Genomic DNA, 144,179 nt, shown 5'->3' on the forward strand with positions numbered 1-144,179 from the left:
GTGCTACATATTTGGTTATTCAAACTCAAATCTCAGATATCAATGCGTTATGATGAACCCATAATGTCCAGAGATGTTACTCCACATGGTGCGCTGCGTTCCCCGAGCCAGTGTAGATCCCAGTGTACCTTCCTGTTAATGTGTCAAATATCTATTAGGGCTGCAGCTCATGATTATAATCATTATGTATTATTTTTTGATTAATCTCTAAATTCTTTGGTTTTTAACACGTCACAAAAGATGAAGGTCTTTTTGTCTGACCAACAAACCCAAAGATGTTGATATAAAATGATATAAATGATATAAAACAGTGCAGCGTAGCACATTTGAGAAGCTGGTACCAGATAATGTTTGGCATTTATGATTGATTAAAGACTTGACATACTGATGTATTATCATGTGCTACATTATTATTTTGTCAATACTGCAACAATCTGTAAGCAGCATTTTACTGTCGTAGTTGCCTGAGGTTGAGCTAGTTTTAATTTAGTTACATACAGTTAGGTAATAATGTCCAGTGGTTCCTAACCTGGGGTTCAGGCCCTATCCAAAGATCAGAAGATAAATCTGAGGGGTCATGAGATCATTCATGGGGTAGGAAAGAAGAAAAAACAACAAAAAACAAGTTCTGCTGCACAAATTTATATAACTGCTTTAGACTTTTTTCTAATCTTTGCTTTTTTTGTGAAACATCCAATATTTCAAACAGAAATTTAAATGAAAGTATCTAATAAGTCTGGAGGAGTAAGGAGTCACAATCCAGAAAGTATAGTATAGTATATATATTTGTAATAATAATCTGAAAAGTGACTAGTAATTGTGGCTGTCAAACATATACTGAAGTACCTCAAATTTGTACTTCAGTAAATGTATGTGGTTATTTTCCACCACTGACGGTGACACACAGACGCGTTGAACAAGGTAGACACAGGCAGACAGATTGATTGACAGATTGTGTGACACAGTTGCAGAGAAGCAGTCATGTCCTTCTCTTATCTGCATTCAGGAGCCTGATTTCAGAATAGCACACGCCTGAAGATGAGAGTAGTCTTTAGGATTCATGTGAATCCAAAAAACTGATGACACAACAACTCTGATGTCTATAATCTGCATGAAACCACAAATCTTTAATACATATGCCGCACAGAACTGGTTGTGTTTACTTAGACAAACTGAAATCTTTCAGAACGATCTAAATCCAGTTGGAAGAATAAGAACCAGGATAATCTTCAGCTGTGGAAGCCTTCATGATCAATTTGTCTGTTCGGGGGGATCTTATATCAGACGCAGCTCTGTGAGCAGGAGGACGAGAATAGAAATAGAGTTTTGCTCCAATGCTCACAGGATGTCTTTCTCAACAGTGCTGCGGGAGTGAAGGGGCAGACTCTAAATCCAGATTGCAGTGATTAGACATTGTTGGAGTGTGTATACGAGTTCCTGCACTTTTCTACTCATTTAGATGAAAGCAACTGTCTGGAATTTCTCAGGTCAGTGGTGTCAGGGGCAGTCAGAAGGCAGACTATTGTTGTCACAGCAAAATGCACCATAAATATGTGTCTGCTCTCAGGTAATGTACTGTGTGACAAGCACAGATTGAATCACCCTTTGAGGTGTGATTAAATGTATTAACCCATGCTGTCCCAGACTCTCCTTGTTCCTGTGTGTCTTCACAAGCTGAAATGTTTCATAACTTCTGTCTTCAGAATAGGTTCCCTGGCTTTGCTCTGATTAACTTTTGAACAATATACTTGCAAATTTGCAGTTTATTTATTTATTTTAGTTCAAATGTACTGATCAGATGTGGTAAATGTGTAGATAGATAAAAGGTAGATAGATAGATAGATAGATAGATAGATAGATAGATAGATAGATTGCTGCTTGCTGTAGCTTCATATTTACTGTACAGATATTAATCTTCTCATCTAACTCTGAGCAAGAAAGCGAATAAGCACATTTCCCAAAAATATCAGACCTTTCCTTTTCACACCCCTTAAATCTTAAATCTTAAATATTTCTCCAAAAGCTACAATCACATTGCAGAAACAGATCCTTTAAGTATCATTTATTAAGAGTTTATCAGTCAAAAACTCTGTGTGGGTGTGCTTTGATCAGCCGCTTGTCGAGATAAGAAAGCAACCCCACAGATGTCCTCATGAATTAATTCAAATGTTGCTAAATCCTGATCCTGAATCAGAGCCCCGCCCACTTCAAAACAGAAACTATTGCAGAAAAAATATGTTTTCATGTAGTATCCATTCATACAAGGGGCTTATTTAAAGTCTTTCAGGGCCTTTAAGCAAAATGAACATGGGAGTGATCATGTTTTGGTGTATTAGGAAGTCCAGCTGGCTGTATTTAGCAACACATATAAATTAATGTTGCATACAGAATCATTTTATCTGTTTCCAGCATCCAATACAAGCGCTTGAGTTAGGACAAATGATTTCAAGTGCAATGGGGAACCTCCAGTCACTTACAGCAGGTTTGAGGGACACGAGTTGTTGCAACACCAGCAGAGGTTTTCATTCAGGATAATGTGTTTGACTCAGCTTTTATTTAAATGAAGTAAATCAAGACTTTGATCAGTGATTGATTCAGTGGCAGCTGATGCTGATGTCAAAGTAAAACTTACAAGACTTTCCAAAGAGGACAAATTTTACTTCTGTAAGTTGTTACTAAAAGCTAAAAGCAAATAGACTGCAGATGATACAGTCAATACCCATTTTGATTGTTTAATCCTCTTGGAGCCTCATCCATCACTTTCAAAAGCCAGTTAAATTGTAATGGATAATATGTCACAATGTGCATCCTCTCACTTGTTAACACTGAATATAACAATACTGCAGTAGCTGTAGTAAAGTATGGAGAGATTCCAGCTGGCAATGAGCCTTGTGGCTTTATAAAATCTGTGCTGCTGATTCAGTTGACGGAAAGCTGACATATGTTGTATTCAGGTTCATTGTTTTGAATGCTGAAAACAGAGCGACTATTAATGACCTGCAGTATCAAACTGGTAAAAAAGGAAAATAGCATGCCTGAAAGATTCTAGTAAAGGTTTTAAAGCTGCACTTATCAATATTTTTATGATAACACTCGATCAAAGGTTTATGTGTGATGTGAAATGTGTTGCTCGTAGTGCTGAACCCGCAGAGATCCTGACTCTGCAGTTCCTCTGCAGGTCAACTTCTTTCAGCTCATTGTTTTGGTTTTCCAGCCTGAATCTTTACTGTTTGGTTTCACTCTCACCGCTCTCATCAGCATCGTCATCGTCACCAGCCGCAGCTGTTTTCAACATGCACCAGGTGGCCAGAAACACGACTCCGATTAATGCTAATGTTGCTCTGTAACTGCTGGATGCTGGATTTGCTAATATTGAAAGAATCTCCATATCAACTTTATAAAGTGATAATATGTCAACGCTGCCAAAATGGTAATTAATGCAGCTTTAAAGTTAAAGTAGCAACTTATTTATCTATAATTCATCTAATTGATTAATTACCACAGAAAAAAACTGCATGATTTCATTATTTGTCTGTGGATATGAATCCATTTCACATTAATTATTATATTAATCATTTCTATGTGTTTGTGAGTTCTGTTTTTATATAAGACATGGAAGAGTAGTACATTCATTATTCACTGATTGTATCTGAAAGTATCTAACAGTGAAAATCTCCTGGACTGAAACACCTGGCTGGTTAGAGATGGTTTGCCCCTCACGTTCAGCCTTTTCATTATGACTTCAGGCCTTCAATTGATTTTTTTCCCCATGCGGAGAACTTCATTTCCACTGTAGCGAACCCTTTCTTCACCATTATGCTCTTTTACTTCACATACAGCACGGACAGATACGCACAAAAACAAATAGATTTGTCAGTTCATTTGCATAGGTCGAGCCATTCAAGAGTGACATAAAAAGGGCAAAGATCAAAGTTACATCTGCGTCTTTGGGCAATTATATTCTGTCACGTCTTTTTAGTTAATATGCTCACCTATGGTCTGATGCCTGGGGATATCTGAGAATGATGCAGTTTAGGACTTGTAGCCATGACAACGCAGTTACAACTCAGATTCACTCTCACACAAAACAATTAACAGTGACATTTATCCACATGTGAAGCATTTTGGCTGCGTGGTGAACACAAATTTCACACCCACATGCATTGTTCTGGTAAATCTGTTTTTCTGCTGAAACATCCCGCTAACGCTGTTGGCTTGCCGTAGATTAAATGAACAGTCATTTCATCTTTGGCAGGGTTTTATGCTTATTTTCAACTGAGCTGCTTAAATTATTCCCAATTTCTGTTTCCGTGTGTGTGTGTTGTCCCATATGCCCCGCGGTACTGACAGCTTCCCCTCAGCTACCTGTGGCTCACCTGCAGGAGAGGGAACAGAGAAAACCTCCTCTGTGGATCCTGAGGGGCGTTCAGATATTCTCACTTCTGACAAGCTGCTTCCTTTTGCCATATGGTATTCAAAACTCAGCTGATTCCCCTGATCACACCACGAGTTCTGCCAGGAATATATTCCTCAATGTTTTATGTCTCTGTGTCGGGGGGCAGAAAATAATGACAAGACATGATAGGTTGCCTCTCGGAGCCTCCTCCACAAGAAAGAGATGAATTATAGAGATACAGGGAGAGAGAACGAGAGCGGTGGGGGTGACTTAGACTTTATTTTAAGGAATAGTGTAACTGTCTGTACTGTAAATATGAAGCTAGATCCAGTAACCAGTTAGGTTAGTTTAACATAAAGACAGGAAATGGGAGAAACAGCTAGCTCTGTCTAAGTAACATAATCAGCCTACCAGAGCCTCTAAAGCTCACTAATTAACTCAATAAGTTTGTTCAATTTGTACAAAAACCGAAGCGTAAAGACAACAAATTGTCTGTATGTCCTTTTACAATAGTTATGACATGAAAAAGGAGCCACACTACATGTGGCAGTAAGTTTAGTTTTGATCATCAGAGTCTACATTACTACAAAGTATATCAATTTAAAAATATATCACACCACAACTAATAGGTGCATAGTAATTTAAAAAATACTGATCTAATACGTGATCTCTTGCCTTTATCCGTTGTACTTACATATTTGTTATAGGTATTCAGTAAGTATTTTACTGATACCCAAAATGTATATAATTTCACTGTAATTTATATGCGGTACTCTAAAGCTTCACTTGAACTACATACTGCTTTTCTACACTACAGCCAAATGTTTTAACAGCATGTTTGCACTATATCAACATTTTAAGTCCCACGGAGGGAACTCTCTGCACTTAGTGTTGCAAAGCAAAAATTATTAAAACAATTTAACAAGACACAACCACAAAACTGTTTGGAATCAAAGAGTAACCATCATGTTTCCCACAAATAATACACATTTCCCTTTTGGTCCATGTAGTTGCTACAAATTTCTGTTATATACGAGGCAAAACCAGATCAGTATATTTCTGGAAAGTCTAAATTAAAGAAGCACTCTCCATAAAAAAAACTCCTGTGATGAATTGCTCTTATGAATACAATTTTCATGACAGCTGCTCCAGAAAGGTCTGAAGATGAACCTGTTAAAAGTCAGTATTTAATTCCCATAGCAAGGCAAATGACTGTAATTTTGCAAATGCTACATCTCACAGGGAAGACGAGACATATGATCACCCTGGCTTCGTCAAAATCAGGCCACCACTTTTCTCTGAGACGTTGTACGTGACTCATGCTCAGACAGAGACAGCTCCATCACTGTGGGACACAGTTGGATGGATCGTTTACTCCAGATTTACAAGGGGTTTAATTCTCTGCTGTGTACTTTGTGCCAACCTAAAATAAAATTGTGGCACAAGATGAGGTGCTAAATCAACAAGGGTGATAAATGTATGTATGATTATAGAATATTAAACAAATGTACATATGCTGATTCCTTATCCGGGAGCACTTTAAAGCTGAAAGTAATGTTTGGAAAGGGCACTGGCAGGCAATCAGGATGAGAGGTCACCTAAAAGAGTATGTAAGTAATATGCATGGCAATACTGTTTGGTCGAATTTCTTTCATTCAAAAGTTCGAGCATGCAGAGGCGCTCTTATTGCATATATTAGGACGTGTTAGTGAGGGAGGTCCTTTTGATGAAAGTGGGTTTCCATGTATATTTAATGCCATGGTTTGCCGAGCTCTGCTTGAATGTGGATGGTAATGAGAACTGGCATGTTGAAAACAGGCTGTGCCACTCGCCTCCTCCCCAGGTGACAGTAACAGTCAGAGCAGAAAGCAGCCCCGTTTCTCAGCTTCTGTCCCTGCATTTGTCATTACAAACCGACGACATCACTTCCATGACTCTGTATTTCCAAAGTGCTGTGTGTGCGAGCATGTACATTAGTCTGTATTGTTCAATGAAAAGTCCCTTTTAAAAGCCGAAGCTATGGTGGCTCTGAGCGCTCAACACATTGCGGTGTGTTGAAGAAAACACATGGAGATAGACAAAACATAAGCAAACATATTCACCAACGTGACCACTTAAATGCAGCACAACAAACTGTGCTGCAGATATAGAAAGCACAAATTCAGGCGACAACCAAATACAGAAACGCACTTCAGTTGACCAATGATGCTGGAAAATGAGCTACCAATTTAAGGTCATTTCAGTTTTAACAGTCTGATTGTATGATTCACATATTATTGCAGGCTAACAAAGCATGTTTCACATTAATGGCATGTCTGCAATAGAGGTGCGTTATTTACTTGTCCGTCTCACACACGTCTGACAGAACAGATATGCTTAATCAATTTATTTATTTAAAGTATTTGTATGTTTCAAGGCTATTTTCTTCCGCACTACAGTGATGGTGTTGGGCTCTGTGCTCTGCCAAAATGCAGGTGACCAACACTCAATTCTGTGCATGAATGCATCCGACACAGACGGAGCACTGCAGCTGCTGCTCTGCTGACGTGCTGCTCACGCTACGCCTCCTGTGTAGACTCGGTGTATGTCTCAACTCCACAAGCCACAAGTCACGGCAACAACTTTTTTTGTTTTATAACCCAGTTCCGTTTTGTTCTCTGTAACTTCCAGCATTTCTGTACTTGGTTGTGTCGTCGGACTCTGCAGTGCATTTAGTTATACTGCATTTGTGTTATCAACTGATGAAGAGGTTTTCTACTTTTGCTTGTGTTTTGTCTATTTGCTTTTGCATTCTTTAGTTGCAGTGCATTGAACTCTCGGGGCCACCATAACACCTCCGAAATTCTTGACAATCAAAAATCAATTTGGGACTGACAGCAGATTCCTGTCCTTTTGATTTCAATGATAGCCTTTGATCTGAATCCTGGGTTGTGCCTTTAACAACAAAAGAAAAAAGGCACTTGCACTCAGTAGTTACATTAGTTATTTTACTGTTACATATTACAAATATTCGAAATATTAACACTTAGAAAATAATCTATCATTTCAGATTTATTCCCACATTTTCCCACATCTGTACAGCTGAATCGCATAATAAACCCACAAACCTGAGACACTAAAATAAAATAATTACAGCAGGGACAGGTTCAGAAAGCTTGCTACACAGTAGCAGTTATGAACAGTACAAAAACATATTGGACCCATTACATCTTTTAAGTCAACGAAAATCTGACTGTACTGTATTTACCACAAAATATACTAAATATACTACCTTGTCAAATCTGCAAAATATTCGCCAACTATGGCTGATCCTGTAGGCAAAATAAAATGTTTAACATTTACGATGTGATGTCAGCTGCTCATCAGAGGACATCGTGGTGCTCAAAATGATCGTGTTTAACCATGCACTGCTCTTCTGTCGGACTCCTGCTTCTTATCCTTTTACACACACACACACACACACACACACACACACACACGCACACGCATACACATGTGCACACAAAGGAAACAACTCCATCCAGTCTGGTGTGCTATTCACTGCAGTGTTCCTTTCAGCAGTCGATCATAAGGAGCTGCTAAACAGCACATTTGTGATGTACCATTTCTGTCCGGTGCATTTCTGCAGAGCCAGTTGGTAGCCGAACTCATTGTCACTGCTCGCTACAAGCTCTAGGCATCTCTTTGATTTCCTGTTCTGAATGGATCCTCCCTGAAAAGATAAAAGCAGGCTGGTTAAAATTGTGCCGGGCTCCAGAAGAACAATTTGTGTGCACTATAACTTGCCTCCTTAAAACCCACACTGCTGTGAATGGATACGGATGTGAGCTGCTGGAGCGCCCTGAGCGTTTTGGCTGATTCACATCCTCATTGGGCCCACAAGATAGCATCAACATGGTTTCAAGGCAAAAAACAACAGTGCACTCGCCAGTGTGGTCATTAGCTTTCTCCCTAGCAAGGCTAAGATGTTGAGAGAATACATAACACTAAAGCAAGACACTAAAACAAAATGGACAAAAACATCTGGTATTGAGGTGGAAGAGAAACTGAAACAAAGGCACCTCCTACTAAGTTTCAGAGCCATTACAATACTGTTTAAATCAATTATTTAATTTATTGGAGGATGAGAAATATTCCTGGAGGAAGAGCAAAAGTAAGGTCCAACATATGACAGCTGTTTGCCAGAGTCTGAACAACCAGCATGTCCTGATGAAACGAGGCAGGATTTTCTCTTTACAGTGTCACGGCTGACCAAGGACAAGAGACTGAAGAGGAGGCCTTCACCAGTCAATACAATCTGGAGAGAGAGCTCTTTCCAACACTATGAGAGGAATGTAGGAGGAAAAAGACCTAAGGATTGTACAGGTTGTACAGACTGAGCTAAATTATTCTTTCTGTATTCTCACTCAAGAGTTAGGCCTGTCTGTGCGGTCCAAGAGACACTTCTTTTTTTATAGATAAGAGATTGGTAATAACTGCTGAAAGGGGGCATTTATGGACCGCTATGTAGCGCTGTCCTGAGCCAGCGCATAAAAGCAGTGAATGGGACAATCAAGGCATTTTTTAAACTAAGCCAGACTCGTTTCAGATCCTATTGTCTATTGAATCCCCACTCTGGGAACACTAGCTTTCCGCTGATTTGTGAACAAGTGAACGGCAGAGATTATAACATTATTATATTCTATGATGTGATAACATCTTAACCATCTCCATGACAACTGAGCAGCTCCATCCTGCTGAGGAAGGCCAGAAGTTGTGGTTGAAAGCTTCAGAAACAACAAGTTTTGTTAAGCTGCACCAAATGGTTATTTCCTTTCAGTTGAAGGGGAGATTCGGAGAGAGACGCGAGGTGAGGTAAGGGGACAGGTCTTCTAAAAAGTTAGTTATTGTAGTTTGTCCTGCTTATCAACACGGTCTCGTCTAAGGGGGGACCCACAGTCTCAGACTTTGAAACCCCCTTATTTAGAACTTATTTTTAGCTGTATTTCAATTCATACATATAGCAATTTGATCACACAGAGATTACATCCCTATTCTTAATCCTGCCTACAAAGCTCTGATTGGCCGATTGTTTCTCAAACCGGAGGAAACAGCAGTCCATTAACACGACACCAGACCTTTTTGAATCGCTGAACAAATCGAAGATGTGGGCGGTGATTCAGAGGCCTGGGGCAAGACCAAAGTAAAAACCTGCAAATCTGGAACACAAGCTGATAAAATGAGCCAAGTTGTCTATATAACGTCTTGGTGCTGCTTCTTAAAATAGCCTCCAGGAGTCGTATGTATATGTGTGCATATAGCATGTGGGAAGGTTGTTATTTGATTTAGGAGGGTTTGTTAGGGTTTAAATTAAATGTACTATGCTATATGCAGAACAATATGTATTTGTTGTAGGGAAATAAAAAGGCAACACCCACACATACCCACAAAACACACAAGCAAAACAAACCACACAGTCCCGCCCACTGAACATATGTTTGTTTTTCTAATCAGAAAACTCAGCACCTACCAACATAGGACTAATCTTTACATGCAAGCACATATTTAATTTCTTTCACAAATCCAGGCTCATCAAAGTCACTTCTTTGTGGATAATTAGAAGTCTCTACAGTGGATGAGAGAAGTGAAGCAATTTTGCACATTTCACAGGGAAGAGATTAAGACTATCTTCAGCTAATCAGGTTTTGTGCAGAATGGTGCAACATTTGAATTAAGATAAAAAAAAAAAAACCTTTCTCACTCTCTAATTTGTACATTCCTCCATTCCCCAAAGTTGCTACGGCTGCATCAAGGCAATCTACTTCATTTTGAGCTCGACACTTTGCTTATGTGTAGTCAAAACTGTGTCAATAATTGATGCCATATTTCAGAAAAGGGATATGCTCCAGCCATACTGATTTGTACCCAACCTGCTTACTAAATTATGCAAAGTTAACAAAAATAACCACTTCAAGTTCAGAATGAGGATATGTGACATATGCGTATAAAACCTTTTCACACTTTGTGCCCATGACGCTGTAAAACCAAATAGACACACCTGCAGCGGCAGTCCAGAAGTGACAAAAGAGTATTGTGCTTGTGATAACAAGCGTCTAATATGAGGAACATTTGGGATTTTATACATATTTGGCTAAAAGAGGAATACAATCTATAATTAAAACTGCACTGACAGCATAGCCGACAACAATATGAGGTCTTTTGAGCCCAAATCAAAGCATGCAGCAAATCCAATTCACCCGCTGTCATGGGGCATTTTGTGAGGTGGCTGCTTGTTCTGTTTAAACCCATTTTGCAAGCACAGAGCCGCTAATGAAGAAAGACAATCATTAAGTTTCAATGATTCTTCATGTCTGAATGAGTTCCAGGATTGAGGGGAACTCCGGTCAAACAATAAATTAAACCACCGGCATTATTAAAAGATACCTCCGCAGTTGGTTTTCCTGTTTTCAACAATTCAACTAACAACCTTCACTGAGGCTGAATATAAACAAACAACTGAATGTTGACCTTGTGTTTTCTGACCACCTGTGGGGGGACCGTGTCATGGGTTGTCACCTGAGTGAAGAGCCAGTGGAGCTTCATGCGTTTGGCTGCGGCATAGCTGCACTCGATTAGGCGCGGCCTGCTGTTCACATCCACCAGGCACTTGTTGTCGTCGTCGTCAACGGTTGGACTCAGGAGCCCGATGTGGAGCTGCTGGGTACTGGTGTAGTACACATTCTGCAAGAAACACCACATCCTGTAGTGCTGGACTGTACGGGCTGACATTTAGATAATGGTGCTTCCAGAGCTGCATATGACCATACAGGTAATAAACTATGCAACAATGAGGCTTCTTTGGGTATGAAATATGCGTATTTATACAGCTATCGTGACAGAGTGGAGGACAAGGAAAGACAAGGCACACAAAACAAGCTCATTAATAATTCAGGAATGGGGAAGAATCCCAAAGACTTGTGCCGCCCTCTTTTGAATCCCTCCCCACTGCTTTTTTCAAGGGCAGTTGTTTGCTCATATGAAGCTGCCAAAAGCTGAAAATCATTTGCAGGAATAACGCAGGGGAAGCATGTTGTGTATTCAAATAGAAGAAAGGCTTAGTGGTATAAACATTTGCCTGTATTTACAGACAGAGTCTACAGGCGTAACGCTGGCTTTACTTCGCTGTAGCGCACACAGAGTGATAAACAAGGACGTACTGTATATGATGATATGAAATTGTATAATTTGTGCATCCTACAGAGATGGAAAGTAAACGAGGGAGGACACATTAATTGGTTTGCAGAATCCAAGTGATAAAGAGGTGTAACAAGAGTATGGGGGAGTTAGATTCATATCAGAGTAAAATTGGGTACAGAGCAGACTCTGTGTGTAGAAGTATATATATTTCATAAGAGGGACCGGGGCAAAGACTGTCTCTGACTCAGCACCCCCATTAGCTGTCAAAGCACCCTAAGATATTTCCTTTTATGAAGAATAAAAGAATCAGGGCCATGTTTGCTTGTTCTGCTGCTTGCCTATACTTTTCCTTTTTTACTCTTACTCTCTAACGCCCAAACAGCCTCCTGCCTCCTTCACACCAGACGTTAAACAGTCTGACGAGTGTGATTTTTTTATTCTTTTATTTGTGCTGCTCACTTTTGGAGCAGGCCGTATGTGGCTGTGGTTTCTATTGTTGCTGTGCTTAAGTCGGTATGTTTTATTACATGCTGGAGCTGAAGTGATATACGGTATGTTTTGCTGACAACATGCTCTTCTTGTAAAAGTCAGTCATGTGTTGGATCGTAAGCTTTGTAATACCCTTCCTTTCATGTGTGCCTGTGCAATTTTCTGCATTTACCGCAGCACCTCGGATACAAAGTCTAGCTCTCCCAAGGCAGATCAGTATAGCTGCACTTACAACAACACATTTTGACTGACTACAGCAACAGTCTATGTACATGTATCTTTATAGAGGCAATCCAGGGACTAATTCCTCTCGATGATGTAACACTGAAACATAAAAATAGAGCAGACTAGATTTGTCTTGCAGAGGAGATCCCTAATCTCATTAGGAACGCTGGTGCTACTCCAATCCTTTGTTTGAAATGCCTGGATTTATGAGAGATTTATAGCATATAAGAGATTTATAATTAGCACGTTTTAAAGTTATCTAGGTCTCAGAACGGGCTGCAGAAGTTGACTTATGAGTTTCTTAAGGAAAACGCGTTACTAAAATTATACAGATTTCTCCCGAATCAGTTTGAATTTGCTCTGTGGTGTGAATATCAATACCGGCGTAATGAGTGTGAAACGTCTAATAGATTCATTTGAACTGAGAGGGATAATGTGAGATCAAGCCTCACTCTATAAGACAAGTTTACAACTGCCACAGCAAGGTTAAACAATCTCTGAAAACAATCTGCTCAGACATAATGGGATAAAGGGATCGATAGGAGCTGGAAGAGGCAGGAGAAAGTAAATGATAATCAAGCTTTGACATTTGAAAACACTTAAACTCCCTGTTATTTGGGCTGAGATATATCCTGAACAAGTAGTCCAGAGATACTACAGTGACTGATGAAAAACACATGCAATAAGCCAGCGTTTGAAATAAACCTGAGGTCTTTCAGGCTGTGTGTGTCTGAATCTGAATCTTTGGGTGATTTACTCTTTAATCTTTTAAACATCTGCGTGATTATAAGAAGGACAACCTTTCCACATTAAACTGAAGAAAGCCAGAGATGGACTTTGTGTTTTGTCAATAATGTGGCATTTTATTCTGAGCTGGATCCAGTTGAGACATGTCACCCCTAAACGGAGGTGTATGAAAAATGGAGACAAGTTTGATATGTATTTAAAAACAAGGAGGACTGTTTCTGTAAAGAGCAAGATAGAAAACCTGATCCTGTTTTATGAGGTAAAGATACTGAGAGTATCTAAGAGTTTGATCTGATCTGAAAGGCGAGTTATTTTTCTTCAAGATGGAACAGGTTTTATTGAATAAGAAAAACAGTTCTCAAGATGGAAATAAAATATAGAGTTAAATCTAGCTATGCGCTGCATGCTGCATGAAACAGTGCTCTAACCTGAGGTGTCATGCCGTGACAGAGATACAGGATGGGGACGTTGTCGTTGTCGGGCCCCTGGTCCAGACACAGATCAATCTTCAGAGAGTTTTTCAGCTGGTAGACAAAGAAAAACACACACAGTCACGTAAACACACAAAGAAACAAAATATGTGAATTGTCCAAGCAAAAGTCCTGCATTGAAAATCTTACTCAAGTAAAAGTATGTAAGTATAATCAGGAAAATGTACTTAAAAGTGCATCAAAAGTGAAAACAAATCATCAAACCACACCCACACAGTCCAGAATAGTTTTTAAGGGTAAATGCTTAATAAACAAAACCTAAAGATTATTATTTTTACTTGTATTGCTGCTTAATTAGCCATAAATATATAATGTTATAAAGAAAGATGTGAAGCCAAGTTTTCAGGGCTTTAAGACAGACTTTGAAATTAGTTAGGGATTATCCATAAACTCTAATAGATGAAAGAGGGTATTTTGGGTATACTGTGTTTTGAAAAATGAGTGAAGTTGAAATATCACAGAATTTGTGCTGAATTTGAGCTTTGTGTTGAAAAATGGATATTCAACGTTTTCCCCCTTTATTAAAGACTTTTTATTGAAGAATTTGCTAAAGAATATCCTGAAAAGAAGGTTGTAGTAATATATATTTTGCGTTTATGGTCATTTATACTTCTCTTGTAAGTTTCTGTTACAAGAGTAAAAAATGATGATAATGTCTATGCGGAGTACTGATGGTGATCACCAACATGGTATGTTTTATAAGGAAACCAAAAACAACCACCCTGAGGCGAGGTGAATAAAACATTGCGTTCTGGACAGGGGTTGGGTGGCTTTTTAAAAATCTGGATGGACTATGAATAATGGTAACAGATCGTTCCTGAGTGGCGTCCAGTCCACAGATAAAAATCATCTACTGCCAAAACACGGTGAGAGTTGCATCCACCACCTGCTCTCTTCAACTCTGCAGTTCATTATTTCTTCCACGGGGGAAACAAACTATTTTTCAAACATTAAGCGCTGCTTGCTGCCAGTGCTCGCTGTTAATATAAAAATGTATCCACAAGACTGTGTGAGTGTGGACAGGAGTTATAAAGGGGAAAGGAGAAAGGCTTTTAAATCCCACAGTAACCATCTAATATCAGCCGGGCATATTCTTTGAGATTCACACAAACAGAATATACATATTAAAGGCTATTTACAGAAAATGCAGAAGAAGCACGGCCTGAGCGGGCTGAAACACGAAAATGTGAATCATACTCTGAATCCTCTTGAATTCATTTTTGCTTTATCAAAATGTAAATCAGAAGCGTTACGCTTGATGAACATGACTCAGACTTTGAGGCCCAGAGGCTTATTCATGCGCATCATCACAAAGGTCTGCCTGATTGCCAGATACAAACTGCACCGCAGGGAGCTCCAGGGACGGTGGTTTGTGTGGGGAGAGAATTAGGTAAAGATGTGAGATCAGAAGAACACAGCTAGGGATGATTCAGCTCCCCATTGGCTCAGGAGATGTCTACTTCTATCTGATAATCAGTAAATCCACATGGTCTTGTGCAACAGCTCAGGTCTAACCATTTCAAGTGCAGGAGAGTGAAAACATTTTTAATTATACAACAGCGACACCTGTGGGGACAACATTAGCTTAAAGTCACTAAGATTTGATGTTGCACATACACGGCTATGCCGCTTCTCATACATACCTATATGTAGCTCACCGAGAATGATCCTTACCGTTAACCTGTTTTTGGCATTGTGTACATTTGTGATTTGCACCTTATTGATATTTTTTATTTTCTATTTTCACTCTTTCCTACTATGTAAAGATCTGTCTTATCTTACATCTTTAGTTTCTGTAATGTGACGTATTTCTGAATGAAATGCAATATGTAGCACAAAACCCTTGAGATCTGATTGTACTGCTGTCACATGGGCTTAATGAATACTCTCTGAATACAGTCGTAGTGATATACAGTGCTGCAGAGGATGGTTGACCTCTACCTGCACCACCCTCACCCCCATTTTTAGATCAGGAGGAGGATGATGATGAGGGAGTAAGGAATACATTAGACCTCAAACATATTCCTAGGAAATGTGAAGTAAGTTTGTGCCAACAAAAATCATTTTTATCCAATGCTACTGGCATGGCATGTAATGGCTCCTCAAACCACCGCGACTGACTGGCCCATCAAATGCATGTCGCAAATATAGAATAATGAGGTCAGATAACTCAGAGAAATTAATCTAATGAGGTCGGCCTATTTCCTTGTCAGTTTGTACAAGAAAAAAAACATGTATACAACATAGAAAGCGGTGCCATAATACCGCGGCCTGTGTGTCACTGTGTATTAGGGTGCATCAAAGTGATGTGAAGTGGGAGGACCGTGGAAATAAAGCTGTTTGAGAACAACTAGAAGCGGGCAAATAGAAACACTGCCAGCATGCCCTGCTGGCTCTCAGTTTCTCTGGCTTTTCTGACTAATAAAATTCAGCTGCAAAGCCCTCCAGTGGGATATCCTACATCTACTGTATATTTAAAATGAGCTTCGATTCATCTACATATTCATCTATGTAAGTTCATCACATTAATCCAACAGAAAATTATTTTTCAGTGACTTCTGAAGTGAGAAGGAAAGAGTCAAAGTCTCCCTCAGTAAACCTCCTCTTTGTGTGAACTGTTTGTGTTGTTGACAGCAGCCATCCGGATCCCAACACAAGGGATTAAAATTATTTGCTCAGGCACGGTTTAGCCTTGTTTTGGCTTTTGCAGACACAGAGTTGAATTTGGGATGAAGAGGGAGGCTGTGGCGGCGGCAGCTTACTACTCCGTATGCGATGGTTTCGCTGTACATCCTCATCTCGGGATAGATGTTGACCAGGTACCATCGGAAAGTTTTACACTGAAGCCGCTTCCTCAGGGCCTTCCTCTCAGAGATATCACCAATATCAATCCCTGAGTCCTGGGTTCAGGCACACACACACACACCCACACCCACACACACACAGATGCGCACACACACAGATGCATGCACACACACACACACGCACACACACACACACACACACACACACACACACACACACACACACACACACACACACACAGATGCACACAAAGCATAAAATTGATTAACTGTGGCTTGTTGAGAGGCAAATCAGATAATGGGCCATTGAGGAGCATTGTGCAGCCATTTGGTATGTATTTGAATAGCTTCTATAGGGTTTAGATTTGTTCCTGTTCTGCCTTGAAAACCATCTACTGTACGATACCAGCCGACACACTCAGACTCATGTTACCAGAGTGAAGTGATGTACTTCGCTATATTTCAGAGGCAAATGTTGTACGTTTTACTCCACTACATTTATCTGATGACTGCAGTTACTGGTTACTTTTCAGATCAAGACTGTGCATAGTAAAACATGATAAACTTATAAATACCAGACATTGTTCAGATTAAAGCAGTGGCTCTCCCAACATATTTGACTTATATTTGAAAAGCAACATTTTTGTGGGGTCCCTTATCATGTTTAACATCTGTATGAGTTGTTAGCTGTTCCCCTCTAAACTTCTCTCATGGCTTCATTTAAATAACAGTTTGAGGCCAAAAGAGGTGAAATTAATTAATAATTAATATTTCACAAAAGAGTCCAAAAAATGAATACAGATAGCTGTATCAGAACTTTGTTTTATCTTCTTTCCTTTCATAAAATGAAGAAGAAGAATCATCTCACAACTCCTCAGATTGTATTACCTGATTTACTGTATTACCTAGGGCCCGACCCCTAGGTAATACAGTAAAATGCTGCTTACACATTGATGCATCAGTAACAATTTAATAATGTCACTTATGATAAGAAACAGTATCAGTCATAGAGAATAAGGTTATGCAGAATGAGTACTTTTACTTTTGATACTGCTAATAATTCTGCACTTTTGCTGAAGTTAAGGATCTGAGTACTTCTTCCACCACTGCATGTTACCATCTGCCTCATGTTGTCCACTGTGTCTCATCTAACGTCACTGTTGCCTCCCTTTAATAACTCAAAAGCTGAAGTGGGTGCGAATGTTGCTGACGGGGCTCTCTGGTGCTCAAAAACATCAAAAAGTAAACTCAGATGGGAACGTTGGCACTGTGTTGATTTTTACACTCTCAGAGGTAAATTAACACTGACAATTTTGCCGTGTAGTTAATTCATGGGGCTAAAGCTGGGGCTAAATTTCATGCTTCTTGAGTAGAGACTCTGTTAAACGCCTCATTATTGACTGAATGAATTGCCTGCAGATGTTCATCTATTCATAACGTGGATTTACATATTCAAACAGATTATGTAGGAGGAGAAAAAAAGCTTCAGTGAACAAACATTTGATTTTGCCTTTGAGGGATGCTACATTTAACATAAGACGACACAGTGCGATTATTTACTTTACTTTTTGAGTTGTTGACACTGCAGATGTCTTTATTCAACATCTCAAATAATACAATAAAGCCTCAAATACAGAGATTCAAAAGAATAAAACATACATAATCAAGTTAATTAATTATGCACATCTCTTTTTTCTCTGTACTTATATTTTTCTTTCTGCATTATTATTATTTTGCTCTCAAGTCACAGCTATAATCCAGATAGTTTCTTTAATTCATCTTTTAAAATGTTAATATAGTTCTTTGCATTGAACTGTCTCACTGCTCATGTCTCTGTTCAGGCCATTGTATTTAATCATATTAAGTATTTATTTATTCTGTGGCTCGTATTTAAATAGGGACATTCTGTAAGTGAAAATAAATAATTGAATTTGAGCCTTCTGGAGGTGTCAGGGGCCTGATGCAACATCTGCGATGGGAGGAGAGCAGCTGATAACAGACGACCCTGTAACATTTACATTAGGTGGCCGCAGAACAGAGCTGCCTGTTCCTGTACATTTGTTCCTGTATTCATGTTTGTGGGTTTGTGTATCACTTCGACTTGGACATCTGTATGAATGCTCCTTCTGGATTATGACAAAAAAGGCTGCAACAAACAAACAAATCCTGTGCACAGATAATATAGATATTACTGAAGCTCTTTTGGTTGTTGTGTTGTTTCTACAAGGGATGCAACACATAATCAATATTGCAGTATACTGTGATGTGGTCTGTTGCAACATGTTATTGATACAATGGCAGTATACTGTAATATGCTCACTGGTGATACGAAGGCAGAGGTGTTTTCTTCCTTTTCTACACACACGTGACGTTTCAATGGCTCTGTTATGTAGCCAGTTTACAGCTGACATCTGACATTTGAAAAATAGGACACATGTACATACTGAGGATTGTGTTAAAATCATACAGTTTCATCTCAGCTGTCTATAAAACTGAAACTGAAAGAACTTCTTAATGTTTAAATGAGCCTCTGAATGAGCTGAATCGTGCTCTTTTAAAGGAACAGATTGGTTTAAGGTAATAAACTGATATTGGTATATTTCCCGCTCCAAGAAGACACTGTTCAGAGCAGTAAAACAGGTAGAAAAGAATACATGGTGAAGATAAAAATGCAGTGGGAACTTTAGTGTTTTTTCCCCTAGTGGTTAGGACGCATGCCATATATTTTCAACGTCTCTTTCCGTTTCCTGTCTGCGTATCTACTGTAACCCATCTCGTAAAGGCCAAATGCCAAAAACACATGTAACATCTTTATGTAACAAATTGATGAATCCAAATGAGTCCCTCAGTGATAAAATAACACCTGAACTACTGAGTGGTTGTGCTGCACATGATACTGTATCTTTAAAACACGATTTTCACTCAGTTCTTTGTATTATTGAAAATGTTGTCTGTTTTGTTCAACATTCAAAATAAACACAAATGCAGTCACATCTTTATAATCAATAAAAAACATTAATAATACATTTGTATTGTAGATGACTAGACACAGATAATCGCCTGTATCGTGACATGATCACTCACCTCCATGGGAATATTCCAGGCCATGTAGACGTGGCTTTTAAACTCATCCATCCAAACTTCTGCAACTCTGAGGGCGTTTCGCCGCACGTGAGATGTGAGATCCTCAGTGTAGGGTTTATGAGCACGCTCTATGTGGGCGATGCGAGCACAAGGCAGGACCTCCACACTGCCGCCACACTGCCACACCTGGTTTTAAACATTACAAACACAAAGAAAAGAGAAAATGTGTCATTCTTCTACAGTAATAGCCCAGCAATGAGTCTGCTTTACTTTTAAGAGTTGCTGTGACATATTGTACTGTAGCTAGAAGTTAGGCCATCTGTGGAGCACTGAAATAATGTTTGAAGTAGAAAGTAAAAAGTTTCAGTGAAGCCCAATCCTCGTTCTGCCGGGGAACTCAAATCCTATTAAATTAACTTATTAATTTGATGAAAAATGTTGTTCTTAGATGCGTGGGGCTATGACCCCTCATTCATTTCCACTGTTCTGTTTATATTATTGGTCAGTGTATTCCTTTTGTATTCCTTTATTTTATATAGTGGTTATTTTGTTTTTTTGTACTTTTTTAGTGCCTGTATCTCTGTCCTGATGGTGAGACTAAAACAGACTGTTACTCAGGTTGGAGAGCAGTGAGTGCAGCGGGCCATGATGGCATCATTTCTACGCTGCTTAAAGCACATTTTAGCCAACAAGCAGAGGCCCTTCATCACCTCTACAGCCTACTGTATCCTTGACTGTGAGGAGAGAGTCCCCATGGTGGGAAACGTTAATGTCCCAGTGCCCAAGAGGAGAAGCCTGAGTCCTTGATGACTAAAAGCCAGTGGCACTAACTGCTCACATAATGAAGACCTCTGGGAGGCTCCAGACCCTGGTGCAGGGATCTCTGCAAACTATTCCCAACTGTGATACTTCTATCCAGCAAATGGTGACGTTAACGATGTCGGATTCCCAAAATGTCTTCATATTTTGTTCAATATATTTTGTGTACATGCAATGACACTTTCTGTAATTGCCCCTGTGAGTTATTAACATTTCAATTTATTTTTAGTCATGAGTCATTTTTTGATTAACATTAATACAGTACATCAAAAAGGATATGAACTTCTGAGTAACAAAAACTTTGAAAAGAACTACATGAGAATTAAAGCTTGGAGGGAAATGAATTGGGGAATGAATTAGGTCGTACAATGGTGCTGATTACTATCTGAAAAATTCGAATGGTATCTCAAAGCAATTCAAAGACTCCACAGAAGCAATGAAGATGTGCTCTTCTGTTTACAAGCTCACATTTGTATGGCGATGTAACTACCAGAGCCTGTGGAGGATGCTCAGAAATCACTGAAATGTGCCGAGCTTAACATTAGTCCAGGACGCCCGGTGTTTCAGCATGAATAAGGTTGAAATCGTCACGCTGCGCTGTTGTGTGAGGACAAAATAGCACAGCTGACATCCTCCTTGTGTTAAAGTAAAATATGTCATTTCCATCAAAAAACCTGCTGCCAAAGAACATTTACAAGACGAACAACAAACATCAGATGTGACATAAACTGTAGATGTGACTGGGACACTAATGATTGGAAAAGAGGTGTTTTTAAATTTCTTTTGCAACAGTAGACCCTGAACCTGTTGGCGGTCCCACAGTTATAATATACATCTGGCAATTAGCTGAGCATTATTATACGTGATGATCATACACTGTATGTATTTACACATGTACACACGCTTATTCAAGGGTCTGCATTAAAAGGCAGCAGGACAAGGCTGAACATGTGCAGTATTTCTACTGCGAGATTTCTGTGGGAGGGTAATTGATCAAAATATCAATAGAACAGTTCAGACTGTGAAGGAGGAACATCTTGTCTAATTTTCTCCCCCAATTTTAAGATAGACTGAGTAGATATTCTACAAGTAATACTTAATTAAAGGCTCATGTGGTATTTAAAGTTAAGCTAAATAAAGAGAAACTGGTTAGTTGTGGCAGCGGCATCACACTGAAACTCCATATTACTCACTGATATTCTTATTCATGTGCAGTTTAACAGGGAAAAATATGTTACTGCAATTACAACAAGTAAGAAGAGTTCAGTAAAGAGTCCAGTCAAGTCCAGCCATGCTGACATACAGTTCAACACACTGATCCAACCAAATAATTCCCAGGTTGCCGTCGATGTTGATGCCTTACTTTAACTGATTAGACAGTGACAATGCTAAAATACTGATGTTTAGCATGTATAATGTTTACCATGATCACCAACTTAGCTTACTGTGTTAGCATGCTAACATTAGCTAATTAGCACAAAACACAAAGTACAGCTGAGGCTGATGGGAAAGTCATGGGTTTTGCAATCATTTGGTCATAAACTAAATTATTAGGCAAACAGATGAAAAGTCACAGGATCACCAAAGTTATTACAATTCATCCTAAGGGGACCATGGATATATGTACCAATGTCATGACAATCCAACAATAGTTGTCGAGATATTTCACTTAAAACCAAAAATGGCTAGAGGAAAAGTCACAGGATCACCAAAGTCATTAGGATTCATCCTCTGGGCACCACGCATATCTGGGCCAAATTTTATGGCAATCCAACCAACAGTTAAGATATTTAAGTCTGGACCAAAGAGGTGGACTGGCTAACATTGTCATTCCTGGAGCGGTACTACTAGCAACATCAACAGATGAACTGACAACGAAAATAATCAGTAGCTGTCTTGTTCCTCCAAACCCAACAAAACACATGACCTTGGAGATTTGTTCAAACTGAAAATGGCGCAGTCAAACATTGGAAAATTGTGCCAGCACTTTCTAAAACACAGTCAATTACAGCTTGTATTCTGCCTACATTCTTCACTGTCAACTTTCCTTTCAGACAATGAAACAAACGCCTCAATTTTTTTTTGCCTGTATGACGCCCCTTGCAGTTAACCACTAATTGTCTTCTGCCTTTTTCCAAATGAATCACTAGAAATGGGTCATTACTGTCAGGACAGAAGTCGGAGTCTTCCATTTCTATGGAGGGCTGTATTGTTATTCCAATCAAAATACAACAATTTTATACAGTTGGATATTCCTAATGGTGCACTCCCCTTGAATGATCAAATCCACCATCTAATTTGCATGGTGACTCATAAAATCTGTTTTCCAGTGCGCTGCTGAAGCGGAAAGCACAGCTCAACAGCACTGCAACAGTGACACTACACTTTACTCCAAGATGGTGGCATGATCCTGGAAGAGAGAAAATAGCAGTTAGGGTTCACAAAACTTCTGACACTTTGGTCCTTGTCATATAAGGGTGGTATCATGCCACCCCTTTAGTCCATGTTTGAGTCTACTTTGTGTTATTGAAAGTCAGGCCCTCTCTCCACCCAGTCTCCCTGACTCCACAGCGATGGAACAATCTCAGTCAGGACTGAAAACTTAAAAACTCATCTCCTCAAGAAATACCTCACGTCCCCTGCTCCCAGTTGTATCACACCCCTTTCTGTCATATCCTCCTGCAAATATGCTCCTGTCTAAATCCGATCTTCCTCGCTATCTAGCTGTTCTCCCTCTAATTTCTTTTAGTAGAACTTTTCTGGCAGAGAGGCGGTCTCACATTACAGCAGTGTTTGCAGATCTATTATCAGGGCACCCTCGGCCTGAGCCTAAACTAATTTTACTGCTGCCCTCATCATAATTTGCTTTTGATAAGAGCAAGAGCTAAATACCTTTAATGTAAATGTAATGTGAGTGGAAGTGCTTTATTCATTTTTCTGTCTACAGTGATGCCAGTTACCAAGCAGAGCATCTAGTGGCTTAAAGTGGATTTTGATGGGAATACGCACAAGGTTATTTCACAAATCTTTGAGGATATGAAGCACAGTAATGATGCAGTTTATGGTGCAGCAATATGTCAAATCAAATTACAGAAAATTCAATCACAAACTTTATGATTGGATTGTCAATCTACTTCATAATTTCATGAACTCTTTGCAACCTCTGGTTTGTGTATGGTTCGCTGCCTTAAAGTACTCCACCCAAAATCTATCTTTAGCGTGTCAGGCACTCACCCCCTTGCAGGCTTGAAAGAGCGGCTGTAACATGTTTGTGTTTTTCTTCTTGACTAAGAACAGCAGCAGCTTGAAGTCGTGTCAGTTACAACGGATTCCAAACTTTTCACAGCCAAAAAAAGAATCAAGACGTACATAAAATGTCTCAAACATGCTCCTGCAGAACAAAACATTTCTCTGCTGCTCATTCAAATGCTCAGTATTGTTCCACTGGCTAAATACAGAGCTTCTCTGCTGTGCTATTTCCCTACTCAAAATTCTGTATTTCCAACCAGTGTATTAACGCATTTTACTATATTACCCAATTATTACTACGGCCATTATAATGGAGAGACTTTGATTGTCAAATTATAGCTTAGCAATCGCAACTGGCACAACAGGTCTGTGAAGCTTTGGATGTCTCTATATGTTGAAGCAGTGACCATGAGGCTGTGATTAGAGTTATACTCCAGCCAAGTTGTAAAAAATGGACTGTGTGAGCTGCAAATGTTAGCATGCCTGGTTAACTATCTACAGTAGTAACCTTGTGTTACTTTCAATGCCAAGAGTTAGCATCATGAGCTAACTACAGGAGTTACAGGTTACGGTAGGGGGAATGGGGATTCAGGACCAACACGTGCTGTGTGGAGCCGATCCTGGAGGCTACTGTACGAGAGTTTAGGCTGATGTTAGTGGCTCTGTCCTGCTCTTTTTTGGATTATACCACGACCAACTGGCTGCCATGCAATACAAGAATAATGTGCTGACGTTTTACCTGGAAGACGTAGCTTTAGCTTCAGTCTTTTATGTATATCAGTGTGCAGCATCAAGTACAATTTTAAGGTCCCTTTAAATGGCTCTCATTTTAAAACGAGTCAGCTGAGAACTTGAAAAAAGTCAGCAGGAGACCAACGCACAGAGATAGCGTTAATTAGCTAGCTGGCTAGAACTGATAAAATCTTCTGGTGACAGTCGTCATTTCAGCTGACAAAGCTGATCGTCGTCGGCTAGAAATGAGAAGCAACCTTTGTTAACTTCTGTATAAAATCTGAGACTCATTGTTTTATACATTTTGAGTGCTAAATCTGCCACTTTTATCATTGTAAACCGAATAATGCTGCATTCAGTAATGTTAAGCTTGACAGGCGTAGCAACAGTAACTAAGGGTGGCTGAACTTCATCAATTACTCTCCTCATTACCATATTATTAATAAGATACCCCATTTATTACCTAGGTCCTATTACCATTACATGATATTATCCTATTATTAACTTGTTATTACTGAGCTATAAAGTGCTTTTCTTTATTTTTGTCATGGAATAAAATTACAAATGCATTCCTGAAAAGTATTTTACAGTCCCTATTTACAATTAATTGTAACAGAGGTGTATATATATATAGTTTCCAGGACTTCTCTGGTGGAGCACTATGGGGTGTTGTGTCTCAGGCTGGTGAACGTACTCGAGACACCACAGAGGATTTTAAAATGATGATACGGTGTCGTTTCAAGCTGGGCAGACTGAGATCTAGAGACCCATGAGTTCATGCATCAGTCATGCCATGAGTCATCACTGCAAGCTGGAGGTAGGGATATGATGAGGTAGGGTGTGTTTTCATGATCAACATCATGTCCCTTAATAAAAGCTGACAGACCTTTGACTACCACTAGATGTAAGGATATGATAGAAGCACAGCAGCTTTCTCTGAATACATTTTTTTTTAACAGGATACCACAAGGAAACGACGAAAGAAAAGGGTTCACAGTTTTCTAAGAGACTGCTCAGTCACATCTAAAACCAGGTCAGTTTCTTTGGGATGACACAATGTAAAATACACTAGATTACATTTTCATTTGCACTCAAAACAAAACAGAAATCTAATTTAAAAACAGTTTGCAAAGTGGAGTCTTAAAAGCTTATACATATGACCGAAATCTCCTTTGTTAATTTAGTATGAAACATGTGTAGCAATGAGCTACAAGCATTCTGACAGCTTCTGATGAGGTGACACCTTGTCGATGATAACTGTCAAAGTTGAAAAGAAATGCAACAGCAAAGGTAACATACTTCTTCAGCCTCCTGACAAGAAGAGCAGAACCTCAGGGACTTTTTGACCAGATATTCTTGTGATTTACTATGCTGCTTTAGGAATTTTCTCTTTTCATTTTATACTCGTCTGTGTATCTGAAGCTATCTGCTTTCATCTCCCTGCACCACATCTCCTGCCCCCCTAGAAACCTTAACTGGCTTTAAAAAAAAACCCACCCTAATATTTCCTACTGTATTCATTCCACATTTCCCCAGTATTTTGTGATAATAAAACCCCTTCACATCAAAGCACTTACTTTCTTTTAAGGTAAACCTGAGCTCCCTCTTTTACTGCCCAGAGAACAGCGTGGAAGCAGTGCAGACAACTGGCATAGAGTTTCCACTGTATGTGTAGCAACTCGCACTGTCTGAAAAGGGGAGTACATTTCCCATCCTCTCCACAGAAACGCTGAATCATTTACAGACTATCCTAAATCAACACGATACATCTCCACCACTGTCCTGCAGCCTCCATAAACACACAGTGATGTACTTCTGACATGAAGGATGTGTTTCTCTAACTTGACAACATCTGTTAACAAATCTAGACGTGCACTCTTGTTAATCTGAGTAAGGTTGGTCTAAGAAAACTACAATAATCATCAGACCGTCAGTCTCACTAATGCCAAAACAACCAGATGTAAGAACAGTTTCTTTTCACATCAGTCTCATGAACAGTTACATGTGATGTTAGAAAACAATGCAGTAACAAAACATCTACTGTAGTTACAAATTATATGTATTAAAATTTTTTATATATAAATCAACATTTACATATTAAATATTATCCATTATTGTGACCTGCAGACATGTTTTCCATTTGTTGTTTATTTATATATGTGACAATTTTTTTCTCCTACCTGTCTGCACATAATAGCTATATGTTTTTGTTTGTTTATATCTGTCTAGCTTTGTTGTCTTTTGTATGTCTACGTGCATCATCTTGTACTTTGTTCTTAGCACTATTTGTAAGTACATGACATTAAGAGCCACTGAACTGAACTGAAGATGACCATATCAGTCGAGTCTTGTTAAAGTCTTCATGAATGTTTAAAAGCCTTAAAGCCATCACTTTATATTAGACAGATAAAGTGTTACAGTTTCCATGTCTGAAAAGGACTGTTGAGACTAATTCTCTCTGGACCCCTAAACTAGAGCAGAAACAATAAGTCCATTCATAGATTAGTTGAGTGACAGAACATTTATCGGCAACACTTTTCTTTGTGTTATATGATAGTAACCTGAATATTTTGGACTGTTGGTTGGACAAAACAAAAAATTTGAGGACACTACTTTGGACTTTGGCACGACTAATTTATTAAGCATGATGGTTAAAGAAAATAAGTTAGTTGCAGGAAACAATAAACCTATTCAAAAATGCTAGTCCATTCTTCAGTACACCACTTGAGTCCAGCGGAAAATATGTTGACAATCAGTCAGTTTGCCCTAAAACTTGGTGCAGATAATCATGGTCAGCACATGACATTGTTTTTGATTGTAGAGTTTTTAAATAATTGTTTCAATGCTGTAAGCACCAAAAACTCATTTCATGAATCTCTATTGTGTTTGGGTGGAGGCAGAAGTCTCGGAGACAGAGATCTCAAAACCTAGACCAATTAAACCAAAACTATGTGCATGGCTCAACAAGCGAGAACATATATTGTTTTTTTTGTAATTTGGTTAACTAATCCTCTAAATCCTAAAAATCCCAATGCAGATTGTTAAATTGATGTGGGAAATGAAGCCAGGCTGCCAGCGTTGAGGGTAAACGTTCCACATACCCCTCCACCATCCGTTTTCATCTGCGCTGACCCTCAGTTGGCTCTGAACGCTGGCCTTGAACATAAATCGCTAATGAAGAATAAATGCATATAAATGTAATTTGTAGGAGACAGGACAGCAGTAATCCATGCAGACAGCCATGTGAAGAGTTGTAGTCTTGCATTATTAATGTACCACTTACCATCACATCCCGTCTAACTGAAAACATGGAGTTTTCTAGAAGGCTAGAGATGCTGGTGAGTTATCTGATTGGTTGTTTGTGTTGTCTAATTATCTGTGGACTATTAATGGTAGCATAACTAGCCTCATTCTTGTTGTCTTATTTTCACGTCATATCTTTGGAAATCTGACTCTTGCTGCACTACTTTATACAGTCAAAGGCAACCACTGATGTGATGAAATACAAAGCCTTGTGAAGAAAATAAAATCAATGTTCATTAAATGAACAATAAATTCTCTCAGATATTAATTTAAAGATCTGATATTCTACATTAATATCCACTAGCCTGAATCTAGCTCCCCAGAACAGTGTTTTCTTTCAAAATGCAGCTGTGGTTGCTGTAGACTGATTCAACCTCCAGAAGCAACACTCTCGTCTGTACTGGGGAAATCCCACCAGTTGCAACCACTTGAGAGGCGCTTATTACCAAACAAAAAAAGCCTGCAGTCTGAACTCCGATGAGCACAGATTTGCTGCGTCGACGTGAAATTGAACCCACTGAGAACAAAAGCATCTTTTTGACGAGGGACTTGATTTATTCTTTAATCTAAACAGTTTCCTTCCTCCTCACAATTGTTATCATCAGCACAAAAAAAGTGTGAATCTGAGACAAGATAAACATTCAAACATGATGCTATATTACACACAAACTCCTGCACACAGAATAACACCTTCACACAATCATCAAGCAAGTTCTCTGTCTACACAATAACCTTCATTAGCACTGTGTACATAAGACCACCAGAAGAATGAGAAATCAAAATAGGTTAATATGAAGCCCATACTGCCACCAAAACCTGATTCACCGGGTTCGCCATCTACCAGATCAAATCTGATCCATCCTCTCCATGGGGATCCATGCTCAAGCTTTAGTATTCACAATCCAGTAATCTCCCAACCAGTGTTTTGAAAAACTGCTGCAGCCACTCTGTGTTCACCCTCCCCAACTCATCCTACATCCTCATTGAGACTGTAAAGAAAACCACAACCCCCCTTTGCTCTCCCGTTCCTGCAGGCTTGTCGTAGCTGCAGTCGGCCTTAAAGGTTCCATATTAAGCTCTTTTCAGCTCTATATTTTGAGAGTAACTGCATGATTCTTATACTGGCCCTTCATGCAGCCCCTCAGTTCACCTTCTGTCTGAAACAAGCCGTAAACTTAACAACCTCCAAAAACTTGAAGAGTAGTCCTGAGCGGGTGCATGAGCGTCCCTGTACTTGGTGGGCGTGCTGTGCCTGGAGGAGATGACCTGCTGGGGGCGTGGCTGAGTGCTGCGACTGTATAGTTGTGACATCACAACCTTAAGGAAGTACTGACGGTTAGGTTAACAATGTGCTTAAAAAAGCCATACAAAGGATAGGAACAAACATTATTTAGATCAAATGAAGGGTAACATGGTTTTAAAAGTTTTGTTATGAGCTCAACAATGTGCTCTGGAGCTCTGCCATGTAATGCTGTGCGGTGTAATTAAAATCAATTCTAAAACAAATGAACCAGAGTAATGAAGCTCATCAGAGTTATGTGAGTCTACTGGTGTTTGTTAGAAGTCTGTCTGCTTATAGCTGTTTACTGTTAACATGACTCTTATTAAAAATACAGTGTCCTTCTGGTTACTGTAGACATTGTCATTTTTAGGATTCAATTATGGTTCAAATAGCATTACTATAGTCAACTATGCAGATTTTACATTGCGTGAAGCTGTGGTATTTCTCCTGGTGCTACATTACAATTCACATTACCTCTGTCAGACAGAAGACTTTCCCATTGATTGTCCTGGAGGTTTGAGATTACGCAGTGGGGTTCAATGGATTTCTAGCCGCACAGGGGTCATGAAACTCAATCAGTGCTGTTCTACAATTAGAGTCATTATGGCACAACTTTTGGTGTTCATCCAGTGTGATTAAACTGCCTTTTGTACCTTTCAAATGATGGAGAAAGTCAAAACAGCAGTGTAAAAAGGGAATAAGTGGGACGTATTTTAATGCAGGTTTCCTATTTTTATCATACATATCAGATCAACAAGACACAGCTGAGTTCGTCAGTCATTCATTCATATTTACTGTTAATGCTGAGTGAATGTGGTCTTTTCGTTTCATTCACTTGAAATGTGCTTTACAAATAAAGTTATTATGAACAAGCTACTGTAATTAAGACAAATAATGTGTGAAGTTAAGTCAACCTGTTTTAAAAAGTTAACACGGACAGACTTTGCATCTTTAACTGTTTTACATCTTGTTGTACTACTGCTGTGATATATTTTATATGTTGAATCTGAGCCAAATGTAATATGTTTTGTATTTATGCCTTCAATCGTACCTCATACATATATATAAAACTTTCTATCAAATTTAAAGATTTCAGCAGATATCATTTATTCAGAGTTTTTAACATGTGGATGAATCGTTTTTTTAATTGGTAGTTGATCACATTGTGCAAGTTGCCAATCAATGACAATATAATGTATTTTGAAATATTACAGCTGAATAATTCGTCACTGTGAGGACCAGTTTCTCAGAGTTTTATTTTTTCTATCTATTTTTGCTATCTGTACTTTTCACATTGCTATTTAAAATGCACATAAAGATAATATTACACGTTGTTTATACTGAATTACTGAATATAAATTGCATGCCGAATATTTGGGTGAAATGTAATGTGTAAATCATTATGATGACAGTAATGGTGTTTTATTGCCACTTCCATAAATACTGTGCACAAAGCCCGCCTCATAATTGTTTTTCATGGACCTCAATGATGCTCATTTCTCAACACAACCTTCCTGGCACTGGTTGAGAGTGATGATGTCTGCTCTGGTCTTTTTGTGATGCATTGTTCCAGGCTGGCTTCACTGGCGCAATACCCAGTATTCACAGGTGTTTTGGGAAATCATTTGTATTATAATTCAGTTTCAGGGTCCTGTCCAATTTGCTGTGTGTTCTACTGTACAGGTCTGAGCTGAAGGATCACCTCACAAAAACTATATCTTTGGTTTGGCTGCATATCCATCTCAGTTTTTTGAAAAACAAATCAACACATTGTGACTTGAAGCTCAAATCGAGAGCTAGGATTGTAGGACAGCTATGACAGGCTAAAGTTGTATAGTGGGCCAAACTCTGCGTTGTGTTTTATAGTGGACAAGGACTACGCTTCCCAGATTTATCTTTCAGCAATTTATTGCCACAGATGGCATCATCATAATGTTGCTGCATTCACAGGGTCTCTTTAGGATAAATGCTCAGGACTAAAACAAGGAGTAAAGTAAAGTTGGTAAAATAAGCAGTCACTAACTTCCTGCTAGAACACTCTCCCCTATAGACAGATCCGCCAGCTGGTTTATGTGTTGTGCTCGCTGCACTACTGCCAGCACTGCAGTGGCAGAATCACTGTCTGTGAAACCACGGATATTTGGGTTTACGGTTTACAATCGACCCTTTCTGACAGATGTAAATGTAAAGTGTTTCAGTCTCAAATCATTAGTTTGAAATTGACAGCTTTAGCTAACTTTTTTTGTGCCAACCTCCACAAGTTAAAAATAGAAAGTTAGAAAAATATATAGTAATAACACTTTATGAAGGATAAGAAAAACATGTGTTGATGTGTACCCAAAAAATCTGCTTAATTCTCATAGGAATTTATAACACCCTGTTCACACCACTACAGTTGCACCTAAGCATGTTTTATGACACAATACTTAAAATAAATGAAACATCATTATGCAGAAATAGTCAGCCTGCACTTTGTGACCAAATGTGAATAGAGAGCAGCGGTTCATTTCACCGTCACACTACCCAGGACATCCCTTTCAAGCCTCAGCCAAAGCCTGTAGCTGTTGGCCTGGTTTGAGTGTGTCTCTGAGGATCCGTCAGCAGCCAGTCTGTGTGCTGGCAGGTGGTCTGCAGGCATGACCAATACACTGCAGACAGGCAGACAGGCAGACAGACAGACAAACCCTGCTGGGGCTCTTCGGGACTGCTAATCTGGGGCCAAGCCAGGGTCCTCAGGTCTTGTAGCTCTCAGCTCACTGTGTCACTCTCTGTTTCAAAAGCATTACTGAGCTCTAAACTACATTAACCTCCAGGCAAGGGCGAGTTCCTTCAGTCCAACATACCAAGCAAGTAAACAACATGGGGTGTAGCATTGAACTCAAAACTAAGACACAAAACAATGAACCAAAATGATTCAAAAACTGTTTATACATGGGGGCTAGGACCCCAGTTTATAATATATGTGATAAAATCATCAATGTGTCCAGCTATAAAGCAATCAGTGGGGCTATTATCAGGCCCAGGAATTCTAAAAGCATGTAATTTCTGGAGGAAAATGACTTACGGGACTAATCTCCCTTCTTTACTGATGATTGCATCTCTGTCATTAGCGAGGATGGATATTTCCACATTCGCCGTCCTGTCGCAAGCTTGTCTCCATTTCCTTCTCAGAGTGCAATCTAGCCAGAGTGACGCTGAAGAGGAGCTGTCCCCCACTTCTTGCTGTTATTGAACAGGCTGATAGCTGCATTAACGACTTTGTACAGTAGAAGTGCTCTATCATTAGCTATCCCTATGGAGGGCCTTTCTTTCTGCGGCCCATCTGCTTGTGGTACTGCTGAACTGATTTTCAAAAAACGATTTTCATCCAAGGCAAGTATAGTACTGTGAGAAGAATGCAACATAACAACCACAGACACAGTGCGTCTATCTGCTCTGAACAATGTCGGCATTCTCTTCACACATCGCTGCTGACAGTAACAATGACTTTGAGTCCTACAACTCTCACATGTGCTTCAGTGGGATCACCGAGGGATAAAGGTGATCATTCAGACTTCAGAATTAATTAGCAGTGATTATTTATTCTAACTAAGAGAGAGCATGCAGTGTGTTCTGGGTACACTGGGTACGCTAAATGATCCTCCGCTGTGTTCACTTGTTCCTGTTAAAGCATGCAAGTACTGTAATCACATTAGTTGTTTAAAGGCGTTGGTGATATGCTATATTTTTCTTATTAAATTAACAAAAAAAATATATATATATGAAGGATTTTATTCCTGGCAGTGTGGAGAGGGCTTTGACACAGTATTTCAAGCTTCATGTTGGAGAAATAAAATTAACCAAAAATATAATTCATCTGTTGAATAAATAAAAAGATAGAAAGAAATTGGTCGGGGTGCACTGGGGGAGAACTTGGACTCATGACCTCAGTATTTCTGGGCCTGGGTACTGTAGATTACTGTACTTTGACTCCATCCCACACACATTACACCGTCCTGCTGCTGTAAATACGCACTACAGCACCAAATGTGTATAAATCCGCGGCTGAAAATAGTCCCAAACAAATGCGCTATTTACTGCAGTTTGAGTAACATTTGCTAAACACTGCTGTGCCCAGCTATTGCAAGAAATCACTGTGCCTTTTGATACATTTGTAATGTTCAAAGTACTACTGATGAAGATCATGTGATATGATCAAAAGCTTCAGGACAGCTGCTAAAAAGATCTTGAGGTTAGAGTATTTGTTATGTCTTCAGTAGGTACCAGTGGGCTGAGTATCACTAACTGATTACAAGTCGAAAAGTATAGAGATGTGTCTTTTTATGGAATTTGTTGACGACAATAAATAAAGAATAACATCTGCCTTCTAGTCATAATATAGCTCTGAGGATAAATCACATTCAACTAAAATAGCATTTTATCAAAAGCCCCATTTTGACAGTTTGCAGAACATTGGCCTTTCATGAAAACAAAAACACATGTTGGCTGGATATCCTACATTAGCCAAAGCTGCCACTCCACCTCTACACTATTTTTAAACGCACAGACCACATTGCTTGCAGCCAACTGACACCTTTCAATGAGTTTAGTTTTTTACATAAAAAACCCCATAAGGCCCTGTGTGACCTTGTTCCCAACAGCTATTAAGTGTCATTATCATAGTTAATTTTCCACACATTACCTAGATGAACAATGGCCCATGGCCACGGGGGGTGACATTATTACTCACCCTGATGCCCAGCTCCACATTTTCTCCCCCGTACACCTCCATCCCCTCATCCAGCAAACCAATCTCCTCAAAGTACAGCCTGTCCACCACGAAGCAGCCAATCAGGGCCGGGCTCCTGGAGGGATTAAAGATGATGAAGATCAGTTTTGTTTGTCTGTTGCTGTCCTGTGCACAGGTAATGTTAGCTTGGCTCAGTTGCTATAGTGACAGAAGGGACAAGAAGAGAAATCTGACCTTGCATAACATATAATTTGTTCATGAATGCTGCATGGATTACCCTTTTAGCAGGGCTGACATTTGTTTACTTAATTTCAGATAAAAAATATCATACTAATAATATTATATTATTTGAATCAGGCTATGAAGACATTGCTGTGTTCACTTACTGGATTGGTGCACTCTTGTTGCTCTTGTGCCACCAGGACTTGGGCGGGTTGAGGTAGCGACACCACAGCTCCCAGTCAAAGCCCTGAGCAGACAGCGGGTACTCTTCAATCTCAAACGTGTCGTACTTGATGTTATCAAATGATGGGGAGATTATGCGAGTTCTGTCTTCTTTAATTCTCTGCAGAGCAGGTTCAGCCCTTCAAATATGGAAAGAGAAAGTCATTTTACTGTGAGTGTTTGTTTTGACAGGCTTTCTCCGTTACCTTTGTGATCACGCCTGTCATGTAAGAGGGCACTTTTTAAAAACCAATTTCACGATTTCAAGATGAATTCAATCCAATTTATTAGTCTGACAAAGCATAATTTCCCATCTGATAAGATGATGGATTTTTTTTCATCAAAATATGAAGAAATAAAATGCATTTATTCGTTTGCAAACTCTTAATGAAGTGATTAAAAAACTACACAGTACATTTACAAGGTAATTTAATGTGCATGTGTGCCCCTTACTATCGACCACATGGCAAAAGGGATCAAAGTTATTTACACTCCCCTTTTAAATGCATGGAAACCATGTATGACAAGAAAGTGTAGGACGGTGTGTGATTTCTTTGCCACTAGGGAATTCATTTCAAAGACTGTAATATAAGGATTTATAGCAATAGTTCTATTCTTCATTTTGTAAAATACATTGATTTGCTTTCCTGTTGTGAGTTAGATAAGAAAATTGACACCACTCTCACAACTGTACGGCTATAGCCAGGAGACTAGCTTAGCTAAATGGAAATAGTGGGAAACAGTTAGCCTGGCTCTGTGTGGAGGAAACAAAATCTACCTACCAGCACCTCTAAAGCTCACTAATTAATACTTTATACTATATGTTGTTTTTTTATATTGTAAAAGAAAATAGTGTGGATTTTGCTACCTTCAGTCAGCTCTTTATGCTAAGCTAAGCTAACCGGCTGCATGCCGTAGCCTTATAAACAATGGAGTGGTATCAATCTTCTCATCTAGCTTTTGGCAAGAAAGCAAATTCCCAACATGGCAAATGATGGCTTTAATTTTTGGGGATTGAGAAAGCAGATACAGTTTACACATTTCAAGTTAGACATTTGTACAATGAAGATTTGAAACCACATCAGCTCAATGATAGTAAAAGTGTGGATGTTGTTATCTTGTGGAGTATGAGGACCCTGGCAGATTAGGGATTGTTGTGATCTTGCGAAGAGTGTACTCCATTTCTATATTGTATAAATGTTTTTTTTTTTCACAACACAGAATGAAGTCACTGGAAAAAGAGCAACCCACAGTATTTCTTTTTCAATTAAATAATTTTCTGTAAACCCACAGAGTGATATGACTCAAGGACCAGCGTTCTTGTGTTGAGCTGTGCTAACCTCATGACGCACTCGTTGTGAGTGACTCACCAGCCAACGTTGAACTCGACGTGGGCATCGAACAGGGCAACAACTGGGGCAGTGGCAGCCCTCCACCCACTCACTCTGGACCGGATCAGACCCTCCTGCTTGGCATGCCGCACCATCTTAATAAATCCTGGACGTTGGCTGTTAGTCTCTGACACAAAATCCTGTAGCTTCTCCTTTAGTTCATCTACAAAACACACAAACACATTCTATGTCAATATCTCCAGTTTTTGAAGATCCCATATGAGATAGGTGAGTAAAGGGAGAGCTGCTTGTGAACAAACTTCCACCCACAAGACATCGTCATGTCCTCCTCCAGTGGGCAGTGTTTCATTGGTAAGAGGCCAAAAGTATGCTCATGCTTCACTGCTTTGATCACTGGACCAAAGAGGCAGCAGCTTGAGCCAGCACTGCAGACCTCCATGGGGCTTACCAGTCATAACGGGATATTGCAATATTGAGGACTCAGCCTGCAATGCTTTTCAAAACACAAGGGGAGGAGATGGAGATGGAGATGGAAGTCCATCCGTTTTAATGTTTGGCTTCAAAGTTTACCTCCATTATTATCTGAGCTATACGCTGTATGATGAGTCATAGCCTGCAGGATAAAAGAGCCAGTGAATCATAGAAGAATCACAGTTCTCCCAACAAGTTATAAGTGTTAGCAATTTTTCTCAATTTTTTCGAAAATACAATAAATTACAGCAGTGTATCAGAGGTTTCCATCGTGGTCCAGTGAAGAATTTCAAACCAAGTGAAAAAACCTTGATCTGTAATGTAGTTAAGTCTTCCACTGTTTCTTTAGAAAAGGCTTTGGAGTGGTGAAATGTGAGAAAAACCACATTTATCAGTATCACAACTCTATACTGTACCTTCAACTAATTAAAGCTGGAAAAAAATAAAACTTTCATCAGCATTGTGTTTCATCATCCATTGTATAAATCACCTTTGGATGCGTCCTCACTATTTTGCTTTTAAGCGCTGGTACCTTTTGAGTTTTAAGGGAATTGGGAGCAGTTGCGAGCAGACAGAAAGCGGACGCCGTGAAATCATGCTGTGTCTGGCTTCTTCAGAGGCAGGGTGAGGCACTATATAATGTCAGAAAAATAGTTTGATTTTCCAAAACAATATAACTGGAAAAAAAGTTTATGAAAACATTGGCTGTATTTTGGAAGTTTATACCTGTTATTGAAAGAAAGTGCACAACATGAGACTCACGTTTGATAAACAGCACAAAATATGATTAAAATGAACCTGCTTCAGCACTGATTTATTTGAATGTGGACTGTAATTTATAAATATTTTATTTCAAGTATTTTTCTCCTACTTTGTAAAGAACAAATATAGGCTGTTTGGCGATATAGTCAATGTTGGCACCTGTTAGCAATCAAGTATCACAGCACATCAATCAGTGCATCTACAGTGCATTTCAATTAATACTGGAGATTATTTCGCCTCATATCTTTTCATCAGAAATCACTTTAGAGGTTGGCAATGTTGACTCATGTTTTGTTTTAACTTCTACTGCCCGTGGTATCTTGATTTAATAAAAACTTAACAAAAAGTTTAGTCTCAACTTTGGATGGTGTATATATAGGTTCTTCTGAGTGAGAAAATAACAATGCAAAACAAAGCAACAATTAATAAATACATTATTGGATGACAGTGGAGTTTACATTCACTGTTTCTCAACAAAGTGCATTGGGTATACCCTTTAGGCCTGACAAAAGTGTTGAATGCATCTCCTTCCTCATAAAACATTTTAAATTGTGCATTGTTTACATCACTGCCCTTGTTGGTGCATTGCTACGCTTCTTTGCGCTTTACGGCCACCAGTTGTTGATGAAAGGAATAGCTTTAAAATTGGTAACAGGAATGCGTATCTTGTCGCCTGCATGTTCACACTCATGCATATGTGTCCTTGTGCATGTGCACAATACAAACTAAATTGAACCACAATTGCTCCATAGCTCTACTAATGGTCAAAAATCCCACGAGGCACCTTTAAGTTAAAGTATATTCTTACCTAATCCATAACACCACAGACACAAAAACTCTTGATGTGTTTGATTACCCACAGTTTTGTCTAAGCTGTTCCTTGGGCAAGAACTGACCTCATGAGTCAGCTGGGGAAATAAATACAAATATTAATAAAAAGATATCAAAGTCAGAGATGCAGAGTGTTTCACTTATCATCCCAGTGGATGCTGCTGGTCCTTGAAACCCAGAGAACTGCTGCTATTTCTCACCAGGCAATAAACAAGTCTGGAGCAGAATAATACTCACACTACATACACCGCATGCAACATTAAGTTCAATGGTACATTTATGTTAAGTATGATAGTATCCGATTCAGAAGAGCAGGCAGAGGTCGGTTTTTCTATCCTTTCTGGTTAATTGCAAATCCACTCCCCAGGTGTAAATATGCCCTTGATTAGATATCCAGAACTTAAACCAGAGGGCCTCAGGATCAGGAAGGCCAGGGCTGAGAAACACTCACTTTAGCACGTGTAGAAGGAAAATGTCTTCACTTTGGACTCTTAATTCTGGCTAATGGAAAGCTACTGTAGTTACTCATACGAGCAGCTGCTGGTGACGTTTTACCAGATTACTGTATCTATAATCATTTTCAATCCATCAATAATTAAGACATTCTGATGTGTGTGTGAATTGAAAATAAGAATCATGATGGGTTATTTCTCATAAAAAATCATAATAAAGCACAGTTCATTACACCAGGAATGGCTGATGGCCACCAGTTATTCATCATTCAGGACTGATATCCAGCTGAAGCTCAGCTGGAAAGCAATGGGTTTTTGGATGGAACAACAAGCAAACAGGTTTCTAACATCACTGTGCAGTCAATTCAGTAACATATTCAAAATGTAACATTGCATGAAACTGTGTATAACTACCTGAATATGGATCCTGTTGGTTTGAATCCACAACAAAACACTAAGAACTGAATTGTGAAAATGTCATAAAAGTAGTTGGGAGTTTAGTAATTTTTTCCTTCGCTCTATAACCTGTTGCTGCATTAACTGTATGTTAATGTGAATGTATGTCTGAACTGAGCTTGGCTGTCTAAGCCTTGAATATTGTATGTTCTCTTCATGCATGTTCAAACTAAACACCATTTATCACCAAACAGGTGTTACTGCTTGCACAGCAGATGGCAAATCGGCATGGATACAGGTCTCACAGTTTCTGTGTAGTTTGCACTACACCACTTGGCAATTTCTGACTACACAACTCTGCAGGTGTGAAAATCTCTGTTTAAAATATCCAACGGATACTCGCTCCTCCTCCACAATTTCACCAGTCTTGGTGAGAGACTGACAGTTTGTTAAAAACATTTTGAACACATATTGCTGCAGTTCCAGTACAAATGTACACTCTTTGTATTTTATAGTTGGCAGGACATACATGTAAACTCAGCTTTGTTGGTTTTTGCTGATATCGTCCCAGCTTTTATGTGCCCTTCAGCTTTCATTGGCTAGACCTGCAGCGACTGCTTGCTGGATATCCAACTGGTTTCAAACTGCTACTGGAATTTTTCTGGCGCCGTTGACTGAATCCACATTACGTCACACCACTCAGGGACGCACAGAAGTGTAAAGAGAGTAGAAGTCAGCAACACATTGTCACCACACGTAGTCTGAATTCACTTTATACACTGGTCTCTTAAAAAAACAACCCATCTTGATTGAATTACAGCTGAAATGATTGGTAGACTAATCCATGTGTTGATCAGCAGAACATGAATGGGCAACAATTTCAACAATCACTTAATCATTAATTGTCATCTTGGCAAAAAAGCAAAAAGCAAATCACTGGTTTCTGCTTCTCAAATGTGAATACATGCTGTTATTTTCTGACATTTTATAGACGAAACAATTACACATCACTTCATAATGAAAATAACTGTTAGTTGTAACTATAGTTGGTTATATAATTATATTAACAGTTTGTCTCCTTGGGATTAGGGCTGCGACTAAGATTCAAATCTCTCTGATGGGCACCTGAAGGACTCCATCACCTTCACAGACGAGCCGAATCAGACTCAGAAAGTCCCTGACAACCAGTGATCAGGCTGAGACACCAAGGGAAACAGATGGAGGTTTGGATAAAGGCATTTAATTCTTTCTGCTGTCTGCATTTTGCTTGAAATTAGCTGCTCGTCACAAAATCCTTCACCCTCACATATACACAAGACTCCTTGGTATTATCATTTAAGTTAAAGTATGGAATCGAGTCCTCTGACAGCCTGTCTAATAAGGGAGCCCTTCTAAAACCCCACTCTTACACAGACGAGCCTTTCTCGGGCCACAGCTTGGGACATTATCCAATTAAGGAGGAATCAGCTAGGTCAATTTGCCCTTCTCTCCCTTGATAGCTCCACATTCTCCTGCATGCTAATGCCTCTCGGAGGTGAACTGCGACAGTGGTGGATGACTAATGTAAAGCTGTGGATGCCTGGGAGGTTAGCTGTGGACGATGACCCCCTCAACAATCTCAGCAGCATCATGGGTCAGCAGGCTAATGACATTTAGCACAGATAAGATTCACAGTCATGGTGATAATGATAACACCAGGCCTATCAGAGGCAGTGTGACAGAGTGCTCAGGCAAACAGGGTGAAATGCCATCAGCAAAATGTCACTGCGTGACTTGGGTCCCTGAAGAAGCTAAAGGCAACTGCTCCCTAGCTCTCAATTATGCAATGAAATATGAATGTTTACAGTATCTGATGTGATAATCCAATGTGCTAAGAGGACTGGGAGCAAACTTTTGCAATTTCATCTTTACATTTTTAGGATGAACTCTGGATATATTCAACTTTCTGGTCAATAATATCCTGAGGGAGATTGATCATTCTTATCCTAGCGTATTGAGACAGTCTGAAGTAGCTACCAAGACATACCACAGTGATCTATACATTCTGTTCCAGCAGGCTACAGGCCATGCTACATGTTTTGCATTGTTGACTTTGGTAAACATTTTCTTCCCAATGCCAGTATTTCTCATGTTGATTGCCCTTAATGGCTGTTTCAGTCCTTGTTACAAGCAGCACAGCCCATTTAAAAGTGTATAGCCCATAAATGACCTTGGCACAGTATCATTACCTTTCTATAGCCAGCTTTCTGCTTTTGTAATGTAGTTAAGTCTTCCACTGTAAATTATAGGTCCACTTTTCACAGGTGACTTCAGGTCTATTTCTTGCGCCTTGCATGGCAGACTACAGTCACCTATCAGTCATCTCACACATCAGTCATCTCGGTAATAACAAGTGAACAGAGCTCCGCAGCTACACAGCATATACTGGATATCTTTTCAACCCGACACTGTTTACACTACATCCAATGCATACAGATGTAAAAATTAGAGTTGCAAATGCAGACAAGATATGTACAAACACTTCATCACCTTGCTGGATTGTTATCTGCCTCAGGGCAAATTTCCTGGCTTTGCAGCTAATTAGTGTAATTCATCTATCGGTTAAATCCAGTGAACACAGCCCCCAATTAAAAACATTAAATGAGTCTGGAGGCCACGAGAGGAGCAGTAAATATCACAGATACAGATTTCTCAACACATGAAGCAATGATATGTAAACTATAGGCCTCCTTTAACACAGAGCTGCTAAAGCTGCTCTAAAATGGTTGTTAGCATGTTTGCTAAGCTCTGCCCCCCTTAGTTACTGTTGCTATGCCTGTCAAGCATTCCGTTCTTACATAGCACACAGTTTACAACGATATCAGTGGCACATTTACTATCAAAATAATTAATAAAAATAGGCTAACAGTAGTGTTTGAAACAATTGGTCCCTGATTTCAGACAGAGTAGACAAAAACAGACTTCTCATTGCTCTCTGCTGTGCCTGGTTACGGTTGCTAAACTGCAATTGGTCAATAGTTTTATAATAAAATGATGCTGCTTACTGTTATTGCTGTTGTCGTCCACCAGGATTATCTCTTTGAGCAGGTGAGAGGGCGTCCTGCTGATGGCAGAGTGAATAGACCGCAGGATGACGGACAAGGCCTCGTTCACAAAAATGAACACAATGCTCACTTGAGGGAGGTTTAAAGGGTAAGTGACGTTTCTGCACCTGTGGAGAGGACACAAACCCTTGGTGAGGCAATGTTTAGACCTGCATCTCGTCTAAAGGATTAACTGATATATTTGACATTGATTCCCAAAGAGCAGTCAGATTGCATGCCAACCAAGCTACTTGGCAGACTATATCAGGACCCTGTTTTCATGAATCAAGGTATAAATGTAGGCACTGGCACCAGTTCATGGCCAGCAGATTTTTTGGAAATTTAACGACGAGAGTGCTTCGGCAAAAGTGGTGCACCTGCAATGCAGTTATGAAAAGGGATCCGTTTAGGAGGAATAAATAATTGGTTGTGTGGTAAAGTCTGACATCAATCGAGCTCCTCTCTGTCCCTTTTAGAATATTGTTTTCTGCCACCACATGCTGACATTTTCAGTTGTGAATAAGGAGTCCAGCCTCTTCTCCCAAGAGGAAACCAACGCCTGTTCCCAGGAAATGCAGAGAAAGCAAGCGCTAAAAATATGATTAAAAAGCTGCAGGTAATGTCCCTTTTAATTTGAATTAAGGTTTTTGAAATTGAAATCCTGATCATGTTTTCTGTGTGTAATGTCACAAATGCGTTAGAAGACAATTACTCCCTCACTGTGGAGTGTGGTGGCAAACTCTCCATAATAAACATCTTGACATGACCATTTAATTTAATTGTAGAGAGTAAATTGTGTTGGGATTGTGATATCTTACCTGTTTCCTCTCCTGCCTGTCAAATTTAACAAAACCACATCGCTGTAAAAACATCATGCCTGTTGTATTTACAGAATGGCATGGCTTGGGCATTACTTTTGGGAATTGTGTGCAAAATGTGTGTGTAATTAATGTATCCCCCTTGAACAGTTTGGGATGAGTGTACAGAGCCAGTATTAGTGGGAATGGATGGTCTGAAGGGAGTCTAGTGATATGCAGTTGAGAAAATGCCCTGAAGATCTTTGAGCTGTGTAAACTTTCGCACCAGGATGTCACCCCTGTGCGCTCATGTAACCCTGGTGATGTGAACATGAAAGATGTGCTGAGAAGTCACAGCCAACCAGTGTGGTGTGGACAATTCCCTGTACAGATGTTATATTATAGATAGATATATAGATGTAGTATTGACTTTGCAGTATTGTGGTGCTTCTTTGTCCAGGACTTAATCAAAGTGCCCACAGTGCACTACAATAACTGTTCAAGGCCTTGAAAATGCACATGCCCCTTAATTGTTATACTGCAGATGGAAAGCATGTACTTTGTCCTGCCTCCTTCAGATGGCCACAGTAAGAACTGACCCTTCATCAAGCCCACTACAAACAAGAGTTTTCCTTTGCCTACATATTATGATTAACTAAGTGTTTGAGAGGGAACAACAATGTGTTTTTCTGTGTGGCAAGTGCCTCATGAGTTCCTTTGTTTACTACTGACAAGTGAATGATCCTCAGAGCTAACAGCACAGAACACCAGGGGGGATACGGTTGACCGATATGAGCATATATACAGCTGAAATGATTAGTCAATGAATTGTTTGAGATTTTGACAAATTGTTTAATCATGAACGCCTGACATTTGGTTCTAGCTTCTCAAATGTAATTTGATGCTTTTCTCTGTCTACATAATAGCAAACCCAATCTTTTATTATTGGCATGTTTCACATTTTTGTGACATTTTACAGACAAATCGTTTAACAGAGAAAATAACTGGACGATTAATTGATAATGAATGACCATACAATGACCATTTATACCGTGGTGACTACCCCTTTAATATTTCTGGGTGTGTTAGGCTATTGTGGGCAATGTTGCAAAATACTAAGCAGAACTGATGATTGTCAATATTGGATTTTTCCAAGATTTTTAGGGATGGTACCGTCAGTCTGTTGGTCGGCCCACCACTCCAGACTGGTGTTCCCTTAACTTTTCATCTAGCACCACCATCAGGTCAAACTCCCAACTGGTCCAATACTTTGGTTTATGACCACATACCTACAAAACCCATATCCATACCCATCAGCCTCTGCTGTACTTTATTGTACTTGTACTTTGCTGTGTTTATTGCTAATTAGCAAATGTTACCATGCTAACACGCTAAGATGGTGAACATGGTATAAACATTTTACCAGCTTAACAATAGCATTTTAGCATTGTCGTTGTGAGCATGTTAGCATGCTGAGCATGTTACATGTTAACGTTACCCTGTTAACATGTAACTTAAAGATATAATATATCATTATTATTTTATATCATAATATATATTGATATCCCATTATAAAATTAAATATACTGTGATAGAGAAATTAACCAGATTGCCCACTCTTACGTAGTTCACACCACAATTACACTGCACTACCAGTTTGTTTGGACTGTTATATAGTACTCCACCTATTTTTAGTGTAATTGAAATCACCAAGAGGTGCAAGAGAGGAGAACAATCTGCTTGCACACAATCAAACTGCCACTTTTGCAGCACAAAATCTGGGCACATAATTCAGTCTCCATCTGTGATTCAGATGTGTCAGAAAACAACAGAGAAATAAATCGTTTACTCAAACACAGGACCCTTTAATAGATCTATATCAACACCTAGCATCTAGTGTAGGGTGATAGTCTATAAACATGACAGTGTTTGAGCACTATTCTACTTGCAGTCTTACCCATCAGGCCTGAGGTCTGGTATTGGCCTGTCAAGAGAGAGACGATCACTGAGGTAGCCATTATATCCATAGTACTGGAACATCTTCAGTGCCACCCGCCTGTTGTCTGGGCCGAGCTCTTGACCCCAGTGAGCGAACAGCGACGAGTCAGAGAAGGATGTGTCCGCCTGACCGTCCTCTCCCCTCCCTGGAGTTTCTAGGAGGCACAGGAAGACAAATAGCATGAATATTTGTCTAGGCCACTGCCTTTCAACCCACGGGTGAGATTGTGCGTATAAGGTGACATTTAAAGAAAGTGGAAAAATGATAGCACTAATATAATCACTGTGATAAATGCTGTGTTCCTTGTGCAGTAATGTATGTTAGCAGGTGAAGGGTGGCCTGTTATTTACAGAGACTGATTGGCTGTCCTTCAACAGAAACACTGGGAGTGCATACACATGACGAGAAGCTCTGGCATGCTTGGACAAAATATTCAGTCCCTACCAGCAGCGGATGGGCTCTTCTGTAGCTGACATTGATCTTTGACCTATGCAGCGAGGAGGAAGTGAAACTAATTTCCCTAAAGGTATCGCTAGAGTAACACACACAACCTTCCTTTAACAATTAATCAAGTGGTAATGTGTGATCATTTTTGTAAGGTTGAGAAAGTGAACCTTTCTGTGAGTGTCGTTACACTACAGAAGATTGCAGAAGGACTCCCTTTGTGCTTAAAAGGCTGAAAACTGAAAAGGGTTTCAAATGAGTGCAATCCTGACTCATTTCATAGCTGAGTAGCACTGACAGCACTGAGAACTCACATTTAGTGTGACAAACAGTATATTACTGCTTGTGGTCCTTGTTGATAGACTCAGTTCATGTCCAGACTCCATAAAACACCGGTGGCATCTGTTAAAAATTCTGTCCTGCCTCCAAGAGGTATTAATGGACTTTAGAGACAAACTTCTGAGTGTGCTTAACAGTCAGGGAGCTCTCCTGCACAGCCGGTGTAAAGGCAAAAAATACAGCTTATAAAAGGAGATAGAAATTAAGTGATATGATCTTGATGAATATACAATAAAAGTTTCCCAACTGCACTTGCATGATTACAGTCTGTAGCTCTGAAATCTCAGCGATTACGTCCTCTGTGGATTTATTTTTCTGCACCACAAATAAAAACATGTTAACAGTGCGAAAGCCTTCCCAGGTTTTTCATATAATACAGCCATTTCATTGAGTCCTTGTACCTGTTGGGACATTATGCAGGGATTCAATAGTGTGCCACAGTCTGGTCTGAATATTGCAGAGCTTTAGTGTTATTGAACAGCACATTGATATTTGTGATCTGTGAAAACATGGGGGTGCGGGTGAGAGGTTGGTGGCAGTAACCCAGTGAAGTTGAGAGTGTAATTTCATGTGTACTGAAACTGTAAGCTATATGATGTGTCACCTCAGTGTAGTATATAGAAACAAGCTTACATTCTACAACTTATACCACTAAACATAGGGTTTCTAAGAAGAACAAAACCCAGAAAATAATTTACTTCTTATTAATTTACCTCATTGAAATTTAATTCCATGTCATGGATAATAATTGCACATGTTTAATTAAAATGTCATAATCAGCAGGAAATGTAATGAAAACTGGTGCTGGTAGCACTGGCTAATAATTTCATTAAAGAGAAGGCATCAGTCCCCTGCAGTACATTGAGGCTAAACAACAATAAAAAAGAGACCAATATTATTATGAAGCCTCACTGTTTTAGGTTACTGCTGACAGACTGAGGTTATCGGGGTGATTCACAAGCTGCCAGACATAATAAACGCTTTTGTTTTCTTTTTCATAGCAAAACGAAATGCAAGCTAGGAGAAGATAAGAAGGATTTCTTCTTTTAATTAATATTATTTGTCACAGCGGTGTTGTCTGCTGCTTTAAATTAATGTATGTCTCTCAAGTGTCAGAATACGATAAAGATGAATGAACAGTTTAGGCTAATAAACGAAGATTGAGATCCTTTTTTAAAATCTCAGACATGCAATGAAATAGTGAGGAATGAACATAAACTAAGAAGCCTCAAAGACCCAAAGAGGAGAGAAAAGGATTTGAGCCTTCAGTGAGACTACAAGCAAAAGACAAGGTTAAGACAGTGTGTGTGTGTGTGTGTGTGTGTGTGTGTGTGTGTGTGTGTGTGTAGCATGCATGTGTTTTAAGCAGATTGGGGAAGGTTAATATTCATGAGAAGATTGTTTTAACATACGAGTGACAAACAGTCAGCCAAATAAAAACTAAGACAACAATATGGAAGCATGAAGGGATTACATTATGAACCGAAACAAAAAGCACTGCCTCTGAAAAGGCAGGAGCTTACAGTAAATGTCTTTGGAAGGTGAACAAAACTAAACTATTGTACCTGTAAAATTTAAATATGCAGTACCTGTCTTACACATCTGTTTATTGAGAGGACATGTTTATATTTACCTCAACACTGAGCCTGACCTTTACACAGGCACAGAAAGAAGCTTTCAATGGCCTCTAGATATTTGGTGATGCAACTTTCACTAAATATTTATATTTGCTAAATATTCAAAAGCTTTAAAAACGTACTGTACACTAACTGCTCAGCACCAAACAGCAGACACAGTTAGCAGCTAGCTGGTGAACATAGTGGAGCATGCTAAAGAGCCAGATATTTCAGAGTTGTTGGAGACCAAAAACAAGCTAAAAGTGAGTGAATGTTGGACTGACATTCACCTGGTGGACAGACACACGACTCCAAATAAATGACAATGTTGCTCCGTAACTGATGCATAGTGTCAATAAGCAACTGTTTGCTAAGATGTTCACCATATAAACTTAAAAGGGGATGATGTGTCAATGTTGGATGAGAAGATGGATACATACCACTCTCATATCTGTGCAGTAAATATGAAGCTACAGCCAGCAGAAGGTTAGCTTAGCTTAGCACAAGGACTGGAAACAGGGGGAAACCTCTAACCTGGCTGTCCAAAGGCAACACATTTGCCTATCAGCACCTCTACAGCTCACTAAATACGTTACATCTCATTTGTTTAATCTGTATAAAAACCGAGGTGTAACAACGTCAAGTTGTGGTTTTGTAGGCTACAACGATTTCACAAAATGTTGAACTATTCCTTTTTATTTTAATGATCAAAGGGCAGCTTAGTGCCAAACCAATATAAATATATTACTCTCTGCAGATACTATATATAGATATAGATATAGTGAGTACATTTTGTTAGCTTTAAATAGTGTGGTACTGTGTAAAATGTTTCAGCTAATGTATTCAGTAGTTAATGTACGGTACCAAAGGTGTGATTTTGCAAAAGCAGGCAGCATTATTTCCTATGATAATGTATGAATTCTAGCTGTAATGAAAGTTATAGCCGCGGCTAATTGAGAAACACCTGAGCAACCAAAGCCTCCAACATTTACAACAGCAAATGTGGTAGTATTGTACAGTATTGTACACACACAGTTATGTATCTTTTACAAACCACTATGACCTAGCTGTATTTAAAAAAATACTCAGTGAAACAAATCCAAAAGTCAACCAACATCCAAGGTGAGGCAGTGAATGGTGAGAGTCTGAGGCGGAATAACTCCAGGTCCTCACATTCAACACAGTTACTGTTTCACTGCTGTGAAGCAGAAGGAGTGTGCCTCTCTCTTATTAAGACAACACTGTGATTAGAATAAGGACAGGATAAAAGCTCTGAAAGTCTTTCAAACCCTGTATGCCTGAAGGCCCGTTCATTTGACTTCTTGTGGTGGTGATTAATTAAGCCTACAGAGACAGTTTACCCAGCGGTGAATCCCTACAGCAGCGGTTGGGGCAGGTTAGTGTTGTTTGGGCTCGGTAACCTTGGCAACTTGGTCTGTTTAGTGTGTTGTTTTAGCGGTGCACATACAGTAAGTGATTGACAAACATGCAAGTACAGCCTCACTGCAATGGGTTCAAATGGGTTCAGACATGAACTCCCAAAATACAAACAGTTTATTAAATGCCCCACCAGGGAGGGGAACACTCTGGATCACTGTTACACCACAGTCAGTAACGCTTTTCACGCCGTCACCCGCGCTGCACTGGGACACTCTGACCACGACATGGTCCAACTGATTCCCGCATACAGGCAGAAATTAAAACTTTCTAAGCCTGTTGTGAGAACTTCGAAGAAGTGGACCAGTGAAGCTGCAGAGGACCTGAAGGCGTGTTTGGACTTTACTGACTGGGATGTTTTCAGGACTGCTACCAACAGTCTAGATGAGTACACAGAGGCTGTGACTTCATATATCAGCTTCTGTGAGGACTACTGCGTACCAACTCGGACCAGGGTGAGTTACAACAACGACAAACCCTGGTTCACAGCAAGACTGCAACAGCTGAGGTTGGAAAAGGAAGAGGCGTTTAAGAGTGGAAACAGAGCAGAGTTTAAGGAAGCCAAGTACAAGTTTAGCAAGGCGGTGAGGGAAGCTAAACGACTGTACTCAGAGAGACTACAAGACCAGTTCTCCTCCAACGACTCTGCTTCTGTGTGGAGGGGGCTCAGGCAGATCACCAACTACAAGCCAAGAGCCCCCAACTCTGCTAACAGCCGACGCCTCGCCAACAGCCTCAACGACTTCTACTGTCGCTTTGAAAGACAATGGGACAGTCCTGACACCATCCCCCACACCATCACCCACCAGCTCCAGCCCAACAGCCCCAACCCCCTCATCACACCTGGGGCTGAACTCTCACACCTCCTACCACCACAGCTGCCCCCCACAGCGCCCCCCACTCCTCCAGCATCGACACCTCTGTCTGTCCTTGAAAGAGATGTGAACAGACTCTTCAAGAGACAAAACCGATCAGCTGTCTCCGGTGTTCACGGACATCTTCAACACCTCACTGGAGACATGCCACGTGCCAGCCTGCTTCAAGGCCTCCACCATCATCCCCGTCCCCAAAAAACCAGGGCCCACAGGATTAAATGACTACAGACCCGTCGCCCTGACCTCTGTGGCCTGAAATCATTTGAACGCCTGGTTTTGTCCCACCTCAAATCCATCACAGACCCTCTGCTGGACCCCCTGCAGTTCGCCTACAGAGCCAACAGGTCTGTAGACGACGCCGTCAACCTGGCTCTACACTTCATCCTCCAGCACCTGGACTCCGCAGGATCCTATGCCAGGATCCTGTTTGTGGACTTCAGCTCTGCCTTCAACACGATCGTCCCGGCTCTTCTTCAGGACAAGCTCTCCCAGCTCAACGTGCCTGACCCCACCTGCAGGTGGATCACAGATTTCCTGTCTGACAGGAAGCAGCACGTGAAGCTGGGGAAACACATCTCAGACTCGCGGACGATCAGCACCGGCTCCCCTCAAGGCTGTGTTCTTTCTCCTCTACTCTTCTCCCTGTACACCAACAGCTGCACCTCCAGTCACCAGTCTGTCAAGCTCCTGAAGTTCGCGGACGACACCACCCTCATCGGACTCACCTCTGGAGAGGATGAGTCTGCCTACAGGTGGGAGATTGACCATCTGGTGACCTGGTGCAACAACAACAACCTGGTGCTTAACGCTTCAAAGACAGTGGAGATGGTTGTAGACTTCAGGAAGAGCGCAGCCCCACCCGCCCCCATCACCCTGTGTGACTCTCCAGTGGACACTGTGGAGTCCTTCCGTTTCCTGGGCTCCATCATCAGCCAGGACCTCCGGTGGGAGCTGAACATCAGCTGCGGTCCATCAGGACCAAAACCTCCCGCCACAAAAACAGTTTCTTCCCCTCTGCACTCAACCTGACGAACTTACATTGACCCCCCCCCCCCGAACACAAACACTACTTATACGTTATATTAACGTACATCACCCCTGTCCCCCCTGCGTTACATTAACGCACCCACCCCCTACTGGACACTTTACCTGGACACTTTACTTTATTCTGGTCACTACACTGTTGTTATTTATCTTATCTTATTTTTATTCTTATTCTTATTTTAGCTTTTATATTCTACTTATTTGTTATCAAAACAATAGCACCTTCAGACCACAGCAAATTCCTTGTAATGTATGTTACTTGGCAATAAACAGTTTCTGATTCTGATTCTGATTCTGAAATAAATCACACAGAGCAAAACAATTTCAGAGTGTGTGACATGACTTGTTTTTCATCGAGCAGGTCACGTGACCTACTGTAACCTTGTGTTTGGAGAGTGGTTTCCTCTTGAATACACATTCAGTCAAGTAACCTTGGTGCTAACTCAAGTAAAGCACAGCCAAGTACCTGAGGCAAAAACCAGTGTGTACGTGTGTGTGTGTGTAGACAGGTGAAGTATTCCCTAAGCTTCCCAGCAGCACTCCAGGCGTGAGTGGAGTGCTGCACTAAGTGTGCTTCCACTACATGCACAGCAAGGCAACTGAGTTATAGCTCTCTGCAACCACAGTCACAGAGGAGGGAGAGGCAGGAGGAAAGATATGCACATACAACATGTACACACTCACACACATTAACGTAACTGAAAAAACCAAAATGGCTGGAGAACAAACATAAGACACGTAACAAAGAAGCCACTGAAAGAGAACAATAAACCCCCAGGTCCAACATGAACTTACTTTTAAGAGGCACAGCAGCACATGTTGAATTATTAAATTTGATCTCATAAAAGATAGTTCACAGTGATGAAACTGCCCCACAAAGATTTTTATCAAATTATATTTATTCACCCCCTCCCCTCCCTTTGCTTGTGGAGAGGAAAATGTTATGAATTATCATTTTTGACACCTCAGAGATAACATTTTCCTTTGCAACGCTAACTTGCAGCGGTACAGATGTAGACTTTTGATAAAACTGCTGTAGGCCTGAATTTTTTTACCTGGCTCTCTATACTCTAACCTCTATTGTACACTGGGAGGAAAGAGAGAAGCATTTGGCCGTTTTAGTGAAAATCAATAAAAGGGTAAGATCTTGGTTGAGAGCTCTTTAGTGTATACCAGATGCTGCAAACTGTCAAACAGACAACCAGAGTCAGTTTACTAGGAGTCATTAACCTTTAAAAGGCATACCTTGGGTCTTCCTTGAGTCTTTAGAGATTGAAGGTATGTGTTAATCTCTGCTATTCCTCAGACTATATGTTTGTCACATTTCCTTTTGTGGTGTCAAAATGTTTTTTGTTTGTATGTATATGTTTTATAGGGAGACCTGAGGTACTGCATGTAAGAGTGTGATAGCAGGTGATAACAGGTAATGTTGTGTTTCTACGCTTGCCTACAGATACAGTAACATGACGGTGCAGCCCCAGTGCGTCAGGTATATTGCAGAGCAGCACTTCCTTTGATATTTGAGGGTTTTGATGACAGTAAATAAAAATGAAGGCATGTCTGAAGCAGCTGATTCTGAATATTATATTTTTCGTGCCAAGTGATCAGTCAAGTGTGCCTCTGCCATCAAGTAAAATCGATCAAACTGTACTTTCTTAAACTGATTTCCACTCAGCAAGTTAACAAATCAAGCAGTAAGCTGGATACTGTTTACTGCACATTAAGCTTTGTTTTCACACTGAACAATTCCAAGTATAAAACATTTCTTTGTATCATTTATGCTTTGAGATGTATATATTCTTAATATAAAGCATCGCCTACAGACAGTTAAACATGTGTTACTTTAAAGTGTATTCGGCATCATCTTCAGCACCACAGACAGCCGCCGTTAAGAAGCTCCCAACGGTCCCTCTTATTTGTATATAAACATAAAAGTGAAGGGCATCAATAAATTAATGGCAAAAATATGTTTTTGGCAGATTATCATTGTTAATACTTTAGTAATTTTGTAACTCATTCTGTGTTACATAATTAAAGGGTCTCTAAAGACCTGAGGTACGTAGGAAACCCCCCCCCCATGCATTTAAAGGGCTGATGTAAACAGTCACACTATTTCTGCCTTATATTGGGCTTGCATGTTGCCATACTCCAGAGGAAGTCAATAATTTAGAGACTATTTGAATCCAGTCTGAACTCTCAGATAGAGCAACAGAATCGTCACTATTACACAGAGAGATAGAGTTACTTTTGGCAGCCAAGTCGTAACTATTTAGCTACAACAAGTGAATATTGTTTTAATCAGATAAAGATCCCTGTTTGACCTCGACACCAGGCTACCATTTAAAAAACATGTCTGCAGTTCTTTGTCTGTTCCTCAGATTTCACTGTCTGTAAATACCCTCCAATTACAGCAGACAGTTTGCAATTTATCCTCAGTCATTTTACATCCAAAATAATGAGAGTGGAGCATGAAGCCACAACATCAAACGCTGTTGTGCAGTCAAGATATTCATTGTATATTCATTCTGGCACCGACTGAGGGAGGAGAAGACTTGATGTAGACTTCAGTCTGTAAAAAAAAAAAAAAAAGACTCATCATCCACATGAAAAGACACGTCTGTGTTTCTACAACTTGATATCACAGAAGCTGTCAGCTACAAGTATTTTAAAAACTTTTCACGTTCAAGGCAGTTTTGACAATAGTGCAGAAAATCACCTGCAAGCTGCCACAATCACAGGTACCAGTTTAGCAAATGCATTTCCTGCAGAGAATGCACATCTCAACAACAGCTTCAGTCCGTCTTTGAGCTTCTTTCTTATTCAATCACTTTGAATCTTGAATAACAATTACGATGTTACTCAATATTTTAAGCGTTCCAACACAATTATATCCTCAAACAACACAGCAATGTAGATTGCTCAGGTTAAGTCCTTTACCACTGCATTGTGCCCTTTGACAGCAAAGATCACACTAGGCGATAATTCAATAACACGTGTATCTACCATCAGTGGAATCGTGATGTGATGGTATGAACATATCGGTTGATTGTTTTACAAAATCCCGTTGTCCAAATGAATGATTCTGCGTGATTTTGAGTGAAATTTCTAATTATAAAGTAACAGAAAGAATGATTGAAGTTCTTGTTTTCCGCATGTGAAGACCTTTGTGAGATGTAATGCATGACGGTGAAACAGTTCATTGCATTCAACATCAACTGCATGTATATTGATTTAGATAAAAATGCTAATATTGTGGTATTGATTTCAACCATGTTGTCCAGCCCTAACCACTCTTATTGAAACATTTCCACCACTGGGTAGATACACAGTCCATGGCTTAGCACCGGACTGGTAACCACTAGACATGGCCTTCACTATCACTTAGGTCCTCATGCTCTACAGGACATATTACATGTGTTTTTCACTGAGGTGCTGTCATCTGTACAATACTGTCTGGTCTAATCTGAATCTAGTCGTCTGAACATGTGATATTTAATAGCGGTGAATCAAAGACAACAGAACTTTCTTCTTCTTGTCTTGAAGATGTTTCGCCACTTATTCAAAAGCCACCATAATTACTGAATGGAGATATTAGCCACCATAACTCTCTCCAAACCACCGCCCTGGAACCTTAAACACAGGAGAATTGATTTCACTCATTAAATGCCCGAACATCAAGTGACTGGAGGTGCAAATTATTGTTAACAGCCGAGGTAAATATTATCATTAAGCAAATTTCCATCTAGCTGCTTCCGTGCATATTTTGAATTTGAACATGAAGAATAGGTTTAGGGGGATTTTTATTCTAACTTGACATGTTAGCGGGTGAAGAGACAGGTTCTGCTGTGTTTCAGCTCAGAAACACTGTTATGATTAAACTGCTCTTATCTTACAGCGACATAGAGAAGGTCAGTCATGCTTTCATCTCTTTATGATTGAACTCATTCTGTTCCTGCATCACCATTTTAGCTGCAGGTTGTAGGAAATATTGCTGGTAGGCTCCTAACAGAAGCTAAATGACACAATCATGTTACTTGTGTTTTATCATCTTTGCACGGGCTGCCTCTGAGGCTCTGAATCAATTTAAGGATTTAATTGATCACGGCATCGCCTGGTTCCAAATCAGATCTGAGGTCCCCCAGGAGCCAGGAGAGTCTTCGCCTTAGATTGTCTACAGTCTGGATTTAAGACTGAGGGGACCTGGGCCTTCAGCACATAAACTCTTTTTCATAGACAGACATTTATATGACTGCCTTTTGTCTTTGTATGCTGCAACTATTCTTATTGCAATGATGTCAGCTACCTGTCAGTCAGTCAATCCCTCAGTTATGGATTTAGCACCACTCTACAGGTTTTAGTATTTACTGCAATTAATTGTCCTGCAATGTTTGCCTTAAATGCCAGACTATGAAAACAGCAGTATTCAATACAACAACTAAACTGGTTTCATGACAGGAACTTTCTGTATGTGGAAAGGGATTCATTAAAACTACAGCAGTAGTTGTTGTTTTGAGAATTATTACTGTCACGAGGGTGCAGGAGAGTAGCAACGGGGGGAAGACAGACAGACAGACAGACAGGTAGGTAGGTAGGTGAGGAGGTGGGCGGAGAAGGCCAAGCAATTGCAGGGCAGATGAGGGAAGTGGGAACAGGTGTGAAGATGGGCGGGGCATTCAGGTTATGGGGAAAGGAGGTGGATAGAAGGAACTTTAAAGCTGCACTATTCAATGTTTTTATAGTAACAGTGGGTCAAAAGCATGTGTGTTATGTGAAAATGTTGGCTTATAGTGACAATTACCACCTGACTCTACCTTTGCGGAGCAGTTTAAAGTCTTTCAGCTCATTGGTCAATCAACCTTTTTTTTAGCTGTTCTTGGTGATAAAGCTCTGACATACGCACTGTACACTTCCTGCCCAGCTGTGTCTGATGGATCTGTAAGTAGGTGTTTGTCTATGACAACTTTATAAGATGATAGCATGTCAATGTTATATTTACATGCCCACAAGTGCCTAAAGAAAATCTAAATGCGTATATAAATAGCTTGTCGACAGAGCAAAAAAAAGAAAGAAAGGATAACCCGTGAGTGAGCTGTATTGTGGAAGTATGTACGTGTTACTTATAAAATGACTCAACACTTGAAACTCTTGACATCCAAAGCCCAACCTATCTACCTACGCACTCATGTAAAAGTATTATGAAGGAGATACTTGCGTTTGCAGAACACAGCAGCTGTTACACACTAACCGAGATCATCTGTGCATACTTACACAGCACAGTTACAGTTGATAGTGTTATTCCTCCTCTCGCACTAGAAGTCCTCTCGTTCCTGACAGTAAATACGGCTAATAACCAATTAGTCTGTTTACTGGGTTCACCACTGTATAGGTGCTGTATGGGCCCCTGCGACCGGCTCTGGAGGAGGGGGAAATTCTCTCATTAGGACGCATCAGTAGCTGGCACGTCACACTGACATTTCCTCTTGAAAGAGGAGAGGGGTGTGTGCCTTTGTCTTTTTCTTTGTTTATTCCCAAGAGGGGATATGCAGTGGCAGAATTTAGGAGGAGGGTCATGTTTACTTGCAGCGGCCTTTGTCATCTCTACCCCTTTTGTTCATTTCTCCTCATTAAAGCGCTGAAATCACCCGTGCCCTTCACAGAGGTACAAAGGCTTTCTTTGTGCTTTTTCATCCTTTAGGAGAAAGATTCTCCCCTAGAAATTCAATGTCATTAACGCCAACAAATTCTGAGCAAGTAGCTGCAATATTTTCCCTCTTTTGAACAACAGCAGATATTATGAGACAGTGCCGACGCCATTTGATTTCAAGCTCTGGACATTTTGCTCCTGTGCCATATTTCTCATTCCCAGTGTTCAACTTGAAAAGCTGGATTTGTTATTCTATTAAAGTCAGTCATCTGAGATGCCTTTTCTATAACCTCCAATCAGATCTGACTTCCTCAGCACTGAGCCTGTGAGAAGAAACGCTGTTTTTGTAAAAAGTATGTTTTTATCTTGCATGTTTTATCTGTGCCATGTGTTAACATCATTTGTCCTTTATGGGGGTTTGTTTTCTTTATACACTGGAGTCTGGGTTGTAGCCTTGTCTCAGAAAAGCACTCATCAGCGTAGGATATAAATCAGTTCACCTGAGAGCAGAAAAATAAACTGAAGTGGCCTAACGCATGGAAAGGTACAGGGTGAAGAATGCCATTAATATATAACCTAATCTTTCTGAGACGATTACAGTTATTTACTGGCAATTACGTTTTAAAGTATAACCCCTGGAATATTTAAACCAAAACCTATTTTTCAAACTTTGATTTGCTGCTTTTGGGGCAGAGTTTTAGAGCGTTCAATAACATAATATGACTATAAGAGAGCCTCACACCCTGGCAGATATTATAAGAAATATAATTAAGAAGAAATTGATTAACTGTAGTTCTGCATGGGAATTAAAATATAGATATTGACTTGAACAATGTTGTGATCACTGATGATATTTTTAAATAGTTCAAAGTCACAAAACAAAAAGAACATCCTGAAAAATGCATGAGTAGAAGAAGAACAGAGGTCTTAAAATATTTCAGCATCCCTTATGAACTGAGCAGACAAAGCAAGTCACGACTTTGTTCAAACCCAGAGCGCAGCTAATAACAAACACCACAACCACAGTCTTTCTTAAACCAGTAGCCAAAGAATTATGCGTGTGTAGGCAGGTGTACTGTGATGTTTTTTAGTTTGTCTGAGGTCCATTGAATTCTTCTGTATTCTGAACAAGACACCGTCAAACAAGAGTCTACAGCCATGCTACACTAGCTTTTTCTCTGGCAGAAAAGCGCTGGCAGGGCGCTGGGATGAAGCCCTTATGCGATGAGCTAACTACGTGTAGGGTGATAAAAGCACAACACTCACCAGCAACATTCAGTGTCCGGCCGATCTGCACCCACAAATGGGATTTTCTGTCTCTGTCTCCAGCGCCTTTCTGAAAAATTTGTGCGATAAGAGAGCTAATAGATTCATTTAAAAAAAAATTGGAAGACATAAAAGACCACGAATCATCCAAATGCCACATCCAGGTAAGTAAGCTAGAACAAGAAAAAACAGTTCCGGCTGCCGTGAAGGCACTAACCAGCCTGAAGACGGCCCAGTTGGAGAAGATGAGCATACTGTTTAGAAATCGTGCCAAGAAGACCATTTCAAGATTACGAATGGCAATGCATGAAAGTCGTCATTATTTGCTGTTAGATTAAATGTTCAGTTAACATCAGAATATAACTGTTATTTTCTAGATTAGAGAAATAGGGAATAAGCACACCTTCAAGATGATGGGGCAGAACAGGTAGGCTAGATAACAGTGTAGATTACTTGAATGTTAAAAGGTTAGGTTAGTTGGCTCAGTTCAGTTAGGTTCAGTGTAATATAATGAATTGATCTAACTTATTTTGAAAGTAGCCATTGAACTAGACAATATTCTTGTTTGAATGATTTTGTGTAAAGATTCAGTCACCAGATGCTGAAGGGGTGAATCCAGGGCAGAGGAGCAAAGCATACCACTACTTCCAAACCTGCCGGGATTTCATGTTCTGCAGCTTCATGCATGACTGCCTGATCCACCTCAGCAGCCTCTCTCAGACTCTTCAAACCTCAACTGTTACAGTGGCTGAAGTACAGAGCTGCCTGAGAACCACCCAGACAGCGGTCACAAAATACAAAACCCGGTGAGTGAGAGAGAACTGAAAAGCTGTGCATGGCTGCTTAGATGAATATCTAGAATAAACTTACTCATGTACCACAGACCTGGTCCTAAGCTGAAAGCCTGTATGGACCCACAGGAGAATGATGGCGACACCCTAAACTGTGTTACGAAGGCCAGAGTCTGCAAAGTGGATTCACTGACATGAGCTCAGGGATTCTCCAAGCTGTGAAGTTGGTGAATCTTGAAAGGTGGCCTGATGCAGATCACTGCGAAGGTATGTTGTTTGGATTCAGACAATAACTTCTATTTCATCTACAAATTCTTGACAGCATATAACTTTTCTTTCATTTGTCTGTCTCTTTTCAGAATCTGGTGAATCGGAAGTGGAGGAATTAACCAGGTGCTTCTAGAGCATCCTGACATTGTCGGTCGCTATTGAACTCATCACAGACCAGCGGACCATTCTCAAGACCAGACTGTATGACAAGGGAAAGAGTTTCCATATGGAGACCTGGCTGGAGATCAACAGGTTTTTGTAACACCAGTGCTCTGGCATCCTCAGCCTGGTCGACCTCACTCTCACCCTACCAGCCTCTACAGCAGACTGAAAGTTAGAGTAAAGTTAGTGAAGAGTGACTGGAGATCCAAGAAGCCTTTGAGACCTGCGGACTGTCCAGCTCTCCATTTTCATCCCAACCCCGCCGTCCAGCTCTGGCATCAGGAAGGCCAGAATTAATGGAGGGGAAGAGGAACGCTCTGGAAAGATTCTGACGAGGGGGAGCGACATTAAACTGGGATTGGAGATGAGGATGGGGGGAGGAATGATTTTTAGTTTAATCTGCCCAACTCATCAAATGCAACTTTCATCAGTTCACGGTTTGTGTGTGTGTGTGTGTATAAGAGTGAGTGAGAGAGAGAGAGAGAGAGAGAGAGAGAGAGAGAGAGAGAGAGAGAGAGAGAGAGGTATTTTCCTTAAGAGTTTAAAAATGTATGGACAATTTATTCATAATTTAAGTTATGATAACCAAAGTCATTAGGACACATCCTCTAGAAACCATGAATATCTGTGTAACATTTTCTGGCGATCCATCTCGTAGATTGAAGACACCATAGAACTGACGCCTTTTGTATCTTTGCCTTTTTTGAATTTTGCTCAGGATGGCGATCAGATTTAAATTCAGGAGGAAACAGTTCCTGATCCATCAGATTAAACTGCAGGCTTTAGCAAAATAAACACTTCGTTGAGGAACAGTACGTGAATCAAAATCAAAGAGAGCCAATTCTTCTAATTACAATATATATTTTCTAAAGAATATATAGTCAAGTCAACGTATGTCAGTGATTGTTATATTATCATAAGTTATTTCACCTTTGGTATTACAGAAGTTCAGACATGTTCAGCAGAGGGCCAACTGAGAGAACTTCTTTTCTTCAGTGTTCAACTATTTGATGCCTTTCTAGCAATGTAAATTATTCTAGTCGAACTGTACAAAAATGTTAACCTACAACGGCACCACTCCATGAAGAGATTTTTTTAATGAATAGGAAAAGATCTTAAGAAGTGTGAAGGTTTCTGACATACGGTGTTTAATATTTCACTGACAAGTAGTAACAGAATCTTTAAAACACTGCGCAGTTTGTCTTTTTCTTCGCTGCTGCATGTAGAAACAGAAGTCTCTGCTCTATATTAATGAAGTCTACATGGATTTGGATGGCAGACATAGACATCCAGCATTTTATTTTATGTTTTGTTTTTGATCATGGCCTCAGTGGATGGCTGGTATGGGGCATATATCAATTATTCAGGTGGAGAGCTCCTTGATTTTTCACTCGGGGAGTTTTGAGGGAAATAAGGCGCAGGTCATTTAACAACCAGAACTATTGTGAGAGTCTCTACTCTAAAAGCCGATCATCTCTCGAGGTTTGTGTTGAGGTTCTCCTCTGATGGAAAAGATGAAAACAGCACACAAATGTACCATTCACACTCTTTACACCACCATGAATAGGAACTGCTTGATGCATCAGTCTAGCACAGTTACTGAGCGGCTCTAACTTGGTGTGTTTACATTAAGTAGCACTTAAGTAACCAGATTACAGTCAGCTTTCTGCAGTAACCTGATTTCTGAAACATCATGTACACGAGAAACCCAGCTTCCGTAATCAGTTTAGGGGATTAGAGGAACTTGATTTCCCTGGATATATTTCTTCTAGCCATGTACACGAGTAACCAGGTTTCTAATCGGCTTTTGTTCACGTGCCTGACAAAGACTTCAAACAGAGAAAGTGACAGCAGAGCAGCCGGATGCAGAGCCTTGTGATTAAAATCATTCCATCAAAAGTCAAACTAAAACTGAAAGTTTCCTCTAGACGTCCAAATACAGTTGACAATTTGTATAATTCATCAGTACAAATTTGCAACAGCAAATAGGTTTTGTAAGAAACGCACTTGGATTATAGTTTTTTATCTAAAAGGTGCAAAATGCTGAATGTATTTGCAAATCATTCCTTGACAATGTATTTTTTATCTATTTTTTTTTACAATATCTGCTCTTAAAATAAAAATATCTGCTCATAGCTCATAGCTTTTTGTAGTTATGTTTAAGTGCTCAAAACAAATCAACAGTGCCTTCAAGCAGAATGCAATGTGTTCACTTTATTAACATTTAATCAAAACCACAATCTTTCCCAAAGTTTAAGCAAAGGATGGGATATGAACCCCGATCTCTGGTCGCGAAGCCCTGCGCTGCGTACGCCCACCATCCACCTTGACCACAAGTTATGTGTGGCACAGAATTGTAGCACCTTCTTCTCTTGTAAAAAGCAAAATGTTTCCACTGAACATAAAATCCAGGCATGATTCCCATCAAAACACAATCGGGAAACATTAGTAGTATATAAACGTCTAAGAGACAGAGCTGCAAATCCACACCAATCAGGAGGCATTATTGGTTACTGTAAAGTTTAGGGAAAAACCTGTTGCATGTATACACAGATTTACAGTAACACGTTTACTTCAGTGCATGTAATTGCAATGTTGGATTTCCTGCATGATCCGGTTTGTCAGAGTAACGTGGTTTCTGTTGTGGACTTAAACATACTGAATGAGTTGAGTCTTGAGAAACAGCTACAGCAAATTCAAACTTAAATCTGGGTAGTTTTAAATTGGACGCAAGATCTCAAATAGTTAACTGTAAACTGCTAACATCAGTTTCTAAAATAAGATTACACTTTATTGAACTTGGTGAGGACACTAGTTTGAGGAAATATGTATTGCTTGCAATGAATCTGCACTTTGCTGCTTGTTGGTTGCTTCTGACACAGGTACCATCCCTCTTAAGAAAACATCTCTATCAAAGGATGAAATTAGAGCTAATAGTAGAAACGCTGACAAGAAAGTGAAGTGAGAGAGAGTGAGATAAATGCTGCGGAGTAGAAATGGACTCATCGGGTAGAATAGGCTCGGACAAATTATGGTCTTAAGGTTTGATAGCTGACTATCCATTCTCAACATCTGCAAGTTAGCCGAGGGCCTGGACAACGATATCAATCAAGATTTCTCCATTTCCGTTCAGAGGAGGAGAAATGACCTGCGGGTCAATCTGCAGAGCTGCCTGTGGAGGAGGGATAAACCCGGCTTGAAACGTGATGAAAGTTGTTGTCAAACCGAGGAGCCTCAAAATTCTACCCAGAAATAATTTCTTATTTCATTTTGTAGATCTTCTCTAATTCACTCACATGAGCACTTAATTGATCATACACTTTCCTGAGATCTTGCCTGAATTTCCATGTCACACTGTTGTTGATGCACTGAATACATGAATACATTGATGTTTATCTTGTCAAAAGGTCTTGCTGCTCCTTGACGGCCATGTCCAACAACACTGATCTGAATGAGACATCTTGTCCTACATTATTATATGTTATTTTACAGCTTATGGAGACAAAACACAAACATGTTTCTCCCTGTCGACATCTGCCACACTTGGTTTTTAGTTCAGTCAGTGTCCTTATTTGCTATCTGCCCTTGCCTTTATTAGAGAGATTTTTTAATGAGCCCTTTGAGGTTTCTTTTTATCTCATCTGTGTTTTTTTATTTTCTTCCCTTCGCTCGGTTTTATCACTTCCATGTAGAAATAAACATGGTACCCTGAAAATTAAGAGCTGTCGAAATCAAAGTCAGAATAACGGACTGAAGGTTCAGAAACAGAATCCAAAAATTAATTGGAAATTAAACATTTAACAGGAAAAAAGCTTTTCACAATAGGTACAGTTTATGTTGAATGTATTAAAGGTGACAGTATTGGTATATGGACAGTTTTTTAACTCAACAATAGACAGGTTTTCATTTCAGCCAGCTACTACACTCACTTCTTTTCCTTGTTCTGTTTTTGTGACTGAGGGTGCACACATCAATAAATCAGATGGTGCAGTGATTGGCTGGGAAAAAAAGTCTCAGCTCTGTCGAGCCTTGATGACACTTGATTGACAACAACTTTACAACAATGCTCCATTGCTGATGGATATGCCAATGTCTGTGTAACCATGCATTGCTGATTGTTTGATAAAAAAAGAGAAAAGTGTTGATACAGGTTGAAAAATACAACATAAACTACAAGATGTATAAACCTAAGAAAACTCTGCACTTACTATAAAGCATAGAGGACTGCTACACTGATTTCTACAGATATTCAACTGTTTTGTAGTCATCACATTATTGACTGTAAAATACAGATAATTCATATAGTAAGAGTTTTTCATCCAAAATCCACCTGAGGAATACAAATGAGGGATAAAACACAAACAGAAGTCTAAAATGAAAAATAAAGAAACTGGGAACATACAGTCAAATCTGACAGAAAATATAATGCATTTTATTGTCATTGGTGTCATTAACCTCAGTCATATAAAACTGCCCAGATGCAAATGAACTTGCATGCTCATTCATGGGGAAATGGAGAAAAATTGCCTCAGGCTGTCTCCATTTGCAAAACCAGCTGGCTAAATGTGTTGCACCTTTCACATCACCCATTAAGGGTAAAGAAACAAGCTAAAGGCCAGTAATGAGGCTTACCAAGCCACTGGTGAAGTGATAAACCACACACACCACCACAAAAGAGTTTCTTATTTGGGGGAGGAATGCACTTACAATGTTAAAGTTGAAGTGAAATTTGAAGTCACCTCACTTCTTAGTAAGAAAACAGAAACTATAATTATTTGCTATATAGGACAGTTGTAGCTAGTTATAGGAAAGTTGCAAAAGTGAAATGTTATTTCAACGCCTGCGGAGTCACACACTCAATGTTGAGTTTGTCCCACATTATACAAAGTAAGAGTCTAGCTAGTGTTCGCTGCCTCTCTTTCATGGGTCCAGATGTGGTGATGGTAAATGACTGTCAAAAGTCACAGCAAGTTCACACAGTGATTCAAATCCTGGCATGGAGTAATGAACAAAGTCAGGGAGTCATGTAGGAAGTGCGCAAATCACAGCTGGAACTGACTAACGGCTAACAACGGCGGTCCCCAGCTGGTTTAACGTCTGTTTAGCCGTTGGATTTGAAGTGATATATTCGGGAATACTTTTATTGCCCGCTCATACAGATATTGCACCAATCAAATTACCATAACCATAAACACAACTGAAATATTCTTCTTTACTATAACAAGTACAATCATCAGAACAAACACAAATATATACTGTATGTTCAGATTTTTTTTCATCTGCATCCTCCTCAAATACATCTAACATGACGCCTCTATTGTCTCCATAACTCAGAAAAGGTAGCTTCATGTTTTGGCTGTGTGCAGCTCCAGGCAAGGTAGGCCAGCTGTTTCAGCACACTACCCAAAATGAACCCACCAACCAACAGTAAATGTTCTTCAGTATTTCAGCCTGTGGAGCCGCAGTGATCTCTGAGAAGTCCAGCGAGTCCATGTGTTGAACCTGAGGCTGCTGATTCAGAGGCAAAGCGAGCTCTCGGTGCCGAAATGTGAAGGTTTAGTTGCTCTGTGTTTCAGTTCTGTAATCAGAGAGTAGCAGATGTGCTCATATGTTTCGCACATCACTTTGAAAAAAAGCCTTGTTCTACACCCGGCTCTGGTCTCGCGCTATCATGAGCCTGCTACAGAACGTATAGGTAGAGGTAGAATTGTATCTAACATTAATTCCTACAACAATAGAATGAGATATATAATTAGCTCAAAAACTCTGTGCTGTGTTGCAAAAAGTGAAACAGCCCAGTCCTTATCTCCGCACAGCAGATGCCCCGCAAAGGCACAAGACCGGGGGATTTTTGCACAGTGCTGGTTTGCACCTCAAGTCAGGTAGACTGAACGGCTGCTGGCTGGTTGCTGATGGCAGCCACTGCCCTCTGTACCAGGCTGACAAAGCACTGCCTGACAGCTGTATCATGTTTTTTCAGAAGATCCAAAACCGTTTTGAGTGCAGTCTAATGAAAAAAGGGGACATTGAGGCATAGTTTTAGTTGGAATATCAACATTAAAATGACATTAAACACCCTGTGATCCTGCCTTTCAAGATCAAGTTTTGTTATTTTCACGGAAAAATGTGACTAATACACAGGAGGCAAATTAACCTGTGACCACATGTTGCAGGAGCACACACACTACACAGTGAACACATTTCTGACAGCAACAAATGCATCATGTCTACCTTCAGAGGACTACAGATGGCAACTAAAAGTGTTGTAAAGAAATCATTCTGGAGCTGTGACGCACCAACTGTTGTTCTTCTCGGTGCACAATTCAGCTGAGACATCATGCAAATACAAACCAAGCTCCTTCAAATGGATCGGATCTACTTTTATGCTAAACATTTGCATTCCAGGGGCATTTGTGAATATTTAAAGGCGTGCACCAGGAAGAGACACAGACAGGAAGTGGGGATGCTGGTGCAGAAGTTGAGGCGTCGACTGCTCCATAATATGACCAGATCAGTTGTGTGCTCATAGAGCAAAGGGGGATTCAGAGACAATACAAATAGTAGCATGTGTGTGCCAATTCTTCTTTTGTTTTTTTTTCTTATTCATTTTTCAGTAGCCTTTCCATCCCTCATTATCTTTATTTAATGTAAATCTGTTTATCTTGTCTAGTGTTTTTAGGAGAAGATTGTATGGGCTTTTAACTTCCTACCTCTCTCACCTCTCAAAATATCAGAAAATAGTTTAAATTGCCTGACACAAGTTCACAGAGCCAAAAATGACTTATTTATGAATGAAGTTTTGTCCAAACTCCAAAGATTCAGTTTACTATCATATGGGACAGGAGATGAATGGTAAACCACAGCAAGCAAGTTCCTAACAGGTGAACTCCTCATACAGCAGCTTCACTTCCAGTCTGTCATGAACATGAGGCATCTGACGCTCACGTGTGTCAGAAACAGCAGACACGTAGAAACCTGTTCTCGCATTTACCACATACTCCGATGCTCTTTGACAGCAGCCGCACTGACTTTTCAGAGAAATTTATCCAGAGCAGAAAAGGTTGAGTGGTTTGAGAAGTTGGGAATAAAACACCTTTACAACCTCTTCATTTCAGGAATGATGCACAATTTTTTCCGCGGTGATTTAAACCCTAACAGAGCCATAAAAACATCAGGAGTACCAGAGGTGGATCTCACTTTAGATGCTTATGTAAGGACTTTCAGACAAGACAAACAGGCAAAAGCACAAGAAGTAGAAATGTCACAGAAGAAGAATCCTTCTTACTACTTTCACCAATACGATACTTTCCTCAAGTGTCATATTTTCTAGCAGGCTACACAATAGTTCTTGAAAATGAGTTTTAATCTTTCTTACATCTTTTGTTTAATCTGTTTAAATTGGATGTTATTTTCTGTAAATGTGTAAATGTGAAAACAGTCTGAAAGCAGTTTTCTTCTTCTGTTACCTCTGTTTTGAAAGAGAAACCTTGAACTTTTAGTGGTTAGAGCCATATGAAAAAACAGTAAAACCTCAAGTTCAACTGGCCGTTTCGTAGTATTTGATATTCACTGAGGCATTTCACTCTGGGACAAAAACTGAGTATTCAGGCAAATTTCCACATTAAATCTCAAAAGACATCAACTACAGCCTTTGCAGAGTGGATTATATGAATGTCGGTATGTGGTTCCATATAAAGACGATATTCAAATAATTGATGACTTAGCATGTTTAGGCCTATATATAGTTTATTGTAACATATGATACTCAGTTTTTTCATGTGACTAACGTCTGTGTATGAACTTTAAGCTGGAATGTTTTAGATGGAAAGTAGAAATGCTAAATAAAAAAAAACTTAATTGATGATTACATAATATCTGCCCAAAGCCCACCTTGAAACTTGGACAAAATCAGCTGGGGACCTCGTGTGATTTAACAACATTTATTGAGCCTTTTGCACCTTGTTTGTGATACAGTTCCACAGTTTGCTTGTGATCTGAAGCACTCTCTGCCAGTCTGCAGTGAAGAGTGATTTTGTCTTTCTTGCATATGCATTTAGATAAAGGATTGAGCAAATAATGGGGGAGATGTGACAAATGTGACTGGATTTACTAAGTTTCAAGTAATTTGCGTGGAAAATTTCCTTGGCCTATGAAGAGCAAGTACAAAGAGTGCAGCCGTATAAAAGGGAAGCGTGTGGTGAGGAAGGGAGGCTTTCTGTCTCTCTCAGCTCTTTGCAAACCTCCTGTTTTAATGCGCATTTTCAATTTGTGCAAAAACTTGAGTGGAAATGCTGGAAAAAAAAGCTAAATGTGAAAAAGTGCCATGGAAACAGATTCAGCAAATAAATCATGACGCACATGAATGACACACTTAAACGTCCACGGAAGAGACGAAAAATAGAAGATGAAATCATATTTCCATCACACTTTCGTCATCGTTTTTTTTTTGAGATTTGACTGGCGCTCATTTAACTACCTTGTTCTTGTTATCTAGTTGCATGCTCTTCTTCTGCAGTGGTTTAATGACTTGACTTGATTAGTGCCACTAACTGTTTATCTCGATGCACCAGCTTCTAATATTTTGCCAAACAGTTGTGGATGGAAACAAACAGAATTTAGCATTTTCTTTCGCTGATTTTCTGGAAATTCTTTTCACATTTGGGTAATAAAAGTAAGTAAAGTAATTAATTGGGACTGCTATAATTAGTGGGGTAGTAAAACAAATATCACATATGCACAGAACTGTTTAGTACATGTAATACTAAAATCTCCGGACCTTCTCTAGAGACATAAATCCTGTCCTAACAGGGACTCATTTTATATTTTACAGATTACAAACCCAGCAGATATACACAGGATGAGGAACACAGACAACCTCTGCAATTATTACAAATCACAGGAGGACCCCAGGTAATATCTGTCCTGAGTGAATGGAGATTAAGCGAGTTTACATTTACATTGGCGGTGTGTTCATGGACGCTCGGACATCTGAGGTTTGAAAGTCCCTCAACAGCAAGCTTGTTAATGGAAGAAACATAACATCAACGCCTGCTGTTTTTTTCTGGATTTGAAATGCAATGCTTTGTGGCAGATAACTACAGTAACAGCGACGGATTAATGATGAGTGAAGGTTGGGAAAATATATTTTGATAGAAGATCTAAATTATAGTTAGCTTTGATGAATCTCGTTTCAAGGCCGCTGTAATTCACTCCTGTCTCATCGAGTCTCACCCTGTAATCCATCTCCGCCCTCCCCCATCATAACCTCACATCAGCAACAGCTGACTCAATAAAGACAAATGGAAAACTGACAGCTGAAGTCCACCGTCTTATAGATTGAAGCTGCGTTTTCTCCCCTCAGCAGATCCTTCTCTCTAATGCGTGAAAAATGTTGTTTCTGTTAACACAACTCATGTAGTCAGGTTTAAGAGCTTAGTTACCAGAATTTTACTGAATGTATTGATGTTTCTGGTTGGGGTGTGAACAGATTGGCTTGGTGTACTGACTGCACACATGAGCTGCGCTATACAAATTTGCCATGCAGGACGCACAGTGCATGGCGGTCCACATGGTTCATGAAGGCAAATCCAAACAGCTGGCAGATTGATGATGAAGGGTGAACAAAGACAGCCAGACAGACACTGAACGCACCAGCGGCAGCACAGACCAGGGATTAATTTCGCAAAAGCATCTTAGGGCTAAAATCATCGTAAAATCCATTTTATGAACCTTTTTATGCTTAAGACGTGTTTCCCAAAAACATCTGAAAACACTAGAAATGATAGATTAACGAGTGCCTCCTATGAGTTGTTAGGCTTCTTAATTAACTCTAGAACCTGCAGGAGGAACCAAAAACAACACGATTTATTTTAGTTTTTATTTGATATTTTTAAGTCTTTACTCTAATCGTGAACACTGACATTCTTTAAGTGATGTTTGATGTAAAAAGTGATAATGTTTACATTTGAAAATAAGAAAATAAAACTAAACTAACACACACACACATAAATTAATTCTTGATTTGCACAATTGATCTGCCAGTTTCTGTCTTTATTGTCTTCCTCTCCCTCTTCTTGCCTAATACATTCATCCCTTCTGGCTGAAATTACACTTTCCTGATGGTATATTTTCAGGTTACATATCTTCTCTTTTATTGTTATTATTGTTTATTGTTTGTAACATACTTACATGTATATACAGTAGGTCTGATACATAACAATTCAGCTTCTTGGTGTTTAATATATTAAAAAGCCAATTTGATTAAATGAGGTTCTTTCACTATAACTGACACAAATCTCTGAAGGAAATGCTTAATACTATTTATTGTTTGTTCCTTTGTTTTTTGGCATAAAAGTGGTTGTATTGGAAGTACTGTCACCCCAAAAATAGGCAAATACATTTTGCAAACAAAAACTATTCAATGGATTTGCAAACGTGTGCTGAACTGGTCTCAACTACTGGGAAACTACTGTGCTCCACTGCATGAGGATAATGACTTGTTCGTACAGTAGATTATGGCATGGGTGTGTTTGAACCAGAGAACACTTCCTCACTTAGTGCCATTAAATATGAGAAAGTGAAGAGGAGGAGGGAGAAAAAACAATTGCTGAAAGAACGCATGAAACAACAGAGCACTTCAGCTTGTCCCTACAGCTGCTGCCTTTACTGAAGCTCCATGAGCTCCATGCAGCATGGAGATGTGGCTTCTCGAAGGTGTAACGCAGGGAATGACATAATTATGAGGAAAAAACTAGATGGTGGCTTTTTTAAATTGTGATTTTGTTACAAATGGTGGATCTGCACACTAAAGAGAATAGTTAAACACTCTGGAAAATACACCTCACTTTCTTGCCAAGAGTTAGACGAGAAGATTGATACCACTCTCGTGTCTTAGTATGAAGCTACAGCCAGCAGTGGGTTAGCTTAGCTTAGCACAACAGGGGAAAACAGCTAGCCTGGCTCTGTCCAACTCCCTCAACCAGCACCTCTGAAGCTCACTAATTAACACTAATAACTCTCTAACTTTTAACTAATAACTATCACTTTTAGGAGACAGCATAGAAAGTTGAGCACTTAGCGAGCTAATGATCCAGATATCTGGAGGGAAAAACAAACCAGGCAGGAAAGACGACTCCAATGGGATGCTCAGGTTGCAGAAAGACAAAGAAGATTATAAGAATGTGTTCCTGTGAGTTTGAGACGTTCATACTGAGAATATTTATAGTGTTTCTTTAACCGTGAATTTCATATGAATTTATCACTGTTTATCAATGTTTACAGATAAATGGCTTGAGCTGTAAAGTAAACCAGATTTCTGTCTTAACTACATGGGCTGTTTTCATATTTTTGTTGCGGTTACAGAAAATCAGTGTGAATAAAAAAACTACACTGACAACATTTGCAATAGTGAACTGATCTATTTAGTGGAAATTGTCAGGGGACGACCTTTGAATCGACACTCTTGTAAGAGGCTTTTACATGTCTAATTTATTCTCTTCATGAGGATTTTGCCCTCTTGAGTCAGAATAATTAATTGTTTTCATTACCAAACATTCTCCAGTGCATTCATATCCCTGTATTTCAATAACTTCTCGATTTATTGGAATTAACACCCAGAATAACCCCCTGTTTTATATTCCCACTCGTCACTCCAGACTCCCCCCCCCCCCCCCCCCTCTCTCTCTCTCTCTCTCTCACGCTGTCTGCATACCTGCCTACAGGCTGCAAACTGCAAGTGCTGACAGATGAATCAGACTTATAATAAATCTACAGTGGAGTGTTTATAGACACCGTGGTTACATAAATTTTATATTTATCAATTATGAAGAACAGTGAAGCCTCTTCTCTCTACTCTATTTCAATGGATGCCCAGGCCCGAGAAGCACTATCACTGTACAGTGATGAATTCACAAAAACCTTTGAGGGGGTTTGGCTATCATAAGCACACAGCTCTCTGTCTCTCTGAATGTGCCCAGTGTCCTACCTGGCTACCTGGCAAGACTAAAATATTCCCTCAACAAATATTTATTTTCTAATCACTTCTTTTGCAGTAGAGCCAGACTGATAAATCAGCCAGCCGATAACAGCAGATATTTGAGTTGATATATGCTGATTATGCCTTGAAAACTTTGAATTGTATATATTTCTAAATACTTTTATAACACACATTCAGACATCTTTATAACTAATAACATGTTGAATCACATTATCATTAGTAAAAAGAGAGAAAAGGGGTAGTTATTTTATAAGAAACATGGTTGCCTTCTACTAAAACGGCGTCAGAGTCTTTTAACCATTCTTTCTCCCAGAGGAATGAGCACTTTAAAGGAAGTATGTGTGAGTGTAACTCGTACTTTCCCGAGCTTCATACCATAGCCTGCATGCACAAGCATGCACACAAACACCTGCACACATCCAAGTACACACATGTGCTTTCACCTCTTCCTCACTCATTTATTCTACTGCTGCACTCACTGTCGCTCTGGAAAATCACATCAGATAAATACCCAAATATAACTGTCCTCTGAGCATCGATGGAAACACTGATTTACTGAGCTTCTCAATTGACTTGACGGGTGGATTTGCTTGAAGCCATCTTGGGAACTGTCGCTATCATTTGCTGCTAAATCAGCAGTGTGTTAATGACTACCTCTCGCAGGCCTCGTGGCCATTCAGTCAGACTACACGCTGGTAATACACATCCTCAGAGGTCAAAGCAAGCCATGAAACAAGCTGCCTTTTCATGAACAACAGCCTAATAAAACAGGTCTCTGTTAAAACAGCACATTCGTCACACCGTACACTCATACACGTACTGGATCTTACACTGTTTGCTCAGACTGCAGGTTTTGTTTTCTAATTATTATCAGGCTTTCACATATAGTTTGGATTGTTTTAGCTTTGTTATCATGAAGGAATCACTTTTTTTAACACAAACTATTCAACTGAGGCATCGACTTAACTTTAATTCTATAGCTGCGATGATTAATCAATTAATCAATTGAGAGAAAATTAATCTGTAACTGATTAATTGTTTCAGTCATTTTTCAACATCTTTTGTCTCGAGTTTCTAAAATGCGATGTTTTGCTGTTTTCCTTTGTCATACATGTCCGTAAATTGAATATTTTCAGGTATTGGACTCTTAGTCGGACACAAAAGCAAGCACATTAGAAAACATCGCAGTGGTCTCTGAGAAATTGCGAATGCCATTTTTTTAATCAAGAAAATTATCAATGATTGTGAAATAATGAAAATAATTGTTAGTTGCAGCACTATTCTCTTCAATTCAATACTACTTTATTTATCCCTGCAAGGGATAAATACTGCAGGCAACAGCTCGTCACCCAGGTCAACAAATAAACACACTATAAATAGGAGACGAAGAAGACGAAGAAAACACTGTTAACAACAAAGCAAACACAGACAAAACTATTCGTGGAATTTGGATAATAGACACTGATAAAGAAAGTGTGTAAATATACAGTTTGCACAGTTACATAGCTTCACAAAAGCATAACAATGACATATAGTACTTCATTTACTGTATATGAAACAAGTATATAAACAAAGTACTCCAATAATCATTTTCCTCTCACATCATAAGACATTTTGAAGTATAACCTGATCTTCTGCAGACTGTCATTAGTGCTAGTAGTTTTGGTTTTGGTGGCAAAGAGTGCAGCAAACAGCCCTCATGGTGGGCGTGTGTGAACATGCTCTGTCCAACTTTCCAATAAATTCTCCTCGGCTGAATGTACTGACATGCAAGAAACAGTTCAGCCGGTTTACATGCTGTTGCCACGTTGCTTCGTCCTGGTAACAGGACACTTAACTTCATCACATAGTTAGAGGAGAGAAATATTTCTGTCTCATTCCTGAGTGGGAAGCTGACACTAGAGACATCTCTTTCGACTGTCCACAGTGAGTCAGCTGCAGTAAATGTTTCACTCTCACATGCAGTAATGCTCTGTGGTGAGGGAGCTCATGTTGGTATCACAGTGCACTGAAACTAAGTGCATGTGGCTGTGAGAATGTGCACCAGGACCCTCTAACTGTGCAAGTCATAGTGCTGAACTAAAGGATGCAAGAGTTAGAATGCACCATTTCTGCACTTGTCTCACAACACGATATAAGAAGAAAATGTATTTTAAGAGATGTCAAAAGTGCACTAATGACTCTGTGGCTCTGCCCGAAGCTCACTGACTGTTGACGCCGTCGGCCACTTACAGACTCGGGATTATAGCTCTATATTTACAGTGGATGCATTCGGAGCAGTTATTAGAGAAATCCAGACAATATGTCTCGTGCTTAAAGTGACAGGTCATTTTGTTGGAACAGTTTTTACTGTTGCAAATGTATGACATCAGCAATCTCCTCCAGCATTAGCCCCCAACAGATTCTGCGCTGTGCTCCCAAACTCTAAAAATGACAAGAACAGAGACTTACTGTTGCTATTAATGTGATCTCTGTCATGTCCCTGCAGTTTATGTCAGGGGCCTGGAAACAGGTTCACAAATTGAAATGAGTACAAATACCCAAAAGCAGGCAACGATGATGCTGGCTGACTGTGCATGAGCTTGTGAGAGAATGAGTGCAAAAAAAGTGAAAATGTTTGACTTTTTTTTTAACTAATTACAGAATGACTGTCCTAGTTTTAAAAGTGGCATAAAAAGATAATGAGCCACAGCTAGTTTGTAAAAGAAAAGAAGAGTTTGACATTATGGAAAATAGGTGCAGTAACTTCTGAGATATAATGTGTGAATTAGTGAGCTTTAGAGCCTCTTTTTAACCTTTTCCGCTTCTAGTCTTTTCTGTTGAGCTAAACTAAGCTAAGCTGCTAGCGGTAGCTTCAGCTTTACCGAACAGAAATGACGGTTTCGATCTTCTCATCTAACTCAGCAAGAAAGCGAATGAGTGCATTTCCCAAAATGTTGAACTGTTCGTTAAACTCCCAAAACTGAGATGTAGATTGTGTGGTCTATCTGTCACAAAGGATATTAGTTGAAATATAAGTTGCTTGAAATAAAGCACCAAGACAAGCTTTTCGTATTTTCTATTTACTGAATATGCTTCATAAGTTATATATGTTCATAATTATCTTTAATTTTACATGAGGCTTGCTGAAGTGAAAACTCCTTGTACAGGTGAACCCAGATCATGCTGTTTTTTAAAGTACAAATCTAGCATGAAATGATCTTTTGTGTCAGAGTAAACAGAAATAGTTGAAACATGTACTTTGGAGGTAAGTCACCGGGGGCACCTGAACAAAGCTCCGCCCCGCAGATGCCTATGGGTGCCAAGCTGAAATGGAGACCTGCCTCCAGGAGGAATGTTTACCCAAGCTTAGCACAGAGACGTTATTGCTCACAGCGGCATGAGTAGATTTCTGTCTGCATTTCACTTCTGCACCAGCTCTGTGCCATTTCAAATTGGGACCTGCCCAGAATGAGCCCCCCTGCGATGACAAGAATAGCTTCTTTTAAAGAGTGGAGAGAAATTAATCAAGTGTAAAGTACCTGTACACCGGGAGTGGAAGGAAGGAAGGAAGGAAGGAAGGAAGGAATTTGAGAAAAACGGATTCCAGACATTCCTAAAAGTTTGACTTAAATGATGTACTAGGAGCAGAGGATTTGATTTTAGCAGTTTCATAAATATTCCCGATTAACTAAGAAGTAGCTGAAGGATGAATGGACAGACAACTTCTCCACAGTCTTAATCATAAACGTACTCCAGTGTGAAATTTGGCCAATGCACTGTGGTATAACTGTATTTTAATGTGGATTTTTTTTCTGCTGCCAGCACAAAACACTTTTTCTCACATGCATTTTGGCTCTCAATAAGGATGCATAATGTTGTGTCACACTACATTTTCAGGTGGAGTGCAGTTCAAGACATGAGGAGCTTCATGTTGTGCACTTTCCTAAAGAATATGCAGCTGGTTTCAGCATAATGGCCATTCAAATTAACCTTAATAAAAGGCAGGAGCATGTATTGAGTATTAATGAATGAGACATGAGATTCTCTCACTGTCTGTAAATCAGGAGAGCGATGCTGAACACTCAACAGCATGTTTATAGTGATATCATCAGACTTTTAAAATATCTATTCTTATTTGATCTACTTATAGCAGAAATATAATATTCTTATATTACAGCCTACTGAATATTTAGCTCTTGTATATGTAGTGCCATTTTAAAATAGGTTAGGTTGCAGCCTCACTGTACTAATCTTCTTCTTACAGCCTTTTGTCCTCCATCACATCCTCCAAATAACCTGATATTTAACAGGCAAACGAAGTTCCTGCTGGATTCATTTCCAAAACCAGACAATGCACACACCTTAAACACACCTTGAAATAAAAGTAAAGCTATTCGCCTATTAAACTTTCTTTTGAAGAATCCCACATGGTGTGGGTGCAGGTAAAGTAAAGCGCAGTTTTCTTCAAGTAAAAATGACGGAAGCTTTACCTTGTATGTGCTGGTTGACCACATTCTCCAGCCGATCCAGCCTCTCCATGATCCGGAGAGTGTCGCCTCTTTTGTCACCCTCTAACTTTCTCTCCGGTAAAGGCATCGGGACTTTGATGTAAATATTGGCGATGTAGTTAGTAACCCATCCGACATAGAGCAGGCAAACAATGTTGGTCATGCCGCTCAGGATCACGCATGTGGACACCAAAGTTTTGGTTCTCCTGGTGCAAGCCATGCCGACATCCCTCCATACAGCCTGCAGTATCCCGCTGAACCGGAGGACAGGGCGACAGTCGCCCGCAAAAAAACTGGAATAATGAAGTTATTTCCAGCGACTGTGCAGCGCTGCGAAATCCGACGCGCAGACTTCAAAAGTGCCGTGTGTTTTTTTCTCTTGTCGATGGTGAAACGCAGGTTAATGTTAAATATCTACAGGTGAAGCTTCCCTCTCTCGCTCCATCGCAAATCTCCGTTGGCTCCAGTTGCATTTGAGGATCAAGGAAACAGGAGAGACACCGAGCATCCTGCTGCAGCCAATGGGAGGGTTCGTGAGGACTGACAGCCGCCCCTGCTGCTCGCGTCCCCGCTGCGCACTGATTCACAGTGAAAGTGGATCTGACCGGACTATTTCCATAGACCAGGACACAAAGTGTTAGAACCCATTTCTGTCTAAACAGCGAGATATCGCACTGCACGTTAGATGAGTGATGTCCTTCCTCGAGCAGACAAATCCAGCTGAAGCGCAGACTCTCTGAGAGTTGTTGGTTATTTGTTCCCAGTCTCGTGCACGAGTAGAGAACACTTTTGGAGTTACTGCGATCAGATCTTTCTTTCCAGGCGAACGCGAAGGAGTAGATTTCTTGCTGCAATACTGGATCGAGCCACGAGATAGAGACAACGGGTCTCCTTGAGAGATCAAGGTGTGGTGGGGTCACGTTATACTGTAGGTCTGGCTCTGGTCCAGCTCACTATGAGACGCACAGGATGCAGAGAAGAGGCTGTAATTAGACCTGTGCAGGGGACGATACCAGGAAGACTAATTACAGCAGAGCGGCTCAAAGGCCATTGGCCAAATACTGCAGGCGAGTTTGCATTGTTATTGCTTCTGTATAGGCCCCTTTTTTGTGGCACGAGGTGATTATTGGAGTTTAAATTGTGGATTTTTTTTCTGTTTGGAGGTGTCTACACCTATTTGCATTTTCCTGCAGCAGAGGGGGAGCAAAGAGGCTCATTAAATGGTTCAGCAAAAAGGGAAAAAGCTTAAAATGTAGCCATTGTGAGGAGGGTTTTGCACATGTTCACCCTCCATGCACTAATTCTCATATCTGCAGGAGTGTAATGTGGTCGGTGCAGCATGGCCTCTGGATTTTGTGTGTCTGACAGCTGTTTCTTTATTCCCCTTTTCTGTGTATCTGAGGCGGTTTGACGTGTCATTTCGTGTCGCCCTCCTACTCTTTAAGAACATCAAATCATTTTATTTGACTAATGACATCTTGCATTTGTCTGTAACTGAGGATCCTTTGAATGCACATGTAAACTGCAGTATCTGAATGAACGTCGCGTCTTCTGTTATGTTTTGACCAAAATGTTTTGACAGTATTTTCCAGTATCGTCTTCGCCTGATGATTATTTGCTAAAAACAGCCTTTGGCCTACAATCCTGCAGACAGCTACAACACAGCAGGCTGCCAGAGTATTATATTCCTTGATGAAAGAAAGAATGTTATATCAATACAATATATGAATTATTTTGATAAATGGCATTATTATGACACTTAATATGCCCATATTTGCCTGGATGATAGGGAAAGAAAACAACACAAACACTGACAAGCTCCATTGTTTGCAGCAATATCAACAATCACTGCGTTTTCAGAGCAAAATGCCATTGAATCATCTTCTTTGTGGCCGACTACGATCATACACCCTGATTATAGAGGACAGAATCAGTAAATTGAATTGACAGCTGGGATTATGCTGCTATTTAAACAGAAAAAAAGCTTTAAACCTGATTATTTTCAAGTCCAATGCTCTATCACTTCACATTAAAAACATGCTGTGGCATCAATAATTATCTCTAATTTATTTTGGAGGTCAGAGAGCAACAGTGTTACCTGATTTAGCCTTCCCCCCATAATCCAGGTCTAATGACAGACCTCCTCCTCTGTCCTGTCGGCTCAGCAGCAGCCATTTATGGCTGTGAGATGATCAATGCAGGAGCATGCTGCCCATTCATCTCACCTAACAGACCTGCCACAGTTCAAAAAGGTCGTTTTTTTAGTTTGCAAAATGTGAACAGTTTTTCTATTTGCTAGTTATGTGGATGTGATGAAAAGGTGTTTTCTCGCTGTTTTTGCTCATATCTCATTTTAACCCATGAGATTGTGTTGAAAGTCAATAAACTGTAGGATTTTGTGCCCTCCAGTTGCAGTTGATGGTACAAACTGTGTTTTACTGAAGGTCCATTATAAACGGTTGAAATGTTGATTATGGACTATAAATCTGCTAGAGCTGAAATTATTAGTCAATCAATTGATTATAATAATAACTTTGTTGATAATCGATTAAATGTTTAAATAAATTAAAAGTAAAAAAAAAAATCAGCCAAATATTTCCTTGTTTAACTCTGGCTACAGTATTAGCATTAGTCAAGTATTAGTACCATGATACATCACATATTTAACCAGCCAAATATTCAACCTTCCACCAGTTTCTTCACACAGTGAGTCTTTGTGGACCATATTTCCACTTTCACCTAAAATATACTTTTGATATGAGAAATATTTTATTGAAATCTGAGAAACTTTTAATTATTCTACTCAAATCTTGGGATAATCCCTCATACTGAGTTCAAATGGCCTGTGTGATGCTTCCCAGACTGAAACTGCGCACAGCGTAAAGATGAATACAGTTAATGTGGATTGAAATTCTAATGAGAAAATTATAATCTCTGATAAATCACCAAACTGTCACATTGAAAGACCGGTTCAGGATCAGGTTTCACTGTATATAATGCTACCTTCCTATCTATTTAAAGGGCAGTGCTGAAAAACGAAGCTAGTCCTTGTGAGTACAATCACTGGATGTCCCGGTAACACAAAGTGTCATCATGAAGACGACCTCAAAGCCATGTACGCATTTAATTGGCAAGCCATAAACACATGCAGGTGTTAGACCTGCAACTTCTATTGATTTCTTTTGAATTGGAGCCAACATCAGGGACGCTTTGAGGTTGGTTTTAGGGACCAACGATCCTCCCGCTGAGTGATCCGCCCAGCCAAGCAGCTGTCACATTTACTCTGAATGAATGGTCTCCTTCTGGGCAGATTAATTAGTGTGTGAGAGGTTATCCTATAATCATCGCTGTGAGGTCCCAGAGACAAAGACAATACCACTGTAAGTTCCTCAGCTGTGGAGACAGAGACCATTAATCAACAAACCACACATCTTGTCTTGACAACACGGGAAAGATAAGTAAATAATTGTGATCAATTTTAACTTTTTAACTCTCTCATGAAATGGTGCCTTTAATTAACTTAACTTAAAATTGTCCACATAAAGGCAGAGATTTGGGGAAAGACACTGAATCCCTACCAGCTTCAAAAGGTGCTGCTCTAAAGCTGACCCTGTGAGCCTTAAACGGTAAAAACGGTTGACACAAACCCACCCTTCATGTGGTGTGGGAGGCTGACCATTTACCCTGAATTCTCTGTGGGCGGGGGGCCGACAAGAAAAAGGAAATTTCCCCTGAGACACAGGATCACTTTCAATTAATTCATGTTTAACTGGTGCACACTGCTGATTGTTGCACAGGAGCCTGAAAAAAGTCAATTAATTTGAGTTTCAAAAAATCTTTAAACCATTGAAATGAATATAAAGTCGCTCTGGTGCCAAGTGTGAGGCTGTGCTCCAATTTGGAAATACGTTTTAGCATGAGAATATCAACAGGTAGATACAGTACATAACAGTTCACTTGAATATAACACAGGACTGTATTTCATCATGCTGGAAACACAACCAATATCCATGCGACAGACATGTACAGGCTGGGGAGGCCGCAGGACAGACCCTCTGTGTTGGTCACTTTGTCTTGCCAGGATATGCCCAGGATGCAGTGGAGACTTCTCAGATGGAAGGAGTTGAGTCTTTTTCCTGCCTGGTGTAGATTGTCTCGCTGTCTTACGGCAGTGTCTGAAAACACAGGCGTACACTGCCATCTTGGTCTTAACTGTTAGTTTAGTTCGACCTGAAGTAAGTTAACTGGTGAACAACATCCAGTTCATAGTTTTCGATGGGGATGCCTGGCGGCACCTCAGTGTCCTGTCCTAGGACATTCGTCTTCTTCAGGTTGACGGTCAGTCCAAAGTCTTTGCAAGCCTGGGAAAGGTGATCCATCAGTGTCTGGAGTTCTTGCAGGGTGTGGGTCGCAACTGCTGCATCATCTGCGAACAGCATGTCTCTGATGAGGACGTTGGGTTTCGCTCTTAGACGGGCAAGGTTGAAAAGCCTGTCGTCTGATCTGGTGTGGAGGCAGACTCCCTCTGTAGCTCCTTTATATGCTGCACATTTCCACAAAATATTTTAAGAACTTCTCTGCAGTTCAAACAGCAGTGAAATATGAGTGAAAGAAAAACTATATTCCTAATGTCACATGACAGAATTAGGCCTTTCTTTCTGATCACAATGTATGAACACATATACTGATGGCAAAGTTTATGCTCTTATTCATATAATTTATTATCACACATAAAACATTTACACAAGAATCAGTTGGATGCAGTTTTCTTTATGGAGATTAAACCAGAGCTTTCAGTCTCCATCTGACTTTTATCACCCGCACCTTGTTAAAAGACCTGAGTGGATTCAAGTAATTTTACTAGTCTTCACTGCCGACAGCTGAAGGGCGAAAATTCAGATTAGAACAGTCTTTTTTCTTCTCACGCTGCACTGAAGTGTTTTGAATATTTGTACATTTAAATAAGCCTATATATTAAGGTGAGTAGCTGTGAAACTATATTTCCTGATGTGGACATCATGCAGGACTGTGAGATGAGAATCACACTAAGTTTGAGTTAATTTATTTTTAGAGCCTTTCATCACAAGTACGTCTCAGAGGACTTCACAGAGAGAAAGCGTGAACCTTTCTTGATCTCTCTAATCATAATCATTCACATGACAAAATGAAGTGCTGTAATACATGATGAAACAAGTGAAATGCAAGGCAGCAAACAAAGCACACGAGTCAGAATCACCTCACACCTCTAATTAATCCACAAGAGGTGGACACAATATCACAGGTGCCTGTACAATCTAATGTAATCCAATTCAACAATCCTGCAGTAAATGCTGCCGTTTTGAATCTCACAGTATAACGTTATTCTTTGTTGAAACTGGGTGAGAGGGGAGCTGACTCTGGTAAATTATACTTTGTGGTGTTTATATTGGATTGAATTATTACACAATGTTCAGCAGAGCTGGTGGGGACAAAGTACAATGAATACCTTACAACTGAATACATTTGTTGGTAGTTTGTTATTTATTTAGCGCCCAGCCCACATGGACTTATACGACACCAAAAAACACAGTTTCAGTTGTGAGATATTTGTCAGACATGAACACAATTTCTTACATATAACATTATATTACAAACAAAGAAGGTTGTCTTCTGTGTGAAGCTCCTCAAATAAAATCAGCCACAAACAAGGTCCCCCTCCTAGAACACAATTCAAGTTTCTTATAATCATTCATCCAGAAGAACTTATTAGAAACAAAGGACATTTTACAAAAAAGGAGTAGCCCTTAAATCATCATATAATGAGCCATAAAACATGACTTTATCTTTAGTTCTCACCTAAATCACATAACAGACACTTAACAGAAAGAGCCTTTTCTCTTCAGGGAGACCATTAAACCTGTTTCTATAGCTCATTGTGATGTACCTGAACAGAACTGAGCACACTGAGATCTTTGACTTTCAGCTACATTCTGCTTCACATGAGGCTCTACACTGCGGATATTGTTGCAGGATTGTTGTGCAAGATTGCATTGAGCTGCGCAGGTTATTCATTAGATATGTCCACATACTGAAGCCTAGGCGTGTCTACCCGACACCACCAACCTTGAACCTGTAGAGATGGTCAAGAAAAACCTCCTACTTTGCTTTGTCATAGTCAAAGCTGCGACCACCTGGTGAAATCTCATTTGTAGTATGGCATTGTTTCACTAAAAATAATTTTAATAACCTCGTCTCTGTGCATTTTAAGGTCAGTGCTCTGACTGTTAATAAAATGTTGGCTGCCTGTGATGCACTCATCAAATGAGAAGCCACAGGTCTTAAGTAGGCACACAGCCTTAATGGACTAAGAAAGCAACACGTGTGTCTTTAATTTCGGCAAGTATTTGCAGAGTAAACAAGCTCAGGAAAGGGTTGAAAATGAAAATCCAAACCCAGAGGGTAATGAGGGGACTGGTTTTGACTGGGGAGAAACAATTCAGCAAGATTAAGGCACTCAAGTGTTTTTTTAAATGTAGAAATATTTACTATCTGTATCAGAAAGTGATATCAGGGGGTTTGGAGAGAAGCAGCAGCCAGGTTTGGGAAGACTATTGAAGGGGAAATGTAGGTGAACTCACCTGGGCTTTGACAGGAAATAGAGTTTACAAACTCAGTTTGGTGCCCTGAAAATGAAGTCAGGGGACTCTCTCCATGCAAGCAGGAAGGAGTCAAGTAAGGTTATCACCGTCTGTGCCTGAGGTAGGAGACAATTAAGAAAAGTAGGCATAAGCATTACTGCTGTCTTTGTATTTTTATCTTTATTGCTCCACCAATTTTGTCGAATATGCAGAAATTAAAAACTGAAAAAGGAGGAAAACAGAGAGAGAAACAAGAAAATTGTGAAAACGAGGCCACTGACATGATGGCAGGCCAATGTTGAGAAGGATTAGCCTCCAAATACACTGCAGCTACACTCCTCTGTAAATATACTTTTGTCTCAGGAAAACTGAAAAATAGTTTTCGCTCAACCTCATCCTAAACAAAAACATCAAAATACACCTTGTGACAGGTTGAACAGAATATGAGTTACAGAATACTGCTGCACGCATTTAAATGTTAACTTTCCCAAATTTGAAATAAACAAATAATTAAAGATAATATAGAATATTTGATTGACTGTCCTCTCCCACCTTAGTTACTTTTGGTCTTTATCTGGGCCCCGCCCCTTTCCATCTCTGTTATGTGATGACATTTGCATAAATAGTGAAGTGGAGCAAGATGGACAAACAAAAAGACAAAACACTTAAAGGTGGTGCCAAAAAGCTAAGAGAAGAGGCTGACGTCCCTTGAGGCTGATGCAGCCAAATATTTTAAAATGACAAATTATTCATTTGGCGCCGATCAAATACCGGTCAGTCATCTCAGCCTGGTGAGCCCGAAGGCACTGGCAGCAGCAGAGAGCAGAGAGAGCGACCCAGAGAGCCCAGCGACACCATTTCAACTGTTAGTCATGGTTTAGCAGCTGAAGTGGTAAGACAGAAGACAATAAGATAAGCAAGATTTGGGTTTGGCTAGCTAACGTTATATTGGGTGCCTTTTTCTGAAACAGGTTAAACTTCATAAAGTCGATGTGCTCGTCATTGTCACTTTTCATGAACCAACCAATCACAGCCTGGATGGGGCGGGACATTAAAAAAGCTTGACGTGCTACACCAAACTTTAGAAATGTTGAACTCATTGTTATGCATGAATGGTTATAATTATTGACAAGTTAGTAGTTAACATTAACAACTTAGAGACTAACCATCATTGAGGTGGGCCTGTGTCAAAAAGTCCAGGGCCGTTCCTGGATATGTGTTGGGATTTCAAACGTGTTCTCACGTTACAAGACAAAAGACTTAAGGTGAGGTCTAACTAATGTATTTAGCAAATTTAATACTACTCTGGGTTCGCCGGGGTGTAAACCTCCCCAAATCCCATAGAGGGCTGACAGACATGCTAACGTTAGCTAGCCAAAACCCTGATAGCACCAGCTTCCACACAGTGGGGAAATACTACAGAGTGGAAGGTTGTTGTTTTTTTCTTTATGTAAACCTGTAACCTAACAAAATAAAGCAGCCTGACAGTCAATAAAATGTGCCTCGGCTTTGGAAGTAACACTAGGTAACTACTGTACGTGTGAGCAGATAAACACACAGTTTAATCCAATCCTTTCACTTTTGCTGTTGTGTTTCGGTTTTTGAAAAGCAATAAAAACAGATAAAAGCCTCCAAACTCTTCATACACTGAGTATAGAGCCCCATGAACACGTCAACATGTTTGACAGGTTTCCATTGCCTAGTTACGGTTGCCAATGATTGGACAATAGCAGTTTAGCAAATTATTTGATCATCATAACGTGGTAGCAAATAGTAAAATTCTACATTTATATTCATATTTCATGTTTAAGAAGCAGACGTATTTTTGCAGCTAGATGCATTTTTTTAATCACACTGCAGGATTTGATTTTCAAAGTCTGGTGGCCTTTTACTAATGGTGCCTAGGGAGCAGAAATGAACTCATCATCACTGACCATTATAATAGTGGAGACTAATGCCCACCATAAAAATCTCTTTTCTTTGCCCTACTTTCTCCATTTGAGCTTCAGATTCTTTTCATCTATCATGCAGGAATGAAGTGAATTGGCCAAACTCAGCAGAGTAAAGCAGTATCCATTGTTTGACATCATGTATATAGATATGTCACACAAAATGAGAATCCCAAACCCTCTACAGTATGTTTTCTGTGTCAATGAAGATGAGTGAATCTTTTTATGGTTATGGCAAAAGGCTCTGTGTGGCATCATGAGGGCTTGGGTAATTTTTAAGTCAATTAAGACCATTTTCTGCGAACATCCAGTCACTCTAGAATTAATATTTTTTTGTACATTTGCTTTTAATAGTATAATATACAGATGGGTTTCCTTTTGTCATTACCACAGTAAATTAACAAAGTAACTCCCTTTATCCCTGAACACTTATTTCTCTTAAAATTGTGTGTGTCCTCTCTATATTGTACTCACCCTTGGGCGATTTAAGTTTAATCCTGACAAAACGAGCTTTGTAGAAAAAATTAATCTGCCTTAAATCCTTTTGTTTATAAGCCTTTAAGCCTGGAATGATTCTCTATTCCTAACAAGACTAAACATTTCATGCTGAACCTCAATTTGTCAAAAGGAAAACTCTTCTAAAACATTAGGTGTAACAAGCAGAAAATCATGCAGCAAATCCACTTAAACAATTGTGAGTGATATTGAAGGTGACGTCTCTTTGCTGTGGGTGACTGACTTAGTAATGAGTTCAACACGTTTGAGTCAGAAAAAGTCTTTTAGCCGTTGTGACCCAACATGGTCATGGTCATGGTCGTGTGTGTGTGTGTGTGTGTGTGTGTGTGAGAGAGAGAGAGAGAGAGAGAGTTCATTGTACTGTATGTCCTGGATGAAAAAAATGGATTCTGTCTCGAAGGATTTAATAACATAACGTGATGTGAAAACAACACCTGATTTCTGAACAAATTAGGTCAAAATCAAAGTCTTATTCTGGAGTTTTAATCATTCGTTTCTGCTCAGGAATAGATCACAATCCTCTGTTATACTGAACTTTTATTGATCATCTACTGCATTGAGCTGAAATCTTAAAGATCCAGTTTCACTCTAGTGCCGAATCACAGCAAAAGCAAAAGATGTGTGATGTGAAAACATGTGCTGGTATAGAAAGAGAGTGATGAGTCTGTGAAAAATGATCAGATGCAGGCATGGCCATATACAGCACATGCTGCTGACTGGACAGCTTTCAAAAATAAATCTAAAGTCTTTCAAAACATGCGGTCGACTACTTCTGATGCATGTGAAACAGCTGCAGTTGATGCTGAAACAAAACTTACGATGAATACATTATAGTCAAATATATATATGTCATCTATAAACTTTACATCTTTATGAGATTCCGGTGCAAATGTGAGTTTTTATTAACATACAATAAGTTCTTAAAAATTTGCAAACAGCTGTACAGTAAATAATACCCCATACAGTACTTGCAGTAAATGGCAACAGTATAATGATCGATAAATGTAGCCTAATAGATTAAAACATGTACTGTTTATTATTGTATAAAGAGAGTAGCAAAAGTAGTAACATAAATTATTTTTATATTTATCTAGTAATGTGTATTTTTTACTGTCTATGTTGGTGAGAACAACCGTGAAAATTACCATTTGAATCTAAACTGGGTGGTTTAATTAAAGATTCAATAAAATAAAAGATTTCATCATGGAGTTGGTAGAAGATGTTTCTTATTTTTTTTTATATATTAGTGTTTTCTTTCCTTAGTATTAGTTAAATCAAGATTTAACAATGACATTTAATATATGACAAAATTCTCACCAGTTTTTGAAACGTTGTTTGGAGCTAAATGTGGCAAAATGTTGCTGTTAATTTCAACGTGCACCACTTGTCAATTGGTGCCCATCATGAAATCAAAACATAAAATATACATTTTTCCCTTTTTGTTTACAGACAAAGTAATGCTATTTCATTTGAGTTGGACTTTCAGTTGCTCTGCAAAGAAACAAACACACACACACTTGAATGTTGATGAAGTAGAGGAGTAGAGAGTCACATTTCTTTTGTAGCAGCAGGGTCGCAGAGGTCAACATTTGTTTATTCAGATGTGAACAACAGCCAAGTGTTTATATGGACGATAAAGTGTACGAGACAGGACATGAAGATATGATTGAAAGGTGTTTAACATCTGACTACAATATGAAACGATGAGACTTGCTGTCTTCATGAAGTACACTGATGAGCGGGTGAAAGTCATTATCGCTTATCTTACTCATTTCTTTATTAAATCTCTATGAATCACATAGGAGGAGATGTAAATGAAGGAAAGCAGAAGTGGAGTGTGAGATAAGTGAAGGGCTGTGTGAAAAGGACTGATCGGATAGACTTCTTCTAATATTTTGTAGACCAGAGCTCTTATAATAGAATCTGCTTCCTTTCACTCAACTGTAATATCTATTTATTTAAAATCCCCCAAGGAAAAAGAACACAGACTGATTTTGCAAACTGAGGATACAAAAGAACTCGAGCTAAAACTTACTTGAAAGGATCATATTGAGGAAGTAAGAGCATCTGACAAAAGTACTTGACACTTGATAGTTACAGTTACAGGTCGCTACAGTTGATGCAGAGATAAAGGACAAACAGCAGGTCCAGCTATAAAAAAAATGTTACTCTCATGTTGTTATGTTTAGTTCAGGAGTGGTGTGCAGGACACAGACACGGGTAAGGTGAGATAAGGAGGATTTATTGTAGGGAAACAGGGAAGATGGAGGTGGAGAGGCGAGGGGAAGTTAGCTGGCAGAATCAGAGGGGTGATGGTGGATGACAGAGCCGAGCCAGGCCGGACGGGCAAATGAGGGTGAGTGGTGTGGGCAGGCTGCAGTTACCGTAGGGGCTGATATGAATGAATATTACCAAGGAATCAAGACGAGGAATAGTACTCAGAAATACACTGCACAGGAGATACAAGCTCTGACTACCAGTGAAGTTGAGCTAACAATCAGGCACAGAGTGGGAGAGAGGGTTGAAATACTGCTGGGTTGATGAGTAGATGGACGGCAGGTGGGCAGGTTCAGCAGGGATCCAGATGAACCAGGCGAGTCGAGAGGGACTGCCACGCCCGCACCACAGACACACAGGGTGCTTTTCATTGCTAATGCGTCTCTTCTTAGTTCCTCCCAGCAAGGATGTAAGAGAGAGAGAGATGCGAGGACGGAGGAGCTAAAACTGCCCAATGAGAAATCTTTTCAGTCTTAAGCGACGTCAGTTACTTATGACAGGTTTATCACCTGTCACGGCACTTGACAAAAGACCTCAGCGTAGGAGACACCTGCGTTTCCTTGCCATAAGCTCCTCCAAGAGCCTCCTCGCTCATCCTCTCCAGGAGGTGCATTTAAGGGATCCTTCATGACGGTGAAGGGGGAGCGATTTCCGGGTCACGGGAGGAGAGAGGACATGAGGAAGCATAAGTTAGCATAATGAAAAGTTCCACAGATGCAGAGAGAGAAAAACAGGAGCACAGGAGACACAGGGAAGGGGGAAACATAAAGAAACACACAGGAAAATACTGCGATGGCCGTTATACATGTAGATGTCATAAATTTCAAAAACTAGTTCCTTAAGTGGTAAGTGGCTTTACATACAACACACATGCACACACACAGCGTTATTGACCTGTACTTTTGTTGAAAAAGACACACTTACATCTGGTTACACCCTGCATACCCTCAGTGCTGTAAAATGGTCTCTGGTGTACAGTCTGCACTTTAATTTCATACATCAGTAGAATCTGATTTACACTTCAAAGCAACACAGCGAGGGACAGGGGGAAGAAAAGACGGAGAGGGAGGAAGAGAGAGAGAGGGAGGAAGAGAGAGAGAGAGAGAAAGAGAGAGGCCGTGAGGCCCCTGGCTTAGTTTTGATTTGATTTTCATTAAGCAAGAGAACATAAAAGTAAAATGAAATAAAGTGTGAATCTTTGTTCCCTCTGGCCACTGCAGGTTAGTGTGTCTCTGCCATGAGGGTGAGCAGGGAGAGCTGGTAGAGTTACAGATCAGTTACAGAGAGCTTTGATTAGCGACTCGATCTCCAGCTTCCAATCACACTTCTGTTCCTTTCCTTCGTTTCCTTTGTTGCCTGGGGGTGGGGGTGGGGGGGTGCGGGGGGCAACTAACCTTTACCTCTGCTAGAGCTGCCACCCGAGAATGCGCTGATTCCTTTTATTAGACACGGACTATCAGACTCAGATTATCAGACTACAGCAGTTTTAAAATCCTCACCAATTATCGGGTTGCATCATGCACATAAGGAGAAACTTCATGCACACACTACAAGATTTGATAACAATGGCGTATCACATTCTACAGGATGTTATTAAGATTATCGTGCCTGAGGGAGCAATGCACCACCTCACGTGATCTCTCGTGATCTCCTGGGTAAATGAAAACAAAATGGAGACGGACATGATGCAACAACTTGCTTTAGTAATGCTTTGCAGAGAGAAAAAACTAAAGCAGAAGACCAAACGAGTCTGGATGAGGAAATGTTTGAGGAGACGCGGTCAACTTGGATTGTCTATTCTTCAACGAGAACTGGAGGTGACATTTTAACAGTCAGTTTTAATATCTGTTAACAGTGGTATGCTAGCTAACCTTAGGGGACCAATGTTTGCTGTTGCTTGGCAACACCATCAGCTGCTCTGGGACCCTCGTTAGCTTGTAACGCCAACATTTAAGTTCTCCTAACATCTCCTTGTCGTCTTGTCCCTCCCATTGGCTATCGTGGTCCCGCTAAAAATGTGACACAATCATCCAGAATATCTCCTAAATATCAAACTGGTCGAAATTATCAGGGTGGCCCCAATGAGTCTGCGAGCAATTCAGGAGGTCTGAATCTGCAAACCCCTCACATTACCTGATATAGATTATCATATCATAACCAGATTTCTTCTCAGAACGTCGGGGTGAATCTGGGATAAATCGGCCCAAAACTCCTGTAGTCTGAGGGCGGTTTAAGACTAAGCTCAGTGATGATAAGGTGCTGCTTAGCGTACTTAAAATAACTCTGACCTCACTCTAGCTTAAAATAGCAAGCATAATTTACTTTATATTAAACTGGATCATGAACGGCATGCAACACACACACACCATGCACCGCTGTCTCTGGAGATTCTGATGGTTACAGGGTAAAATCCACATGAATAATGTAATTATGCATTTTTTTAAACAATAATAATAACTGATGAAACAAGCCTAGTTATTACAAGGCAATGCATCACGATTGTTAGTCTTTCACCTCATATGTAGTTGACCAGAAAGTTCCTTCAAACACTAGAGCCTGCAGAAAACAGCATCAGTCCATAAATCCCAGCAGACTCACGGACAGACTCTTTTGAAGGCCTTGGAAGAAGCTTTACAACCAGACTCTGACTTTGTTCTTTTATTCGCTAATGCAGCATAAGCCTCTAATATACAGTACACCATCCGTGCCTGACGAACAATATGGGATCATATGCTGCTTGACTCTTCAACACACAGCCTTGCGCAGATGTTCGGTCTGCAGAAATGAGATGGATAAGAGTGCTCATTTGAATCAAGTGTAATTTGGAGAGAAACTTTACTGACCAAAGTCATCTGTTAGACACATCAGAGGAAACAACAAAGAGCTATTTGTAGCTATTTATAGGAAAAACAAATAGGTTACCTTCCTTACGTGTTTGCAGAACTGCATTAATTGCAATTAGTGTTCACTTTTGAATTTATGATGAGAGACGTAACGCTAACCCAACAGGAGCATGAAATAACAAGCCTTGCTCTTCATTTGTCTTAATTATGAGGTCTAACAAGAGAAAAAGATGAATCTTCAAGCAAAGGTATGTCTGACCTGCTCAGGCATGCATTAGTTTAATTCATGGCATTATTTACTTCCTATACATATCCTGTTTCATACCCACTGGTTGTCATTGTCATCCTGTTGGTTTTCACAGTTTTGCATGCATGAGAAATTACACCCACATTAATGATACAAGTGTGTTTTTAGCTCTGTATATAATAAATGTCTACTATCATGACAGAATCAGAATCATTTAACAAATCATATCCATATAAACCTTTTTCATATATCATATTATGTTTTGACATACAGTATATCGTGTAATGGTAAGTCTTCTTCCCAAGAACGACAGCATCAGATGTTTTAGCAAATGGCCCAAAACAACATTCATGTTCATGTTCAAGTTACAAAGCCCTTGTTTAAATACCCGCAATATAAATGGATAATGCAAATATATGTCACCCCCACTCTCTTACACTGATTTAAAGAAAACAATCCAGAAACTGAAGTGTGGCTCAGAGGAGGGGACTAGTAATGCATTGTGTGTGGAAGTGCCGGGAGACGTTAATCTTCTGGGTAAAAATAACTGAAATTGTTTCTTTAATATTACCTCTCTGTCCACGTCTTTGCATCTTGGGTCTTTTTACTGATGATGTGAAATTCAAAAAGCACTCATTAATGAATGGCTGAGAAGCCTCAAACTATGGTAACACTTTATGCACTACTTGGAAACCAAGTTACCTAACCAACTTTTTTCCCTTAATGTTTTTTGTATGTGTGTAACTATGTATCTGTTTTCTTTCACTTTTTGTGTCCTATTTATTGCGGAAGATATGAAAACCGATACCTATATTCAACCATAAGAGAAAGCCCTAAAGCACCGTAGTAATTATGACAGGAGCAAAGGAGGAAGTCAGGTGACATTATGGAGCCACAATGTCTATGTAGGGAGAAGGTCAAGGTGGTTGGATGAGTCTACAAAACACCGGATTTTGTAAAGCATGACCACCATCATTCCCTAACCTTGACCATGTTTTATTGTAATCATGACGACGAAGCTCCCCCAACATTAACAAAGTACTTATTTTAACCCAAACCAGGACCTTTCCTCAAACTTAACCAAGTGGTTTTTGTCCCTAAACCTAACCAAACCTTAACCATAGCTTTGCCAGACCGTTTTCAACAGTGTTTTCTTTTGGAAGGCACAGAGAAAGGATCTCCTCTTGTCGGCAGGCGTCAGATCAGAAAACACTTCTATGTGTCGTTCCAGAGGGCATGGACAAATTACATATTTTGTCATTTAATTTGGAGGACTTGTTGGGACAGAGGTCAAACCTTTTCTCTATTAATTTTCGTTCAAATATACCTTTTTCACAGCAGACATGTTTGGCTTGTCATAGCAGGACAAGCACAGGTGTAATTGATAATATTAACAACAACTGCATTCCATTTAGGTGAGCCAGTTTCAGGGTCCTGGCATTGTGCATGCTGGCTCACTGGCATGGCTTACTGGGATACTTGATGGATGGTTTGTCATTGTTAAAGAAATTTGTTTCACCTGTGCTTTACCTGCTATGACAACTCAAAATGGCCAGCGTGAAAAATGTAATGTCATTACACCTTGCACTATGAATTGTGCCAAAATAAAAGGTTTCTTGTGTAAAGGAGTGTGCTCATGGTGTCATTTAAAGAGAATGAGATATAAACAACACACACACAGACACACACACACACACACACACACACACACACAAAAGTAATGTTGCCAGGAGGCAGATGCCCATCGATGAATTACTCAATAAAGTCCATCAGGAATATGAATTGTAAAACATCCAGAACAATATATTTAAATTTCGTCATGAATAACTCACATGTAAAAACAGACTGTAATGTGCATCTCTTGTAATGAGGTCACATGTGCTGTTGTGAGTGTCCTCATTCAGAGTCACTGTTTTACTTTACAGATAAATATGAAGTTGTGTTACATCAACCGTGACCCAACTTCTGGCGTTTAAGACGGAAATAAACAGCATTTTAAAGTCCTTGACTGAAGAGATGTTTCTTGGAAACTATGTATAATAATATAATGTCCTTGTGAATTTATATTTTTGTAGTGTGAGGATGTGACAAACAAGGCGGCTGCAACCTTCAGAACATACGTTCCCAGGGACATCTGAAGCCGCTGTCTGAACCTGTGAGCTCCCATGACTCACAGCTTTATGCTGTGCAGGTACGACATCAGCAGTGTCAAAACAGCCTTCTTTTCTATCTCAGCCACAAAGCACGCGCACAAAAAACCCCCCACCTTTCCTGCTGCAAACACTCTGCTGCTCTATTACCAGGGTGTTATCTGCTGCTAATGTGTGCATGGATCTGTAAACCACAAACATCTGTTCAACTGTAAATCTGTCAGTTGTCACGTAGTCAGACCTACATCAAGTCCAAAAGTCAAATTCTCCTCTGGGGTAATACACAAACTCGTTTCCTAGAATTTATGTGTATTTACTAATAATTTGTTTTCTGGTGGAAAACGTAATTGCTGCCTAGATTATGTTCAGAGTCAACGTTTTTGGAGGTGAGCGTAGAAAATTTAGGACCTCAACTCCCATTTGTGGTTAGGTTTAGGCAACATGCCCTTTGGTTAAGGTCAGGGAACGATTGTAGTTTGGGTTAAATGTTGATAATCACATTGTGTATCATGCCTCAAGTAACTGTGGGTGTTTTTCTGTGTTAAACTAAGAACACGATCTTTCACTACAAGATCTGATATTATGGTAGAAAACAAATCCATTCAATAGCAACAGTTTTGCTTCTTGCCAGATATGTTAAGTAACGTATTTGCTTTTTGCAAATTAGTTGAATTTAAATATCATTTCTTGGAAACGGGGTTGGTTCAATGGACACATTTTACCTTCTGTAGTCATACTACCTTTGTGTAGGTCAGGGGGAATGCTGGATGTACAAGGCGCAGGCCTTTGAAAACAGAGAGCAGGGTTTAGGTTTAGGCAACAAAAGCACTTTGGTTAAGTTTAAGGAAAGATTCTGGTTTCAGTTAAAAATGACACGTTGTGTCTCGTCCTCTAAGTCACTGTTGTTTTTCAGTGTTTAGGACAATGATCTTTCTCTAACTTTAACCAAGTACTGTGAGTGTTTGCTGTTTTAAATTAGTATTATCTAAATGTAATTTGTTGTTACGTAATACAATATAAGTGGATTTATGTCAAATAGGAGCTGTGATACAATAAAATGATACAGTAAGAAGGGGCCATGGCCTGAACCCCTGTGATGTTTTAACACATATTGCTTGTTGTCAGCGTTGTTTTCAGTAACTATTGTATTTTGTTTATGTTTTGTTGTTACAGCACATAGCTCAGCTGCACTACACATTGCCTCAGATACGATATTTAAATCTCGAAGGTGGTCTTTACTAAATCTATCATATCTATCTGTCTAATCTATATCCAATTCCTGACTGAGAATTTCATCACGGGGAATATTAAAGTTTCATCTTACAATGCCAAGAGGGAATCAAAGATTGGTCTTTTCTGTATGAAGGACTGTATGTAAAGAAACAAGCTTTTACATTATTCACATGCTAACATGCTGCAATATCAGATTGCCACTTTTCCAAATTATAGACCTTCTCTTCAAGATCCTTGGAGCAATTGTTGGAGATATTGCTGGCTCGTTATGGCTCAAAAAAATCAAATAAAGGAGAAAAGCATATGACATTTCAGAATCACCACAAAGGCATTCATGTCGACAAACTAACTGATATCTTCCTTGAGGCATACTGAGCAGTAAAATTAAATTGGCTCCCTCAAACAACAGCATTAAATCCAAATGCCTATGTTTGCAAATGGGATGTAATGGTGCCTGCTTGGTATACACACTGAGCTGGCTCGATGGTTTCTCCCCCTGAGCTCCCTGCTGGGTCACTACGGGTGTTTCACACAGCGTGAGCGTGTTCAGTAGCATCATCAATGAAACCTGCAACCCACAGGCCGGCTTTATTTAACAGACTCAGCCTTGATAAAGCCTGTCCGTCTTCACTCCTTCTGATCAGAGAACTAATGGCCTCCGTGGGAAGGAGTCTGAGGCATTTTGCTGAGCAAAGTGGAAGTTCTTAGTTTCCTGTGACCAATCAATGGAATATCTTCACTCCCTGGTGCCTCCGTTAAACTGAAGAAATCGGCGGTGACTTCAGGTGACAGGCTCATTTTGAGACTAACTTAAATCTGGTGCGCAAAGTAGAAGAAGTATAGGGAGTGGTATGTTTGCCAATGGGATTCACCAATTTTAGGACAACGTCTGGGAACAGAGGATGAGGAGGACGGCTTTGTGTTATCGTGGAGGAACCAGTAGAGGCTAAACTCGGGTAGATGCTACAGGATGCCTCCAACAGCAAAGAACATATATAAGAAGTCATTCATCCAGCTGGCAAATTGGCTGCTCAATTATTAGAGAGTCAGTTTTCATCTTTTCTCTTAAGATATTTTTCTTAAAGCGACTATAATGAATATTTTTATAGCAACAGTGGATCTCATGACTACTTGTGTGTGAAAGGGTTTGAATTATTGTCCAACTTTTCAGTTCCCCTCAGCTCCACAGAGTTTCATAGCATCACCACTGTTGTGGTTTTCCAGCCCACAAATGTACTGTTCTGGTTCAGACAGATCTCATAGCCTTGTTTTCAGCAGCATGCGGACAAGCTCTAAAAACCCACTGTACACTATCTACTCAGCACCAAACAGCAGAAAGACACAGTTAGCGACTAGCTGGTGAACATAGTGGAGCATTTAGAAGCTAAAGAGTCTGGAATTGGTGGAGACTAAAAACAGAGCCAAGAGAAGAGTGAATATTGGACTTACATTTGCCAGGTGACCAGAAACACGTCTCCAAATGAATGCTAATGAATCTCTGTATCTGCTGGATGTGTTAATTCATTCACCGACTGTACCAGGAGATGAAATCTTGTTAACATCTAAACTGTAGGCTGGTATCCATGGCTCTAAGATTAGTACATGCTGCAGCCCGAACATGACAAACATTTTCATAAACAGAACATAGAAAAAGAAGTGTGTGTGTCGGGCAACTACTGCAGCTTCAGCAGTGTTTACCAAATAGAAAACAGGATAAGATACAAACATTCTGTGCACCAGTTGTGATTAAGACAGCATAATAATTAAAACTTAATTTAATCTGACACTACAATCTTTCAGTTAAGGCCTCTATATTCACTTCTTCTCTGGTTTTGCCTAATTACTGTATGTTTAATTGTGTTTCTAATCATATTCGGTCTTTATTAGGCCTATTCACTATTTAAACCCATAATAAATTGTGTAAAGTGATAAGTTCAATAGCGTTAACTGGAAACTTTTTAAGGCCCCAGTAAGCTGACTATAAATAAAGCTAAAACATACATGAGGATGACACATAACGTTGTGTTGGCAGCTGTCAGGTCTTTGGATGGACATTTGCTGATTGTTGATTCACATTGTGCTTGTATTAATCAGACGTACAGTCACTGGACAGTGACCTTGAGGAGTGAATCTTATCAACCTAATTAATTCATTACTGTTCCTCCAAGTGCCATAAATCAACTTGTCACTCTCCAACTGGCAGCAGATGTAGAGGACAGTAGACAATCTATTATGTCCACGTATAACTGCTGATACAAAATACCATTATGTTGCTGTGGATGGGAGGACACGGGAGGCTGATAAGCAGAAGGATTTTCAGCTACTTTCAGCAACATAATTTGCTGAGAGGTGATTGTACATTGATTTACACTGTTGCCCAAAATATAATATAAAATAGATCAGGTGATAAAAACTAACCCTTAAGTGATTTGCTGCAACCATTTTCCACCTTATTATAAGAAAGATCAATACTTCCCACCACACGCACACATGAAAAATAACACAATAATTCAGTGTAGTGCACCACACGATTTATGTCATAGCTGGTGATAGAGGCATTTAAGATTTTAAACCTCTCAAGAAAAACCGCAATGGTACTGAATATATACCATAAAGTATACATATATTTATATACACCATATATTGTACACTATACATATATATACTGTATATTCAATGTATTGTCACAATTGCAAGCCCATATATTATTGCATGGCCTTCATTTCTGTCTTGATATGTAAAAAACATTATCTGTAATAAGTAATAGTTATGTTGTAATAACACACTAATGATAATACCTGGGTAATAGCAGGGATTCATTTTTGTAACAGGATAACTATCTGACAAAATAATCTGTATCTGTGTATGAATTATATAACAATGTATTCTTTCTGTTACATGCCCATACACTTTTACATGGCCTTCATTTCTGTCTTATCATAGTGACATTTATAAAACCACAATATATATAAACTTTTCAACCGTCCAAAAACATAGCATATTCATTCTACAAAAACACTGGAGTTATAATGAGGCAGAGCGTAATAGTACAGCTGTAAATCAGCTTCTGATGATATTAAGTGACTGTGATTTCAGCCTCCTTGTCTTCCACAGATTGTCCTCACAGAGTGAACCTGTTCAGTGTTTCAGCTGAGAAATGAGACACTAGAGCCTGAAATTTAAAGGAGCAAAAGTGCACAAAAATGCACAATCTTAAACAGAAACAACAACAGAGAGGAAAATAAAGATGGTTGCCTGTTGAGGGTTTAAATGTTTCTTATTTTTCTCAGGACAGATTTCCCTCCGTCTTCTTTGTTATTAAAGCACTCACTGTGCTCCTAATGCTCTACTACTAAAAAATGAAAAGGGGTCCTTGAATTTCAGATTTATAATAGAATTAAAAAGGTTTGATTGTGAAGAATCAATGAAAAGTTTGAATAAAACAACACGGCAGGCATGTTTTTCATGCATTGTTTTCATGTGTTTCTGACTTCACTATCAGCTAACAGCATCACACTGGATCGTGTTCCAGACTGATACTCCTCCAGGGCTGTTCGTGCCATGTGTTACCGCCCAGTACCCTGTGTCTGACCGAGCAGTATGTTGTTCAGGTGTGGACCTCGCTGAACTCCACAGTCTCACTTACCTGACTGCACCCCCACCCTCTTTAATCCTCCAAGCGTATTAAAGGTATTAAAGCTCAGCACCTTAACAAAGGATGTCCTTTAAGCTTTGTGCTGAATGACTGTGTTCAGGATGTGATTTTCAAAATGGAAAAGTTATTGGAAAAGTCGCACATTATTATCAGCACTCAACTTAACAAACATGTAACTTATAAATGACTTGCCTCTGGCTACTGAAATTGCGTGGCTCTCACATCTATATCTAATGGTATTGGGGAGTGGCTTTTTATGGCATTTTCAAATAAATTTCCACACATGCTGGTCACCTGGATCCTGCTCTGATATACAGTTCTTTATATTTCTAACTGTTAGCTGAAGCTATTCGAGAGTGGAACCGAATTAAAGTTTCAAATTGTTTGTAGGCTTTTTGATAAAAAAAAAAGTGCACAGTGGAGAACACCTGATCTGACGGTAGAGCAGGCACAGTTGTCGACAGTCTTCACTGGTAATGACTGCAGTACTGAGTGGCGACCATCCATATCATAAGGGACTTAGTCAACCATTGATGCAACAAACACATCATAACACCAGAGCGATAGAGAGAGAAAGTTGTTTGATACTTAATTGAAGAAGTGGAGTACCTTTGAATGTATTCTGTGAGTTTACAGTAACGCTTGCCAAGGCGATGTAGTGACAAATTCATAGATCTACATAGACCGAGACCTTGATCTGGGGTTTATTACCTGGCTGTGGTTATACTGTCACATGTTAACTTAAATGAAGCTCCTGTACAGTGAGTTGATCTTTCCCGGAGCCTTCCCCACGCTGCTCCACCATTTCCAGTCCCCAGTCACTACTCATACGTTTCATGTTAAATCATAATCATATTTCCACCTCAGTTGAGTCCTCGCTCATGAAGTGTCACAGCGTATGGAGAGGATTTACAAAACACAGCTCTGCATGTACTGCAGGATTTCACAGCAGGGTCAATATAGAGCGCTTTGTCACTAGACTAAACAAAGAGAAAACAAAACTTTTTAAACAGAGATCCTGCGATGCTGCTTGAAAGAAGACCCCCCAATACGCCGGCTTTGCTTTCTTACACTGAACCAAACAATGCCGGCATAATGCTGCCCCAGTGTGTGATTTCAGATAATATGGCAGCATATAACACAGCAGCGTCGGTGCCTAGTGTGACGAACAACATGCGTATCAGGTTAGGTTGATCTCATCCTCTGCACGATGGATATGGAGCTCCCGGACCTCGTCATCTCCCCATTTTCGGTTGCTTTAGGTTACCTGCTAACTTCTTCTTCTTCTTTGAGCTAGCTGCTAGCTGCTTTTTAAATCCCCTGGTGGTGGGTCGCACACATCAAAACATCACACCCCTGCCCCGTCCCATTTCACACAGACGTTGATTCAGCTCTGTTACTACCACCTCTGCCAGCAAAGCTCCCCCATTCCGTGTTCGTACGTTTTGTACAGATGGCGCAGTGGAATAACAGCGCAACATTCCCGCCTTGAGCAGGCTGTGTCAAAGGACCTACAGACTGAGAGCTGTCAGGACTACTAATCACCTTTCACTGCATGCTACACTGCAGCCTGCTGTTTGTTAAAGTAAAACAAAGCAATAAAGTCAACAGTGAATTATATATTGTATATTCTAGTATGCATCCCTGATTATACTTCAAGGCTACCACTGCAGAATAATTCACAGATATATCTTGTTTGTCAGTCAAACTGGCATGTATTGCGTGTGGGCAGGGAATTAAAAACAATTCAGGCATTAGTCATGAGATTGTTGTCATAATATTTTTTGTATGTTCAAGTTCATTAAGGTTCACTGAGCTCCAGAATACAAATGGTATTTTCATGCTCATAGGGAATCAAACTTTGCAAATTATGCCAACATGATTTCTAAATTACAAACAGGAAGGGAAGCAAGAAGAGATCATTTAGAAGTCATGTCATCCTCTGTTTCCTGACAACATCTGTCTTATACCAACTGACTAACTATGCAAAACTGTAGGATATAATGTTCCACGCATGGCATGTTTCTGTTCTACAAATCACATCAATCAGCTTGTACATCTGCTTCTCTGCTTGAAATGTATCGTCTGCTAAATGAGAAAGAAAGTAAGATGAATTAATGATGATGTGCAACAGTGACAACAGAAGATGAGAAGCTGACACGACTGCCTCCTCATTGTGATTTCCTCCCAACTTTGAAAGTTGCCTCAACTTTTTCTAGATGTTTTAATGAAGAAAATACAGATTGTTTCTCAGTAAAGATTAATAAACATCCCTCAACCTCAAAACTTAATAACCCAAATAGTTAATGTCTTATAAAGGGCTTAACACTGACTTTTAATCATTCACATCCTGTAAGCTAACATACTGTAGTCTGTAAGTTCAGCAGCAACTTGATTGCTGTAAGTCCACTTCTTATTTACAGTATTTCTTTCCCTCAGGCCATGTTGTTGGGTTTTTTTGCTTGCTCTATATTTTGAAATCAAATAATCCCAAGCTGTTTACCCCCATACACACCTCATTTACACCCTGCAGCCCAAACAACATTATATAGTAATTGTGCTACAGTTTAGGTGTGTTCTTGTTTACATCAGCTACAAATAAATAAATAAATAAATGAAAATAATGGGGGGGGGGGGGGCAACTAAACAAACAAGCACAGACACATGCAGGTTTCCACACTTACTGTATAATGCATAATATTTGCTTCACTCAGACCTACAGTGTAAACATAAGCTGACACAGAGCACATACAGTACACAGCGTCGGTGAGCAACGCTGCAAAAAAAACCCCAACTATCCTTTTTTTTTTTTTTAAAGTTGGTTTGTTTTTCACATGGGAGATTTTGCTGTCATTGATGCGAATGTTGCAATGCAGTTTAATACGGTATAGTTTTTGTTTTCTTCTGCTATTCTGTAGTCTTGGCACACGTTTACTCTTAAATCTATCCAGTTATGTGGGAGCGAGAGAGACGTGTAATGAAATGTTTCTTTTACATTTTGATGACCGTGTCCATATCCTATTTGCCGATTTGCAGATAATGTTTGTCTGTCTAAAAAAAATCTAACAGATACAACTGTGATAAAATTGCATTTTCTAGGGGCAATTTGTGGGAAAGTCAAGATAAATACAGTGCATAAATTTATCATGATGCACCTCACTGACAGGCTGCTGATAATGATGTGTCTCCATTGCTCATACTGTACTCGGCTGCCTGATTATAATGGAGAAACATTTAAACTTAACATCATATCTTCACATCATCACTAATTATAGCCACATTCCAATATGACATCTGTTTCATGTGTAAATCTGATAATTCCTCATTCCTCAAGGGTCACATTTTCCAGGAATGGTTCAATTAACATGCAAGTGATTTAAAGTTACATCTGGGGCTTTGCTCGCAATCAAATTGGTTATCTGTAGATGGAAGTGGAGACCCACCATGAGCAAATTTAGCAGAAACATGAAAGGCACAAAGGTCAGTATTTGCCGGCATTCATGTGGAACATCTTGTAAAATCCATTTTTTTTCAAAGAGCACCCGCTGTCTTGAGAGGAAAATACAGAACCACAGAGTGAAGAAGGTGTTCTTAATATCATGCACACTGAGTTCACAGCTCCAGCATGAAAATGAAGTCTGAAATTCTCCTCCATTTTTGGACAGCGGGAGCTCCCAGCACAGAGGAATGAAGGGCTTTACTTTATCAGAACACCAAGGTTCTTTCTCCCTGCATGAACGAGAGGATCTACTGAGGCAGGACATTTCTTTTTCACTGCAGAGACTTCTAATTCTTTTGCTTAATTGCATTCAGGGATTCTATTGTTCAGCTTTTATCTGCCAGCTTTTTTCCTTCCAAACCATTTCCCCATTCACCCATGGTTCCCTGACAGAAACCACACACTGTCTGAGGCTGGGCAATTTACCTCAATAAAGCTAATTAATTTGGAGAAACAAATGGCTGGTTAAGAAAAAGTGTGAAAATTATCAGTAGTTGCAGTCATCTGGAAAAAACCCATTTGACTTCAACATGAGACTGTATAATGGTTTGAGTGATGCAGCGACACAAAAAACAAAGAACTATCTATTATAGACAATTTAAACTTAAAGCTGGTATCTTAAATGTTTTTGATCAATATATTGTTAGTACATCCTTATGGATGTTATGTTATTAACATTATTTCAATCAGCAATGGGTGACATCTTTAAAGCTGCACTAATCACTATTTTTAGCCATAAAAGTTGCATGGCTCTGGCACTCGGTCCACCACTTCGGTCCAGACTGAAATATGCTGCTGCTGTGAAATATGGTTTATTTACTACAGTGGTTTACTACCACTTAGTTACTACATGCTGTATCCAAAGGATTTTGTTGATCCCCTGACCTTTAGTCTTGTGCCACCAAAGGTTCCATTTACTGTATATAGCAAATATATAGCATGTCTGTAGACTCAGTCTAATTCAGCAATTGATGAAATCAGTACTTGCAATGTGAAAGGAGTCGCTCGTAGTAACAAACCTACAAAGAATTGTCACCCGACTCTGCAGTTCCCCTCGGCTTACGGGGCGTTTTAGTAACTTTAGGCTAATTGTTTTGGTTTTATGGCCCTCAACTTTACTGTTTTAATTCACTCCCACCGCTCTAATCAGCATCATTTTCAACCATAGCAGGCAGCTGCTCACTATACTCTACCTGCCCGGCACCAAACAGCAGTCATACAAAGTTAGCAACTGATGAACACTGTGGAGCATTTTGAAGCTAAAAAGACAGATATTTCCCTCAGGGTTTGATGGAAACCAAAAACAGAGCTAAAAGGAGAATAAATATTGAACTTACGTTTGTCAGGCGGTCAGAAACACGACTCCAAATTAACAATAATACAGCCCTGTGTTTGCTGGAAGCGTAGTAGGCAAGTGTTTGCTAACATTGGTTGCCATAACAACTTTATAAGTTGAAAATGTGTCTACATTGTGTTTACCACTTGTTTAGCTGAGCCCCCCAACCCCCCACCCCCGAGCTTGCAAGACCTGGCCAAACACTTGTGGTCACCATGGAAACAGTAATAATATATGCATCACCTGCTTTGGCCTGAAAAACACAAAGCTTTGTTTGTCAAATCCTGGCTCCTGTCTTACTTGTGATAACTACAGTGCAGAAAAAGTTAGATTTTCTGTGCACCATCTTAAAATTTTCAAGCCAGCAGCACACTCAGACCAATTCCACCTTTTCTGACCTGTTGTGTTCATCATCATCCAGGAAGATGAGTTGGTGTTTACTTCTTCGTCTGAGCTGAGCAGCCCACAGTGGAGGAAGATATTCAGATTGATAGTCAGTTCCCTTGACTCTTTGTCGGGTGACTGACACTGAGCTGTTTTTCTCAGTGGATCATATTGAGTTTGGTCTCTGTTGACCAGAAGCCATGGAGACCTGCTTAATGCTTCATGCTACAGTCTTCTCCTGTGTTTGAACTGTTACAGCAGCCTTATAAAGTGACAGCAGAACCTTTTTGAATTAAGGTTAGGCTCAGGAATTTGATTGAAAATAGATAAGGCTAAGAAACAGAGTGCAATATTAGATTGAGCCAATAAATACATTGGCTGAATAGAAAAATAGAAACATGACAGACAGGTAGGTAGGGACAACTTAGCTTACACTTTATGCATGCTTCATGCACGGTGGAGCCACACAAAGACAAAATGATGAGACTGCAGCAAGTAGGATATTGCAGTGTTTCAAATACAGATTTAATAAACAACTCCACACTCCACAGTGGAAGTCTTCTTTTTCGGGTAATAGAGCAGAGTGGTTAAAATACTGATGCAATAAGAAAAAGGGCACAAAGTCTAAAGTCCTGCAAGGCTGCAGCCTTTATTGTTCATTGTTATGACCCTGTGCAGCTAAAAATGTAAATTCTGCTCTGAGGGTAGTGCTAGAGGAAAGGCCGTAGCATCATAAAAATCAAATGGGTTTATTCCCACTGGGAGCATGAATGTGCTCAACAAACTGTGTTTCTTTGACCTGAGGATGGAGCCAGAGGAAAGCTCATGTAGTGTCCAAATTGGAAAGAGCTCATCTTGTGAAATAGTAAACGAGCTCAGTATATTTCAGGCAATCCACGCTTTAGGTTTTCATATTATTTTTGTGAACATGTGTAAACTTCACCCTGACGGCAGTAGCTCCAGTGGAAAGGTCAGGGAACCATGAATATCCACAACAAATGTCATGGAAATCCAGTACTTTCTGAAATAACATGTCAAGTCTTGGTCAAGGGGAAGTCTTGACCTGACAGTGGTGCTATGCGAAAGGTTAAGAGATCGACAAAACTTTCAAATAACATTTTTGGAGCCATAAATGTCCATACCATATATCATGAGAATGACAACTGTCCAGTAATTGATCGGCATCCATTTAGCCCAGTCCTTGTCAGTGTCAGTAAGTAGTCCAATATTTACTTTTATTTAGTAGTTAATTTTGGGTTTAGGTATCTAAACCTCTTACAATACTACAGGACTCTAAAGACAGCTGTGGAGAGTATCACATTGATTTGTGCTATTAGGGTCAATAGGGAGGTACAGCTGAGTGTCATCCTTGCAGCAACAGAAACCAATATCACATCTACTGTATGTATGATATGCCTCAAGGGCAGTGTGCCTATTGAGAATGATATTGGTGTAAAGGCAGACCCTTGAGGTTCATCATATTGCATTCATGCATTGCAGAGCTGAATGGTCTAAAAACAGAACCAGAGATGCCTGAGCTATTTCACACATATGTTCCCTTTATTATGATTAGTTTTGTCATTATTCAGTAATTGCAATGTTTTTTTTCCTTGTCCATTATGAGAACATCGGAGAAAGAATAAACACTTTTCCTTTCATTTTTCAGGTACAAAACTGGCCGACAACCAGTACAAACTGGGCAGAAAGCAGGATAACACCCTAAAAAAATCATAATGGGACTAACCCAGATAATTACTCCTAATGATAACTCTCTGAATTTTGTTTTTCATATGCGTATTTGTGGTTATTTTAAGAAATTGAGGGGACAGCAACCTCCACATAGATAAGAGTCTAGGGGAGGACACTGAAACTACCGTATCATCCCAAGAATGAGACAGCTACACACTGAAAGACAAGGTAATAATCAGGACAAAGAATCAGGCAATCAAAAACCAAACAGTTTTATCAGATGTTCAGTCAGAAGCTGAATCCTGAGAGACAGCATGACTCACAGGTCAGAAACCCAGTGATATCAGTAGTCTAGTCCTTGTTCTGCACTGTAAGCACAGCAAGTCGAGGTGCTGATGCTGAAGCTTATCCTGTCCAATCTCTTAAACCAGTTATTAGCTCTGCACCCCTGTGCAAAGGGACATGCTGAACTTCCAGGGTGAAGAGTGCAACACATCACATAATGGCTTTATTTATTTAAGTCTGTAAAGGGAGAATTTAAATGTATGTGTTTGACCTTGGAAATAGGAGGGAAATATTCACACAGCTCAAGGAGCATGAACTTAGTTGTTACATTAAACTGGTGTTAGTTTGAGACTGTCCTCCCAAGAATAATGAAGCAGCAGACTATTCAAAACTGCAGCCATGGTAAATATGAAGGGAGCAAAGGAGGAAGAAAGGTGACTTTGTTATAGAGTGACAAACCACTATTATTGTCACCATGACACTGAAGCTCCCCTAACCTTAACGGAGTAGTCATTTTCAACCCAAACCATTATCTTTCCCTTAGTCATTTTTGTGCCTGAACCTCACCAAACCTTAACCCTTAGTAGTTTCACATTATAAAACAGATTTATTTTTCATCATGATGCTTTTGAAAGGAGCAGACAAATGATGTCACCCTGCTGATAGTGGCGTCATATCAGAAAATTCAGAGGGCATGGACAAACAACGTGTCTTGTAATGTCTTAATTCAGAGCCCTAGTTGGTTTATTCCCTTTTTGTTTTTGTTCCATAAGTTTACTGGGAAATATGTTAAGCAGTGAGTAAAATTAATTTTAGATGCTAGATATTTCTGTTTAAATAATTCTTCGCTGATCTCAGTCCTCATTCCATCATAATTTAGGCATTTCTTGGTTTCTTCATCTCTTTCAACACTGGAAAATCAAGTATTTTAGTCACTTCTGTGTGTTTTTCAGAACGCTCATCTCTCTGATATTTCAGCAAGTCATTATCTGCAAGATGCAATGTAATCTGCATGCAATCTGGTAGATGTAATGTCAATTCGGAAAACCAGGTTCTGTCTCCCCTAATTAATTAGTTTTACTCTGAGTTTGTAATTTCTGGCAGGTTGAGAGAAGCAGTATCCATATTAACATTTTCCACAGTAATTGAGGGCTTTATGGGCTATGGAAATTAGCCACTAATGCTGTTGACGTTGCCATGGCACACCTTGCTCTCAGATGATCTATTTAGATATCTCTTTATTTACCTACATATCCAATAAGAAGGTTATTGCCAGCTTCATCCTTTGCACGCTAATGACGCCCATTTCCGTCCTAACTTAATGTGTTATTAAGCCCTTGCTAGCGTGAACATGTTCCAGGAAAAACGGACTCCCAGATGCCAGTGACCACAGAGATGTGTAGCCATGCTGTGCAAACAGTACACCTAAGCTGCACTGTTGTGACACCGCAGGATGATGGAGGAGGCGGTCTTATGTCCTCTGCACTGCAAAATATGTTGCTGGACAAGGATCAAGAAAAAAAATCTTCAATTTGACTACAGGGCATCTGAGGCATAAGCTTGGAAAGCACCAAGCTGTCAGAGTAGTCAAGGCTGTCCATGCTCATAACCGCCACGATGCCATGCACCAATATGTTATGACAAACTTAAGCTTAAGAGACACAATTAGGAGAAGGCAGGAACAGCCAGTTATTGGTTGGAGGGAGAGCAGATTGACAGCTAAGGAGAGTCAAAGCGGCATTAAAGATCAGCTCTGTCAGGAAGACGGGGACACAGCTCTGTGCTTTTCATTTCCAGGTCAGCACAGGATAGAGGCACGGAGCTGCCTAAAAAAGGGCCAACTGAAGACAGCAAGTCCAGTCCTGTCTTATCCTGGGCTCAGGGTGGAGATAAGAGCAGAAGGGCTTTGAGCACAAGCCCTCACAGATGCACCACTTGAATAGAAAAAGCAGCAAATCCCATCAGTAAGACATGAAAGGAAAAACTGTCATCTTGCTGTGAAGTTTTAGTGTAGACTTAAAATATCGATATCAACTTTGTACATTTTCATTTCCTCTCTGTCTGTCTTTCTGCGTAAAATGTAAAAATCATATCCATGTGTACTGTCCGACCTCTTAAAGGCCCTGGTTTACTGTGTGACAGCAGTGATCCTTCAATTTCATTGCATATCACACTGCGAGGTGGGTCTAATAAAATCACAATCAGTGTCAGACTGTAAGATATCAAATTTGAGGCATAACAGACTGAGCGATGAATGTCTCATTAATAAAAGCACTGTGATGTAAAGGAAATGGGGTCTACAGCCATGATAGCCATCTGTGAGGCTGTACTTAGGCACTGCAGCGCTTTGAGCTAAATGCTAACATCAGCATGATAATTTACTCAAAATGACAATGCTAACATGCTGATGTTTAGAAGGTTATGTTTAACGTGTTTTCTGTCTAGTGTTAGCAAACTAGCATAGTTAGCACAAAATGCTAACATAATTAGCACAAAACACAAAGAACAGCTGAGGTTGATGGGAATGTCATTAGTATTGTAAGTATTTTGTCATAAACCAAAAGACTGGATAATTTCTGCCTACTTATTCGTAGGGGACCATGTACAATGTTAAACATACATGTTACCATTTGATGTATTGTACCAGAGTTAGTGGTGGCAATAGGGGAAAAGTCAGAGGCTCACCAAAATCATTAGGATTCATTTGCTGGGGACCTTGACTGTCTGCACCAAATGTCATTACAATTCAATTGTCGAGCCATTTCACTCTCAACCAGTCAACCACATGAAGGCGCTGGTGAACTCAGGTGATCAGGACGCTTCATCCTCTTGGGACCGTGGACGTCTGTTTAAACATGTTATGGCCTTGCATCTGATTATTGTTATTTCAGTTCGGACCGAAGTAGTGAACTGACCATCCAACATCCTAGAAATATGAAAAGACGTGTGTCATGTGTCTGCGTCACTCTCATGTTTTATTTTATTGCCATTTTATCTGAGTATCTGAATTCTGAGTGTCTAAATGTATCCACTAGTGGATACTATGAGGAATGAAAAAAGTAGGGTCCATGGCATTTACATTACTTACTGACAACTTACAGTCCCACAATACAGTGCTTACAATGTCACATCGGCCAATGTAGTCTGCGTCCTTTCATGGTGTACAACGATTGGCTCGTTTGGTTGTAGCAGCAGTCACATTGTGAGAATTTGGTCCCAAATGTCTGACACTGTCATAGTTTTCAGAAACAGTCCAACATTTCACATATTTGGGTATGTATAGGCACCTTAAAACATTGTTCTTTTAGTAATTGTCTATATAAGCTTCCATTGCTACATAACTACCGCTGTATGAATGGCACACCTGTGTTAGATAAGAGCACATATGATCCAGACACAAGACTAATCTGATCCGCATCATGTTACTCCACCTGCATTGAGAGAGATTAGAGCAGAGCAGGTGTATCTCACGTGTCTCAGGCTTTTTGGTATGTTAATGAGGACAGAGTGTGAGCCTGTGTGAACTGATAAAGAAACAGAAGACTGTGTGTGCAGAAAAAGTTGAGTTTGAGGTCAGTGGGGTGGTTCCACCAGGAGGCCATTGTTTATTGTGACAGCTGGAGAGGTGGTTTCTTCATCACTGGAGGGGAATATTATTGAATCTGACACACAACGGCCTAACCTGAAATACTCAGCGCACCAATATTTCTAAGTTTAATATGACATTGAGTGGAAAGAAAATCGATCAGATAACTTCACTTTCATTTTGGTGGTACAAAGGAGTCATTTTCTTTTGACCTTGGACTGTGAACTTTTTTACTTAAAATAAATAAGATCTGGATAATTTATTTCAGTGTATTATTTTTGTCCTTGTGTTCAAATGCATCTCTGCAGGACGTTTCACAGCTGTTTTGCTATTCATTGCTTTTATTTTAGTGTTTTACTCTATATATCCTGTTTCAAGGTTTGTCTTTCTCCAGTTATTCAAATCATTCGAAAAGCCTTTTGTCTTGTAAGGCTTATTTATGTACAGAAACTACAAGCTGTTAAATGTTTTATTTGCAACCACAGTTTGTAAACATTCACGCAAAGCATACATGAGTAAAATTGAGAGCTATAAAAGATGAAAAGAGCTTTCCATTCAAGTTCAACTTTGCAAGTGGGTGCATGAATAAGCTTAGTTGAAAATAACTTTGGGGGATGGAGGCTTCTAGGATTAGATGTGACATTAAGATTTTGTTTTCAAGGGCCTTTCTCACGAAGCAGGATTAGTGGGTTACCATGCTAAAGTTGGGTTTAGCCCTGGCTTTTCTGTCTCACGACAATGACTCAGTTTGAAGTGAAGCTAACCTGCTCAGGCTGCAGGGATCAAAATATAGAAAATGGCATGAAATCTTTGGAAAAATGGGGCATCTTTATCACCAGAGTCCTGTGGATGAAGGAAGGAACATTATGATATATTGTCACAAATATAAATGTTTGACTACAAAAGAGAGTCATACTGAGTATATTTACTGAATGAAATGTACTGTTGCATATTAAGTGTGCTGAAATTCCTCCATTGGAGTCTTGAGAGTGACTGAAGCAATAGATTGCACTCATATTCACATCAGCGCAGCCTTTAGGGGACACAGAGCAAAGCAAAGCTTTGTGAATTGAAAATTCTTCCACCGCCTCGGTGTGAAGACATCATACTGTATTAATGAAAAAATCCCCACAGTGCTTTAATGACCTGGCAGTGATAAGCCTATTTACTTACACATGCAGTTTTCCTCCAGCTATCTTTTTGGAGCTTGGCAGCCGCCGCTGTTACTTTTTTGCTGTTGAAATTTGGTGTTGCTCATATTTATTCATTATGATCATTATTTGTTCTTCTGTACAGACAAACATAGTGTTGCTGATCCACGTCTCTCCCATGTGTCCCACTTTTACTGCCTGCTAAACAGTTTCAGTAGCCTACTATCACAGAAATACCCCAACTTTGTTGAAATTGTTTCCTGAGATGGTCCTGTATGTTTGCCTGTTCCCCTCCATAAAGCATCTGTGTCATCATCATTTCAGCAGGCTTATATTTTAGTGTTGGTTTGTTCTTGCCTCAGTACAGACTTCTACTCCAGTGCAAGACAGAGGAGCATTTGCTGAATCCATTTTAGTGTAGATCTTCTCATTTGTTGTATCCATTCATCCTTCCCTGTCTGGATCCACTGGGCTGCAAACAGTAAAATCCATGCATTCATCTCATCAAAGCTTTTCTGCAAGTTTCCACTTTGCTGCTGCTAGTATTTTAGGTTTTTTGTACCTTCTATTGTTTTATTTCACTTTGGCAGTTTAGGTTAAAGAAAATGTTTTATTTTGTTTGGCAGCTTCTTTTGGTTGAAATGAATGATGAATTATTGGGGAGATTGCCCTGTGTTTTATAGATTTAAAGACTTTTTTAAGCTAAGCAGTTGCATCAATCAGCGATTGTGTTCACTGCTACTTTTTACTTTTATCTGAGTACATTTTTACACGTCATTTTACTTTTACTTGCTGAGCTTATAACTGCGCTTACAGGCACATGTAAGGGAAGCTTCAATGCAAAAGGCTCTTGATTAAAGCAATGAATAATGATCCAGTGCGGTCAGTTCAGCTTGAGGATTTGTTTGTACGTGCACTGAGCACCTTTACTCCCAAATCAAGCTAGATTTCACTGAAAACCGCTTCAATAAATCATTGCTAGTCTTTCCCATCCTATTTATCTGACCTCTCTGTCCCCTCATGTCCTGAGAGGATCTCATTTTTCTTGCTGTCTCAAGAATCAAGAAGAAAAATAAGGAGGCAGCAGAGCATTTTCCATGCCAAGCTCCATAACTCTGGAGCCAACTTCCTCAAGCTAATTCTTCAAAAACCAAAAATCTTCAAAACCCCAAACTCAAAAGCAATATATTTTCACTGCCATATAACCCACCCTGACCCTGTCTAGTTTGGAACTAACAGTCTCTTTCCTTACCTGCTTCTACACACAGCATTAATATAGACACCGACTGTTGGGAACCCAGTCTGTGGCTGCATCATTACAGTCACTGCCTGTCTGCTGTCTGTAAGACAGTGTGTGTTGCTTACATAAGGCTCCTCTGAGTGTGTTGGTCCTGCTTAGTGTGGCAGTGTGTGCTCAGCTGTCGGTTTGTCTTTCCTCCCTTTTAGACACCTTCTGCATTTTCAGTGATTTAATGTGGCAGTGACAACCTATGCTGGCTAAAGCGTCGCCTTCTACCTCATGTTTCTTGTCTTATTAATTTTCTTATATCATTGTCAGTATCCACTTGTTTTTTTGTAGCACCTGTTGCACACACGGTTGGGTCACGTATGTTAAGATGAGGCATCTAAACCACTTGGTTATGGTAGCTGAATAATCAAAATATCAAGAACAATGTTTTGTATGAGATGGGCTGTGAATCCTTGACACAGGTCTGATCAGGATGAAGCCACCCTGTAGAGGTATTCTGGAGAAGACCCAGGGACAGAAACAGAACACACATTCCATCTGGCCTGGGAGTGCTTCAGGATCCCTGTGAAAAATCCTGCATTGCGTGGCTGGAGACAAAGACGTCTCCTTGCTTAATGTGCTGCCACCCCAAGCTGGATTTCTGGTTCGTGAATGTAAGTATTTTAAAACAATATCTTTCAAGAGAAACAGCTTCCAGGATGAAGACTAGAATAATGAGTTTGATGATGCATCTTGGGAAAACTTTCCAAACAGCTGCTGCCACTGCCAAAGACACAGGCAGACTGCAGCATATCATTCGCTCTGCTGAGAAGGTGATTGGCTGCAATCTGCCACCTCTCCAGGACCTGTACGCCTCCAGGACACTGAGGCGAGCACAAAAGATTGTGGCTGACCCCTCCCACCCCGGACACAAACTATTTGAGACACTCCCCTTCAGCAAGAGGCCGCAGTCCATCAGGACCAAAACCTCATGTCGCAAGAACAGTTTCTTCCCATCTGCAGCTGGCCTTATCAACAAGGCCCAGGACCCCCACTGATACGGACTCTAGAAATTAATGTTGTTCATTTGTAGCATTGCTTCCCTTGACCTGGGTCTATAGACAAGCCCACCAGCCTAATTTATTTGCATTTTGAGATCCAATCCCAAAGCAGGTACAATCTAGTTATTTTAATACCAGGTATAAATGCAAAGACCCATGGATCCCATCTACAGAGTAGCTCCACCGATCTTACCTGCCCTCTCACCGCCCTCTGTCCCTGTCTCCAGCCTGCTAATCTCTCGTGTCCTCCAGATGCCTTTGAACTCTCCCACCAATCCTGGTCACCTGATTACCACATCCACCTGCTCACATTCCCAAATCATCCCCACCTGCCTCTCATTATCAGTCCTTCAGTGTATATAACCAGCTCACCAGCCCTTTCCCTTTGCCAGTTTCTCGTCATGTTGTCCAATGGCATTTCAGCCATCTATACCCGTTTTTCTGTTCCTGATTTTCTGCCTGATATCTGCTGCCTGTCGATGACCTGCCTGCCTTGTCCCTCTGGATTTGTTTGCTTGTTTTGACCGCCTGTCTCGTGCCTGAATATCAGCCTGTTAATTTGAACAATGATTGACACAAGCCCTTTTTCTTCGACTTGTTCTCCCTCAGAGTCTGCATTTGGGTCCTCAATCCTTTTGCTTCGTGAACACATCTGTGGCAACTTTGGAAGGAATTAACCCTTGGATGAATGCCAGAGCCAGTTTTCTATCCCTCCATTTATGGTGAATTTAGTTAAAAAAAAAAAAAAACCAGGCCAGGTCTAAGGGCTTACTTTCCTTTTGCATACGGGGGGGCGGCTCTCCTGCCACATGCTTGTCCGGGCTCCTCTCTGCTAGACGCCAGGAAGGCTCTCTGTCCGCCTGTTGCGCTCACCTGCCTTTTATAGAGAAACCACCCAGCCATGCACCAATGAGACTGCTTCAATTACTGCATTCAAAGATCTTAAACCTGTGCAGGGAAGGCGTCTTCGCTTCAACATCTCACATGTGGATGGTGTCATTTTTTTACACGCACCAAATACTACACTGGGATTGGGGGGTGGGGGAGGGATATGAGCATGCATGTGGTGCACAAACAACAGACAATCCAAGTCAGTGGTGCAGAGGTTATCCCTCAATTAATCCTCCCCATGAAACATTTCATAACACAACTACTCCACTTATTTTCTTCTATCTGCAGTCTCTTGTTCCCATCTGCGTGTAATAAAACATCCACTGCCATACTGGAGTCAGGGTCAAGGGCACTGAACCAACAAATGCAATATGTCAAACTAGATTTTTTTTTTCAGTGCAATTATCTGCCTACTGTTTAATCTGCAGCTACAACAGTCACATGTGACGGAACAGTGTGCTGTGAATGGAAATTATTTTCATTATTCAGCCATCGTGTTTGTCCAAATGATGTCATCATTGTCCCTTTACATGTGAAAAAATGCATGTGATAAATTGTTGAGTAATAATGTCTACAATGTTTGAATAGCTACCATGAGGTTCACACTATTGCCATTTATGGGCTTTCATGATATCTGTTTTTATAATCTGGCATGAGAAGTCCAAAACTCTGTCGAAAAATATGTGGTGCGTTTACTATCTCGGGTCACCATCTCCAACCTCATCTGCCAAACAAAGCATGTGGTGCTCTACTGTGCACGTTAGCATTAGAGCCCCCGTGAGGAAAGCTGGAAATAGCTGCACGATATTAATGAGCAGTTTGATAGGCATTATATATGAGTGTGTGGTGTACCTGCACACACAGCACTTTCACTCCAGTAATGGCAGTCATATTCCTTCAGCAGGATAAATGACTGTCTCTGATTAGGTTTTATACTGTGGAAGATGATGTAAGAGACGATGGTCTGGCCTGGGACTGAGAATGAGTGATGGGGCCATTTAAAGCTGCGCAGGGCACACATACGTTATTTAAAATTATTGGTGTCTGAATCAGAGGCATTTACACAGGAGCCTGTTTGTGGCTCAGCATCTCAAGTATGGTGTCACTTCATTTCACTTTAAAATTTCAAGAAAGAGATTACTCATCAAATATCTGAGCATAACACACGACACTGCCAGATTTAGTTAAGAGGAAAGTTGGAGTTGTTGTGTACAGTTTGTCTTTCAGGCCTGTGTTTGAACTTGTTTTGGTCAAAATCAAACAAGGATCAACTTTAAATTTCTTTCTGTGCAAATGAAAAATAACAGTGTCACTGACATTACAGTGGCAATATACACATAATTTACACGACAACTTCTGAAATATTGTTAGCACAATATAGGTCAAAATGGCAAGTGACATTGTTACTTCTTAGGTGCGGCACCAGACTCAGAAGTAAAATAAAATTTCCTTTCCTAGCCTGAACTTATTCTGCAACCCTTATGACTCCTCCCATTGTCTTGGAGGCTGTCCTGGCCAAGCTCAGTGGGCAATTTGCTGACATGGGAGGGTCATCAGCTGATTAAGGTCACCTGGGCTATATTATTGATTAATTAATGTTTTTGTCTATTTGCCTGTGTTGCCTTGGTTTGTCTGACAAAAAACTATTTTTTTTACTTCTATCTTTTGCTTCCTTTGATTGGCTCTCTTTCACCCTCCTTCTGACCTCTGACTACAATGACACCCTTGAATAATTCCAATTAATGGAAATGCTCTCAGGGGAAGGTCTAATTACTTTTCCGCTGCCACTGCTCTGATGATCGGTCTGGTGAGTTCCCCTGGGCTTCACCTCCAGTAAATAAGAACATCAACCATTGTCTTAACTCCCTCTTTCAGTCATCTAGTTTGGTTCCAACATATTCTGTGGTGTTCATCCCCCCAGTGGGTACCACTTGTTTGCAGACAGCCCCTCCACCCTGAGGCATCACTTATCTATATGCCCGTATGAGATCTCTGCTGTGGTGTCTTCCACACAGCACAATAACACTGTTCATCAGAGGTTATGCTTATCTGTTTTCTGTATTCACCCCAGTGTTTTGATTGTCTGTACTGCATCCTTATTGTGATATCCATGTCCTCAGGCACTCTGTTTAACACAAGGGGCTGAATCACCCACCAAGCAATCTGGTTTATGATGAGCATCTACACTTTCACGTCATGGTACTAACCTTTACAAAATGTTTTGTTTATTTTCCATGTCATTTTGTTATTTCTTTAAAGCTATCATGTGTAGGATACGAACATCTCCCCTCCACGTAATGTAAACAGTAGAGTACTGTATGTGTACATAAATGTGTAAAAAGTAAACAGCTTCTTTTGTCAGATACTGCTAGAAAACATTAGACAGGGTGGTAAGGATCACTGAAGATCAATGATGGAAAATTGTTTTTATGTTAATTTTGTTTTAAAGCAAGTAAATAAAAGGGTTGGATGATTATATTTATTAGAAAGTGTCATACTCCGTTTAAACTTTCTAATTCATAAATTTTTAAGCAGTGTGTACATGAGCATGCTTTAACAAAGTGTTTGGACATCCTGGTGGCTTCTGACTTGGGACCTGTGTTGCATGTTATCCCTTCTTTCTTTCCCCTCATATCTCTTCTATCCACGATCCAAAAAAAGGCCGAAATACTTACTTACTTAAAAAAACAAACAAAACAAAAACAAACTGTTACTTTCCTGTCGTACAATATCTGAAGATGAAGTTAAAGAATGTAAATAATTCATCTCAGGATGACAGTAAGACTTACTGAATCTGGTGCCGTTACCATGCTGGATCCTGCAAGGCTTATTATGGATATAGTGTTTGCTCCCTTGTGGTTTTCCATTAAAATGCTGGTTAAGCTTAATCCTGCAACAGTGTGTACAGTAGGAGAAAGGTAATAACTTCCCCAGAGCCCTTGTTAACCAGTGCCTGATCTCCTTGGGTGATTCAACTGGTTTCCTTTTAGCGTTCAGTCTTGACCTTGGGACAAAGTAATGTCAACTCAAAGTCCACTTAATAGCTTTTCCCAAAGCTTTCAATTGCATTTCACAGTGTTCATCTGCAAATGGAGTTGGCAGAGTATGGTATATTTCTATTTAAGTTTTTTACTTCCGTTTTCAAGATACATCTTCTGGCTGTGCAGCCGGACCTCCAGAGTCTGTTTGATTCAAACATCCAGCTCTTTTTTTTCATCTGGAGCTGAAGGCCTGAGGACAGATGAAAACCTGTAACGCCTCCCAGTTTTGACCACAGTTGTCATGTCTGCAAGGCACATGGAGAGATGAAAGCTCCTATGAGTTTCTCTTCTGTGTGTCTGTGTTTGTGCCGGTGGCTGTGTGTTTCACACAGAGCGGCTTGAGGTCCAAGCAGAAAACACGGAGGTCATTATTCAAGCTGTGATTTGTTGAAAAAAGCTCTATTAGCAGTGATGTTTAAACATTAAACTGTACTGTGACAGCACCTTCATGCTTTCAGTCAGCTACAATGCATCAGGGGGCGGATAGAATAACATGAACAGCTGTGGAATATAATGAATCCAATGAAACAACACCGCCACAGAGCTACAACCTCAAACATTAAAGTCCAACTGAAATCACATTTAGTCATCCCTTTGGCTAGTCAAAAATAATGTCAGTGTGGTTTAAATATACTTTGAATAGATTTTTATTATAAAAAGGAAGAGAAAAGGTTTTATTAGAGATGCTCCTTTTCGTCTTAGTCGGCTGGAGGGGCGTGTCGGTGTCTGAGTTTGATTGACAGCAGCTGGCAGGCTGAGCCCCGGCAGGGGAAAGAGAGACAAAGTAAACTAAAGTTGTGTGGGTCTCTTCCATGGATGTGTAATAAGACCTTGCTTCCAATGTTGCCCAGTGGCCACTCGCAGTCTTGCGGCGGAAAATTTCCCTGCAGCCCAAACTTTCCTCCAGCCGAGAAAAAACATTTGAAAATATGTGACGTCATCACAATGTAAATGGGGCTAACGGGAAGTAACAATAGCAACGTTGTCCTGCTCTTTATTTGGTTCGGGGAACTTTACACTCCAGCAACTCCAGCCTTACATTTGCCTGGTTAGTCCACATCTTCAAATCCTTTTCTCTTGTAAAAGTGTTTGAAAAAATATGATCAATAAAACATCAATTTAACCACTGTGTTACTTGTCCAAGTATGATTTTATCTATTGAAAGCATCCAAACCCTCCCAAGGTTATGTCAGAATTTTTATTTATATTTCTATTCTAAAATACTAGAACTAACTGGCTTAGCACTGCAGCCCCGGCTCAATATATAAGGAAGCATTAAAAGTCAGCCAGAGAAGGAGTTTTCATCAGCTCACAGACTTTTAGCATCACACTGGCTAGCTACAGCTGTTACTAAGGGGGGTGCGGATTTGCTGACGTACCCGATGTTCAGGGCACTTTTTTCAGCATGGCACTTATTTATTGAATGCTGTGTAACTCCAGCTCATGTTATAAGAGAGTCAGTTACAAGAAAAGTTAATTCTTAGTTGAGAATTATTGGACGTATTCAGAGCTGAATACTTTGCGTCTTCATTTATCGGGCCAATAACTCGAGTGTGACTGAATTGAACAAAATAAACAGTGGAGCTGTTTTTCTTTTGAAGAGTCTCAATACAATTCTTGCCTCACTGTAACTGTGTGTAACCGCAACTGTGTGACTCATTGTGGACGACGATATACATGTGAGAGTTACTGCTTTTAGTTATTAATGGTAATAGTGTTGTTTTTTCCATTTTTACCAAATGTTAAAGATAATGATTGATGCCTTTGTGGCTTTATATTGCACCAATATTATAGAGCAGGCAGGACTAATCCAACTGTTTAGTGTGTGCAATTATTATATCCCTGCATTTATACCCTTCACCATTAAGCTCTTGACTCTTGACTTCATCTCTTGAATTAGACATTTCACAAGAGTTTGAGTTGAGTTTTATTATTATTTCTTGTTGGTTCATTTATATAATTCACACAATGTATTCCAATGATTATTTATTTCCTAATATCTTTTTTATTCATGTAATATTGAACATTTTAGGGTTCCGTACTCCAGGGCGACCAATTCATCTTTTCATTTGCATGCTTGGTATGCTTCATGTGTAGCTTTTCAACATTACTGATATGCAAAAGAAGTCAAAGTCAAACTTCCACTATGATGGACACTAAAGTCAGTTTAATGAATTGCTATGCTCTGATACACTTCTAGTCTTCTGCAGTATAACAGCGTCTCATACCCCCGGATCAATACCTGTTGTTGCAATGCATTATTTTTCTGCTCTGTGGAAGAAATAATGATTTTCATGAGGAGAGACTGAGATCTGTGAGAAAAGTGTAGGCGCTCCCCAACATGGAATACAAAGTTGATCACGCTCAGAGGTTTAAGCAATGGTTCGAATGTTAATCGTGTTGTCTTGCATTCAATTCTGCATATGCATCACTGAATTTGTATCTAAGTAAATAATTATAAGCACTGCACATATTGGAAAGAGTGTAGGCAAACTCTATAGATATTTATTTTTCATTTTCTCAAGCAAACAGCCTCTGCATACGTCACCTTTGAGCAAAACTTTAAACTCTGTCTTTGTTGGCTTCAGGCCTGGAGGAAAGTTGTGGCCTAAGCTCAGATACCTGTGAGAACAAAGGTATTCGCTGATAGCTGTGTGCATGGGAGACTGCAGTCACTTTGTGAAAGCAAGTTTTTCAAATTTAAAATTCTTTTGGAGCTGCAGGGAGCCTAATCTCACAAGCCAGGATTCCCTCCAAAGAAAATTATTCACTTACACCCTTTAAAGATTAAGAAAACTGTAAAGACATGCATAATGAATTTTATTTTATATTCTAAGTGTGTGGTTGTCAAACCATAAGCTGTGACAAATTGGTGGGTCTCAGCAGATAACTTGGTGATTCAAGCCATGAGTGTATAATGTATCTTATTCTGCGTGAGCTAAGTGAATGACAGTTTATGGAGTACTTATGATAACAGGTCCTGGTAATATTACAAATGCATGCACAGTCTATACTGTCTAGGTGGAGAGTTTCTTATTCTGTATTTTTCTCACTTTTGCAGCCATCTGAAAATCACAACTAAACACCTACATTTTGTCTCCCACTGCTGTAATTGTGTGTGTGTGGTTTTAAAACACTTATTCACGGCTCAATATAGCTCTCATTATGTGGAGTCAAGCAGTGTTTACCTGAAGTTATTGGTGCAAGGCCAGAAACCTCTTACTGAACATCAGCAAAAACAAAGAGATGGTTTTGGGCTGTGGTACATACACCACCTTTTAATCTGACATGGTACACACAAACACAGGCGTCTTGGTGAGAAAGGCGAGGCAACAGCTTTACCACCTCAGACAGCTCTCTGAGGGTCCTGAAGACTTTCTACTCCGGTGCTGTGGAAAGCAACTGGTCTGGTCACTGCTCTGCGAGTGGTGCGCTCAGCCGAGAGACCATCAAATCTACCCTCCCCACTTTGCTGGACTTGTACACCTGCAGGTAGACTATTCCAGCTTTTATGCTCAGGCAAACGCATCTGGAAGTCCAACACAGAAAGACTCAGAAAAAGCTTCTTTCATGCACAGCCTACCTACAAACCAGGCCAATACACACTGTAGCATTTCAATACTTATATTACATACAGTATATTATGTTATTCCTCTTTGAGGTTTATTTATTTATATTTTGTATAATTTTAATTCTCTGATTCTAATTATTATTCATTATTGCACACTTGCCTTTTTTAGCACAGCCTCAGGATTATGCCACCCTGTATTTCACTACACATATTGTATGAGCATGTGACAAATACATCCCTTGAATCTTGAATTTGTATAGCCTAGAGTCCTCTGTCCATTTCATTTTTATTGGTTATATTGCTGTCACACACCAAAATAAAGATTATAGTAAGCAGCCATGCTGTGTCCCTATATGCTCTCCAAGCTGTAAAAATGTTCCGATCAGTATAAAGAGATATTTAAGTCTGCCAAAACTGTGATTCTCCAGGGTAAAGCTCTCTTCTTTTATTTCTCTGTGTTTATCCTTTGGCCATTGTTTACCCCTCTAACACATTGTTCAGACTACAGTCTATCAAAACAATTTGTTACAAACAATTTTATTCATACAGTCTCCAACAAAGTAAAGCACTTTCAAACTGCAGACTGTCATTTGGCTGTAATTTACAGGTGGATTGTGTATTGCAATACACTCACTGAATGTGAGTGGCTGTCACTTACTTCCTTTGAAGGTTGTTCAGTTTTGCATGTTCCACTGTGTGGTAAGAAGAGGATACTCTCTTAAAATAGCTTTATATTTGGTATTGAACTAATCTAGAAATTTCTTGGAAACTCTCTGTCTTGGTTCATGGGAAAAAACAGGCACTGAAACATATTACTGAAAAACTGTTTTGCATCAGACAGAACTTAGTGGCATTATCTCGGGAGGACTCAGGAGACATTTCACATTTTCATCCGTGGTGATGTAAGTCTTACGCACAGAGCAGCTTCTGTGCTCAAACTGTTGGGGACAGTTTGCCAGTAAGCTCTGTGGTGTATTCTAGTTGACAGCTCTGCAATTTATTTCAGCCTCAGCACTCATCTCTGTCACCTGCTCAAGTCTGCAGGTTGGGAATCGCTACTTGTTAGAGCAATGCAGCACTGGCAGCTTTCTTTTCCTGCAAGGCTCTCAAACTGCAAATAACCTCTTATCACTCTTGATTTCAGCTTCACCTATATAAAAAAAGAAAGACCAAACCGAAACCCCCTGCAGCTGGACTGACCTGCACAGTAAGAGGCCAATGAGTGCCGCTCTCAGTTTCCCTCCAATAAAGAAAAATGCTTTTTTAGAGGGAGTCATTTTTAAATACATACTGTGGGTTTTATACAAAAAATACAACTGTGTGTTTCAAAAAAGGTGTGTTTCAATCTTTCTCACTATTCAGATAATTACGAACCATAGATACAGCACTCTTATGGTAACCATGGAGACAGTAAGCCGTTATTCATCATGTTCCCTGTTTTTATTCTTAGATATGTGTACTACTATGGAGGAGACTTGTCAGCCACTGCTCAAATGACTGTAACCCAATGTTATAAATCACTGTCAGTTAAACGTTGTGCCATTACGATCATGTTTCCATGTGAAAATGTTTTTTTGGGGAATTTTTTCCTTTTCTGAATCGAGGGTCTAAGGGCTGAGAGTGTTGTATGCTGTACAGACTGTAAAGCCCCCTGAGGCAAACTTGTGATTTGTGATATTTGGCTAAATAAAACCATAAACCACCATAAAATTGACTTGACTTGACATTTTCAGAATTACATCGGTAACACTTTAATATCCTTATTTAGCATTTATAAGCAGTATATAAACACTTAATAAATGGTTTATAACACACTATTATGTAGTTGTAAGCATATGTAAGTTCTCCAGTCAAGTCGCAGTGGCAGCAGGCTAAGCAAGGTATCCCAGATGTCCCTCTCATCAGCAATGTTTTCCAACTCCTCCTGGGGGAGGGGCCAAATCATAATCCCTCCAGTTGGACGTTCCCCACAAAACCTCCAAAGGAAGGCGCCTAGGAGGTATCCTGATCAGATGTCCAAACCACCTGAATTGCTCCTTTTGAAGAAAAGGAGCAGTGACATTGATACCCTCACTCGTGAACAAGACCCTGAAATACTCCTTCTCGTGGGGCAGTAGCTCTCCCCCAACCCAGAGGGAGAAATCCGGCTGAGAACCATGGCCTCAGTCTTGGAGGCGCTGGCTCTCATCCCGACAGCAATAGTTAATGAACGTTTCGGGAAATACACTTATTTGTTTTCCTGCCGAGAATTAGGTGAAAAGACCAATACCACTCTCATGTCTGCACGCTAAATATGACGTTATCGCTAGTAGCTGGTTAGTTTAGCTTAGCATTAAGGCTGAAAGCAGCTAGCCTGGCTCTGTTCAAAGGTGACAAAATCTACCCACCAGCACCTCTAAAGCTCATACATTATACCTTGTTTGTTTAATCCATCCAAAAACTTCTCATCCTCGCAGTGACTTCCTGGAGTTTTCTAGTCAATGTGAGGTTTCCAGGCGACCAACATGTGAGCTTTAGAGGTGCTGGTAGGAAGATATTGTTACCTTCAGACCTTAGCCAAAGGTTTTGGTGCCTGGAAATCAATAAAGATGTGACTTTTCAATTGAACCTTCTCCTTATTGGGTTATTTAATTTCTTCATAGGAAAGGATAGTTTCAGTATAGTTTTATTCAAGGTGTTTTGAGTCAACTGAAGAAATTGAAAATGTTTTTTGGCATTGTTGCTTAAGAATGTATCAGACATAGCTCTATTGAATACAGGCACTCAATCTTCTCTGGCATGAATAGAAGAATGATCGCTGGTACAGATGCCTCAAACAGATGGGAATGAAAAAAAATCAGCTGAATTATTGAATTGAATTAATTCGAATTAAAAGAGAAATGCAGAACATTTCTGACCTATTAATCAAAATAAAGAACTAACATCTTAATAATTTCTAACGCAAGAAATATGTGGCCCTACAGTTTTATTTCATATAGTAGTGAGGTGACTAGAAATTATACACCTGTTCAAGAATATACAGTACAATAGGATTATAAACAATATCGGAAGTATAAACATGTATGAGCATCACATAAAAATTTGCATAATAGCCTAAGACACTTTTATTGTCCTTTACTTGTTTTGTATGGTGTTGCTCTTTTGTGTGCAGGCTGGGGGAGCTTGGCAGTCACCATAACAAATTGGTTTTTCGAACAAAAGTATGTAAACTGTGTTTTGCTTGGTTAGTTAATAATTAAACACGGGCGAAACAAGATGTTCACAGATGAAAACAGACTTGCACTAAATGTAGCTGATAGTTTATGGCTTCAAGAATCATTCATATGTTGTTTTCACTAAATGCTGAGAAAACTACAGAATAAATCAGACAACAATTGCAACCTCTGTTCTTTGCCTGCTAGTTGAATTTAACATTTAAAAGGCTTTTTGCATGATGTTCTGTTTTATTTTCGTAATTTTCAGAGCTTTGTATATTCCATTTTTTGCCCTTGATCCTAAATTGCTCTCTCCCTCGCCTGCTATTGTTGTCTTACAATTGTATTCAGACACTAATTAATTGCTGGATTCCTGCTTGAATTGCCTTTTTGTGTTTTAAGCTTTTCAGACTTTGTCCTCTCGTTACTCTGTGAAACAATATATTGACCATACAAAGCACTTTGCAACTTTGACTCACCTTTTAAAAAGTGCTACAGAAAGAATGTGTTTTATTTTTAGATGTTAGTAAGCGGTGAAAACCATTTCCTGTCACACTATTTAATGAAAGATCATTAACAGAATAGAATTAGCCTTGAACGTGATGCTTCTATCACCATTAAATGCCATCTACCTACATCTCTTTTCATTAGATGTTTCCCTCGTCTCATTTTAAGGCTCATCATCTCAACATCTGTATCCGAGATGTTGATTTAAACAGAGAGGTAAGTAAACAGATTCTGCACACACACAGAAATTAGTTTTTACAGTTTGAAATAAAAAAAGATTGTCTGGTGATGAAACAAAAACAGATGAGTTTGAACAGTTCCCAATTATGCCATAATCCCGAGGCACAGTAGACTTCAGACAGCTGTGGGCATAAAGAGGGAGCACACAACAGCAATGACTCTTTATTCCATTCACTCCTGGACATAAAGGAAATGGACAAAAAAAAACGCCTTACAATCCAATCCAGCCCAATGTTGTAGCACCATTGCACTGAATTATTTTACATCGGACTAAAGTTCCTGCCAAACTGTTGCTGAACTGTAAGTCTGTTATTTGACCTTTGTCTCAATAACTTTGACCCCAACCCTACCTGTGTGTCTGTGTTTGTGTTCTCATCCCAGATGAGCCTTAGCCGAATCTTTGAAAATACTGAATGCATTATGTAGCTCCGCTCCCTCTTACGGCACAGTGTAGTGTTGTGCAGAAACTGAAACAAAGCTGCTGACCACACTTGAATTGCTCATTGCTCGTTTCATTACATGACAGCTGACAGAAGAAGGTTGTGAGCCACACATTATAACCCGGGAGGAAATAATAGGTGCTGAACTTACTGACATAACAGTGGCAGAATCTGTAGAGAAACGACTAAATTATAAGCTTTCGAAACTGATTTTACTTCAATCCACATAAATATGCAGATGATTCTCTCCTTCTCTCTCCTTTTTCTCTCTGTCTTTCTCCCTGCTTTGGTATTGTCCCTTTTAGTATTCACAGGCTGATATTTTTCTTTCACAGAGGCAACAGAAGCTCCCCCAAGACACTCTTGGTCCAACATGTCTTTGACTGGCCTGCACACTATTTTATTAAAGCAACCTTTTTCTGCATTAAATATTCATTGGCTAGAAAGAAGAAGTTTTCATTCCCATTGAAAAGGATGTGTCAGGTTTTCATTTGGCAACTTCAAGCCCTGGACTTCATATGAGTAAATGTTGCGCCGAATAATTTTAGATAAATTATGCTTTTGAAGGAGTGACACAAATGTTTATAAGTGAGGTGTGCTCCATGAGCCATTTTTTGGGAAGCTCTGTTTATTTAAGCGGGAAACGCACTGAGAGTATCAAACGTGTGCACTTTAAAATTCATAAATGTTCAAATGATCAAAAGCTCAGGGCTTCAAATGATGAATCACACACAAGCTGCATCTGCTCTCAGCTTTATTCAGTTTAGGAGTGTAAACAGGGCAGAGTGCCAACCAAACATTGTCAAACAACTGTATTAAATTGGAACAAATCAAATATTTTCACATGGTAAAACTATATGAACTATCTGAATTCAAACATGTATACAAACATTATACCAGCTGTATTGATTATATCGAGGTGTCTCAGCTTTGTTTGTGTTGCACATAAAGCTATCAAGATTGTGACGGTGATTTCTTGAAAAGACTGGGAAAATTACATTGCATGAGCAGATAGAAAATCAGTCACACTGTAAATTGTTTTGTAACTTTAAACACACTGAACACAACTAATTACAGTGTGGAATTACCTGTATTTTCCCCAATAATTTCATGTGGACTCCCATGACTTACACTTTGGTGCTCTGAGCAATGCACCGCTCTTTTTTTAAATTTCAAACAAGGCCTTATTATTAATCTGTTATAGTATTTTATAGTTAGACTGTGCTACTGTGATATTGATACAGGCTAATCCAGAAAGGCTTGATGTGTGTGTGTGTGTGTGTGTGTGTGTGTGTGTGTGTGTGCATTTACCACTTTGAAATATACCTGTATATTTGAAGTCAGCTGGTGAAATGTTACCGTACATGGTGCATAAAGCCTCTGATAAACAATTGCACCGACAATATATTTAAACTTCAAAGCAAAGAAGACCTGCTAAGAAGTGCAGTAGTGGTGTCAGATCATAAAATGCTTTTATGTGTTTGTTTTGGAGGGGAAAGAACCAGCTACATATGTTTTTGTTTAATTTAGAGAACTTATACGTTCATATTTAATGTACAAACCTGACAGTGGTATCTGTGTTCTCATCTAACTCTCAACAAGAAAGCAAAAATAGCATATCGCAATAGCATATGATGATTTGTCTATGTTGTGTTCACAGCTTATTTCCAGGGCTTCCAAGTGGTCAAAAAATCAGTTATTGCAGGTTTAAGAATATGTTTATAAATCCAATATGCAGTAAAGATATGATTCAGGCAAATTTTGGAAAAGTGCAAATCATTTTGCATTAATTTACCTTACATGCATGACCTGGTTTTTCCACACTTCATCTTCTGTTAACCGTTCTAGTCCATCATCAGCTCCCTTCTGCTCTACGGATTTGCCATGTAAAACAGAAAGGCTGCAGGATATGACATAATCAACCAGAAGAATACTCATGTGGGGACAAAAATTAAATCCCTAGAACACCAGCATGGTTTAGATGATTTTTTATCCCCAAGTATGAACCATTGATTCACTCTGTATTCAGCTGCTGCCTCCACAGGTAGTTTCTCGAACACACCAGTGGGTGAGGTGCACATGCTGCATCTCACACAGCAGGAAAAGTGAGTTAGTGCGCCAACTCTGGCATTTTGCTTGCACAGCAGTGGCTCAGTTTGAGTCAGTGTACATTATCATCATCAAGGTAACATTCAGGAGGCACAGATCCAAATGAAAATATGAAAAGCGTTTTTTGGAAAAGTGCCACCTGTCAGACCACCTTTGTGTTCAGCGAATATTTATTTAATCTACACTAAAAGTAAACTACCTGCTATATCAAATAGTTGGGTGTAGTATCAGCAATGAATGAAGTTTATTTATTGATTACATCCACTACAATTATTTAATATGATTCCAGATTGAGTGATTCAATAAGTAGAAACCTGCGTTTCCATTACTGCAAGAAAATAAAATGGAAATAGAGCCTCATTGAAATGACAGAATACTGCATCAGTGTTGTCACTCAGTGAAGAGGAAGTAGTGCCTCCTAAGTTTTCCTCCAGCAAACCTCACAGCCTTGGCAGCAAAAACAGTGTTACAATTTGCTGATGGTTTTTGTTGTTGTCTCATATTTCATCAAGACAATAGTTTGTTCTTTAGGCACAAAAAATAAACTTCAATGCAGTTCTTTTCCACAAATGACACAAATTCCAGTGTGTCTGAAAATGCAGGAAAGCATGCCACAGTACTGCATATTACCTGGGAATCCGAAGCAAATCACCAGCACTTGAATAGTATGACACTGGTACAAGGTACTTAGCACAAAATGTAAGAAGAAGTATGAATCCAAAAAGTGTAGTACTAAGATGTGAACAGGAAAACACAGTGAGACCAGCAACACTATACTTTATCAAGCAAATGTTTTGGCAATGATAGCTGAAATACACTGCGGCTCAATGAAATCACTCACATATTTATACCCCTGGATACACCTCTTCTACTTTAAATTCCATTGCCTTTCATGTGTATCAAACCACATGGGACCTGAGTGTAAACTTTTCAGCGAGTACCTGGAACTGCTGGAGAAGCCCAACAGGAGGTGTTGTTCACTTGTAGTACTGTAGTATTTTCTGCATTCTGTTTTTGCTCAGATTTTAGCCCAGACAATGCTGCTGTAACATTTTTCATTTCATCTCAAAGCAGACACTCCACTGAACCACTGTTGTTTATCTTGTCCTTCCTGCCTTATTTCACATACCAGACCACATATAAGGGTACTGTTGGGTAGTTTATTTGAGAAAAACAAAAGAATGTTGTCTTGTTTGATTAGCCCTTCATATTAGCATGTATATTCGGTAGATGGTTTCCTAGGTAAATACTAAGCAATCTGGTAGTTTTTTATCCCCATTGCAGAAACTAATCACAAATTACAGTGTATTAAAATGTAAATCTTATGTAAATTTGCATAGGTTGCGTGCAAGCCTAAATTGCATATACTTTACCAATGGTTGCCATTGCGCAAGAATCCCTTGGTAATTGGAGCATTTTCTGATTAAATGTGGTGACTGATGTTGCTCTTTCTGATCATCCCTGTGTTTTCTTTGAGATGTGTATCTCTGTGCACACAAACGTTCAATCAGAGACATGGATGGCATCAGATCTAGAAGACAAATTCACAAATGCATGACCACTGAAGGCATAACTGCTGTTGACCAGAGCGATCTGTGCACAGCTGGAGAAAAAGGCACCAATACAGACTTGGATGAACAGTCCAGAATAACTACAGCTGACTGTAGTAGGTGTTTTCTCATTTCATATATTCTAAACCAGCAAAACCCTCCAATAGATGGCATGATTTTAAGCCAATTTTAATGGTTTCCCCAGCTGGTGTGGATCAAATTCCCCTTGACTGCCTGGTATTAAATAATGTAGATGACATTGCTTCCCTGTTCCAGGATATGTCTCAAGTCTTAACTTACACTGTAATTTTGTGTTTTTGCCCTTTATTTTATTGTCATTGTACTGTCAGACTAGAGTTTTCATTATTTTATAACTCCTTTCTGTGTTTTCATATCATTCTGCTTTATCACTTTTTAATCGCCCATTGAAGTGCAGAGTATAAACACAGAGTTGTTCTGGACATATTGATACTAGAAGTCAAGTTGCAGCTTGCTTAAGGAAGAATTACAGTGGATTGTGGTCTGCTTAACTCAACTGTTGGATCACAGTGACCTCTTGTGGATAAAATCTAAAATTAGGATGTGAAGTTGTGGCAAAATATGACAACTGAGTATGCTTCAGAAAGAGACACACATCAAAAAATGTCCAAGACAAATCATAACAATTACCAATGTACTGCCATTGTTAACAAGGCTACTCCTCTAAAGCTGCTTCATGTACAGTAGACGAAGAAACAAGGTCTTTCTGGGGAGCTTTCAGGTGTGAAAGTGTAACTGTGTGAACGTCCAGCAGAGCATATCCAGAAAAGAGCATGCTCAACTTCCCCTGGATAAATGAAGGTGTTACAAAAAGTACAGAGCAGAGATGGTCCCTCTGACTGCTGCTCTACCCCTCTGCTGTACAGATTTACCTTTGAGGCAATCTATTTTTATATGGATGTTTTTGTTGTGCTTCTTTCTTCACAGACTGAAATACTTTAACCACATATTAATTTGCTGTACAGACAAGTTCAACATTTACCCCTTAAACCTCACTGACTCATCATGCTGCTCCCAAAACCAAACCTGCAGAAATAAGATGCTTTTTCAAAATTTAAAGCTACTCAAAAGAATATTAGATCAAGCATTAGCATTGCACTACTATAACATTGGTGGAGTCAGGATCGACAGTCTTTTTTAAAAAGTACCAAAATCAATACTGCAGAACCAGAGATATAATCTTTTTTATTCCACGCCGACTCAAGTGACATCACTTGAGAACATTTATCAGAGCCCCCTCTGGAGTCACAAAAGGCCTTACACAACTTTTTTCACATATGCAGTAGCTCTCCCCAAGACATGTAAACAGACTTTGATGTGTAAAATTCCCCAGTAACGAAAAATAGGGGGAGAAGTGTATGTGATGGAGTTAATCAGAGATTATTATATTGATAATAAATAAACTGACCAGTTGGCTGCTGACGCTGCTGGCAGGTTCTGTCTTTGGACTCAATGCTCTACATGCACAACAGTGAAGAGATACTAACTACTAACTTGACACCACCACCACCTGTGCCGGGTAGTCAGATGGACATTGCAAAAGTATGTGATAGATTGATGTGAGTGTGGGTATCCACATAAAATGGCACTGACAAGACTGGCGTATCGCTGCAATATCGCTGTTTTATGGAGGAATAAAAACATTTGGTTTGGCAAAGAAACTGTTGAGCAGCTCCAAGAAGACTTGGATGCACACACACACAAATGATTTATTGCTGCACTGGATTCTACCTCCTTCATGGGTAATAAATTGTTATTCAAACGGTATGATCTAGATATGTATTCTATGTGTTTGTTTGGTTTCACTGGCAAAGGTGGGATGATGTCGACAATCTAAATATATCCTATTTGTTACACGATACCTTCAAGTGAGGTGACCTCATTTCATGAAAAAAGTAACTCCATTTATAGATTTCTGGGAAAGCATTATATGGCCCTGGTGTCCTTTCGTACCTTTAAACACAAAATATAAATGAGCAGATTCATTCATTTATCTGCCGTTTGCTGGAAATGTAAGAAAACATGCATACATTCAGAAAACACACTGGATTAAAGTGAATTAAACTGCATAATATTACTACTATTAACTTACACAGAACAGAGCACAAAACACTAAATGAACAGGAAGTATGGTGAATATGACCGTCTGAAAATCACTGAAAGCGCTTTCAAAACCCTAATATGTAAAGAGGCAACCTATTTACGGCCCATACACTTATATATAGTTCAAAGAGATGAGCCATTTTTATGTGCATTACTTTCTTTGTGACATGACCCAAGTTAATGATTTGCGTGCAATTCTTCCCATCAATCCCTGTCGAGTCCTCTTGCACACCAGCTGCATACCATTACTGACATGGCTCACATTGTGACCGCATGAGGTAATGAGAGCAAGTCGGTGGAGTATAGTACACATGTACGATCGAGATAAAGACACAGGTCAGCATCAGTTATATGGCCGTACATGTACTCTACCCTTTTGTTTCTCCCAGAGGAGGACCAGCCCGAGCCAGGTCGACTGGCCTGTTACAACGACCTTACAGCCTTATATGGATATCAGTGGAAAATCATTGGTTTTTCCAATACATGGGGGAAATGTAATCAGGATATTGACATTTGGGACAATGATATATTCTAATGATAGGGAATTATAGAGCCACTTAAAACCATCAAAATACACTTAAATGTTGAAAAGTGAAATGCAACATAGCCCCCCCATAGAAATAGTATAACTTGAAAACGTGCGTAATTGCTAGAGGACACTGTAAATACATAACATATTGTGCTGAGAACCTTAACGACAGAAAGATATAGGTCCTTCTGTGGCACCTATTCCTTCAGTCATGGCATAGCCATTCCTTTGCCACATTTAGAAAATGTCTTTCATGGTTACCTAATGCACCTTGTGACACTGCGACAAGGTTATCCATAACACATACATCATAGACTGCACTGCTACACATTTAAAAAGAATAGGTTCACTGTCAAAGCATGATTTTTTTGTCAAACATCTAGTCAATCCATTCTCACTGATATCATGCGTGAAACTACAGATGTTGGTGTGATGGCCGCTCACACTGCAAGTTTATACAAGTGTGCCTCATACAGCTGACTTCCTTTAGGAGAGAAAATATGTAGAAATTCAAATTTGGCTCCATGTTTAGGTAACAAAAGCGCCAAAAATGGTTGAATGGACATTCAGCTTCAATGCTGTGTTGTTTTAATAAAATAAAATGTTATTGTTTCTTCTTTACATTCGAGGAAGAGCAGATGCCTGTGACAGCTCCACAGCTGATGCAAGATATAGTAATCAGCAAGTTCTGCAGTAGAACTTTGTTATACAGATCATTTGGAAAGTGTAGGAGAACTCTGCATGGTGATCTGTAGAAATTCAGTCAAAGCGCAGGTGCAGTCTCCTGACTCTTTGAACATCCTGCACTAAATAGTTGTGGCTATCTCTTCTGGTTTAGAATAACTATTAATCAGCACTGTACCGCTCTCTTTGCTTCATTCCCTTTGGCCTGGCCCAGTTGCACCTCTTCATGACCTTTAGATGCTTGCATGAGGTGAACCATAAAATAAATTGCATTGCTAATAAATTAAGCTTGACAGTCACTGCCATTTCAAAAGAGTATATGTTTTCACTGCAGTCCCTCTGCATGAGACATATCTAATTAGAGATATCCCAACCAAACATTTGTTTCACACAGTGTCTCATATGATGCACATGAAGCGTCAAAACAAAAGTCTCATTATTCGGCACAAGGAGTGAAAATGGGACAAGTTCAAGAACAGTGTGACTTACGAGGGACTTTGCAGAGGTGTTGAAAGATGAGTTAGTAGTGAGTGGTGGTGGAGGTGGTGTCATGCAGATGCCTGTCCCCATCGATGCATTGGAAAAGTGACATCAACATCAACAGTGAAAATGGCTCATTGATGACCAGGGGAGGGCTACGCTGTATATAAAGGAGAGAACCTTCCTCGCACGAAAGACGGATCAACAAGTTTGACTTTCTTTGCAGTACTGATACAGTTTTATCTCAAGAAAACCTGCCATACTTTCTCCTGGATATAAGGACAGAAAATCTGGTAAGAATGGCATGACAGTGGATCAGTATTTAATCACAATAATGATAATAATAATAACGAATAATATTATTGTACAATTGGATATGATCAAAAGACCCACCAAGTGTTTTATAAGGAGGTTTCTAAACACTTTTTGATTTAATTTGTTTCAGTTACTCAACATGTTTTCATTGAGGAGCTTGGAAACATTGGTTCTGATACTCTTCCTCGCCAGTTTACACATAGAGGCTAAACCACTGAGGTAAATTCTGTTTTTAGATTGGGTCTTTGACGTCGTGAAATATCATCTTTGGAGTAAAGATAATAATTATAATAAATAATGAATTGATGGTGGAATAATTCCTTGAGTTAACAGTTGTATTTTCTATTTCTACAGAAAGAGAACGATCAGTGAGGTGCAGCTCATGCACAACGTTCGGGAACACAAACAAGTGGGAGAAAGACAGGACTGGCTTCAGGAAAAGTTAAAGGACATAACTGTTGCCAGCGCCAAACCACAACATGGACGATCAGGGAATATTAAAAATCTTGTTCTTGGATCAAACATGTGGAAAAGCTGAATACAACCTAAACAGCAAAGTTTGAGGATCTGACAGTGATACAATGTTTTTTTGGTTGTTATTATTTTGTATGTTTGTCTTTTTTATTGTTTATTTATCTATTTATTTCATTTATTTATTTATTTCAGTTTTTATTTTATTAAGTTTTTATTTAATCTAATTTATCTTTTGTTGTTATTATTAATAATAATTATTATTATTATCATTTTATTTTTATTTATTTCTTGCTTGTGTATTCTTTCATTTAATTAATTTGTTTACATTCTTTCGCCAAACTATTAAAGTCAATACCTCAGGCCCTCACATGGAAGAAAAAGTAGAGCTTCATAAACAAGTTAAATATTACCTTGTACTTACCTGTTCTTACTACAGGTGTAAAATTCACTATTTAAAATACATGTTGTTTACTGTATATTGTAATGTGCAAATAAGGACCAATTAAACAGCTAGTCTTACATGTACTGTATGTATCGTTTCACTTTTCACTTCCTATGACGTACTTACTTATAGGAGTAGGAATTATTTGATTGTTACTCTAGTTTTGATTGGCACAACCTTTTTTGCTTTTGCTTAGCTGGAACCGTCTCCTCATCTCCTGCTGATTTCTACAACAAATTTCACTTAAGTCTCTTCTAAAGAAAACTCACCTTACTATTTGCTGATTATCATATAAAAATCTCCCCGCTGTTTCACCTCTTTGTTTTCCTGTGTCCCTTTATGAGCTAGAACCTACAAAACTGTGGTGCTTATTGAGTATTGCATTTCTGGATGATTTCCATTATCTTGCCTTCAATAACACAATAGAAATAACTTTATGATTTTAGCGTATTACAACATTTCATATCTGAATAATACATGGCATTGATGTTGAAATCATTTCCAGTCTACACATTGATAAATAATCTTTTCTCCTGTAACATTTCTTCCAGTTTAAGTTACCTTTTCATCTGTCTGTATCTATTCTAGTAATACTTGATAAAAACATCCGAGATCTGATGGCGACAGTTGAAACAAATTGATTTCATAAATACCTGCTTTTCTATCCATCTCATATTCTATACACTGTACAATGATCAACTCCTTTTCTTGTTTCCAGCTTGGTTGTAATAGATATTTCATTAGATGTCTATGTGAATTCCCTCACAAATTCACCCAGTAATTAAAGACAATCTCCTCCTCATTCAACTTCTAACACACATGGGTCCACATTCAAAACTGTTTCCCATCTTACTGTAATACATAAACTATTTTAACCCACAACATTCCTTTGTGTGTCCTCAGATCTTACAGACAGACCTTTTTGCCTTCCCTAGACAAAGTAAGACCAAATACTCAGGTCTCTGTCTGGGCCATTAGGGAGGCTGACTCTATTAATGTATTCCTCACTGTCTTAAGGCTGCAATAGGTAGAATTTCTTTAGCTTGACTTGGATGTTTAATCTCATGGTATTCTGTGCAAAGGTGATGGGGCACAGCATGTAGTAGTTAGAGTCCTCTCAGTATCAATTATGTCCATTTTATGCATGCATACTTGTAACCTTGTAACGTATAGACCTTCTATAATGTCCATCACTGTCAGCTGTACGCCTTCCTGGACCCTCCCGTGGACATTCGTTTCTTTGCTTCTATGTTCTTTTCCTCATCTTAGACGTCTCATGCTGAGTTGGACGCCCATTTTATGTGACGTGGGGCTATAGCCTTACAAATAAACCATGATTTTCTATCATTAGCACTTTCTAATTCTAGTTTTAATTTATCGTTGATATTTATTTTTGTAAAGAACTATTTTTATCTTCTCTGATCTCAACATAAACCATGGGAAGGACAGACAATAAAAAGCATGAAAGGAAGCTCACCCAGAGGGACTGTATATCAACGTGAGTTGGTGCCTCTGTAGAGCACATTTTAAAACACTGCTACATTGTGGCTCATTCTCCCACATTAACATTTTGGCAAGATGTTGCTTGACTCATTTTTTATAATACTACTATTACCTAATATGATATCTTTATTACCATAATGTGCCGTTCAGATTCCACAATTTTCCCTGATCTAAAGAAAAGCTAATTTTCCTTTTAAATGTAATTGTTATCTTTAATTTGATCCAAACTTACTTTTTCTACTATCTACTTTTTTTGTTTTACACAAGAAATAAGAACTTTAGAACTGTTGAATCTTCAAACAAAAAGGCTTGTAATACAATGTGATTATTTATTTTGTCTAATTTATAATTTTCCTTTGCTTACTTTTCATTTTCTCTATGACTGTTTATATCCCAGGTATTTTATTCCCTCATGTTTATATTGAATATGCTTTTGTGTGCACTTACATTTCTAAAAACGTTTTTTTTGTAGAAAAGTTTACAAACTGTGAGGCAGTCATTCATATTTTTAGTAAAGTGAGCAAAAGAAAAAAAGAAAAAAAGAAAAATATGTCGCACACGCAACATGTCGCGAGACTTGCCAGAGTCAGTCAACGCTCGATTCCCTTTTTAGGAAAAAAGTAAAAATCGTACGATCAGCTGTTGAAAACAAATTGAACACCTTCAAAACATTTTAATTTTCAAATCCAAATCATCTTTCAGAAAAAAACTAATGAAATTAGCAAGTTTAGCAATAACCATAATTTCTAGCTTTGTGTGCGTCAGCACGTCGAGCCACTAACGGTCGTCACGTTGGACGTACGCTGGGTGAGTGTTTTGAAAGGAGATGGCTGGTTAGCTGGTGAGCGATTGGAATTACACTACTGCGGAAAACGTAGCCAACTGGGTAGCTATTTTTTATATTTTGCCATTACTGCCTAGAATATGACAGCCGTTATGTCAGTACTGTTGGGACATCTTCACAAGCCACACGGCTGTCTCAGAATATTGTGTTAATGGTGTTTTATCGTACCACTAGCAACGCCAGCTAATGTTAGCTGGCTAGGTATGCTAACACAGCAAGCTAGCTAACCTAATCGTAGGCTGACTCAGTCTGACAGCAACGTTGACAAGATGTTGTTCTGACTCGTCCAGCTATTTAACGTCAGCGTCAACCGCGGCTATCCGGCTTCGTTTACATTCAAGTCGACAACACACGTGAACTCACTGACGAACCATTGTGTTAGCTGACAGCAGCTATCCCGTGGTTTGCTAGGGACTGATCAGGGGATCGTACTGACTTGTTGATTTCGCCATTAGCCAGATTATGAACGGTGAAAGATCCAGACTGGACTCCCCCCTGTACGGGTGATGGCAGAACGTCTGCAGTCATATGACAGTAACTCCAGTGACACCGAAAACTGGGAACGAAAAGCAACAAGCCGACCTCGCAAACTCTGCAGGCATTCGAGGTGAGCCAGCTGACAATCTGTCAGACCTCCTGGGAAAAGTTCATAGCATCAATTTAGTGTCACTCACTGTTAGAAGGTCATGACTGATGCTGTACTATAGGTTAGCCACACATTTGTCACTTTAAATGTCAAATGACAATACGGCATAGGGTTAGGGTTAGGTATTTCTCAATGCTATTTCACATATATCAGATGATAAACATAAGGCATCTGTATTTGGGTATCAGATTATCTATGTGTGTTGTATATGGCTCCTGTCATGTAGTAAGTTATAGGTGTAACCTTAGTATAAAGTAAAATATGAATGCTAATTTCAGCAAGTAGTAGATGATACCATACTATCATGTCCACAAGAAGAATAGGGCACTGTATAAGATAATATGTACAGTGAGACAATGTGAATTTGTCAATGGTGAAAGACTTGACAAAAGTTTGTATTAAAGTAACTTTACCTTTAATATCACTGGTTGTATGAGGCCATTATGGGTATCGTTACAGATTAATTAGCAGGACTGTTTAATGGCAATATTTGTAATATTTGTAAATCTGATGAATCTGATGGAATGGCCAATTAATTCATATTTGTATTTAATTTGGATTAGCCAAAAACAGAGATTCCCATTTGGTTTATTTAACTATATATGGTGTGTTAGATGCGTTTGTGAAAGTTAACTTTTTATGGACATCACGCTCTACAATTACACATACCATGATACAAGAGTTTATCCACATTGCCCACACCTACCCACAATAATGACAGCGTAATATTCCTGGCAGTTCTGTGGTAGGCAATCCATTGCAAGATGACTATCTACAATATGTCGTAATATCTGTGTAACTGACAAAGGAACTATTCTCCAAAATGGCAATGTAGTTTTTGAAAAGCACCAAGGGATTGTTTGTTGTTAAAGTGCAAGGGGTTTGAAGTTTGACATAACTTTATACACAACAGAGATTTAACAATGTGCAAAATACATCACGTCTTATGTTCCACATTGTGTCAGTCATAGCCAACAATGACCACCACATGCATCTCAGAGTGGTTATCCTAAACCCCAAGGTTAGTTATGGTTATGGAAAGTATTTCTCTCCTCTGTTAACTAGGTCCTTTTCCTGTAGCATTTCTGTTTTTGTTTCCTTTTTCTACTGAAGGAACAATAGAAAGGCGGATAGAATGGCAGAATAGAGAAGGCAGGAAGAGTTGAGACTTGTGCGTTGGGACATGCCAAGGGGGTGTTCCTGTGTTTGTCTGTGGTCGGTGGATGGGTTTGTACTGACTACATATTGTTACCCTGCAGCTGTGCCTATCGCCTCTTCCTTTTCTCCCTTTTGATAACTTGTGTACTGATACTGTACTTTTTCTGTCAGTAAGCAGATTTGACCTGTCAGAAACCAATATTAAATGAACGATCCTGTCTTCTGCTGCTTTCACAATCTTTTCGCACTTGTACTTCCTCCTATATCTGTGCATACAAGGTTTGATTAGATCACCCAAGAAGTGTGTTAAAACTCAGGCATCTCTGATTTTGGTTTAGTTTCAGATTAGACATCAAAAGGTGATGGCTACATGACGTGGCTGCATTCTAAGTGTGTGTCATACTCTTATTATAAACTTACAGAATGTGGTAGGTCTGGTTGTTACACATGTTTACATAAGACCTCATTTAAGCTTGTTGGAGTGAATGTAATTTATATTAATCATAATGTTTTACAGTCCCCTAACTGTTGAGAATAATTGTGTGTAAACCAGAGGATGAAGATAAACATCGTGACAACCCTGTTAAAGTGTTAAAGGGAGATCTATCCCATGCTCTGGTATGTAAGATGTGTTATTTTTTTTCCATACTTGGATTTCGTTAGCAATTGCACAGTGGTGTTAACAGGTGCACAGACGTAGTGCGCACAACATCTGTAAAGCTCTTGAGTCTTGTCCACCAGGAGCGGGTGTGCCTGTGTAACTATGAAATAAAAATATCCTCTGGCCTTGAGAACGAGAGAGGAATGTTAAGTATGCTTTTGTCTTGGAAAGCAGCAGTCAGGCCCGAGCATCTCGAGTGGAGGCAGAACAGAGGAAGATGAGCCTGCATGGTGCCAGTGGAGGCTGTGACCGCTCACGTGACCGCCGCCGCTCCAGCGATCGCTCCAGGGACTCCTCACATGAGAGAGAAGGCCAGCTCACCCCCTGCATTCGCAACGTCACCTCACCCACCCGCCAACACAACAGTGGTGAGTGTGCATGGAAAGAATAGAGGGCTTATATGGATGTCATGTTAGAGGTCTGCAGCTCTTGGCAGCTACTGTTGAGAACAGCTGACTGCATTTATCAACTTACAGCTCAGACATGGTTTATATCTCTGCTGTTTTTGGCTGTAAATGGATCAAGTCAGCACTAATCCACCTGTTTGGTTTTAGACCAAGACAGCTTGTGGTTTGGATACACGACAAATGTTCTGAGTAGGGCCCTTTCCAGTCTGCTTGTTTTAGATCAGATGTTTCTAGCAATGGACAATTATTCAAATGGATGCCAAAGATGGTACTAAATCTGGTTGCTCAAGAGTGTTTCTCATGAATATAAAAAATCCTTCAAATCAAGCATGAAAAATGTATGTCAATAATTAAGTTTTTACTTGTGTCTGATGGGATGGTGTTCTGCCTGTCTGTGTGTAGACCGTGAACGTGATGGTGGCCCGTCATCGAGGCCCAGTAGTCCACGACCTCAGAGAGTCTCTCCCAGCGGCTCCAGCAGCAGCGGGGTGGTGAGCAGTCGCAACAGCAGCCTGTCCAGTACTGAAGGCACCTTCAAAAGCTTGGGAGTTGGAGAAATGATTTTTGTCTACGAGAATCCCAAGGAGGGAGGAGCGAGTGCCACTGTCGGAAACCGAAACATGAGGACCTCAGAAAGAGTCACTCTGATAGTTGACAACACACGCTTTGTAGTAGATCCTTCCATCTTCACTGCGCAACCCAATACCATGTTGGGCAGGTACAATATACTTTGACCATCATTATTACTCATAATAGCCACAGTAACTGAAGGTATTTTACTAATCAGTGATGAATGAATTAAATGTATATGTGTGTAATTGTAGATATAAAAGTCTGTGATTCAGAGAATAAACCAAAGCTGCTTTATTTCAGGATGTTTGGATCTGGAAGAGAACATAACTTCACACGGCCCAACGAGAAGGGGGAGTACGAGGTGGCTGAGGGCATTAGCTCAACTGTTTTCCGAGCAATTCTGGTCAGTGTCTCTCTAACATTTTCTCTATTTATATCAGAGGTGGTAGACTAAAAAATGGAAACACCTCACAGTATAACACAAAGCAGTTCACCAGCACCACAAACTACAGCCTCCAAAATGACCCTAAAGCTAAAGCAACACCCCTCTAAGATAGTGTCGCCAGAAACTGAGCATTATAACCTTCATGAAGGTGGGATTTATAACATGGCTTTTGTATGTTGCCTGCATTACGTTTAGCTAGGTGCATCTAAGAAACTGGCAACCGATTGTATATGATAACTGCAGGGAAATGTAATTTACTTTGTGATACAGTGGGTGAGTGACACGCTAATTACTGAAAAAGCTGCTGTTGGTGACTTCTGGATTAATTATGATTAGATGAGGTAACACTTTATTGTCAGATTCCTCTGTTTCACATACATAAAGGGTAAAAAAAGAAATTCAACTCCAGCACAATATTACAAATAGACAGCTGCATTACATTTCATTTCATTGCTTTTTACATTTAGTGTCGCACAACACATATTCTACATATTAACAGTCTTAAAACAGTTAACTCTTACATCTTATTTCCTGGCTAACTGCATGTTAACCCTGGCCTACTGGGAACCCATCACAGTTTGACAGATTGAATAATGACAAAGTTCTGCAACCTGTCAAGTCTATCTATTCGATGTCAAAATCCTGTACCAAAGGAAGATACTGTTATAGAGTTGCCTTTATGTTTTGTTTTGTTTTTTAATTGAAAGCTTTGAGCGTTCAAGTGTAGGCACCTGATGTTTTTTTAAATGTATATTTTATATTATGAGTTAATGGATTAACACTGTGTGAAATGACTACCTTCTGTGTGATTTCTGTCTAATTGACAGGATTACTACAAATCCGGGATAATCCGCTGTCCTGATGGAATCTCCATCCCTGAGTTGCGGGAGGCGTGTGACTATCTATGCATCTCCTTCGACTACAGCACCATCAAATGCAGAGACCTTAGTGAGTACTTCCTCTGGAGCACTGAGGTTGTTAGTGTTACTCATTAAAGGTGGCAGTTTGAAGCTGCCTTGTGACTTTCACCCTCTACAGCCTTACACAGCACATAATCACAAATCTATTGTAGGTAAAAGTTTTCATGCTATACACAAGTTGAACTCATGGTGGACAGTTCTGAGAGCCATTATGAATCTGTTCACATCTTCTAACCTTTGTTATCAGGTGCCCTGATGCATGAGCTGTCCAATGACGGAGCTCGGCGACAATTTGAGTTTTACCTGGAGGAAATGGTTCTGCCTCTGATGGTGGCCAGTGCCCAGAGCGGAGAGAGGGAATGTCACATTGTAGTCCTTACTGATGATGATGTGGTTGACTGGGATGAAGAATACCCGCCACAAATGGGAGAAGAGTATTCACAGAGTGAGTACACACTAGTACCGACACATAGGTCTGTGCAGATACTAAAGACAGATATGTGATGAAGAAATGTTGTCTTGGTTCTTCTCTTTGCAGTCATCTACAGCACAAAACTGTACAGATTTTTCAAGTATATTGAGAACCGAGATGTTGCCAAATCAGTTTTAAAGGAGAGAGGATTAAAGAAAATAAGACTGGGCATTGAAGGTAAGTTGAACTCTCTAAAGATAAATAGTGATGTTTTTAATCTCTCTTGTCAGTGGAGCAAGCTTTTAGTGAAATGCGTATTTTTCAGACAAGTCATAGTTTGAGGGGCTGACAGGAAAACTTCAGACAGGTTTTATTAATAGCAGTGCATAATGTATGAACAGAACACTATGTTCAAAGTAGTGCTTATTTTGGGGCAGCAAGGCTTTCATGTGACAACTGTCATCCAGAAAACACAGTAATAAAGGCAAAGGGAAATGACAAATATATATAACAGATCTGTTAGTTTGTTGCAGATTGGGTGTGGCAGGAAAACTGGTAATGCATTAAAAAGGCTTCAGTTAGTTGGTGTCTGACCTGAACAAATAAAAGGCACAGTGATACGGAATAAAAGTATTCAAGTTAATAGTATAGTGGGTGACCAGGGACAAAGTAAGTACGAAGTATAAGACCCTGCTACAAACAAGTCCTTGTAAATTGATAGGAGAGGAACTGACATCAGGCAGAGGGGGTTATTTTGATATGACTGAGAACAATGTCGGCTGAGATGCAGATGTTTGAAATCCTTTGTTTCATGGTGTGATTGGCTTCAGCATGCTATTTAATAGGTGTTAGTTATGAAGGACAGAAGTAGACAAAACATTTGTCTAGGCAAAACTGTATCAAATACAAAATAATGGTGAGACAAAACACATTAGTTTCATGTATTGCAGTATCGAAGGGACATAGGCATTGAAAGCAGTTAACTACTTAATTGGTCTGGCTGTGCCCCTGTTTGGTGTGTGTGTGTGTGTGTGTGTGTGTGTGTGTGTGTGTGTGTGTGTGTGTGTGTTATATGAATGGATTCTTTAATGTCTAGAAAAAGGCTTTTATGCTTTGCTTATCACATGTCCACCCAAACTGCAATACGTTTCTGCTGCTGCTTCACTTCACCAATTTATTGTGTAAAACTGAGCGGTTAATAGAAACAAGGTGAAAATGAACAAAATGATGTACTTGTAAATAAGCAACTTCAACCCAACCCTAGTAACCGTGGAAATATATATCAGAACTACTTTTAGTATAATGAGCACTTCACCTACTGGTTAATGAGCTCTTGTCCCATGATTCTGGTGTGTTTGTGTTATAGGTGAACAAGACTTGTTAATACAAACTGAGCTAATGATTTGTCCTCACTGTCCCTTCGGCAGGCTACCCTACATATAAAGAGAAAGTCAAAAAACGACCAGGAGGTCGTCCAGAGGTCATTTACAACTACGTCCAGAGGCCCTTCATCCGCATGTCCTGGGAAAAGGAAGAGGGTAAAAGCCGCCACGTGGACTTCCAGTGTGTCAAGTCCAAGTCCATCACTAACCTGGCGGCAGCAGCAGCAGACATCCCCCAGGACCAGCTGGTGGTGATGCACCCTGGCCCCCAAGTGGATGAACTGGACATCCTGCCTAATCACCCACCTAGTGGGAATCACTACAGCAACAACTACAGCAACGAGCCTGACCCTGATGCACCTTCACCTGCTGTCTGAGGACACCCTGGTCCTCTTTCAATGCCTCTGCCCCTCTCCTACTCCTCTAGTCCTCCTCCCAGCATGCTGCAGCATGGAGCGCCAGGGGCACCATAACCATATTGCCTTGACACCTCCTTTGCAGCCTTAGAGCCTCAAGAACCTGGTTGACTGTAGAAAAAGAAACGCGAGGGACATAAGACTGGTGCAAAGAAGAGTTCACTGTTATTTTCATTTTGTTTTTTACTTGACCAAAGGAATTTATTTTTCTGTTTGGAAAGAAAATGTTAAACACTTATTATTATTATTATTATTATTATTATTATTATTATTATTATTATTAACATTATTATTTACAATGTTATTGTATCTTCATTTGATGGGTTTGGCTGAGCACTCTTATGGTGTCACTGTTTTCTCACAGGTTTTATTTCACTGATAAGTTTGATTTTGATTCTCTTGGGTGGCCTAACTACTAAATGTGCTTTGGGGGGAAGAATACAAGACTTGCTATGGAGAAAATGTGACTTTCTGGTCACAGGGAAAATCAGTTATCACCACTTACTGTCATGATCTCCAGTTGAATTCCTCTCAGATGTCTTGTAAGAAAATAAAAAATATCTTGTAATTTGGTATGTGGTCATTGGCTGGATTTGATATGTGATGTTATGCTCCTCCCGCAGCCAAGATATAAAGCAGAGCACAGGCTGTTGTGGTCTGAATCTTTTTGTGCAAAGCTTGAAATCGTTGTTAAAAAAAAAATAAAACGTAAAATCATCAAATAAAGACATCAAAATAACATTTTTGTATATTTGATCCTTGATTGTAAGACCTGATGTGATGAATAAGACAGGAAGTGAGTGAACAATGATGTACACTCAAGAGGGACAGCTTACCCAGAACGGATCACGATCTTTCACAATTTCCTTTGCACAATGAATAAAAGATCAAGAGATACAAGTGTGTGTGAGTGCTGCCAATATGCATTTGCCACCAAGGGAATATTAATTTGCAGTCCAGAAGCAAATATCTATGGACCTGCGTTAGATGAAAACCCTGAAATTTAATTTTACTGTAATTACAGATTATATGCTTTATCCAGTTAAAGCAGAAGCAAAAACCAACACCGGATTGAATGCTAAAAAAGAAAAATCCAGTAATACAAGAATCAACAGGTTTATGTTCTTACCCTAGCCTTATTATAACTTGGACTACTCAAGACTGGCTACAGCTAAACTTACAGAGGATCCTCGTGAAGAAAGATCTTTTAAAATAATCTTTAAAATAATCAGACCTGCTGTTCCCTCCATTCCTCTGAGCCATGTCCTTCGCTCTTGTGCTTCCTCCTCCTCTGCTGCAGGTGTGGGTGCAGGTAGTTTATGATGAGGTATGGCAGACATGCAGGTCTCATAATCTCTAATCACACCAGTTTCAAGTCTTGACCTCCTGCAGTTTGAAAACTGAGGCCCTGAGCATAAACCTCTTGTCCAGGCAGTGCTTCAAAAACATCCTCTTAGGCCAACCTGATGTTGCCACCTCCTGTGTTGTCTTTCTCCCCAGCCATATTCTCCACCCTTCCCCCATCCAGGTTCTCCACCGCTGCAGACACCACAGATGAAACAGCCTCCTCGAACACCTTCTGGTCCTCTCAGATCACAGTGGACATGTCCATCCTTTTACCAGGTGTAAGTAAATAAAGGTTGAGTTATTTATGAAAGTATTTAATCTGCAATATTTTATTTCTCTCTCTATTTCTTTTTTGCTAATTTAATGGGCATTGTTCAGGGTGAAATATGGTGCTAGAGTATCTAGAGTGAGTGGATGACGGCTGTTTGACAACTATCAGGCAACCTATACCCACAAACTAAACCTGTATGAATTCAAGGTCATTGTCATTTCACACTGAAAGTAATGGGAGTAAGGAGACAAAAAGTATTTTTTTTCAAATTGTCATTGTGTGATGTCAATTTTTTAAAGAGTCTTAAACATTTTAAAGTCTTAAAAACAAGTCCCAATACCACACCTGCTTTATTGTCATGTTAAATTCAGTTCCTCTGCAATCATTCGTCCAATCCTCCCGGCGCCTGCCCTCGTACCACCAGTACTTCCAGTCACATTTTGGAGACCCAGCTTCCCTTCACCTGTAGCAAGATGAGTCTGTAAGATGTGTCATGTGCTGCTTTGGCGATTGAAATTAAAGACAAATACTCATAGGAGAGGGCTGACTCATTGTCACCTGGCATCAGTACAGTGGCCATTGTGTTTCGGGAGACATCAGGCTGACGATGACTGCTCTCAGGTCTGTCACCTGAAGGGCTGCTTTGTCAATGAAAAAGTGAAAAAATGAGGAAAGAGTGACAACTGTATATCATGTCATAGCTCAAATTATTCACTGAAATACTCTCTATTTTTGAAGATGCCCTGCATCTATTCTGCACTTGTCAGCCAGCAGCCACTGAAGGCAATCTTTACTCATGTCTAGCCACATTAGCAGCTAGTGGCTCTAGGGATGGCAACTATTGGATGGATTGGCATGAAGTTTTGTACAAACATTTATGCTCCCAAGAGGAGGAATCCTACAGACTTTGGTGATGCCCTGACTTTTCCTCTCGGGCCACCATGAGGTTCACATTTGTGTGTCAGAGTAAAGTATCTCAACAGTTATTGGATGAATTAACATGTAATTTACAACAGATATTCAAGGTCCCAACAGGATACATTCTGCTGATTTTGGTGATCCTCTGACTCTGACGCCACCAACAGGTCGAAATGTTCAATTATCCTGTCAAATATATCAACATCTACAACATGGAGTGGCATAGAATTTGGTGCAGACGTCCATGTTTCCCAGACGATGTATCCTGACTTTTCCTCTAGTGCCACCATGAGGTTTACTTTCTTGACAACTATTGGATGGTTTGTTGCTAAATTTGGTGCACACATTCATGGCCCCCAGAGCAGGATGAATTGTAAATAACTTTGATCTCCTAACTTCTTCTAGCGCCATCATCTGGTCAAAATTTCATTTTGTCCAATACTTTGGTTTAAGACCAAATACCTGCAAAACTAATGACATTCCCATCAGTCTCAGCTGTAATTTGTGTTTAGTTCAAACTGGCAAATGTTTGCATGCTAATGTGCTGAACCAACACGGTGAACATTTTAACATTACACCTGCTAAACATCAACATGCTAGCATTGTCATTGTAAGCATGTTAGCATGCTGATGTGAGCATTTAGATTAAGTAGAGCCTCACAGAGCCGCTAGCATGACTGTAGGCTGTTAGTCCTGTTAAACTACAACATTTACACCTATAAGAATACAATAAAAACATATTCCAACACATAATAAAATTATGTTATAATATAATAAAAGCCTTGGAAGCAATCTAATACTTCATGAAAAAGATATTACCTCGTATTTAACACTAGAATTGGCAAATAAAGAATGAGTGTCATACAATAGATGATGATACAACATGATATTATATTATAAGCCAGAAAAGGACAGTTTTACTTACCTGACTACAGTATTGGTAGAGACAATGTACTCCACCTCTTTGGTCCAAGGGTTCATAAAACTGAACCAGCGGCTTCTTAGTGTGATGAATGAGCCACCTTTTATCTTTAACTTGTAGCGGTTTGTATTGATCTTCTCTCTCATATGCAGCACTTACAGCAGACAAAGACAGAAGGGGGACAAGGACAGGTAATGGATGAACTGTCCACAGGTAAGATGAACAACAACAACACTATTTTCAGCCAGAAAAGCACTGTAATTCCACCAGAGCAGATGAGACCGCCATACACTAACCAGTTTATCAGTATATGCTGCTCGTTGTCTTTGGCAGAGCCTCACATACTGTAGATAAGTGCAATAACAATTTTCAAGTATTGTGTTGTCCCAAGATACATACCTTGCCTGTGACATTCTGCTAAATGAGCAATATCATCTTTATGACAGTATTCGTATAATGAAGTTCCCAGCAGCTCTTGAGGTAAATAAGCTAAAATGGCAGTAGCCCTTAAAAAGAAAAAAAAAGCATATTCACTCGGAATGTTATTCTCTTT

At 39.7% G+C, this 144,179-nt stretch overlaps 2 protein-coding genes across 5 annotated transcripts; one reads left to right on the forward strand and one right to left on the reverse strand.

Annotated features, from left to right (window-relative positions):
- Positions 1-7,844: 7,844 nt before the first annotated feature.
- galnt18b (UDP-N-acetyl-alpha-D-galactosamine:polypeptide N-acetylgalactosaminyltransferase 18b) lies at positions 7,845-74,706 on the reverse strand. The gene is made up of 11 exons (XM_070926435.1): positions 74,469-74,706; positions 44,072-44,267; positions 41,279-41,445; positions 35,341-35,524; positions 33,913-34,110; positions 33,527-33,641; positions 19,413-19,598; positions 16,287-16,424; positions 13,462-13,557; positions 10,952-11,116; positions 7,845-8,108 (listed from the first exon to the last, which is right to left on the reverse strand). Exons 1-11 carry the CDS (start codon positions 74,704-74,706, stop codon positions 7,962-7,964), a joined length of 1,830 nt encoding a protein of 609 aa, XP_070782536.1. The 3' UTR covers positions 7,845-7,961.
- Positions 74,707-133,132: 58,426 nt separating this feature from the next.
- On the forward strand, positions 133,133-140,736 carry btbd10b (BTB (POZ) domain containing 10b). Of its 4 annotated transcripts, none has more exons than XM_070931180.1 (9): positions 133,153-133,190; positions 133,604-133,755; positions 135,785-135,981; positions 136,423-136,738; positions 136,894-136,996; positions 137,866-137,986; positions 138,206-138,403; positions 138,497-138,607; positions 139,798-140,736. In XM_070931180.1, exons 2-9 carry the CDS (start codon positions 133,655-133,657, stop codon positions 140,127-140,129), a joined length of 1,479 nt encoding a protein of 492 aa, XP_070787281.1. In that variant the 5' UTR covers positions 133,153-133,190; positions 133,604-133,654; the 3' UTR covers positions 140,130-140,736. The 4 variants fall into 4 exon arrangements, with proteins under 4 accessions (XP_070787283.1, XP_070787282.1, XP_070787281.1 ...); XM_070931178.1 differs by having other exon boundaries at positions 135,788-135,981; XM_070931182.1 differs by lacking the exon at positions 133,604-133,755 and having other exon boundaries at positions 133,133-133,190.
- Positions 140,737-144,179: the final 3,443 nt, after the last annotated feature.

Source organism: Enoplosus armatus, chromosome 1 (assembly GCF_043641665.1).
Source record: "Enoplosus armatus isolate fEnoArm2 chromosome 1, fEnoArm2.hap1, whole genome shotgun sequence".
NCBI lineage: Eukaryota > Metazoa > Chordata > Actinopteri > Centrarchiformes > Enoplosidae > Enoplosus > Enoplosus armatus.

What these genes read in the sequence shown, in the direction of transcription:
- btbd10b (XM_070931180.1), top strand. Translation starts at nt 133,655, where the DNA reads ATGGCAGAACGTCTGCAGTCATATGACAGTAACTCCAGTGACACCGAA. An exon ending in CCCAATACCATGTTGGGCAG is followed by an intron (nt 136,739 to 136,893) that starts GTACAATATACT and finishes GCTTTATTTCAG; the next exon opens with GATGTTTGGATCTGGAAGAG. An exon ending in GGGAGAAGAGTATTCACAGA is followed by an intron (nt 138,404 to 138,496) that starts GTGAGTACACAC and finishes TTCTCTTTGCAG; the next exon opens with TCATCTACAGCACAAAACTG.
- galnt18b (XM_070926435.1), bottom strand. Translation starts at nt 74,706, where the DNA reads ATGGCTTGCACCAGGAGAACCAAAACTTTGGTGTCCACATGCGTGATC. An exon ending in GGTCAACCAGCACATACAAG is followed by an intron (nt 44,268 to 74,468) that starts GTAAAGCTTCCG and finishes TGTGCCTCCTAG; the next exon opens with AAACTCCAGGGAGGGGAGAG. An exon ending in AACAAGAGTGCACCAATCCA is followed by an intron (nt 33,642 to 33,912) that starts GTAAGTGAACAC and finishes TAATCCCTCCAG; the next exon opens with GAGCCCGGCCCTGATTGGCT.